Raw genomic sequence first — 144179 nt, 5'->3', positions numbered from 1 at the left:
CCTCTGAAAACGTCATCTTGTCCCGCAAAAAACGAGCCACCACACAGCGTCATCAGCAAAAAAATAATAAAGTTATAGCTCGCAGAATAAAGCGATGCAAAAATAATTATTTTCTATATAAAATAATTTTCATTGCATAAAACCGACAAAACATAAAAAATGACATAAATAAGGTATCGCTGTAACTGTACTGACCCGAAGAATAAAACCCCTTTATCAATTTTACCGCACGCGGAACGGTGTAAACGCCCCCCTAAAAGAAATTCTTGAAATGCTGGTTTTTGTTCATTCTGCGTCCCAAAAATCGGAATAAAAAGCGATCAAAAGATGTCACGTGCCCAAAAATGATACCAATAAAAACGTCAACTCGTCCCGCAAAAAATAAGACCTCACATGACTCGGTGGGTCAAAATATGGAAAAATTATAGCTCTCACAATGTGGTGATGCAAAAACTATTTTTACAATAAAAAGCGTCTTTTAGCGTCTGACAGCTGCCAAACATAAAAACCCGCCATAAATAGTAAATCAAACCCCCCGTTATCACCCCCTTAGTTACGGAAAAATAATAAAATTAAAAAAAATGTATTTATTTCCATTTTCCCATTAGGGCTAGGGCTGAGATTAGGGTTAGGGGTGTGTTGGGGTTAGGGTTGAAGTTAGAATTGGGGAGTTTCCACTTTTTGGGCACATCGGGTGCTCTCCAAATGCAACATGGCATTTGATCTCAATTCCAGCCAATTCTGCGTTGAAAAAGTCAAATTGTGCTCCTTCTCTTCCAAGCTCTGACATGCACCCAAACAGCGTTTTATCCCCACATATAGGGTATCGGCCTACTCAGGACAAATTGCAAAATAACTTTTGGGGTCCAATTTCTCCTGTTACCCTTAGGAAAATAAAAAATTGGGGGCAAAAATATCATTTTTGTGGGAAAAAAAATGATTTTTTTATTTTCACGCCCGGGCATTATAAACTTCTGTGAAGCGCTTGGGGGTTCAAAGTGCTCACCACACATCTAGATAAGTTCCGTGGGGGGTCTAGTTTCCAAAATGGGGTCACTTGTGGGGGGTTTCCACTGTTTTGATACATCAGGGGCTCTCCAAAGGCAACATGACACTCGCAGACCATTCCATCAAAGTCTGCATTCCAAAACATCACTACTTCCTGTTACCACAGCTGGTCAGGAGACAAATCTCCAGGAGTGGACCCTCTGGACCGTGGCACCGAGGGGCCCCGGGCGAGCTGCCAGGTGGAGCCGACCCCTATACAGGGATCGTTAGGAGCAGGCCCAGGGGTTCGGGTACCACGATAGCCGGTACCTAGAGGGGCGGCCCAGGACGGACTGGAGTAGGAGTGCGGGACTGAAGCATAGACAACAGAGCGGGATCTCTGGAGACTGGAGCGGAGTAGGACTGCAGGACTGGAGCATAGACAACAGGCTGGAGCAGGAACACGGGAGGCAGGACTGGAGTAGGACTGTAGGACTGGAGTGTGAATAGCAGGATGGAGCAGGAACACCGGAGGCAGGACTGGAGTAGGACTGAAGGACTGGAGTGTGGATAGCAGGATGAAGCAGGAACACTACTGGAGGCAGGACTGGAGTAGGACTGAAGGACTGGAGTGTGGATAGCAGGATGGAGCAGGAACACCGGAGGCAGGACTGGAGTAGGACTGAAGGACTGGAGTGTGGATAGCAGGATGAAGCAGGAACACTACTGGAGGCAGGACTGGAGTAGGACTGAAGGACTGGAGTGTGGATAGCAGGATGGAGCAGGAATACTGGAGGCACAACTGGAGTAGGACTAAAGGACTGGAGTGTGGATAGCAGGGTGGAGCAGGAACACCGGAGGCAGGACTGGAGTATAGATAGCTGGACCCACGGAGCACCGGACTGCAGAGCTACTGCAGGGACCATGGAAAGCAGGACTCGAGTATAGATTGGCTGGACCCACGGAGCACCGGACTGCGGAGCTACTGCAGGGACCACGGAAGGCAGGACTGCGAGGCTACTGCAGGAATCACTGAGGACAGGACTGCGAGACTGCAGGGCCCAGCAAACACAACGATCAGGCGCCTCCCTCAGGGGGGAACGGCCTGATATGGCCCTGTCAGGTCTGCCATTGGTCCGTAGGTGCTTCCGGGTCAGGGCATTGCCGAAGCACAAGTAACAGGAGGGAGGCGCGAGCCTGTCAGAAGGGACCGCCGTGGCTGTTGGGCGGCGGCGGGCTGCGGCGTGGGAGCGGAGGCCGGGTGAGTATGCAGAGGCGATGTGACACTTCCCTTCCGAGCCCCGACGTGTGCCCATACAGTAGTTTTCTCTCACATATGGGGTATCAGCGTACTCATGACAAATTGGATAACAACTTTTGGGGTCCATTTTCTCCTGTTACCCTTGGGAAAATAAAAAAATTGGGGACTAAAAGATCATGTTTGTGGAAAAAATATGATTTTTTTATTTTCATGCCTGGACGTTATAAACTTCTGTGAAGCCCTGGGAGGTTCAAAGTTCTCACCACACAGCTAAATAAGTTCCTTGGGGGGCCTAGTTTCCAAAATGGTGTCATTTGTGGGGGGTTTCTACTGTTTTGGCACATCAGGGGCTTTCCAAATGCGACATAGTGTCCGATCTCAATTCCAGTCAAATGGCGCTGCTTCCCTTCCGAGCTCTGCCATGCGCCCAAATAGTCGTTTACACCCACATATGGGGTATCAGCGTACTCAGGACAAATTGCACAATAACTTTTAGGGTCCTGTTACCCTTGGGAAAATAAAAATTGGGAGTGAAAAGATCATTTTTGTGGAAAAAATATGATTTTTTTGGTTGTACGTTATAAACTTCTGTGAAGCCCTTGTGGGTTCAAAGTTCTCACCACATATCTAGATAAGTTCCTTTGGGGTCTAGTTTCCAAAATGGGGTCACTTGTGGGGGGTTTCCACTGTTTAGGCACATCAGGGGCTCTCAAAACGTGACATGGCGTCCGTTCTGAATTCCAGCCAATTTTGCATTGAAAAAGTCAAAAGGCGTTCCTTCCCTTCTGAGCTCTGCCATGCGCCGAAACAGTGGTTCCCCCCACATATCAGGTATCAGCGTTCTCAGGACAGATTGGACTGCAAAAGTTATTGAGCAATTTCTCCTGTTACCCTTAGTAAAATAAAAAAATTGGACCTGAAGTAATTTTTTTGTGAAAAAAAGTTAAATGTTCATTTTTTTGAAACATTCAAAAAATTCCTGTGAAGCACCTGAAGGGTTAATAAACTTCTTGAATGTGGTTTTGAGCACCTTGAGGGGTGAAGTTTTTAGAATGGTGTCACTGTTGGGTATTTTCTATCATATAGACCCCTTAAAGTGTCTTCAAATGTGATGTGGTCAGTAAAAATAAAATGGTGTTGCAAAAATGAGAAATCGCTGGTCAACTTTTAACCCTTATAACTTCCTAACAAAAAAAAATTTTGGTTCCAAAATTGTGCTGATGTAAAGTAAACATGTGGGAAATGTTACTTATTAAGTTTTTTGTGTGCCATATCTCTGTGATTTAAGGGCATAAAAATTCAAAGTTGGAAAATTGCAAAATTTTCAAAATTTTTGCCAAATTTCCATTTTTCTCACAAATAAACGCAAGTTATTTGAATGAAATTTTACCACTAACATGAAGTACAATATGTCACGAGAAAACAATCTCAGAATCACCGGGATCCATGGAAGCGTTCCAGAGTTATTACCTCATAAAGGGACAGTGGTCAGAATTGTAAAAATTGGCTAGGTCATGAACGTGCAAACCACCCTTGGGGGTAAAGGGGTTAAAGGGCATCTTCGGTAACATCAACACTCCTAGGCAGTCAATATATTTAGCGCAGCGTAATTTGTTTTGTTGTTGCTATATAATTAAGCTATTATTATTATGTGCAGTAGGTTAAAGAAAGTTGAATAACATGATACCTTGATATCAGTGATCTAGCGTCTTATTCCAGAGAAATCCAAATTTTTGATATATGTAAATGAGCTGTTATTATGCAAATGATATTTTTCTCTGATTTTCCTAAATGGTCAGTGTAAATGATAGTCAGTCTGATAAAAGTCATCACCGGTTAGAGTATACATCGAATTTTATTGAAGAAACCTAACAATGATAACAGTATAATCTCCAAAATGAATAAAAACTCAAATTGCATTGTTCCAAATTATTAGGCACAGTAGAATTTCTAAACATTTGATATGTTTTAAAGAACTGAAAATGCTCATTTGTGGAATTTGCAGCATTAGGAGGTCACATTCACTGAACAAAAAAAGCTATTTAACTCCAAAACATCCTAACAGGCCAAGTTACATGTTAACATAGGAACCCTTCTTTGTTATCACCTTCACAATTCTTGCATCCATTGAACTTGTGAGTTTTTGGAGAGTTTCTGCTCGTATTTCTTTGCATCAAGTCAGAATAGTCTCCCAGAGCTGCTGTTTTGATGTGAACTGCCTCCCACCCTCAGAGATCTTTTGCTTGATGATACTCCAAAGGTTCTCCATAGGGTTGAGGTCAGGTGAAGATGGTGGCCACACCATGAGTTTATCTCCTTTTATGCCCATAGCATCCAATGAATCAGGTATTCTTTGCAGCATGAGATGGTGCATTGTCATGCATAAAGATGATTTTGCTCCTGAAGGCACATTTCTGCTTTTTATACCATGGAGGAAAGTTGTCCGTCAGAAACTTTATATACTTTGCAGAGGTCATTTTCACATCTTCAGGAACCTTAAAGGGCCCTACCAGCTGTTTCCCCATGATTCCGGCTCCAAAACATGACTTCTCCACCTCCTTGCTGATATTGCAACCTTGCTGGGACATGGTGGCATCCACTACTTCATCCATCTGGACCATCCAGGGTTGCTCGACACTCATCAGTAAACAAGACTGTTTGTCTTGTATGTCTGGGCCCACTGCAACCGTTTCTGCTTTGAACACTGTTTAGGGGTGGCCGAAAAGTAGGTTTATGCACCACAGCAAGCCTTTGAAGGATCCTATACCTTGAGGTTCAAGGGACTCAAGAGGCACCAGCAGCTTCAAATATCTGTTTGCTGGTTTGTAATGGCTTTTTAGCAGCTGCTCTCTTAATCCGATGAACATGCCTGGCAGAAACCTTCCTCATTCTGCCTTTATCAGCACAAACATGTCTGTGCTCAGAGTCAGCCACAAATCTCTTAACGTACGATGATCACGCTTAAGTTTTCGGGAAATATCTAATGTTTTCATCTCTTGACCAATGCATTGCACTATTTGATGCTTTTCGGCAGCAGAGAGATCCTTTTTCTTTCCTATATTCCTTGAAACCTGTGCCCTGCTTAATAATGTGGAACACCCTTCTTAAGGAGTTTTCCTTTCATTGGGCTCACCTGGTAAACTAATTATCACAGGCATTTGAGATTGATTTCAGTGATCCAAAGAGCCCTGATACACAATACCATCCATGAGTTTAATTGAAAAACAAAAAATTACATCTATATGACACTTAAATTCAATTTGCATAATAATTTGGAACACAGTGTATATGTATAGCGCTGCGTAATTTGTTTTGTTGTTGCTATATAAACTAGTATTATTATTATATGGGCATGTGCAGTAGGTTAAAGAAAGTTGAATAACATGATACCTTGATATCAGTGATCTAACGTCTTATTCTAGAGAAATCCAAATTTTTGATATATGTAAATGAGCTGTTAAGAGCTTAGGGTCAGACATTGATCTTCATGAGAAACTGCCTCCAAAGCTTATTTTAAACTCTTCGCCATGACAGCACCCACATGAGAGAGGGATCCGCCCATAGGAACAGGAAACCTACAGAAATAAAAGGGGCAGTCCGCCTCTCCTCCTCAGTTGGTTTCCTGTTCCTATGGGAACATAAGGACCAACACCTACAGAGAAAAATATCTGGGCCAGGGCATGCCGCCTGTGCAGTATCCGCTGAGAATGGCAGGGGCTGCGGTCCAGAAGCAGTGTCGGGAGAGCCCTGTCTATCAGCCTCCCTCCTTGTCTGGCAGGTATCCCTGAGGACCGGGTCCAGGGAGGGCCACCCGGTATCACGTGGGCATGCGGCCCTGACACACGCTGGATTGCGGGGAGCATCCAGTGGGAGCAGGGGCTTGGCATCGGCCACCCCGCTCCTCCGTAAAAGCCGGTATCAGCATGGCAGGCCGGGGAGGATTGGAGCCGGGCCGCGCATGCGCAGTAGACCGGGGAGCGCTCCTGCCTCGAGAGTGATGAAAGGACTTCCGGGGGAAACCGGAAGAGGCGATACAGTCGGCGGGCACCGCGCCAGATGCAAACCTAGGAAGGTAACTATAAAATCCAGGGGTGGTAGAACCACTGGTGTGCTAAAGATGTCATCTCCAGGGGGGACATGACGTGCACCCACCAGAGGTGGACTCGCAGGCGCAGAGTGCTGGATCCAGAGAAAGCTCCAGTAGAGGTTCCACGGACAGGAGTCGGAAGGGTGAGGCTGCAAATACACCCAAGACTCGGACTGTACCTCGGCCTCCAGAACCAGTACCGTATAGCTTCTCTAGGTGAGTGTATGGGGCTCTAACTATTAGGCTGACGTCTCTTGCTATATACTCCCTCTTTCAGACCAAGAAGAAACAAAAGTCAAAACATAAAGAATGTGCCCTATGCAGGCAGCCCCTCCCTGACTCCTACCCCAAATGATTATGTCAGGGTTGCATTAGTGAAACAATGCAGGCTGCGGTGTCATCAGCAGACATCTGCATGATGATAATGGAAGAGCTGCAGGCCCTGACCAGTATACCCCAAGAGCACACAAGTAATGCTACTTTCAGACTAGCGTTCTGAGGCGCAGCGCAGGGCCTCCGCTAAGCTCCGCCCCCAGCCGCACCTCCTCCGGTCAGCTCCTCCTATGATCACATGACACTGCATGCGATCAGCGTACCCTATATTAAGCGTTGGGTACGCTGGCTGTGCGCTGGTATGAATTTGCCGGCGCTTGCGCCCTTTTGTTGCTGCACTGACGTGCGCCAAACACACCTTGTTGCATTTTTGTGCGCTCATTGCAGCGCCAAAAGGGTGCAAGCGCCGGCAAAATCATACCAGCGCAAGGCCAGCGTACCCAACGCTAAATATAGAGTACGCTCATCGCATGCAGGGTCATGCGATCATAGGAGGAGCTGATCGGAGGAGGAGCGGCCGGGGGCGGAGCTTAGCGGCGGCCCTGCGTTGCGCCTCACAACGCTAGTCTGAAAGTAGCCTTAGAGGAAGAAACTGTCCCCCATCTCCAGTTTGGAATCTGACAGTGACCGAGGAGGCGCCTCCGACTCCTCGCAGACATCTTCTTCATCCCTTTCATCGGATGGAGAAGGACCCTCGTGTTTCCCTATAGATAGTGTTTGTAAGAGGGTCAAGGCCTAGCCTTGTAGATATTGCCGACAGTGTTTATCTTGTAAATGACTGACATGTTAGAATGTACTGTATGTACTGATTTGTGCATCATATGTAAGCTGTGTATATGTGTTGTAGGGATTCGCTCTGGTAGGTAATGGCAGGGCTGCAGTAACGAGGCAACACACAGGCTTAAAGTCTAATTTCAGTGGTTTAATGTCACTTTGCAAACAGCAGGTTTACAGAAAATCAGGAAAAACATAAATGTACTCCTGCTTGGAGAACCACTGGTCCCAGACTCACCCCTTGCACGGGACGGGCTTAACTAAGCTGCTGCCAGGTCCGCGGCATCCACCAGGTTCCATTCCCAGGGTTGTTGACAGTCTTGCTGCTACAGTCCTGCAGCACAGGGATCCTATATACAAGTTCAGGCTAAGTCCAACCAAGTTCCTGTAACTTCCAGACACACTCACCATGTGCCAAACACCAACCTCCATTACATAGCCCATAACCCTTCCCACCGGTGAGGTAGACATCACATGGGCGGATCACGTGACCATGACATCATTACAGGTCCTGTCTTTAGGAAAAAAGCCGGCCAAACATTAATCTGCTGGAGAAAATACATCTCCCATCCAGTAAAACACCCTTTACTATACCACATACCACCCTCCTATGTTCAACCCTAGAGGGGTGGACACATGACATACAGTGAACTCTGGACAGGGCATCTGCATTCCCCTGTAGTCTGCCGGTCCGATGTTCTACCGAAAATTTAAAATTTTGCAGGGACAGGAACCACCTGGTGACTCGGGCATTCCTCTCCTTAGCTTGACTCATTCACGTAAGAGGGGAATGATCTGTCACCAACCGAAATGTTCTCCCCAGCAAATTGTAGCGCAATGACTCCAGTTCCCACTTGATGGCCAGGCACTCTCTCCACAATACTGTACTTAGTTTCCTAAGCCGGAAGCTTACCCCAGCTGAAACCAACGGGATGCTCTTTCCCGTTAACCTCATGAGACAGCACGGCACCGAGCCCTATCTCAGAGGCATCAGTCTGCACAACGAACTCTCTTTTGAAATTTGGAGTGACCAGGACTGGTGTACCACACAGTACCTCTTTTAACTTAGTAAAGGCCTCCTCTAACTGTTCATTCCAGTGGACCATCACTGATTTCCTTCCTTTTAAGCAGTCTGTTAAAGGTGCGGACAGGGTTGCAAAGTTGAGAATGAACCGCCTGTAATATCCCACCAAACCTAAAAAGGCTTTTACCTGTTTTGTTGTGAGAGGTTGGGGCCAGTTCTGAATTGCCTCCACTTTGTTTACTTGAGGCTTGAGAACTCCTCTCCCAATGACGTAACCCAAGTACCGAGATTCCTCCAACCCTATGGAACACTTCTTTGGGTTGGCAGTTAGCCCTGCTTGTCGCTGAGTCTATCACTGCCTGTACTTTTGCTAAGTGACTTTCCCAGTCGGTGCTGTACATAGTAATATTGTCTAGATAGGCTGAGGCATAGCGGCGATGGGGGCGGAGAACAATATCCATTAATCGCTGGAACGTTGCTGGTGCGCCATGCAACCCATTTGGTAACACCTTATACTGGAACAGCCCCTCGGGCGTTACAAAAGCTGTTTTTTCCTTCGCTGCCTCTGTTAGGGATACCTGCCAATAACCTTTTGTGAGGTCCAGAGTTGTAAAATACCGTGCCTGCCCTAATCGCTCTATCAACTCGTCAACCCGGGGCATGGGGTAGGCGTCAAACTTTGAAATGTCATTAAGCTTTCTAAAATCATTACAGAATCTTAGAGACCCATCAGGCTTGGGTATTAGGACTATTGGGCTGGCCCACTCACTTTGGGACTCTTCTATGCCCCCTAACTGTAGCATAGTTTTCACCTCTTCCGATATGGCTTGTCGCCGGGCCTCAGGCACCCGATAAGGCTTTAGTCGGACTTTGGCCTGTGGCTCCGTGACAATGTCACGTTGGAATAGGGAGGTGCGTCCGGGGAGCTCCAAAAAACATCTGTATTTCGGCTGATGAACTCCCGGACCTCCTGAACCTGTCTAGGAGACAAAGTATCTGCAATTTTGACTGCGGGTTGGGATTCTCCTGTCTCGCCCCGAGGTAATGGAGCCTTCTCCATCTGAAACGCAGGCAGCGGACTATCCCCACCAAGTTTTTCTCTATCCTTCCATGGTTTAAGCAAATTAACATGGTAAACCTGCTCTGGCTTTCTCCGTCCTGGCTGGTGTACCTTGTTGTCTACTGGCCCCACCTTTTCCATGATCTCGTAGGGTCCCTGCCACCTTGCAAGGAATTTGCTATCTACGGTAGGCACAAGTACCAACACCCGATCCCCAGGGCTAAAGGTTCTTACCCGAGCCTCCCGGTTATAGAACCAACTCTGTGACTGTTGTGCTGCCTCCATACGTTCCCGGACTAAGGGTAGGACTGTCTCCATTCTTTCTTGCATTTTTGCAACATGTTCTATCACATTTTTGTGGGGGGTAGGTTGGTTCTCCCATGCCTCTTTGGCTATATCGAGTAAGCCCCGTGGTTGTCTGCCGTACAATAGTTCAAAGGGCGAGAACCCCGTAGATGCCTGAGGCACCTCCCGCACTGCAAACAACAAATATGGCAATAAGAGATCCCAGTCCTTCCCATCTTTGGAAACTGCCTTTAACATGCTTTTCAGCGTCTTATTGAACTTTTCTACCAGACTATCTGTTTGGGGATGATAGACCGATGTGCGCAGCTGCTTAACATTTAGTAAACGGCAGAGTTCCTTCATAATTTTTGACATAAAGGGGGTTTCCCTGGTCGTTAAAATCTCTTGAGGAATTCCCACCTGCGAGAACATACCCATGAGTTCATTTGCTATAAGATTAGCTGATGTGTGGCGCAGAGGAATGGCCTCAGGATATCGGGTAGTATAATCTAGAACTACCAGGATGTGTTGGTGTCCCCTTGCTGACTTATTGAGGGTCCCCACCAAATCCATTGCCACTCTCAAAGGGTACCTCTATAATTGGCAAAGGCACCAAAGGACGACGAAAGTGAGGCTGGGGACTGGTTACCTGGCACACTGGACAGGAACTAGAGTACCGTTTAACTTCTTCATGGACCCCTAGCCAGTAGAACCACTGCAGAATTCGGTCAAGGGTTTTCTTTTGGCCCAAATGCCCACCAAGTACATGCGCATGCGCTAAGTCCATTACCAGCCTACGTTATGTCTGAGGTACGACTAACTGTTCTACCAGTTCCCCACGTATTTTCTCCACTCGGTACAACAAATCTTGGTGTAGCTCAAAGCGTGGCAGCACTGTAGCTGCCCCAGGTTGTTGGGGTTCCCCATTGACAAACAGTACATTTTCTCTGGCCCAGGCCAAAGTAGGGTCTCGGAGTTGCACCGTACCAAAATTGTCACCTGACACATTCAAGTCTGACAACTCGGGTCCCGGCAGCAAGTCTTCCACTTCTCCAGCCAATACTTCTATGGGAGAACTCTTCCCCTCGTCCACCAAAGGGAAGGTTACCCCTACCGCCAGCACTTCTTCCTCCGGGCCACCAGGTTCATGCCCTACTTCTGGAGAATGTAACCTGGTGGCCTCTGGTGCCGGCAGTTGCTCCGTGGGTGAAACAACAGATGGCCACAGCATAGAAAATAAAGGAAAGTCTCTTTCAATTATCACCTCATAATGCAAATTAGTCACAACCCCCACCTCGTGGCACCGCCTCCTCGCTGGTGTGCTGATCACCACAAGTGCGGTGGGATAGTCTTTTAAGTCCCCATGTATACACAGCACCGCAATTTTCTGACCCGTATACTCGCTGGTTTGTATCCAGCTGGCTCGTACCAGGGTTACAAGACTCCCTGAGTCCAATAGGGCCACAGCCGGGATGCCCTCCACTTCAACCTGGCACAAATGTTCCATATTGGGACCTTTCGGGGTGCCCATTGCATACATCGGTTCGGCATAGTGAGACGGGCGGTACCCAAAGTTGGTGTCCATGGGCTCAGCCAGGTGGGGGCAATCAGCTCTCATATGCCCTGGTTCCTGGCACTGCCAGCAGATTATGGGGCTCCTTAATTCCCCAGATAAGTCCTGAGCGGCATTCTTGGGCTCCGCTCGCCAAACCAGGGGTGGAGACTTAGGGAACCTTCCTGTTACCTTCCGGGGAGTCCCTCCCTGTAGCTCTTTGGTAGCCCCATACCTCTCTATGAGGTCTATCATCTGCATGGCATTAGTAGGGGATGACTGTCCAACCCATGTCTAGAGGGAGTGGGGCAAAGCCCTCCAAAACTTATCAGTCACTAAGCGGTCCAGCATGGCCGTGGGGGACAACACCTCCGGCTGCAACCATTTTCGTAACAGGTGCAAAAGGTCGTAATACTGGGACCGAGCCGGCTTGGAGGAGGTAAACTCCCACTGGTGTACCCGCTGGGCCCGAACTAACACATTTACCCCAAGACGTGCCAGTATCTCACCCTTAATGACCGTGTAGTCCGCCCTTTGCTCCATGGGTAGGTCCTGATATGCTTTCAAAGGTCCTGGGGCCAGAAACGGAGCGATGATTTCTGCCCACTGGTCCCGGGGTAGCTTCTCTCTCTCAGCGACTCCTTCAAACATCTCCAGGTACGCCTCCACATCGTCCGACTTCTCCATTTTGTGAACCGCTGTACGAACCGCTTTCCAGACATCATGGAGTCCCCGGTTGGTTCCTTTTGTCTGCGCTGCCGTGATATGCTAAATTAGGTGCCTTGGAACAACGGTGGGTGGCTCGCCTGGCCAAGTTTGACTTTACCATCCGTTATCACTCTGCCACTGAAAATACAGATGCCGACGGCCTGTCACGAGTGACGGTGGAAACACCAGTGGGGGATCTCGATGAACAACTCAAAGAGGAAGAAACCCCAGACTTCCGTAAGTTCAGGACCCCAGTGGTTGCTGTCCAATCAAGTAGGGAGGCCTGCGCGCTACCCCGATCTCTGGGGAGAACCAATGAAGAATGGGGATGTGTTCAAGACGAAGACGAAGGGCTGAGACAGATGAAATGCTGGGTAGTGCAGAAGCAGAAGCCAGGCAAACAAGAGAGGGATAGTCTGGATGCTGAGATGAAGAGTGTCTTACACCAGTGGGATAGGCTGGAGGTGCGAGAATCGGTGCTATATCGCAAGAGACAACAGCCGAAAGACACTGAAGTAAGGTGGCAGGTGGTCATCCCAGGATTAATGGCCCAGGAAGTGGCTAAAGAAGCCCGTATACACAGATAGCTTGTATTTGTCCGTGATACTAGCCGGTACACGGTAGTGTGTGAGGAGCGTACACCGCTATACGTTGTATGTATGGAAAATTGTAAATCTCCGTCTATTTTTATATGGAGTGACACACGCTGTCTCTGTATAGTTTTGACCGTGATCAAACAGCAGATATACGAAACTGTTTGAAAAGCGGACAGCTCTATACGGTGTAGGTCTGGAAAAATGGAAAATCTCCTCGGTTTGTTTTTCCAGAGTCACACACAGATAGCTTGTATTTGTACGTAATACCAGCCGGTACACAGTAGTGTGTGAGGAGCGTACACCGCTATACGGTGTGTGAAAAAATGAACGCTCAGTAACTGACCAGAACAAAATAATAAAAGTTGGAGTGCTTTGATGCAGCTATCAGGTAGCCTTAAAAGGCAGCCTAATCACCACCAGCGCTGCTGCACACAACAAAAATCCTCCCCTTTCACTGTACAGTGAAAAGCGCTATCAGCAGAAGCAATTTTTTTTTCTTCTACCCTGCCTAACGCTCTCCCGATTCAGAATCAGCAGCAACACCTCTCCCTAGTCTAAGATCGGCAGAAGTAAGATGGCGGTCGGCGGTAACGGCCTTTTATAGCCACTGTGACGCCACACAAAGCCAGCCAATCACTTCAATGCCCTTCTCTAAGATGGTGGTGGCCTCTGCCCATGTCATCGTGTTGCCCACAGTGTGTGTCCTCCATCATTGGCTGAAAAAAGGCGCTGGAAGCATTATTTGAAACGCGACTTTGGAGCTCGGGTCAGCGACCTCATGGCCGACCTCACGCAATGGTCGGGTTTCGATCGGCGAAACCCGACTTTAGCTAAAGTCGGCGACTTTTGAATTTGACCGACCCGTTTCGCTCAACTCTAGCAGCAACCACTAGAAAGACACACAGAGTGTGTTTGTTTCTTGACATCATTGACCGTTATACATTTAACGCCTTGGGGGGGCACTCTTTTTGCGTAATATGGATCTCCTGCATACTCTATCCGAGCAGGTTTCAAATCTTACCCAAATGATGCAAAACCTGTCAGTAGAACAGAGGGCACTCACTCCATCTAATCAACAGGTGCAGAGAGATGGCGGATACGGTTAAAACCATTCAGAATGCTTCTCTTTCAGGCCAGATGGATGGCGGTGTGACTGATGTCTCTTTTCCTTCTTGTGAACCCCCCATTAAACTTCCAGATACTTTTTCTGGTGAGAAAATTTTTTTTCAGGTTTTTAGAGAGGGGTGCAAACTATTGTTTTACCTGCGACCTTGATCTTCGGGTGACGAGGGTCAAAGGGTGGGGATCATCATATCTCTGTTGAGGCGTGGGCTTTTTCTCTTTCTCCTACTGCCCCGGAGAGAATGTCTGTGGATCGGTTCTTCGAGGCCATAGGGCAGATCTATGATTAACCTGATCATGTGAGATTGGCTGAGGACACGATTATGAGTCTGTTCCAGGGGAAGTGCTCAGCCGAAAAGTATTGTTCTGAATTTAGGTGTTGGGCTGCAGAGGTATCCTGGGACGACTCTGCTCTCAGGGGATTGTTCCGCAGAGGATTGTCCGAACATCTGAAGGACGCTCTGGCCTTGCATCCGACACCTCACTCTCTGGAGGCCATGTCACAGGCTGTCCGCATGGACCGCAGACTTCGAGAGAGGGGAGTGGTGCAACAGGAAGCCTCTCTGTTTCCTCTTAAAACTGAAATCGAGGAGTCGCAAAGGTCCTAGGTGGGCTGAGGAGTCGCAAAGGGCCTGGGTGTGCAGAGGAGTCGCAAAGGGCCTGGGTTGGGCCCACCCACCCTCCAAGGAGTCGCAGAGGGCCTAGGTTGGGCCGAGGAGTCGCAAAGTACCTGGGCTGGCCCTTTGCGAATCCTCAGAGTGTGGCCCCAAACCAGGCCCTTTGCAACTCCTCGCAGGGTGGGCCCAACCCAGGCCCTTCGGAGGGTGGGTCCAACCCAGGCCCTTTGCGACTCCTCGGAGGGTGGGCCCATCGCGACTCCTCAGAAGGTGGGTCTAACCCAGTCCCTTTGCGACTCCTCGGCCAACCCAGGCCCTTTGTGACTCCTTGGCTCACCCAGGCCCTTCGCGACTCCTCGGCCCAACCAAGGCCCTTTGCGACTCCTTGGAAGGTGGGCCCAACCCAGGCCCTTTGCGACTCCTCGGAGTGGGCTCAAACCAGGCCCTCTGCGACTCCTCGGAAGTTGGGCCCACCATCCAAAGAGTCACAAAGGGCTTGGGTTGGGGCCACCCTTAAAGAATATGCAAAGGGCCTGGGTTGGGCACACTTTCCGTGGAGTCGCAATGGGCCTGGGTTGAGCCCACTTTCAAGGAGTCGCAAAGGGCCTGCGTTGGGTCCACCCTCAAAGGAGTCACAAAGGGCCTGGGTTGGGACCACCCTCCAAAGGGCCTGGGTTGGGCCCACTCTGAGGAGTCGCAAAGGGCCTGGGTTGGGCCCACCTTCCGAGGAGTCACAAGGAGACTGGGTTGGGCCTTCCGGCCTGGGTTTTGCCCACCCTACGACCTGGGTTGGGCCCACCATCTGAGGAGTCGCAAAGGGCCTGGGTTGGGGCCACACTTAGAGGAGTTGCAGAGGGCCTAGGTTGGAACAGGAGTCGCAAAAGGGCCTGGGTGGGACGAGGAGTCGCAAAGGGCCTGGGTGGGACGAGGAGTCGCAAAGGGCCTGGGTGGGACGAGGAGTCGCAAAGGGCCTGGGTGGGACGAGGAGTCGCAAAGGGCCTGGGTGGGACGAGGAGTCGCAAAGGGCCTGGGTGGGACGAGGAGTCGCAAAGGGCCTGGGTGGGACGAGGAGTCGCAAAGGGCCTGGGTGGGACGAGGAGTCGCAAAGGGCCTGGGTGGGACGAGGAGTCGCAAAGGGCCTGGGTGGGACGAGGAGTCGCAAAGGGCCTGGGTTGGGCCCAACCTCCGAGAGGTCGAAAAGGGCCTGGGTTGGGCCCACCTTCCGAGGAATCGCAAAGGGCCTAGGTTGTGCCCATCTTCCGAGGAGTAGTATATGGCCTGGGTGGGCCGAGCAGTCGCAAAGGGCCTGGGTGGGACAAGGAGTTGCAAAGGGCCTGGGTTGGACTTTCCGAGGAGTCGCAAAGGGCCTGGTTTGGGCACAACTTCTGAGGAGTTCCAAAGGGTCTGGTTTGGGCCCACCCTCTGAGGAGTCGCAAAGGAGGGCCCACCCTCTGAGGAGACGCAAAATTTCGCCTCACAACATAGCTTAGGATGCTCTCGGGGTCCAGACTTGCGACTGTGCCAAATTTTGTGGCTGTAGCTGCGATGGTGCGGATGCCTATCCCGGACACACACACACACATACATACATACATACATTGAGCTTTATATATTAGATATATGAAAGCAATTGATGTAACAACATTTTTTAGAGATGACGCAAAATTTAACTTCATGCTCATGGCCATAAGACCAAGAGGCGGCTTAGGGCATTAATGTTTTGAAACATTGGGCCCACCTTCTGAATAGTCGCAAACGGCCTGGGTTGGGCCCACCTTCCGAGGAGTCGCAAAGGGCCTGGGTTGGGCCGACTCCGAAGAGACGCAAAGGGACTGGGCTGGGCCGACTCCGAAGAGACGCAAAGGGACTGGGCTGGGCCGACTCCGAAGAGACGCAAAGGGACTGGGCTGGGCCCAACCTCCGACGAGTCACAATGGGCCTGGTTTGGGCCCACCTTCCGAGGAGTCACAAAGGGCCTGGATTGTCACAAATGGCCTGGGTTGGGCCCAACTTCTGAGGAGTCACAAAGTGCCTGGTTTGGGCTCACCCTCCAAGGAGTCGCAAAGGGCCTGGGTTGGGCCCACCCTTTAAAAAGTCGCAAAGGGCCTGGGTTGGGCCCACCCTCCGAGTTGGGCCCACCCTTTAAGGAGTCGCAAAGGGCCTCCGAGGAGTCGCAAAGGGCCTGGGTAGGTGTCCATGCATCCCCTGACTGCCCCGTGTCTCCTGTGCAGCGACCACTAGAAAGACACACAGTGTGTGTTTGTTTCTTTACATCACTGACATACATACATTTAACTCCTTGGGGGGCACTTTTTTTTGTGTAATATGGATCCCCTGCATACTCTATCCGTGCAGGTTTCAAATCTTACCCAAATGATGCAAAACCTGTCAGTAGAGCAGAGGGCACTCACTCCATCTCATCAACAGGTGCAGAGAGATGGCGGATACGGTTAAAACCATTGGGAGTGCTTCTCTTTCAGGCCGTATGGATGGTGGTGTGACTGATGTCTCTTTCCTTCTTCTGAACCCCCCCATTAAGCCTTCAGATACTTTTTCTGGGGAGAAAAATTTTTTTCAGGTTTTTAGAGAGGGGTGCAAACTATTGTTTTACCTGCGACTTTGATCTTCGGGTGACGAGGGTCAAAGGGTGGGGATCATCATATCTCTGTTGAGGCATGGGCTATTTCTCTTTCTCCTACCACCCCTGAGAGAATGTCTGTGGATCGGTTCTTTGAGGCCATAGGGCAGATCTATGATGAACCTGATCATGTGAGATTGGCTGAGGACACGATTATGAGTCTGTCCCAGGGGAAGCGCTCGGCCGAAAAGTATTGTTCTGAATTTAGGCGTTGGGCTGCAGAGGTATCCTGAGACGACTCTGCTCTTAGGGGATTGTTCCGCAGAGGATTGTCCGAACATCTGAAGGACACTCTGGCCTTGCATCTGCCTCCTGACCCTCTGGAGGAGGCCATGACACAGGCCGTCCGCATGGACCGCAGACTTCGAGAGGGGAGTGGTGCACCGGGAAGCCTCTCGGTTTCCTGCTAAAACTGAAATCGAGGATTCGCAAAGGTCCTAGGTGTGCCAAGGAGTCGCAAAGGGCCCGATTTGGGCCCACCCTCCGAAGAGTCGCAAAGGGCCTGGGTTGGGCCCAGCGTGGGTTGGGCACAGAGTGCGTTGGGCCCAACCTCCGAAAAATCGCAAAGGGCCTGGGTTGGGCCCACCCTCCAAGGAGTCGCAAAGGGCCTGGGTTGGGCACATCCTCCAAGTTGGGCCCACCCTCCGAGGAGTCGCAAAGAGCCTGTGTTGGGACCACCGTCCGAGGAGTGGCAAAAGGCCTGGGTTGGGCCCACCTTCCTTGGAGTCGCGAAGGGATTGGTTTGGGCCCCCCTCAGAGGAGTCGCACAGGGCCGAGCAGTCGCAAAGGGCCTGGTTTTTACCCATCCTGGGTTGGGCCCACCCTCACCCTCACCCTTCGCGTAGTTGCAGAGGGACTAGGTTGGGCCGAGGAGTCGCAAAGGGCCTGGGTGGGCTGAGGAGTCGCAAATGGCCTCGGTGGGCCGAGCAGTCACAAAGGGCCTGGGTGGGCCAAGGAGTCGCAAAGGGCCTGGGTTAGGCTCACCTTCTGAGGAGTCGCAAAAGGCCTTGGTTGGGCCCACCTTCTGAGGAGGGTCTCAGGCCCTTTACGACTCCTCGGAGGGTGGGCCCCCAACCCAGGCCCTTTGCGAGGCTCCAACCCATGCCCTTTGTGAGGCCCAGGCCCTTTGCAACTCCAGGACCTTTGTGACTCCTCGGAGGGTGGGCCCAACCCACATGGGCCCAACCCACATGGGCCCAACCCAGGCCCTTTGCTACTCCTCGGCCCAACCCAGGCCCTTTGTGACTCCTCGGAGGGTGTGCTCAACCCAGGCCCTTTGCGACTCCTCGGAGGGTGGATCCAACCCAGGCCCTTTGCGACTCCTCGGAGGGTGGGGTGTGCCCAACCCAGGCTCTTTGCGATTCCTCGGAAGGTGGGCCCAAACCAGGCCCTTTGCGATTCCTTGGAAGGTGGGTCCAACCCAGGCCCTTTGCGACTTTTCAGAGGGTGGATCTAACCCAGGCCCTTTGCGACTCCTCAGAAGGTCGGCCCAAACCAGGCCCTTTGCGACTACTTGGAAGGTGGGCCCAACCCAGGCCCTTTGCGACTCCTCGAAAGGTAGGCCCAACTCAGGCCATTTGCGACTCCTCAGCCCAACCAAGGCCCTTTGTGACTCCTCGGCCCAACCAAGGCCCTTTGCGACTCCTCGGCCCAACCAAGGCCCTTTGCGACTCCTCGGCCCAACCAAGGCCCTTTGCGACTCCTTGGCCCAACCTTTGAGAATGCTCAGAGGGTGGGCCCCACATGTATTCAGGCTGTCTAGCAGCCGCAAATCATGCAGCTGCGTTGACAAAAACTAAATATCCGAGAATGCCAAAATATTCGGATGACAGCCGAGCATGCTCGGGAAAACCCGAGCAACAAGTATACTCGCTCATCACTAGTGATAATATACACCAGTGATGCCTCTATCTCTTCTTGTTGAACTCATATCTAATTATTTCAAAACATTAATGCCCTAAGCCGCCTCTTGGTCTTATGGCCATGAGCATGATCTTAAATTCTGTGTCGTCTCTAAAAAAAATTTGTTACATCAATTGCTTTCATATATCTCTGAATAATGGGAGAAGGGACAAGAAAGATTCTGTTTAACTACTATTAATTTGTAATTACTTGCTTTTTTTTGTTAATTTGTATTTATTAGACCAGGCCCCTTGCGACTCCTTGGAGGGTGGGCCCAAACCAGGCCCTTTGCGACTCCTCAGAAGGTGAGCCCAACCTAGGCACTTTAAGACTCCTTGGCCCACCCAGGCCCTTTGTGACTGCTCGGCCCACCCAGGCCATTTGCGACTCCTCGGCCCACCTAGGCCCTTTGCGACTGCTGGGCCCACCCAGGCCATTTGCGACTCCTCGGCCCACCCATGCCCTGTGCGACTGCTGGGCCCACCCAGGCCATTTGCAACTCCTTGACCCACCCAGGCCCTTTGTGACTCCTCGGCCCAACCTAGGCCCTCTGCAACTACTCGGAAGGTGACCCAACCCTTGGTGGAGGGGTAGAGTGAGATGGGGGAAAGATCATGAATTCTGTTTTGTTCATGTTCAGTTTGAGAAAGCGAGCAGAGAAGAAGGCTGAGATAGCAGACAGACATTGTGGGATTTCGATCAGTAAGGAGGTGAGGTTGGGTCCAGATAGGTAGATCTGCGTGTCATCAGCGTAGAGGTGATACTGCAAACCGTGGGATTCTATGAGCTGTCCCAAGCCGAAGGTATGGATGGAGAATAGTAGGGGTCCTAGGACAGAGCCTTGAGGAACACCTACAGACAGGGGGCGAGGTGAGGAGGTGGTGTGTGAGAGGGAGACACTGACTGTTCGGTCTGTTAGATATGACGAGTTCCAGGATAGGGCCAAGTCTGTGATGCCAAGAGATGAGAGAATCTGTAGCAGGAGGGAATGGTCCACGGTGTCGAGGACAGGTCCAGGAGAAGGAGGACAGAGTAGTGTCGCTTGCTCTTGGCGATTAGTAAGTCGTTAGTGACTTTAGTTAGGGCAGTTTCAGTTGAGTGATGCGGTCGGAAGCCAGATTGTAACCGGTCAAAAGAGGGAACAGGAGGAGAGGTGGGAGGACAGTTCAAGATATACATGCTGTTCCAGTAGTTTTGAGGCGTAAAGGAGAAGAGATATCGGGCGATAGTTAGACACAGAGGATGGGTCAATGGAGGGCTTTTTGAGATTGGGTGTGATTGAGGCATGTTTGAAGGATAAGGGAAAGACACCATTTGTAAGTGAAAGGTTGAAGAGGTGTGTTAGAGATGGGATGAAGACTGTGGCCAAGTTAGGGATGAGGTGGGACGGGAGTGGGTCGAGGGCACAAGTGGTGAGGTGTGACTTCAGTGTTTTTGCGCATCAGACGTGTTGGACTTTTTGCAGGTTTTTTTGCTTGATTGCAGACAGTGTCTTTCCTTTCCTGTCCAGTCAGTGTGGGCCCCATCATTTGCTCAGTCTATTTTCCTGCCTGCATTTGTGTTTTCATCTTTTCTCACCGACAATATATGTTTGGGGGCTATCTAGTCCTTTGGGGTCTGCTCTGGGGCAGTTTAGATTTCCCCTTTCTTGCTTTAGGTTTAGTTAGCTCTCCGGCTGTGCCGAGGCATCTAGGATCATCGTAGGTACGCTCCACGGCTACTGCTAGTTGTGTGGATAGGATCAGGGCAGTAGCAAAGCTACCGGGTGGCAGGGGGGGCGGTGGCCCTGGGCCCCGCGCTCTGAGGGGTCCCACCGGAGCTACGCTACACTACACCACTATTCTGCGGCAGAGCAGGGAGAATCGATCTCAATAGTCTGCTGCCCGGCCACTATGGACCCTGAGAAGGCGGTGGGGGGCCCCGGTGCCAGCAGTGGGCCCCCCACCTCTCAGCCAGCAATGTCGTCCTGGGCTATTCAGTGCGCACAGGACCTGTGATGAGGTCACAGGAGCGGCGGAGTCAGGGGTCATATGATCAGGGGCGTCAGTGGCTGCAGGACTCTGCTGTGCTGGTTGTCATGGTGCTGGCTGGATGAGGTGAAGTTTCTGTGTGGGGTCAGGAGGGGTTTGCAGGGTGGATGTGTGGCGCCCCTGAGGCTCAGTCACCACAGAGGTACTGCACCTTCTCCTAAGGTGTAGTGCCCAACCATCTTGGTAAGTTGGGAGCTCCTTTCCGCACTCCAACACCTGCATCCCACACACAGGATAGTTCAGCACTGATCACATTGTGGCTCATGCTTAGAGGGTAGCAGAGCACCTTTGGTGATTCCTTGCTTCGTAACACGAGATGTGCTGGGAGGTGGGTGGAGTTGAGATTCATATAAATGAGTAGGAAGGTTTAGAATTGGAGTTCAGTTTAGTTCGAGTTGGAGTAAGCCACTCAGTGAGGAGTGGGGAATCCCTGGAAGAACGGATGGAGGAAGGAGTGCTGCAGCTGCCTCAGTGACCTGAGCCAGCTGGCATGGGAAGGAGAAGAGAAGGAGAATGTAGAACTGCAACCTAAGCTTCCATAAGAGAGAGAAGGAACAGCACGGAACGAAGGAGTAGGAGAACAGAGAGGAGTTGTTGGTTGGAAGAGGAACTCTGCCTATAGGTTCTCAGCGCAAGGCCGGGGCCCGGTCCCCGAGGTTGTATGGACACTTATGGTTCTGCAGCAGACACCGATGGAGTAGTTGGCTGTAAATGCACGACTCCCATCCAAGACTTGGGACACAACAGCAGCACAGATAGAGAGCCGGGATCCAGGAGGTCCCTGATCAGGCTACAGCTGCCTGTCATACAAGTAGAATTGTTAGGAACATCTGACAGGAGGAACTTCAGAGAACCACGGTACTGGAGCTCTTCACACTAAAAGGCGCAATAGAGGAGTCGTTCAGGAAAGGCACATGTTGGCAGAGTGTTAGAGAGGAGAGCCCTGACTTGCCCGGGAGGTTGATTGGGTCTCTACCCCGGAGGACATGGTACGGAGGCAGGCACCAGTGTGTACTACGAACTGTGAGGAAAGCTTTGAAACTGAAAGCTCAAGGCATTACTGGGAACGCTGAGGCCGGGAAGGCAGCACGGGACGTCGGAAGGTAAATATACACCAATTTTTTATTCTTTTTTTTACAGGGGTATGGTACCCAGGGCCTGGAGGACAGTCTCCTCTCCTCCACACCGTGGGTGCCAACCACACGAGACGCTTAACTTCGCGCATGGTGGGCATAGCCACATGCGGGAAGTAAGCGATTCTCATGCATTCCTATGGGTGCGGAATCGCGGCAATTCTTTGCGATTCCACACAAAAGAATGAGCATGCTGCGATTTTTCCGTGATGCGATTCCGCCGCGGAAAAAAAGCGCAGCATTAGCACAGCATGTGCGGAATGCATGGGGTGAGTTCTGTACACGATTTTTAAACGTTTTCACGCCAAAAACGCTTAAAAATCGCATCGTGGGCACACAGCCTAACAGCAGCTACCTGGAGAATGAAGAGAAGACTTTCTAAGGTTTGTTCACATACCACTTTTTAGCTCCATTTTGCATGGGTTAAAAAAATATATTTCCTTCCATAAATATATAGTATTTATATTTTGTAAAGATTAAACCTTGCAGATTTCACTTTAGCTGCTGGGCCTCATAAGAGTGACACATTCTGTTCTATAGAGATATGATATCACTTAGTGGTTACCAGAAAGTATTCACACCCCTTTACATTTTTCACTGTTTCATTGCAGCCATTTGGCAAATTCAAGAAAGTTCATTTTACACAAACGTAGACATTTTTGCAGATTTATTAAAAAAGAAAAACTGAAATATCACATGGTCATAAGTATTCAGACCCTTTGCTCAGTAGTGAGTAGAAGCACACTTTTGAGCTAGTACAGCCTTGTTGAGTCTTCTTGAGAATGATGCAACAAGTTTTCCCACACATCACAGCAGCATTTAACAAGCGCTTCCGGACATCCTGTGGTTAACGCTCATAGCAATGCAGTAAATCTGCTACATAGAGGCGATCTGAGCATCGCCTCTATGTAGCAGAGGCGATCGAGTTGTGGCAGCTTCTAACCTCCCGTGGAGGCTATTGAAGCATGCCAAAAGTAAAAAAAAAAAAAAAAAAAAAAAAAAGAGGTTTAAAAAAACATGAAAATGAATAATAAAAAAAAAAAAAGTTCAAATCACCCCCCTTTCGCCCCATTCAAAATAAAGCAATAGAAGTAAAATCAAACAGACATATTTGGTATCGCCGCGTTCAGAATCACCCGATCAATTAAAATAATAAAAGAAAAAAAAAAAAAAAAGATTAACCCCTTTATCCCCAAGGGTGGTTTGCACATTCATAACCGGGCCAATTTTTACAATTCTGACCACTGTTCCTTTAGGAGGTAATAACTCTGGAACGCTTTCATGGATCCCGGTGATTCTGACAATATTTTCTCGTGACATATTGTACTTCATGTTAGTGGTAAAATTTAATTGAAATAACTTGCGTTTATTTGTGAAAAAAATGAAAATTTGGCAAACGTTTTGAAAATTTCGCAACCTTGCATTTTTATGCCCTTAAATCACAGATATGGCACACAAAAAACTTAACACTTCCCACATGTTTACTTTACATCAGCACAATTTGGAAACTAAAATTTTTTGTTAGGAAGTTTTAAGGGTTAAAGGGAATCTGTCACCCCTTTTTTGAGATATCATTATATGATATCATTCAATTGTGTGTCACATAAGGATTCTCTTAGTACTTTTGCTTCCCCCTGACCCCGCACCTTTCATGCATAAATACCTTTTTTATATCGGTTCAGATGTATGTAAACTGCCACGGTCCGGTCCTCTGGGCGGGGCTTATTCACCTGCTCCCCCCCTCCCTGTCTTGCTCTACGCATTTCTTCTTGTGTAGAGCAAGACAGGGAGGGGGGGAGCAGTTGAATAAGCCCCGCCCAGAGGACCGGACCGTGGCAGTTTACATACATCTGAACCGATATAAAAAAGGTATTTATGCATGAAAGGTGCGGGGTCAGGGGAAAGCAAAAGTACTAAGAGAATCCTTATGTGACACACAATTGAATGATATCATTATATGATATCTCTAAAAAGGGGTGACAGATTCCCTTTAAAAGTTGGCCAGCGATTTCTCATTTTTACAACACCATTTTATTTTTAGGGACCACATCAGATTTGAAGTCACTTTGAAGGGTCTATATGATAGAAAACACTCAAAAGTGACACCATTCTAAAAACTGCACCCCTGACAGTACTCAAAACCACATTCAAGAAGTTCATTAACCCTTCAGGTGCTTAACAGGAATTTGAATGTTTAAAAAAAAAAAAAAAAAAAAATGAACATTTAACTTTTTTTCACAAAAAAATTAGTTTAGGTCCAATTTTTTTTTATTTTACCAAGGGTAACAGGAGAAATTGGACTGCGAAAGTTATTTTGCAATTTGTCCTCAGTACGCTGATACCTGATATCTCAGGGGGGAACCACTGTTTCGGCGCATGGCAGGGCTCAGAAGGGAAGGAGCGCCGTTTGACTTTTTCAACGCAGAATTGGCTGGAATTGAAATCGGATGCCATGTCACTTTTGGAGAGCCCCTGATGTGCCTAAACAGTGGAAAACCTCCATAAGTGCCCCCATTTTGGAAAATAGACCCCCCAAGGAACTTATCTAGATATGTGGTTAGATTTCGGGACGAGATCTGAAGCCGCGCATGCGCTGTCCCCGGACCGGCGGCCATCTTCCCGGCGCCCATGTTCCCGGAGGCCTCCGCAACATGGCGGCGGCCAGCAAGGGATGTTCGGGGGGCCTCCGGGCTTGGAGGAAATGCCGGCGGAGCCGCCGCCCCTGCACCGGAGCACAGCCCGCCTCCACCGCCGCCCCGCCCGCTGCCACCACTGCACCGCAGATCCCCGGAGGTGAGTATAGTGCGACCATAAGACGCACCCCTCAAAAGTGCGTCTTATGGTCCAAAAAATACGATAAGTCCCAGGTCACATGGACGGGATAGTACATCTAATGGCAGAAAGGGGTTAACCTGATCGCTAAATGGCGTAGCAAGAAAAAAAAGGGAATTAGACCTACCGGTAATTCTGTTTCCTGTAGTCCCTCAGGACAGCACCATGGAGGACGTCCTTCCTTGCCCTATAGTGGGACAGGATCAGAGAGGTTAAAAGGCCCCTCCCACCTCCACCCTCCAGTGTTTTTTCAAAGTACCACCGAGGATGGATGGAAATGGTCTAAACACGCCCTTACAAAACGCGTCTGTAAGACCCTTTAGTGGCTCCATCCCCATCTCGAGCCACGATGACCTGATGGATGAACAATCTGCCGATCGATTCCATGCAAGCCTCCGGACAGCACCATGGAGAATACCAAAGCAAAGGTCTCAGGGTGGGTACAGAAGCCCCCAGATCAAAGTTCTAGGTAAGAACCAGGCTAGATCTAGACATTATCTATAAGATGAGAAGAAATATAGATATCGAAAGGGATCTACAAAGGTAATCACCGCAGTGAGTGTCTGATATATGTCTATAATGGCCAATTTCAGTATGAATGTGGCAAACAAGATTTGCAGTGGAACAACCTGTTGCACCCCAATACCACTAATGAACCGCAGTGAATTACAGTTATTGTGATAGATACTTATGAATACCGCAGTCACAGAAATAGGATTAAAACCTTATTGCCCAGCAAAAGGTATGGTGATAACCACAGCCATAATACAAAGAGGACTGTACAGACCGTTAATTCGCTGTATGTGCTTATAACACAGGATAGTTCCTTTGTCGGTCCTCCTGGGCTCGGCTTAAATCTTGGCTAGAGACCACCTTACCATACTACAAGGAAACCTGCAGGCCAGAGACCCTGCTCCGCTGGCAGATAAGAGCAATAACAGTACATGGAAAATAGCGGAGTATTGAGACGTATGTACCCTACTCATCCAGGAGGTCCTGTGTATTCTGAATCCTTTACATGTCTAAACCTCATGAAAGGGTTGGCTATTATTTAAGACTAAGGAAATACTCCATCTGGCAGGTAACTACTCCTGCCACTACCAACATTGGCTTTTCATTAGAAGCATTGAAAGGGAAATGTGGATCCTCACGCCTGTTTTACTGATGTTAGACACGGGAGTCTGGACTTTGGAACTGAGGAGAGTAAGTGTGTGCTTCTATACAAGTCATTAGCCCAGACACCGTAAATGTGTCAACTTATTCATATGTTATATCCTAAAGGGCAATCTTCTTAGAGATATTTATACCCCTGACTGCTATGGTGCGAGGAACCACACTCTTTAACTAGAGGGAAGTAGGTTTCCTCCCATCGCAGAGGGGATTGACTACTGCGAGGCAGATGGGCTATGGGTTCTCGACTGCAAGAGTCATGGATACCGCTTCTTTACCTTAGGAGCCCTGACTCCCGTAAGAGCAGCGAGTATGGGATCCTCTGCCACCTGACGCAGGGCTGCTGAACCGCCACCAGGTACAAAAAGTAGTGATGCCACCCCTGGTAAACATAATACAACTGATTTATAGGACAAGAATCTGCCTAACGGGTCTCTATTAAGGAAACCAGTCCGACTGCTCTATGTGGAGTCGGGAAGAATTGTTTCCTCCCACCTTATGGGATTTTCTGCACCCAGACTATGTCCACTTAAAGGATGAACCCCAAAGACATATGTCTCCCTTTAAAAGTTAACTATGAGAGGGACCTGCCTTTAGCCCTCAAGACAGTAACTCACTTTAGAGTTCTGTTCCAAATAGAAGAAATGCTAAGTTACTAGGCCAATTCAAGCATAACTGTTCGTCTGGCTAAGTCCAGTTGCCAAGAATGAAGCAACAGAAACTGGGTCTAGGCCCGAAACACAAAGACCAGAGTTGGGGCCTGAGACAAAATGTGAAGTGGTAGGCCAACCATACAAGGTGTGGCCCACAAAAATGCCCAAGTCAGAAGGTCTAAGCCAGAGGCCCAAAGCCACAGCACCCGAGGTATTGTGAAGCACAGAGGTATTAGGACCCATAAATGACCCCCTGAGGCGCAGGGGTACCAAAGCCTTATGACGCCATATGATGCACAGAAGCCTTATGCTGTACAGAAGCGCCATGACGCAATATGATGTGCCAAGACACTATGGGGCGCTATGAAGCAATATGATGCATAGAGCCACTGTGAAGGCTTATGATGCAATATGATGCACCAAGGGACTATGAAGCTATATGATGCAGTATGACGCACAGACACTATAGAGCTCTATGTTGCAGCACAAAGGCACTATGAAGCCACATAGTGGAATACGCTGCACAGAGGTCCCATGATGCCGCATGGTGAACAGAGGCACTATGCAGCCCCCTGATGCAGTCTGATGCACAAGGGAACTATGAAGCCACATGATGTACAAAGGCACTATGAAGCAATATGATGACGTATGATGTACCAAAGTACTATGACGCCATATGATGCACAGAGGTACTATGAAGCACCATGATGCAACCTGAAGCACAATGATGCCACGTGAAGCGCAATGATGCAATATGAAGCGCAATGATGCAATATGAGGCACACTGGTGCAATATAGAATCATAGAATCGTAGAGTTGGAAGGGACCTCCTGGGCCATCTGGTCCAACCCCCTGCTCAAAGCAGGATTCGCTAAATCATCCCAGTCAGATGTCTGTCCAGCCTCTGTTTGAAGACTTCCATTGAAGGAGAACTCACCACTTCTCGTGGCAGCCTGTTCCACTCATTGATCACTCTAACTGTCAAAAAGTTTTTTCTAATATCTAATCTGTGTCTCCTCCCATTCAGTTTCATCCCATTGCTTCTAGTCTTTCCTTGTGCAAAATGAGAATAAAGTTGATCCTTCTACAATGTGACAGCCCTTTAGATATTTGTAGACAGCTCTTAAGTCTCCTCTCAGTCTTCTCTTCTCTCAGTCAATGATGCAATATGATGCAATATGATGCACAATGATGCACAATGATGCAATATGATGCACCATGATACAATATGATGCACAGTGATGCAATATGAAGCACAATGATGCCATATGAAGCACAATGATGCAATATGAAGCACAATGATGCGATATGATGCAATATGAAGCATAATGATGCAATATGAAGCACAATGATGAAATATGAAGCACAATGATGCACAGCGGCAGTACGGCGCACGACGGCAACATATCGTGCCCGGCAGCAGTATATCGTGCGCAGCGGCCGTGTGTCGTGCGCAGAGGCCGTGTGTCGTGCGCAGCGGCCGTGTCGTGCGCAGCGGCCATATGTCGTGCGCAGCGGCCAAACGATACGATGTTCAGCGGCGATACGATGCACAGCGGCGATACGATGCACAGAGACAAAACGATGCCCCTATGATGTAATATGATGCACAGATTACGGCCCTGCTTGAAGGTGCCAAACAAGAGGCCAGGTCCCCAGCTACCTCCAAGAGAGCAATCAGAGATCCGGATAAACCTTCGCTCTGAATAGTATATCTCAATTGTCAGACCAGCTCCACCTGAAGGAGCTAATTAATGAGACTCAGGTGGAGAGCAGACTCCCTGGAGACCCTGTGTTGCATTCCACCATGTGTCCAGCCATAAGGCTCTGTGCAGACCTGGTCTGCAACTAACTGAGGTCCCATTATGAGATGTAGCTTGGACAAATGGCCTTACTATAGCCTAGAGGTCCAAGGCCTAACTGCTTATATGTGGAGCATATCTCAGCACATGAGGCTCTAGGCCCAGCTTTGGCACCAAGGCATGAGGCTAGTATTAACCCAGAGGCCAGGCCCTGAACACAACATTCCAGCGTGCACTCACCTGTGCTGGCTCCACAACTGCTAGAAAGTCAGGGGGAGCTGGTAACGCCGAGAGCCTACCATGGAGGGAAGTGGCGTTCGGTCAGGAATGTTGTATTACTGCCAGTGATTTCCTTTCCTGTGCCCCACGAGATCCAAGAAACTAGGCTGTTGCCTGTCTCGTTCTGCACTTCCGCGTTCTGCCGTGGAACGCACGCCGACCTTATGCTGACGTTGCCGAAGGCGCGGCGGCCTTCTTCACCGCATGTTTTCCGGAATTAGCCATGTTTTGCCGACCGGCGTCCGAGCCGAGAGCCTCCCACCGGGAGGAGCGGCTCAACCCAGGAGCACGTCCGCTCGATGGTCTCTGGGGCAGAGGGACTCCCCACCGGGGAGTGTCGGCCCTGGGCCCCTTGACAGGGGGAAGGATTGAACGCGCCACACGATCCCCCTGAGCCCATCATGCAGGCTGGCTGAGGAACTTCTCCAAGAGGTGTCAGCCACGGTCCACTTGACAGCGGGGAAGAGAGGGCTGAGACCCCCAATCCCGTCTGGTACAACGAATGACGGCTGAGGGACCTCTCCCAGAGAGGAATCAGCCGCAGACCACCTGCCAGGGGAATGGAAAGCAATAAATGTCCACAGGCTCTCTTCGCTCTAAGAGCAACCTCTCATACAACCGTCCCCTGCCGGGACAGGAAAAACACTGGAGGGTGGAGGTGGGAGGGGCCTTTTAACCTCTCTCTGATCCTGTCCCACTATAGGGCAAGGAAGGACGTCCTCCATGGTGCTGTCCGGAGGGACATAAGGGAAAAATCAAAAAGGCCAGAACTACGTTTTTTGATCGGCGAGACATTGCATTAAAATGCAATAACGGGCGATCAAAAGATCGTATCTGCACCAAAATGTTATTAAAAATGTCAGCTCGGCACACAAAAAATTAGCCCTCACCCAACTCGAGATCATGAAAAATGGAGACGCTACGAGTCTCGGAAAATGGCGCAATTTTATATTTTTAGTAGAGTTTGGAATTTTTTTCACTACTTAGATTAAAAAAAGAACGCGGACATGCTTGGTGTCTATGAACTCGTAATGACCTGGAGAATCATAATGGCAGGTCAGGTTTAGCATTTAGTGAATCTAGCAAAAATGACAAACAAAAAAAAAAAAAAAAAGGGTGGGATTGCACTTTTTTTTGCAATTTTAAGATACTTGGATTTTTTTCCAGTTTTCTAGTAAACGACATGGTAAAACCAATGGTGTCGTTCAAAAGTACAACTCTTCCCGCAAAAAATAAGCCCTCACGTGACCATATTGACGGAAAAATAAAGTTGTGGCTCTGGGAAGAAGGGGAGCAAAAAAAGAAAACGCAAAACCGAAAAAAGTTCCGGTCATTAAGGGGTTAAGGATTATGGAGGCCACTGTGCTCTTAGGAACCTTGGGTACTGCAGAAATTCTTTTGTAACCTTGGCCAGATCTGTGCCTTGCCACAATTCTGTCTCTGAGCTCCTTGGCCAGTTCCTTTGACCTCATGATTCTCATTTGGTCTGACATACAGTACACTGTGAGCTGTGAGGTCTTATATAGACAGGTGTGTGCCTTTACAAATCCAGTCTTATCAGTTTAATTAAACACAGCTGGACTCCAATGAAGGAGTAGAACCATCTCAAGGAGGATCACAAGGAAATGGACAGCATGTGACTTAAATATGAGTGTCTGAGCAAAGGGTCTGAATACTTATGACCATGTGAGATTTCAGTTTTTCTTTTTTAAGAAATTAGCAAAAATGTCTACATTTCTTTCTTTTTCATTCAAGATGGGATGCAGAGTGTACATTACTGAGAAAAAAAAATGAACTTTTTTGAATTTACCAAATGGCTGCAATGAAACAGTGAAAAATTTAAAGGCGTCTGAATACTTTCCGTACCCACTGTATTTCAGCCAGGTTTACAGTAAAAGGTGTCATCTATATACTGATAGCACCTATCAGTCATTCACAATAGGTGATGGTCACAGCCCATCACCTCCTCCCATACTGCACAATGATCTCTATCCATATCACAAAGACTGCTACAACGCTAAGGTTATGTGCAAACGTTTGATTTTTGGTGCAGAAAAATCTGCTGCAAATACTCGAGTGTTGGCAGATATGCAGCGTGTTACTCGTGTGTCAAAATAATTTTTTTTCTAATTGTAAAATACAAGGGCCAGCTGAGCTGCTTGATCGTTTTTAGCTAGGTTAGGAACGTATATGCGTATATGTCACCTTTAAAGCAGCGATAGAAAGTGGAGTGTGTGTAGTGTTTGAGTGTAGTTTGTAATAGAGAGATTCAAGGTTTGCAGTCAACTTGATGCCTAGGTAATAAAGCGGTAGAGGTCCATTGGAAAGGGAAATTAGGTTTCAACTCTGTTACAAGAGAAAGGGAAATGTTTAGGTCATGGGATTTTGACAAGTTGATCTTGTCTGCAAGCTAAATCAAACTTGGATAAAATTTGAAGCCAAGTGGTAAGTGAAGTTGGCGATGAAGTAAGAGTGGGGTATTGTCCCCAAACATGAATAGTTTGTGTGAAACAGATACTGCCTCAATGTCACGCACACATGGATCAAGACGAAGGCCAATGGCTAGAGGGGTTCAATAGCAAAAAGGAAAAGCAATGGAGTAAGGAAGCAGCCATGCCGGGTGTCTCTTTTAGTAGTAAAAGCGGTTGAAGAGATGCCCTTCTAGCATACATGGGCTGTTTGGTGAGTATACGGCATAAATCCAAAACATGAAAACCCCCATCTACACAGCACCGCAAACAAGTCCAAGACTAAGTTAAATACTTATTTTTTCAAGCGATAAGAACATTGCATCTAGTTTGCGTTGCTTGCACTGGTGCTACAGATGCAAAATCTGATTTATGGTATAACAGGCCTATCTATGCCGTACAAAGCCATCATCGCCCCTATGTATCAAGTAACCCAAACCAGTGTTGAGCTAGAATTTTTAAGGTCAATGTTAAGGGAGATGGGTCTATAGTATAACCATAAGGTTTGCCTTAGGTATCATAGTTATTGAGACCATGAAAGCAGCTACAACAGTTGTATATCCATTTAAGTTAAAATAACTAGTTAAGGCTAAAAGTAATTGCTTATTTCTAAAGCACCAGGGAAGGAGTTAATCATGAGTTCATTGCAAGAGGAAAGATCACCATATAGCTTTACAAGGTGACTTTGGAATTCCTGGACTACATAAAAATTTTATTTCTATAGCGCCAACATATTCCGTAGCACTTTACATTATAGAGGGGACTTCTACAGACAATAGACATTACAGCATAGTAATAAACACATAAATCAAAACAGATACCAAGAGGAATGAGAGCCCTGCTCGCAAGCTTACAATCTAAGGGAAAAGGGGAGACACGAAAGGTGTGTGGTAACAATTGCTTTTATTGTTTGGACCATCCGTACTGTAAGAATCGGGTGTTCCCGTTGCTGCATGAACCAGTTAACAGTCTAAATATGTAATAGTACAGACACAGAGGGCTATTAAATGCAAAAAGCATGTTAGAACATGATGCGAGGAACCTGGATATGGTAAAAAAATTTGAAATGAGCCACACAGGGATATTTAGGGTAGTACGTTGAGGCGATAGTCTAGTCTGAACAAATGCGTTTTTAAGGCACGCTTAAAACTGTGGGGTATTGGGGATTAATCGTATTAGCCTGGGTAGTGCATTTCAAAGAATCGGCACAGCATGTGAAAAGTCTTGGAGACAGGAGTGGGAGGTTCTGATTAATGAGGATGCTAACCTCAGGTCATTAGCAGAACGGAGGGCACGGGTAGGGTGGTAGGCTGAGAAGAGGGAGGAAATGTAGGGTGGTGCTGAGCCATGGAGTGTTTTGTGGGTGAGGGTAATAAGTTTATACTGAATTCTGGAGTGGATGGGTAGTCAGTGTAAGGACTGCCACAAGGTAGAGGTATCGGTATAACGATTGGTGAGGAATATGATCCTAGCTGCAGCATTCAGGACAGACTGGAGAGGGGAGAGTTTAGTAAAAGGGAGACCGATTAGTAGAGAGTTACAATAGACGAGTTTTTGCAGAGTCGAAAGTAAGAAAGGGTAGAATTCTAGAAATGTTTTTGAGGTGCGGATAACAAGAGCGCGCCAGTGATCGGATGTGGGGGGTGAATGAATGCTCGAAATCAAGTATGACCCCAAGACAGCGGGCATGTTGCTGGGGAGTAATGGTGGAACCACACACGAAATAGCAATGTCGGGAATATGTAGGTTATTAGAGGGAGGAAACACAAGGAGTTCAGTTTTTAACAGGTTTAGTTTCAGATAGAGGACATGATGTTAGTGACAGCAGTAAGACAATCACTGGTGTTTTCCAAAAAGGCAGGCGTGATATCAGGAGAAGTGTATAATTGAGTGTCATCAGCATAGAGATGGTACTGGAACCCAAATCTACTGATTGCTTGACCAATAGGGGCAGTATACAAAGAGAAGAGGAGGGGGCCTAGAATCGATCATTGAGGAACCCCAACAGTAAGAGGAAGATGAGAGGAGGAGCCAGCAAAAGATACAGTAAAGGAGCGGTCAGAGATGGGAGGAGAACCAAGAGAGAACGGTGTCCTTGAGGCCAATGGAACGGAGCATAGTGAGGAGAAGCTGATGATCCAGTGTCAAATGCTGCGGAGAGATCCAAGAGAATTATCATGGAGTAGTGACCATTAGATTTAGCTGTTATTACATGTTTCTGGTTGGCTGTAATATCCGTTTGTGTGCGTTAACGTATAAATGCACATGGTGGGGGTAGGCAATTCAAGCGTCGAGCAAGATGGTTTTTTTATTATTAAGGTTATAAAAACATTTTTGTGACCAATGTAGAGCACAGTCTGCATTTGCGTGAGGCATAAATCTAATGCTGTCCACACATATGTAAGATCTTGGTAGTGCAAAGGAGAGGAGGAGTTTTGCAATTGGGAATCAAGCAGCAATTTACCCTCCAATTTTACCATCTTGGCCAACTTTTTTTTTGTGTGGTTATCTCCTAAATGCAAACACCTGTCAGGACTGCTTTTTGAGCCTCCCAAACTCCCAAAGGGAAAATCGGCAAAGTCGTGCTAGGTTGGTTTAGAGAGAAAGAGTATTACTCTAATTGATTTCCCAGTTTCTTAAAGACTTCTGGGTAAGAGAACAAAGTATCATTGAGGGTCCAGCTGAAAGTATGTGGGCGTGCATGCAATGAGCAGTTTTCTAGAATTGGGGAATGGTCTGACCAATGGGTAGTTAGGACAGAGATGGCAGATGTTAGGTAGTAGAGATGGGCAAACATGAAAAAAACATGGCTACACCGACCCATCAAATTAATGTAAAGTGGTTGTATTTCTGATGACAGAAAGGTTACTCCAGTCCTTGAGTGAAACATTTCTGGCGAATTGGCGCATTTTATTCCTATACGCCCCTCACTAAGACTGAGGCACAAAACACTAGTCTTAATGAATCGGGGCCAGAATCCATTGACATTTCACACCCCAAAGCAAATGAATAGGACATTTTATATCCACAAATCATAAGCGCAAACAAACTAATGCTATACAAATTTTAAAATCCCTGGAATAGGTTCAGTAAATCATGATGTGGATAATCAATATGCAGATAGACAACGTCAGAGGGTTTCCTTAAGGGATTTTCGCTTAAAAAATGGCCATTCACAAAAAAGCTTTAGTGGGAAGAAAAAACTAGCTATATCTACGTACTACATTTAATACATCTCTACGAAAAGAGGAATTGAGATGAAATACTTTTAAAGGACAGGTAGCCAGTAAATGCTTAAAAGCAAAACTACAGGTTATTTTTTTTTTTATTTCAGTGCTGGAGTGGTGCCACTAATGTAAGGTCTCTGACCCCAGCATTATATTTATCAGCAGCTGTCTTCAGCTCTTCCTGGCACCGCTCTGGTTCCACACGGTCATCTTGTGACTGCATCTTCTGACTGACCAAAAGTCAGAGGTACCCATCATAATCTCTCAATGTAAATGTATGACACTCTCATTGTGGCTCTCAGACTTACATTTAGTTTTAACTTCTGGATCGCCCAACAAACACTGGAGCAATCGAGCAAGTAACAAGTTGCTGGAAACCGACCAGAGACGAGAACGGTTGAAGATGACGGCTGGTGGTATAATACTAGAGGCAGGGCTCTTAGATTAGCAACACCACTCCAGCATTGCAATATAAAAAAAACTCACCAAAACGCTGGATTGGTACTTTAATGCAGTCTGAAAACTCAACCATATTCAACTGAAAGATGCATGTTTCATCAGTGTAGCACATCTTCTTAAAGACAGCTATACACATGTACTCTACATTCTGTGCAGGAACTGCAGTTTGTGAACTGGTTGCAGGTCTCCTGACCTAAACTTATATAACATACAGTTGTGGCCAAAAGTATTGACACCCCTGCAATTCTGTCAGATAATACTCAGTTTCTTCCTGAAAATGATTGCAAACACAAATTCTTTGGTATTATCTTCATTTAATTTGTCTTAAATGAAAAAACACAAAAAGAATTGTCCTAAAGCCAAATTGGATATAATTCCACACCAAACATAAAGAAGAGGGTGGACGAAAGTATTGGCACTGTTTGAAAAATCATGTGATGCTTCTCTAATTTGTGTAATTAACAGCACCTGTAACTTACCTGTGGCACCTAACAGGTGTTGGCAATAACTAAATCACACTTGCAGCCAGTTGACATGGATTAAAGTTGACTCAACCTCTGTCCTGTGTCCTTGTGTGTACCACATTGAGCATGGAGAAAAGAAAGAAGACCAAAGAACTGTCTGAGGACTTGAGAAACCAAATTGTGAGGAAGCATGGGCAATCTCAAGGCTACAAGTCCATCTCCAAAGACCTGAATGTTCTTGTGTCTACCGTGCGCAGTGTCAAGAAGTTTAAAGCCCATGGCACTGTGGCTAACCTCCCTAGATGTGGACGGAAAAGAAAAATTGACAAGAGATTTCAATGCAAGATTGTGCGGATGTTGGATAAAGAACCTCAACCAACATCCAAACAAGTTCAAGCTGCCCTGCAGTCCGAGGGTACAACAGTGTCAACCCGTACTATCCGTCGGCGTCTGAATGAAAAGGGACTGTATGGTAGGAGACCCAGGAAGGCCTCACTTCTTACCCCGAGACATAAAAAAGCCAGGCTGGAGTTTGCCAAAACTTACCTGATAAAGCCTAAAATGTTTTGGAAGAATGTTCTCTGGTCAGATGAGAAAAGTAGAGCTTTTTGGGCAAAGGCATCAACACAGTTTACAGGAGAAAAAAAAAAAAAAAAAAAAAGGGGCATTCAAAGAAAAGAATACGGTCCCTACAGTCAAACATGGCGGAGGTTCCCTGATGTTTTGGGGTTGCTTTGCTGCCTCTGGCACTGGACTGCTTGACCGTGTGCATGGCATTATGAAGTCTGAAGACTACCAACAAATTTTGCAGCATAATGTAGGGCCCAGTGTGAGAAAGCTGGGTCTCCCTCAGAGGTCATGGGTCTTCCAGCAGGACAATGACCCAAAACACACTTCAAAAAGCACTGGAGACTTCTAAAGTGGCCAGCAATGAGTCCAGACCTGAATCCCATAGAACACCTATGGAGAGATCTAAAAATGGCAGTTTGGAGAAGGCACCCTTCAAATATCAGGGACCTGGAGCAGTTTGCCAAAGAAGAATGGTCTAAAATTCCAGCAGAGCATTGTAAGAAACTCATTGATGGTTAACCGGAAGCGGTTGGTCGCAGTTATTTTGGCTAAAGGTTGTGCAACCAAGTATAAGGCTGAGGGTGCCAATACTTTTGTCTGGCCCATTTTTGGCGTTTTGTGTGAAATGATCAATGTTTTGCTTCATTCTCTTGTGTTTTTTCATTTAAGACAAATTAAATGAAGATAATACCAAAGAATTTGTGTTTGCAATCATTTTCCGGAGGAAACTGAGTAATATCTGACAGAATTGCAGGGGTGTCAATACTTTTGGCCACAACTGTATGTTAAAAAGATTATTTGAAGCCAGCCCTAAAATGAGTTAAGAGCCATTATCTGGATTGGATCATGACAGATTTTTTTTTTTGCATTTAGATGCAAATATAAAAGAGGTTTTCAATTATTGACTAAAACTGGAAATCTGAAGAAAAAAAAAGCATGAGCTTTGCCTACAGAAAAACAAGAGAATCTTTTAAAAGTACAATTGATATACATGTATATGCTTTTGGTCTAAAAGCAGTGTAAAAGCATAACTCCTCTGCTAAATAAAAAGGAGTGTTTTCTCTAGTTTTAGCTCCTCATGTCGGTTGTCAAAAAGTCTGTGTTCATACACAAGAGAGTTTGATGTCCTCCTTAGGTTCTGATGTGGAACCAAGAACACGTTTACAAGACAACTGAACTCTTTACTTCACAACGTCAATAACCTTCATTTCAGATTTATTATCTTTCGTTGAACTGAAGCATGAAATGGGAGTGATGGAAGATCAAGTGTTTTCTACACAAGATTGGCTCTTATGATGGACACCTCAATGTCTGTGAATAAGTTGATGTTTTACAAAGTTTGATCTGTGAGTAAAACTTCTTCCACATTCCAAACACGAGAATGGTTTCTCTCCAGTATGAATTCTCACATGTTCAATAAGATCTGGTTTCTGGGTAAAACTCTTCCCACACACTGAACAGGAATAAGGCTTTTCTCCAGAGTGGATTCGAAGATGTTTAACAAGATCAGATTTCTGGGTAAAGCCTTTCTCACAAACTGAACAAATAAATGGTTTCTCTCCCGTATGAAATCTCAGATGAATAATTAAAGCTGAATTTTTAGTAAATGACTTCCCACATTCTGAGCATGAGAAAAGATTTTCACCTGTGTGAATCCTCTGATGTTCAGCAAGGCCTCCTTTCTGGGTAAAACTTTTTCCACAGTATGTACATGAAAACGGTCTCTCATTTCTATGAATTTTTTGATGTTCCACAAGCCCTGTATTCTGGCTAAAGCGTTTCCCACATTCAACACATGAAAATGGCTTTTCCCCTGTGTGAGTTTTCTGATGTTTCACAAGAGCTGATTTTTTTATGAAACATTTCCCACATTCCACACATGGATAAGGTTTCTCTCCAGTGTGAATTCTCCGATGTTCAACGAGATCTGATTTCTGAAAAAAGGATTTCCCACATTCCTGACACTGATAAGGCCTTTCATCTCTGTGTATTCTCTTATGTCTCTCAAGATTTCCTTTAAGTGTAAAACAGTCCCCACATTCAGAACATATAAACGGCTTTTCCCCTGTGTGAGTTTTGTGATGTTCAACAAGGTGCGACTTCCGAGTAAAAGATTTGCTGCAAAGCTCGCATGAATATCTCCTTTCTGGTTCTGAAGGAAAAAAAAAAAATAAATTCAGAGAACAAGGGACAATTTTAAGTGTATAAAACACTGATTCACCCGAAACACCAATAAAATGGAATCTAGCACCAGGTTTTTTGCCACTGAACCTGAGAGCAGTATGATGTTGAGACAAACCCCGATACCAGAGATGTATCATTTACTGGCCTGCTCGCTTTAGTTACAAAATCACTGTTTTATTCCGCAGGTAATCATCACTAGAGGACTTGTAAACCTACCACCATGTAGCCATACCCACATCTCCATTGATAGGGATCTTTCTGCCCATGCATGGTGTACACAGAAAACTGCCAATCATTAGTATAAGTGGAATGATACAGAGGTCAACCTTCAGAGAACCAGTAGATATGCAGCAGATAAATGCGAAGTTACTTACCAGTAATGTGTTTTTTCGGAACCCATGACAACACCACGAGAGAGGTGACCCACCCTTCGAGGACAGGAAACCTTCAGGATAGAAAGGGGCGACAATTCTCCCCGCATTAGTTGGATTACAGAGCATGAGAGGACCTCCAATAGTTTAAGATTTGTATATAATGTATATAAATTATCTGCACCCATTAAGTAAAGCCCACAAACCAGTGCTGTAATGGCTTCCGAAGACGACACATTCTGGCAAGTAATTTAGTATTTTTCTGTCACCCATGACAGCACCACGAGAGAATAACAGAGAATAATTACTTCTAGGGAGGGACCCACAGCCTGTAGAACCCTTCTCCCAAACGTGAGGTCAGAAGAGGAAGACAGATCCAGGTAAAAGGTAAGACCATGTTGCCGCCTTACAGATCTGTTTGATGGAGAAATCTGATCTCTCTGCCAGGAAGCAACCATCGCTCTTGTGGAGTGGACCTTCAGCCCTCCTGAAGCAGCCTTACCTGTGCCCACATAGAATATCTTAATGGCTTCTCTGATCCACCTCGCTAAAGTATCTTGTGATACTTTTAGGTCCCTGAAAGGAGATGAGGAGAGTCCAATACTTTTTCCAAGGCTTTTTGACTGCCAAATATTGTAATAGACACCTTCTGACAGCTAAAATATGTCACTTTTCCTCTATGATTTTTAGTATCAGAACAAAAAGGATGGTAAAACTAGCTCTTGTTACCTATGCAATTTAGAAACTAACTTGGGGAGAAAAGGTTTTTGAAGCCAGACCTGACTTATCTTCCAGAACCTGGGTAAAGAGATCTGTTGGCAAGGCCTGGATATCGCTCACCCTACAGGCCGGTGTCAAGGCTATCTATACAGGATTGTTTTCAAGGAAATTATTTTCGCTGAAACTGAACTTAAAAGGTTCAAATGGCGATTCTGCTAATGACAGAACCAAAATTCAAATCCCAAGGGGGTACTCTTGCTGTAGGGACAGGTCTGGACCTAGTACATGCTTTTATGAATCTAGAGACTCATTTATTGCCTGCTAGGTCATAACTATACAGCGCCCCAATAGCTGAAATCTGAACTGACTGAAAGGCCCTGTTCCAGTCCCTTCTGAAGAAACTCTAAGATAGAATTAACCATTGTGTAAGGTAGAAACTAAATAAGTGGAAAAACCTTTAACTTTTAGCATTGACCTTTCAAGTTCCAGGCTGTCAAAATGTATACCAGTCACTTGGGGATCATATACTGGCCCTTAAGAGAGAAGGTCCAGATCTTCTGGAAGAACCCAGGGGTCTGTGATTGATTGTTTTTTTGGCTGAGGACAATGTCAATGTCTCTTTGGCCAGAAGGGGGCTATGAGAATAATCCTCCTTGGTGGAAACGCATACGTCAGACTGAAGTTCCAATTTATCCGAAAGGCAACTACCATCTGAGGGCTCTCTTCAGAGAACATAATGCCCCTACTTTCCAGTTTTGGTTGGTTGCAAAAAGATTTTTGTAACAACGCACATGCCTACAATCTGGTCGAACACTGATTTCTTTAGTGACCACTAACCTTGTCGCACCTATTTGAGGTTCAAGAAATCTGTCATGTAATTTTCATTCCTTCTGATATGCGGGGCTAACAATGAAAGGAACTGTTCTGCCATTAAAAATATTCACCTTGCAAATGACATCAGGGACATGGAGCGAGTGCCTCCCTGGCGATTTATGAAGGCTATTGTCTGAGAGCACCCTCACACGGTGACCCTGCTGGAGGTGCAGTAGCATATTTAGAACATACAGTACTCTACTGCTAAAAGTTCCCTCATACAAGTGCTTCTCACAAAATTAGAATATCAAAGAGTTAATTTTTTTCAGTACTTCAATACAAAAAGTGAAACTTATTATATACTGTAATTACAGAGTGATCTATTTCAAGTGTTTATTTCTGTTATTGTTGAGGATTATGGCTTATAGCCAATGAAAACCAAAGTCATTAACTCACTAAATTCGAATAATTAACAAAAAACACCTGCAATGGCTTCCTAAGCATTTTAAAAGGTCCTTTGGTCTGTTTCAGTAGGCTCCACAATCATGGGGAAGGTTGATGACTTGACAGATGTCCAGAAGGCAGTCATTGACCCACTCCACAATGAGGGTAAGCCGCAAAAGGTCATTGCTAAAGAATCTGGCTGTTCACAGAGTGCTGTATCCAAGCATATTAATGGAAAGTTGAGTGGAAGTAAAAAGTGTGGTAGAGAAAAGTGCACAAGCAATCGGGATAACCACAGCCTTGAAAGGATTGTTAGCAAAAGGTCATTCAATAATTTGGGGGAGATTCACAAAGAGTGGACTGCTGCTGGAGTCATTGCTTCAATTGCCACCACACATAGAAGTATCCAGGACATGGGCTACAAGTGTCGCATTCCTAGTTTCAAGTCACTCACGACCAATAGACAACGCCAGCAGCATCTTACCTGGGCCAAGTAGAAAAAGAACCAGACTGTTGCTCAGTGGGCCAAGGTGTTGCTTTCAGATGAAAGTAAATTTTGCTTTTCTTTTGGAAATCAAGGTCCCAGAGTCTGGAGGAAGAGTGGAGGCACACAATGCAAGCTGCTTGAGGTCTAGTGTGAAGTTTCCACAATCCGTGATGGTTTGGGGAGCCATGTCATCAGCTGGTGTAGGTCCACTGTGCTTTATCAATACCAAAGTCAGCGCAGCCGTCTACTAGGACATTTTAGAGCACTTCATGCTTCCCTCTGCCGACAAGCTTTTTGGAGCTTGAAATTTAATTCTCCAGCAGGACTTGACACCTGTCCACACTGCCAAAAGTACCAATACCTGGTTTAAAAACAGAATCACTGTGCTTGATTGGCCAGCAACATCGCCTGACCTTAAACTCAGAGAATCTATAGGGTATTGTCAAGAGGAAGATGAGAGACATCAGACCCAACAATGCAGATGAGCCGAAAGCTGCTAACAAAGCAACCTGGGCTTCCATAACACCTCAGCAGTTCCACAGCCTGATCGCCTCCATGCCACGCCGCATTGATGAAAAAGGAGCCCCGACCAAGTATTGAGTGCATTTACTGAACATAAATTTCAGTAGGCCAACATTTTGGATTTTAAAATCATTTTCAAGCTGGTGTTATAAAGTATTCTAATTTACTGAGATAATGACTTTTGGGTTTTCATTGGCTGTAAGCCATAATCATCAACATTAACAGAAATAAACACATTATTATTATAGCACCTTTATTCCATGGCGCTTTACATGTGAGGAGGGGTATACATAATACATACAAGTACAACACATGAAATAAATCACTCTGTTCATAATGACTATGGAAAGTATTCAGACCCCTTTAAATTTTTCACTGTTTCATTGCAGCTATTTGGAAAATTCAAGAAAGCTCATTTTTTTCCTCATTAATGTACACTCTGCACCCCATCTTGACTGAAAAAAATACAAATGTAGAAATTTTTGAAAATTTGATAAAAAAGAAAAACTGAAATATCACATGGTCATACGTTTTCAGACCCTTTGCTCAGTATTGAATAGAAGCACCCTTTTGAGCTAGTGCAGCCATGAGTCTCCTTGGGAATGATGCAACAAGTTTTTCACACCTGGATTTGAGGATCCTCTGCCATTCTTCCTTGCAGATCCTCTCCAGTTCCGTCAGGTTGGATGGTAAACGTTGGTGGACAACCATTTTCAGGTCTCTCAATTGGGCTCAGGTCAGGGCTCTGGCTGGGCCGGTCAAGAATGGTCACAGATTTGTTCCAAAGCCAATCCTGTTATTTTAGCTGTGTGCTTAGGGTCATTGTCTTGTTGGAAGGTGAACCTTCAGCCAAGTCCGAGGTCCAGAGCACTCTGGAAGAGGTATTCATCCAGGATATCTCTGCATTTGGCCACATTCATGTTTCCTTCAATGGCAACCAGTCATCCAGTCCATTCAGCTGAAAAACACCCCCATAGCATGATGCTGCCACCACCACCACGTTTCACTGTTGGGATTGTATTGGGCAGGTGATGAGCAGTGCCTGGTTTTCTCCACACATACCGCTTAGAATTATCACCAAAAAGTTCTACTTTCATTTCATCAGAACAGAGAATCTTATATCTCAGTCTGGTAGTCCTTCATGTGTTTTTTAGCAAACTATGTGGCTTTCATATGTCTGGCACTGAAGAGAGGCTTCCGTCGGGCCTCTATGCCATAAAGGCCCGACTAGTGAAGGGCTGCAAAGGGCCTGAATACTTATGACCATGTGATATTACAGTTCTTTTTTAATAAATTTGCAAAAATTTCTACATTTCTGTTTTTTTTCAGTCAATTAGGGGTGCAGAGTGTACATTAATGAGAAAAAGAACTTTTTTGAATTTACCAAATGACTGCAATGAAACAGAGTGAAAAATTTAAAGTGGTCTGAATACTTTCCGCACCCACTGTGTATGACTTTCACTTTTTGTATTGAAGAACTGAAATAAATTAACTTTTTGATGATATTCTAATTTAGTGAGAAGTACTTGTATTTGAGAAGGCTAACTTCTCTCCCTTTGACCAAGTCCAGTGGATAAGATGGTTAGTTCAGATGAGCCCCCCCATCCTCTGGGGCTAGAATCCGTGTTGACCACTCTGGAAATGTTGTATACACCGTGTACCCCCTTTGGAATCTATCCTATTCTTAACCACCAAAGGAGAGTGTGGATTACTGCTTGGGAAAGTGTTAACTTGCCTTCTAGCTGTCCTTGCAAAGCTACTTCTTTCTCTAGGACACTCCACTGCAAAGATTGTGTGGAATTGGGCGATATGACCACTGGAATACAGGAGGTAAGGGAACCTAGCAGGAACATTGCTCTCCTAAGGGACATGACAGGATTGCCTAGGGAAGAAGAACTTGAAAGACAAAGAGAAAAGATTAATTAAAAATACACAAGATACCTGAAAAGGAAAAATGCAGATCTGGGATCAGATCCAGGTCTGCCTCCTACAGACACTAAGTTTAAACTGAGATGCTTTGCGCCTGTTGGTGGGTGTATACTGCTGGGGAGGAGCTTTTTTCCTTTTTTTGCCTAGTGTTAGCCTCCTCGCAACAGCAGCATACAACCATGGTTACCGGAATCCCCCAATGAAGCGATAAAGAAAACTTCATCAGCAGGCTGAAGCTTCACGAAGATCACTCACCACTCAGAAGATATCAAGGGTAATGGATCAGGAGGCCGAATCACATCCAATAAATCTCCCCAGCGGATTCCTCCATTCTACTGGAGCTGTGCCGACTTCGTCTGGAATTTCTGGTCTCGCGTACTCCGCCCGAGCGACCCCCGCTGCTGCCCCGTCATTATGTGGTTGCTGTTGTACCTGAGGCTGCTTCTGTCACAGTTTCTGTAGATGCTGCAGCTGATGCTCCATCTCCAAGTAGTGGTGCTGCTGCACTCAATTCTGCTGTTCAGGCTGCTATGTACCTATGCTGGAGCACAAGAGTCCGGCCTGGCCAGCAATCAGCTCTTAAATAAATGGGGATCTACCAGTCAGCGCGTTCCTTGCAGCTTCCGGTACCCACCCCAAGAAGTACTGTCTGGGTGAAATGTCACCAGGTCGTACCTTCTGAATCACGTCATGTGCCAGGCAAACACACTTGTTCGATTGAAGAGACTTCCTTGGGCTCTCCACAATGCTTTCTGGTCACCAGCGCTGGCCACAGCAAAGACGGTGCCCTCCAGAAACCAACCGGCACAGGTCTGGGAATCTTATTTGTTCTACCGTCTTAATTAAAAGGCTCCCAAGTCAAGGACAGGGATGCGGGGAGAGGTTGCGTCCCTTTTTATATCTTGAAGGTTTTCTGTCCTTGAAGGGCAGATCCCCTCTCTCGTGGTGTTGTCATGTGTGACAGAAAAAAAACAGTGATTTTATCAAAATGACATCATGTAGACCAGTAGATGATACATCGCTACAATCAGGGTCTCTGACCCCATATCCTGCTGCTGTCAGATGGGGTAGCAAAAACCTGGTGACAAATTCCCTGTAATGAAGTTTGTTACAAAAGCAACAGAGGATGAAGCTACCACCATCTTCCCCTCAACATTTGAATTATGTGAAGCCCAAAAGGAGCATGGAGGGAAAGCACTTAACCCACCATGACATTTTAGTAGCACATTACAAAAATGAAGACAAGATGGAGTAGTCTGAAATTGACCATGCTGTTCACATAATATGCATAAACATAAAAGTAATGCCATCAGAGTAGAATTTGCTGTTCACACCCAGCAGCTCTATACCATCCATCAACATCTTACCTACTATGGCAGATAAAGGATTTTCCACTTCTGTCTGCTCCTGATAATCATTTACAACATACATCTCATCCTTAACGTCATTAACATTGATAATAAAGATGTCCTCAACCTGAAAAAAAAAAATGATGTTTTTGCAATTTGTAAATTAATTTAGAAGAACTAGACTTATTAACTTAATAACATAATGAGCAGATTAGTGTTATTTGGAGACCTCAGCTTCTTCTTCCTGGTTATCATCTGGTTCAGTTTTTACTGGATAATCTTGGGAATGAGGACTCTGAAAGCTCTCCGGTACATATTTATTACTAGATCCATCTGCAAGAAATAATCAATGTCATCAGTCACTGTACATGTATAATGTTAAGAACTAGGTGACCTGCAAAATAAATTCTCGTACAATGTATAAAAAGTTTCTTGTACCTAGTGATGTGTAGGGCTTCTCCTCCTCCTCCATTTTGATGTCCTTATGTCCTCCTTCCTGCATAAAAATTTAAGGTTACTGTCACCAGATTTCATAGCACAAACTGCAAACATTAAAGGGAGTTCTTCAAGAATGTGATAAAATGACCTCTGTCAATTATTTCTAACTGCAGCCTATCCTAGTTAAATGTCAGTACAGGCTTCGGGCTGAAAAAACACTGCTCCAGAGACGGGTGTCTCAATTGATAGAGGAGTTGTATTAAAAGCACAAATTCCGGTGAGATATCGAAATATAAATACATAAATCTTCTCCTGACTGCGCATGGAGGATTGATGCCAGAGAAAAAAAATCTTTTGTGCTCAGTCAGCAGAGAAGATTATTTCTTCAGAGATCAAAACCTGGCTCATAGAGGCATGTGTGCTTATGATATAGCTCTTCTGTCAGTTTAGAGATAGGACGGGCTGCAATCTGAAGAAATTCTGCTCCCAAGACCTATCACGTGACTAGGACAGGCTGCCATTTGAAATACATGAAATCTGGTGACAGATCCGCTTTAAAGAGGACCTTTCCCCAAAATGTTAATGTTGAATAAGGCTAGTTTCACACTAGCGTTTAAACGACGCGCGCACGGCGCCGCTAAGCCACGCCCCCTGCCGGCTCCCTGCCCGCCCCTTCCTGTTATCGCCTCCTCCGAGCGCAGAGGGCTGCATGCGTTATGCGCACCCTATCTTTAGCATAGGGTGCGCAGGCCGTGCGCAACTATGAATATAGCGTGCGCTGCGCATTTTTGAATGTGCGCCGTGCGCGCCAAAATGCAACATGCTGCGTTCAGCGCGCACGGCGCACCTCCAAAAATGCGCAGTGCACGCTATATTCATAGTTGCGCACGGCCTGCGCACCCTATGCTAAAGATAGGGTGCGCATAACGCATGCAGCCCTCTGCGCTCGGAGGAGGCGATAACAGGAAGGGGCGGGCAGGGTGCCGGCAGGGGGCGTGGCTTAGCGGCGCCGTGCGCGCGTCGTTTAAACGCTAGTGTGAAACTAGCCTTAGACACACCATAATAGCAGCTGCAGAGTGGGGTAAAAATTATTTTTTATTTCACCTAGTCACAGAAACCATTAAAATCCATGAAACCACTCTAGGGAGGGGAGATTCATGACCTCCCAGTCTGTGATCCTTGACAATTGGTGGCATGTGTGTGGTCGCTTCAGTGTCATTACTTGACACGTCTTCGCCTCTCTGTTGAGGTGATATTAGCAATCAAGGTATTTAGCACCTAGCGAGTTAACACTCATTTGAACTTAACGAAAGTGATCACTGGTAGTGTCCACTTCTCCTTGTATGAGTTGCCCAATCATAGCAAAGCAGCAACACAGAAGAAAAAGGACATGAAGCCACCATAGCTCCGGTTCCTCAGTGTTTGAGATGTAATGACAAAGCTCTGATCTTCTAGTCTAATCTCCTGAATGATAAGTGCAGCTGAAAATAGCGGTGTCACATTAGAAACCCTTATAGAAGCTCACCTAATTTCATAGCAATGCCCTCCCACAACTATGTCTGTTGTGCTCAGAGCAACTTGTAATTGTTCTGCAGTGAGATCAGATCAGGCCGTCATTACATCTCACAGAGGAGTAGCTTATTTTGCGTTCACTGTAGAGATATTATAAGATGCTGTAAAACCCAAGATAGAAACAAAATGAACAAATACCCCGCTGTAAGTAAATGCAATATTGCATATAAAAAACAAGGGGTACTTGGAAAACACAATTTTTGATTAAACATAAATAAATAAAAGCCATCCCACCAGCATCAATGTGTACCCAAATCAGGATGACCCTAACCTCTAGTACTAAAGGATTAATGTATGTCATAATGACGTCAATGTGAATAAGGGCAGAGCAGGTCCGGGTCCCCAATATGGATACCCAGCAAATGGGAAACTATATAAATGTAATGTCCAGCTTCAATAAAGGGAGGCCACACCCTTACCCTCACTAAATGCAGAAACTTAACCGAAAAAAAAATGAACTGTAGTATACCGTAGGTTGATATGCAAAATAGGAGCGTGTTCACACTGGCCAGTAAACAGATATACATAACATACTCGAGCTCCACCTGAACTTAAAACACACAAACAAAAAAAAAGACTCATTAAGTGCCAAATACTTTGATTGTCAATATCTCTGCATTGGAGAGGCGAAATAAAAACATGGAACATTTGGTGAAAACTGCTCTTTAAGTGTGGACCTTAAGACTGTGTGCCCACGTAGCGTTTAAGCGTTTCTGCAGCGCTTTTAGACAAGCGATTCTGCTGCAAAAACGCTTAAGAAAAGCATCCAATTGATTTTTAATGAAAAACGCACATGTTGTGCCAATGGTGCATTTTTAACCGCTGCGGAAACGCTTAGTGATTAAAAACGCAGCATGTTCATTAATTTGGCAGAATCGCACGCGATTCCGCATACCATCAATTATATGGGCAAAAACGCTTAGGAAAACGCATGCAAAAATGCTCAACAAACGCGCGTCAAAAAACGCATGCGTTTTCCCGGGAGCAGGGTGTGCGATTCTGCTAAGGTTTATTCTGCTTCAGAATCGCTACGTGGGCACATAGCCTAAAAGACAGTGCTCCCTGCCATACCCAATGGACCAGTCATCTTCCAGACACCTCCCTCTGTGTTACTCATTTCCCTGGATCCACTCACCTCTCCCATCAGCAGCTCAATGATTTTATTGGTGAGTTCCAGGATTTTTTGCTCATGGTCTTTTCCACAAAATATCGAGTGAGACGGTGACACCTTTATGGGAATCCGATTCCTGCTGTATTCTTCTGACTTGATAGTGTGGCTAATGGGAGCCTGACTTTCTTCAGATGTCTTTTTTACTACTGTGTAATCCTATGTTGGAAGAGTGACATTAAATTATCTTACTATATGTTGCCATGCCAAGATCATCCACTTTGTGATTGTGTGTGACAATGTAAGGCTGGTTTCACATTAGATTTTAGCACAGCGCATCATGTGCATCCATGCGCATCTATGTTTAACATGGCGGGCGCATGGTCTAGCGTTTGCACGCGCACGTATGCGTTTTTGTGCGCATGCGTTTTTTTTAGTGTGCGCCTAGGCGCGCCCGACGCAACCTTTTGCGTTTTTAGGTCCGGACATGCGCACGCCTGTGTTTGAAATTGCATGCCTTTTAAGAGTTAACATGGCTACAAACTGGTTAAAACGCATGCGCCTAAAAAACGCAAACGCATGCAAAACGCATGATGCGTTTTTTTGCATGCGTTTCTATTGCGCACGAAGCGCAGCGCTAAAAAACGCTAATGTGAAACTAGCCTAGTCTCTCACTTCTCTAGTCATTTCTCTGCTTTTAAAGTACTATATGTAGACAATGTGACTTACATCTCAGAATCCCTCACCTCTCCGGTCAGAAGGTAGATTATCTCCAGGGTGAGGTACAAAATTTCGCCGTTTTTGTCCTTATCCATTCTCGAGTCACTTGGGGAAAGAACCATTGTCTTGCTACAATTGTGACCGGGAGGATGCAGAATTGGAAACACCTGAATAGAAAGGAGACGAAGAGTGGACATAAGATAAGTTGTAGGGTTTGTTTTAGCATGCAGAAAGGTTTTTTTTTTTTTTTTTTTTTAAAAACCTAAGGAACAAACAGAATTCTCCTTAAAAAAGGAACAGCAATAATCTATTGTCAATCATCATGATTTCACTCAACACAATGAAAATCATTTTTGTATCATTGATTTAGCTCTTAAAGGGGTTTTCTAAAGGGTGCCTTTTGAGAAGCACACAGCTTCCCAGGTACTTGCACTTCTAGATTGCTGGGTGGGATGAGCGATTCTCTGACTAATCTGCACGCTTCCGATGCTTGTGTAGTGCTTTTGCCTGTAGATTCAGCATTGGGGCAGGCGCTGGGATTAGGACAATAAGGCAAGATAAACGTGGTTGCCACAAATTCTCTGGATATAAAAACCAATCATCAATGTTTCGCTTCATGAATGTTCGTTTTTATGCATCAAGCACCACACTGTGTAAACTATACCTACACAGTCTACACACCCGTGTTAAAATGCCACGTTTTTCACATGTAAAATCAAGAATCATTTCAGAACTTTTACCACCTTTAATCCCTTCATGACATGAAGTAAACGTACGTCATATCCCTGCCTTTGGGGTGGGCTCACAAGCCGAGCCCGCATCTTTCCCAGCAGATGATGGCAGAATTATTCAGCCATCATCTGCCTCTATCATCGTCAGGTTGAGTGGAGCTCCACTCTCAGCTGTTAACTTGTTAAATGCCCCTGTCAATCTCTGACAGCAACATTTAACACACGTCAGCAGACAGTGCACCATTCTACGCGTCCTTCGGTGTGCCGGTAATGTGATGAAGACCCCCATGCCTGTCATTACGATACTCCTGTGAAAAGCCAGTGTTGGCTATACATAACAGTGCTGATGCACAAAAAAAACAATTGTGAAATTGCACATTTCTTGCAATTTCAACACACTTGGGATTGTTTTACCAGTACACCATGTGGTAAAATGAATGGTGTCATTCAAAAGTACAGCTCGTCCTGCAAAAAAAGCAAACCCTCATATGGCTATGTGAACAGGAAACAAACAAACAAAAAATTATGTCTCTTGGAAAAAGGGGAGGAGAAAATGAAAAAAAAAAAAAAAAAAAAAAGGAAAATAGCTATGTCATGAAGGGGTTAATGTCACCCATATCTGTAGAGTTCAATTGAGAAAAACAAATTTTAAGTTGGAAAGATAAAACCAAAAGACAAAATAAAGTAGTTGTTTAAGTATACACACCCTTAAACTAAAAATTTGAAGTACCCTTTGAATTTATGACAGCATTCTGTTTCTTTGGGTAGGAGTCTATCTGCATGGTACATCTAGAATGGTCAGCCTTTGCCGGCTCATCCGTGCAGTAGCGCTCCAAGTCTGTCATATTGAGATGGAATCTCCTGTGTACAGTACCTTCTTGAGGTCAACCCACAGGTTTTCGTTTGCATTCTGGTCTGAGCTCTATCTGGCCCATTCCAAAACCTTGATCTTCTGCTGAAGTCATTCTATGGATAATTTAAAGGGAATCTGTCAGTAGGATCAACCCTTCTAAACCGTCTATATGGGTCAGAGGAAGCTGAACAAAATGACACCTTGATATCTGCAATCTGATGTTTTATTCTAGAGAAATCCACATTCTTATATGTAAAGGATGCTTTGGATATTTTTTTTTCCTTTTCATTGTATTTGTTAGTCTCTTTTAGGGGACTAGAACCTAGGATTGTCTGTACCACTGTGCCCCCTGCTCAAGATTCATGTCTTTTACAGACCTCTGCTATCAGAGCAACTTATTGAGATTTTGTAATAAAGTCAAGGGGCTGTGGATGGGTACACAGAATGACAGCCTCCAGCATGGCGCACTGATAATAAGGTTGTCAAAGCTTGAGCTTCAAGTCTGCAGTCACACTTTTGAGCGGTCAGAATTCTCTGATACCAGGCAGCTGGCGAGCAAGGTAAAGCAAGCATTTGCTCTCATACAGTCAAATGCCGACTACATGTGTGCGGCCTCGCTCAACATGCTCGTTGCTGCAGGTCTGAAGCCCAAGCCTGGATAACCCCTTTGATGCCACGTTAACACGCAAAGCTGCACCAGCAACTGTTTAGAGGCAGGTCCTGGCTGTGTGATAAGGGGCAGGGTAACCCCCGAGAGCCAGTTACAGACTTACGCCATCCATGTACGACGGATGTCAAGAAAAGGTTGCAGGGGGTGTTCGGGACTTTTACACTGATGGCCTATCCTTAGGCCATCAATATCTGATGCAGAGTTGTGCCACACAATCGCCAATGGGCTGTTCCCAGTGCCAGACAGAAGTGTTCAGTTGCACAGCAAGACAGCATAACTCCATCAACTGTATAGTAGCCGCAGCCAGGTACTGCACATCACACGCCCTATTCTAATCAATAAATAATATATTTTAAAAACATTCAAAAGACTGAACATACAAATATTAAAGGGGTATTCTTCCATCTCCAAGATGCTATCCCAATATGTAGCAGGTCTAATAGCAGCAAATACCTCCAAATAGAAATGTAGTATAGTTCTTTTGATTCACAATGTCTCTTTCCTCATGTGCAGGCATTGCAGGACCTTAGATATCCATGGTTATGACCACTAGCAACTAGATAACTCACTATATCACTGTCATAACCATGGATATCTAAGGTCCTGCAATGCCGGCACATGAGGAAAGAGGCATAGAGAATCAGAATAACTACACTACAATTCTAATTGTGGGTATTTGCTAATATAATTATTACCCCTACTACATATTGGGATTGGATCTTGGAGATGGGCGTAGCCCTTTTAAGTTATTTTTGCATTTAAGTGAATAAGCCCTCTCTTTTGAACATTTTTTCCCTGCGATTTATATGCAAAAAAAAATCTGTTGGGACAACGCTAGCGAATCTGAGAATGTTGGGAATTCTGCAAGTTTCTTATAGGCTCAAGTGTGGACCGATTCAAACTGCTGCTATGCAACGGCCCCAGTTTTAGAGGAAGAAATCTGACACAAGGAACTCTGTAACAGATGGCACAGAAAACTTTTTTCGAATAGTGCTTGTCCACTACTGGACAACTCTAATTCCAAGATCCCAATTAAAATAGTGAATACTTACATGATCCTCCAGCACCATTCCAGCGATGTTGGTACTGCTGACCCCAGAGGCTCACATGACTTGTGTCATGTGCCAGCTGAAGCCCATAGCTATTCCATCAGGTCATTGGCTCTGACAAGCAGCCACTCAATGGGCTGCCATGTCAGCCTCCGGGAACAGCGGTGTCAAGTCAACATAGATGGCACGGCGCTGCATGAAGCGAGAGTACACCGATCCTACTTTTCTTTGGGGTCCTGAAACAGTCCATAGACTTTCAAAGTCCAGCCAGTCCATACATTACTCTGATGGACATTCTACAACCTCCACGCAGCATAATCCGCTCGCACTAGATGGTGGGGGTGCGAATCCAACCATCAATCACTGCCAGATTTCCCACAGAGAAAATAAATATGGTTTATTACCATATTTACCTTTTCAATCTCTGTATGCACAGCGCTCACCCAGCTCACACTTGCAATGCCGGTGAATCCTGACAGTGTGCACATAGCACACTGTCAGGATTCATAAAGTCTGCGCACACATAGGGGGGACTGCAGACATTTATCAGGTCAGACAACCCCTTTAAGCTGGGGTTAGCGGACAACCCCTTTAATGTAAATCTAGGACAGTTCTGGAAGGTTTAGATACCCCAACAAATAATGCATGGGGCTCATCATACACAAGAACTTATAATTTTGCCTTATAATCTCGGGGCCATAAACAAGACCCATAGAAAGAAGCCCCTCCCCCCAGAGACCCCAGTAATGAAGCCCTCGCAGTCACCACCCTATATGTAACACATAAGCCTCTGCCCCCAGAGCCACACACGATACACAGCGACATGAAGACAAAGTACAAACCACACAAGCGCCAGCCAGAGCCCTCTTCTCACTAACAGCAGCCCGTCCTCTGTGCTGGAAGTAATCCGGGTTCCAACTGCAATTACTTCCGGCTCTTCTGCCTCATACATCACACGTGACTTAGCAGCCTACAATGATTGGCCGAAGGAATGCGGGCAGTGCCAGAATCCAAGATGGCTGATTGTGTGGAGAAGATCAAACAACATACAGAATATGCAACGCAGACACCATCTTTTCGTAGCGCTTTTGAGCAGTGGAGTCCATTTTGTTTTGGTCATTTCAACCTTGCTTTGTTATTAGTTGTTGAGCAGGGTGTGCCTTTTTCTCAAAGAAGGCAGGCAGCATTCATTTTGTGAACTTAAGTCTGACTCCAGCTGTTAATGTGAGAAAGGACACACTAAAAGAAAGTACAAGACATTACTTGTGTGTGGAAAAAGCTGTACAAGCCTCCTTGGAAGTCTATCACCCTAATCGCTGTGCACGGCCCCTATAGACATCAGTATACTTGCTAAATGTCTAAAATTATGCAAGAGACACCATGAAAGGGGCAAATTTCCCGATGGCGGCCCACCTACCATTTATTCCTCAGCGCTTTTCAATGGCGCTGAAGAATAAGTAAATAGCGCCGCCCCGCAGGTGCAATTCCCACAGGTGACAGCCGTATATGACAGCTGACTCCCTGTAGTATCCGCCACGGACTGTTTTGTTACCAAAATTAAATCCCTTAAATACCACTAAGTGGTTAAAAGGGGGTTACAAAACCACCTTTGGCAGGATCAACTCCCTAAGCGGGGCCTGATCGTTGCCATGGTACCCTAAGGTCATCTGATGAGGGTAAGGCAGCCTGTGAGATCCTGCGATCTTGCAGGCTGTGTCAATGACAGAATACCATAAAAAAACATGATGTCACAAAAAGATTTTTATTAATTTTTTTTTTTTTAAACCAATTGAAATGAAAACTAAAAATAAATGTGTGATGCAGGAGGCACGGAATTACTGACGGATCAGCAAGAAGATGTCATATATAAAAAATATACAAATGAAAAAATAACAAAACAAATTGCATAAATAAAATGAAAATAAATGATTCTAATTACTGCTGAATATAAATAAACAATACCAATGAATCAAGAAATTAACACCAAGAAGTGAATTCTATAATATTTTCAATCTATCCAAGACATGATTAATTCATAAATATGTTATATAGTTTGATAAAAAATGAATATCATGAAAAATTATAATTAATGCCCACACAAAGTAAATAAAGTGCACATTAAATAGTCCATACTGCAATGTGGTCAGCCATGATCAAGTAAAGTGCAATAGTGAAGATAAATGAGAAATCTCATACCAATCTGTGGGACTCCAACCACTCCAACGCGCATTTCACTAGCGATATATTTTTTAGCAGGAATTTGAATATCTCTTTTTGGGTTATATATTGTGCTTGATATTCTTAGCTTTTTTATGATCAAAATATTCATGGTATTTCTTTTCGATATAGGTGTTTTGTGTCACTGACAGGTCTCAGACACTGCCGTGCACGAGCACTGCAATGTATGAGACCAGCAATCAAAATAAAATATATATTTGTAAAAAAAAAGTAAAATAAAATATATACAAAAAACACACACAAATCAAGAAAAGTTGTTTCGCTGGTAAAAATGCAGCGTTTGCATTAAAACAAAAATAAACAAAGTACACATAATTGGTATCGCCGCATCCGAAACGAACTGATCTATAAAACTGGAACGTTATTTATTCCGTATGGTGAACACTGTAAAAAAAAAAAAAAAAACATGCCAAAAAATGTGTTTTTTTCATCCTACTGTTACACAAATAAGGAAATAAAAAGTGATTAAAGAGTCGAATATAAAAGAAAATTGGTATAAATTACAAAGACAAACCATCCCGCAAGAAACAAGCCCTAATATGGCTCATTTGGCAAAAAAATAAAAAAGTTACAGCTCTCAGAATATGACGATGCCAAAACAAATTCATTTTTGTGAAATATTGTTTTTAGTGTGTAAAAATAGCAAAGTATAAAAAATGCAATACAAATTTGGTATCGCTGTAATCATACAACCCCGACGAACAAATCAGTCTTATCACTTTTACTGCATGGTGAACCGCTCAAAACTAAAAACAATAACTGAATTGGCTGGTTTTTGTTCATTATGCATCTAAAAATTCTGATTAAAAAGCAATCAAAAAACGTTATGTGCCCCAAAATGGTACCAAAAAGATCTGCAACTCGCTGCAAAAAATGTAAAAAGCTGCAACTCTCAAAATATGGCGACGAAAAAATGTTTTGTTTTTTTAAAAAGCATTTTAACTAAGCAGCAAAATATAAAAAAAGCGTTATAAATCTGGTATCGCTGTAATCATATTGACCAGAAGAGTAAAGTTGTCTAATCATTTATACCGAAAGGTGAACCGTGCAAAAATAAAAATAAGAACTATTCTTGCACCGTTGTCTATTTGTTCATTGTGCCTCCCAAAAATCGGAATGAGGCTCGGCTCACATTTATCCTATGCTCTCTGCTGAGGTTACCGTTGGCTGTTGAAGCTGCGTTCCCAGCTGGGCTGAATGTCACCGCAGTTCAGCCCGGCTAGGAACGCAGACTCAATGACCCGTGCTAACCTCGATGAGTTCACCGCTGGTCACTGATGCTGCACTCACAGCAGCTCATTCCTCAGTTCTCAGCCTGGACTATCGCATCTTGGTACTATTCAGGTTCAAAACGGTTTATCCCCAGACATGGATTATGGCGTGGGACAGAATGTCGGACAGGTAATGGATATTGTTTATTTTTGTTTTATTACAGGAGACAAGGTCTTAAATGGAATGGGCGTTCTTCATTTTTAAATAAAAAAGGAAAAAAGTGTGTTTTGTTTATTTCAAATAAAAGTCTTTATACTTGCTGTGTTTATTTACAGTACAACTATAGGATTAATAATAGATAAGCGTCTTACAGATGCCTCTCCATTACTAAGCCGTGGGCTTGATGTGACCATATAATACAAAGGTGACATCAACCCCAGAAATATGAACCCCACTTGCCACCGCCACAGGGCAAGTGCGAAGAGCCAGGCAAACCATCAGAACTGGCACATCTAATAGATGTGCCTTTTCTGGGCGGGGCCAATATCCATTACCCCTTAGGCCTGTTTCACACTTCCGTTTTTGACTATCAGTCAAAATCCACTGTTTTGCAAAAAAACGGATCCGCCATTTTTTTTTGGCGGATCCATTTTTTTCCCCATTGATTTGCCTTACTGGCAGATCTTGATGGATGGCCATCCGTTGGATCCGTTTTTTGCGGATCCGTCAATTTTTTTGCGTCTGCCGACATGCCTGGACGGACCATGCAACTTTTTTTTGCTGCAGGATCCGCATTTTATAGTGCGCATGCCCTGGGGAATGAAGTCAGCTGGAAATTTAACCCTGAAATCATTTCTGGTGGACAGAAAAAAATTCTCTCTCTCTCTCCTTCTTCCCGGGCTGCGGTTCCTTTAAAATCTTTAGTCATCGGATCCGTCAAAAAAAACGGTCCGGTGGCATCCGTTCACATCAGTTAGCAACGGATCCGCTTTCCGCCATTTTGGCGGATTTTAGCTGACACAAAAAAACTGAAGTGTGTCACAGGCCTTACCAGGCTGAGAATACCAACCCCCTGCTCTCTAGTTTAGCTTGTCTGGTTGTCAATGGGCACAATGTATTGAGCACTACAGTGCTTCTTGTCTCTTGAAAATTCCCATGGAGTCTACATCCTCACTACACCCGTAGATGAATACCCAGAGGGGTGTAATTTCCCAAATGGGGTCACTTGAGGGTGCGGAAGGAAACAGGAATAGAAGTGGCACTCCAACACGGTAAAAAAATAGAAAAAAAATTATATAAGGCATGTTAGCCATGTTTAAAAACAAAATAAACACCTTTTCTGGCACGTACACAGCACCCTTAGTCATAGTTCCTATGACAAAGGGCGCTGTGTACTCGCCAGAAAAGGTGTTTATTCTGTTTTTAAACATGGCTAACATGCTTTAAATAAAGTTTTTTCTATTTTTTTACTGGGTTGGAGGGCCACTTCTGTAGTGCCTCCGTCCCGGTCCACTTCCCGGCTCTCACCTGTTACCTCGGGGCTGCCGTCTCAGCGCGGTGCCCGCAGGGGTCGCCGGTCTCCTGGGGCTCCCGTCCTGTGTCCCGCAGTGCCTACTCCTGCTTCCTGGACGCTGCGCATGTCCTGCAGGTCTCCGGGGGCGCGAGCACTCCCGGTCTCTTAAAGAGACAGCGCGCCATTTTTAAAATTAGGTTTCAGCCATTGGCTGATTGTCTTGTACTATTTCAGGCACCTCTGCCCTTAGGGAGGTGCCTGAGCAAGTGTTTCCTGTTGCTAGTTCTCAGGTTCCTGTACCTGCGTGTCAATGCTCTGCTGCATCTTGCTAATACTAGTTTGTCTCCTCAGAGTGTCCTATGTGTCTTCCCACGCCTTCGAGGACTACGCCATCACCTCCTGCATCTCTTTGTGCATGCAGCTGTCCGCTATTCACTTCTGCCGCTCATCTCCTGTCTGGTTCTCTGCTACTTGCAGTTCATGCCTGCCCGCCAGTCCGGTCGAGTCAGCTTCCACGTAACCTGGGTCAAACTGGAAGTTGCATCTTGCGTCTCTTGCACTTTCAATTCTGACCCTGTCTGAGGGGTCTTACTACGGAAGTCTGGGACTCGCTTAGTCACACCCCCTTCGGAGCCCACCTGTGCAGTGGTCCAATGGTTCCACAAAAATTTAAATAAATGAATGTGCACTTCACCATCTGTGCCTCCGTTTCCATTCGTTACAACTTCTATTCCTGTTTTCCTTCTGCTATCTGCTGTGCTCACCAGCTGAATCTGGCACCCACCTGTGTTCTCCTTGATTGGACCCAGCCTCATTTGGTTGTATGTTTGGATCATGTGTCACGCTCCCATACCTCTTTCCATTGAGGGTGGTTTCTGCTGTTTTGAACTTAGGGGCTCTGCAAATGGAATCTGAAAACTATTCTAGGAAAATGGTGCTCCTTCACTTCAGAGTCCTGCCGTGCGCCCAAACAGTAGATTCTGACCACATGTGGGGAAGCAGCATACTCAGGAAAAAATGGACCCCAAATCTATTGTGAAATTTCTCCCGTTACTCTTGTGAAAATCAGTTTGGGAAAAAAGCAACATTTTCAGGAAAAAATTTAATGTTTAATTTTCACGGCCAAATATTATAAAAGTCTGTGAAGCACCTATAGGTTCAAAATGGTCGTCACAGCCATACTTGAATTCCTTGAGGGGTATAATTTTCAAAATTCGCTTGTGGGGGTTACTGCTGTTTTAGTACCTTGGGGGCTCTGCAAACACTACATGACATCCACAATCTATTCTATCCATATTTATGCTCCAAAAATCAAATTGCATCCTTTCCCTTCCAAGCCTTGCCGTGTTTCCAAACAGTAGTTTCTGACCAAATATGAGGTATTAGTATACTTAGTAGAAATTGCACAACAAATTGTGGGTCCATTTTCCCATTTTACTCTTGAGGAAAATTAAAAATTTAGGGTTAAAGCAACATTTTTGTAAAAATGATTTTTTTTTTCCAAGGTTGCATTACCTCCTGTGAAGGACTTGAAGGGTTGACACATTTTCCAAATGTGATTCTAAATATGTTGAGGGGTGCGGATTTTAAAATGGGATCTTGGTTCTGACAAATTGGCCCTTCAAAATCACTTCAAAAGTTAAATGGTTACTAAACATAAAGGTTTTGTAAATTTAATTTAATTGAAAAAAAATGGAAAATTGCTGCTAAACGTTTAAGCCTTCGAACATCCTAACAAAAAATTATTTCAGTAATGATGCTGATGAAAAGTAGATGTGGTAACTGATTAACTATTTTGTATGGTATGGATATCTGTTTTAAGGGCATAAAAATTAAAAGTTAAAAAAATTTCAAATGTTTGTCAAATTTTAGATATATTGATATATAAACACAAACTATATTGAACAATATACTGCGAAAAACAGTCTAAAAATCACCAAGATATGTGGAAATATTCCAGAGTTATTACAACATAAAGTGACATGTCATATTTGAAAAATTTGTTCTGGTCTGGAAGGTCGAAACATTCTTCAATGGTAATGGGTTAAACACCCACCCAATACCTCCATTCTGACGTTTCTGGGGACTTACCTGCAAGCACCAGCAAGAAGGGGTGCCAAGGAATGAGCTCTAAACTGTCCTGATTCATCAGGTTTCTGAAAAGACGACTCCGAGTGGCAGACATTGCACCACAGGCATTACAACAGCATAATGCTCACCACGATATACAGTAGAGGATCACTAAACAATTCTACCCATGTGCATACGGATTTCATCTATATCCTACAGAACTGCCTTGTTCAACAACACAAGGACAGACACTTTTTAAGCAATTAGGTACAGTTGTGCTCAAAAGTTTACATACCCAAACAGAATTTTTGCTTTCTTGGCCTTTTTGTCAGGGACTATGAATGATAACACCAAAACTTTTTCCCCATTCATGGTTAGTGGTTGGGTGAAGCCGTTTATTGTCAAACCACTTTGTTTTCTCTTTTTAAATCACAATGACAACTCAAAACATCTAAATGACCCTGGTCAAAAGTTTACATATCCAATTTCTTAATACCGTGTATTGCCCTCTCTAACATCAATGACAGTTTGAATATTTTTTTTATGGTATGTGATAAAACACTCCGGGATTGCCTTTGCTGGGGTCAAAGGTCACTTGCGTTCAGCATGAAACTCAGGTGCAGAGCTGGGATTCGTGTATAACTGACCCTGGGTCAGGTTTATTAACGGTGAAAGCAATGCAAAAGGAAATAAAACATAAAACAAATCCTTGCCTGTCCGGCACTAACTAAACAATGGACAGCCTAACTACCAACTGACGGGCTTCTCCCGTCCAGCCAAACCACAGTTGCAGTGGGCACTGCTTCCACTCACGTGTGTCTCTCACACAGACAGGCTCTCTGTGTTCCCAGGCTGAGACACTCACACAACCACCTGGCATCCTTTTATATCCACCTCCCATTATTCATTAGCAAGCAGGTGTGATACTGACCAGACTAGGCCACATAGGAAAGGAATCTGGGCGAGATATACCTGCCCTCATCCACTATTCCCACATGATTCTCACATATCCCCCCCCTCTGCTCAGACCACTCCGGTCGAGCAATGACACCCGCCAAACAGTGTACTCGGGACAGGGCATCTGCATTTCCCATCTGTACCCCTGGGCGGTGCTCCACCGTAAAAGTGTAGGCCTGCAGGGCAAGGAACCACCGGGTCACCCGGCTATTCCGTTCCTTGTTCAAGTGCATCCACTTGAGAGGGGCATGGTCAGTGATCAGCCTGAACTTTCGGCCCACCAGGTAATATTTGAGGGCCTCTAGAGCCCACTTAATGGCAAGGCACTCTTTTTCTACGACTGCATACCTTTGCTCGTGTTTATTCAGCTTCCTGCTGAGATAGAGGACTGGGTGTTCCACTCCGTCCCTCACTTGTGAGAGTACGGCCCCGATACCGGTATCAGAGGCATCTGTTTGTACCACAAACTCGCTGCAGAAGTCCGGAGTCACCAGTACGGGCTGAGAGCAAAGTGCCCGTTTTAGGCTATGGAAGGCTTCTTCAGCCTCTAAACTCCATTTAATCATGACGGAGTCTTTCCCTTTTGTAAGATCCTTCAGGGGGGTAGCGATGGCTGCAAAATTGGGTATGAACCGGCGATAATAGCTGGCGATCCCCAGGAAGGCTTGTACCTGCTTCTTGTTGACAGGTTGCAGCCAATCCTGAATCTTAACCTGGGGTTTAACAACACCCCTCCCAATTACATACCCCAAATACCGGGCTTCTTCTAGCCCGATGTGACATTTCTTGGGGTTCGCGGTTAGACCTGCCTCCCACAGGTCGTCAATCACAGCTTGTACTTTCTGGAGATGAGTCTCCCAGTCCAAGCTGTAAATGACAATGTCGTCCAAATAGGCCGAAGCGTACCGCCTATGTGGCCTCAGGACTCGATCCATCAGTCTCTGTAAGGTCGCCGGTGCTCCGTGCAGTCCAAACGGCATATACACATACTGAAATAGACCTTCTGGGGTAGCAAATGCCGTCTTTTCTCTGGCAGCCTCCGCCAGAGGGATCTGCCAATACCCCTTTGTTAGGTCTAGGGTCGTAATATACCAGGCTTTTCCTAACCGATCTATTAACTCGTCGACCCGGGGCATAGGGTAGGCATCAAATTTTGAGACCGCATTCAGTTTCCTGAAGTCATTGCAGAACCGGATGGTGCCGTCCGGTTTAGGAATTAGCACAATCGGGCTGGACCAAGCACTGTGCGATTCCTCAATGACACCTAACTCTAACATTGCCTTCACTTCTCGGGAAACGGCTTCACGGCGCGCTTCCGAGATTCGTTAGGGCTTTACGTGAACTGTGACACCAGGTTCCGTTACAATGTCATGTTTCATTAGCGTAGTCTGCCCGGGTTTTTCTGAGAAAAACTTTTGGTTGTGAAGTAGAAACTGCCTGACCTCAGTCTTTTGCCGCTCCGAGAGAGTCTCTGCAACCCGTACCTCCGGTACGGTATGTGAGCAGACGGTACGGGCCAGCTCCGCTGACAAGGCAGACCGATCTTTCCAGGGTTTTATCAGATTTACATGATAAATCTGTTCAGGTTTCCGTTTACCTGCCTGGTATACTTTGTAGTTTACTTCACCAACTATTTCCTTAATCTCAAAGGGGCCCTGCCACTTTGCCAGGAACTTACTGTCCACCGTGGGGACCAGGATCAACACCCTATCTCTGGGTACAAACGTACGGATCTTGGCGCCCCTATCATAGATTCTTTTTTGGGCTCCTTGAGCCTGTATCATGTGTTCTTTGACGATAGGCATAACAGCCGCAATACGGTCCTGCATTTGTGTGACGTGATCTATCACTGTTTTAAACGGTGTGACCTGACCCTCCCAGGTTTCTTTTGCAACGTCTAACAGTCCGCGAGGACGTCGGGCGTACAATAACTCGAAAGGCGAGAATCCCGTGGAAGACTGGGGTACTTCCCTGATGGCAAAAAGCAAATACGGAAGTAAATAGTCCCAGTTCTTCCCATCCTTGTCTATCACCTTTCTCAGCATCTGCTTCAGAGTTTTATTGAACCGTTCGACCAACCCGTCTGTTTGAGGGTGATACACGGATGTGCGTAACGGTTCGATTTGTAACAATCGGCAGAGCTCCTTCATTACCCTGGACATAAAGGGGGTCCCCTGGTCGGTGAGTATCTGTTTTAGTATACCGACCCGACTAAACACATGCACCAGTTCCTTGGCAATCGTCTTGGTGGCCGTGTTACGCAAAGGGATGGCCTCCGGGTAACGAGTGGCATAATCCAAGATGACCAGGATATGTTGGTGTCCACGTGCAGACCGTGGAAGGGGCCCAACTAAATCCATCCCAATCCTCTCAAACGGGACTTCAATAATAGGTAGGGGTACCAAAGGGCTACAGAACCGGGGCTTAGGTGCAGAGGCTTGGCAGTCAGGACAAGACTCACAATATACACGAATATCGTGATGCATGCCTGGCCAAACAAAACAGTGTAATATCCTTTTGGTGGTTTTCTGGACTCCCAGGTGACCTCCCATCACATGTCCGTGGGCCAGGTCCAGCACCTGCCGCCGGTAGGGTTTTGGCACGACTAATAGTTGCACCGTATCTTCCCCCTTTTTCTCTGAGTAAATCATTCTCCAGAACCATGTAAGGATATGCCAACCTAGAGCCAGGTTCTACGGGTACCCCATTTATCACTTTTACATTTGTCCTAGCCTGAGAAAGGGTAGGATCCTTTATTTGCTCGCTTTGGAAGTCATCTTTCTGAACTTCTAAATCCGGCAAACGGGGAGGTGGACGGCTGTCGGCCTCCTCCTCTTCCCCGGTCTCCTCCGTATCACCCGCCATGACTGAAAACGGGAACTGCAGTTCATTTCCCGCAGACTCTTCCCCCGAGTCTTCCGGGGAGACATCTTCCAGGGGTTCGAGACCCCCACGCGCCCTGGGAGAAGAATCATGTACACTATTACCCGAGGGCATCAACTGATTCTCCCACAATTGCCAGAAGTGGGGAAAATCCCGGCCCAGGATAACATCATGCAATAACGTCGGGACGAGTCCCACTTTATGTTGCACAGACCCATAGGAAGTAGTAATGCATATGACCGTGGTGAGGTAGGAACAGGTGTCTCCATGCACACATGTTACAGAAAATTTGTCTGATGGTCCAGTCGGGGCTGACACCAGACTGGCCTTCACCAGAGTCACCACACTTCCCGAGTCTAACAATGCCACCACATTTTTGCCATCAACAATTAAATCACACAAGTGTTTTTCCACATTCTTTTGACCTGCATTCACACTCACCACCCGTGCAACCATAGACATGCGGTTTTTAGAGTCTGTGACGTCGCACTGCATGGGTTCAGTAGTGACCGGACAGTTCGCAGCAATATGTCCCATCTCTTGGCAGCGGAAACACCTAACGGGCCCCTTGTTTAGACCATAGTTCGTTACTCTCGGCCTCGCAGTGCGGGCAGTCCCGTTTTCCTCCCCCACTGTCTTAGGGATTTTTCCATCTCCCCTACTCCCTGGAACAGTCTTACCGGTTCCACATGGAGATGATGAAGAACGAGGTGGGGTAGCGTCGTCTCGGAGTCCTTCCGCCACGGAGTAACGTTCAACCAGATCCACCAGTTGATCTGCCGTCGTAGGATTTCCATGGCTTACCCACTTCCTCAGGGCTGGCGGTAGAGCTCTCAAGTACTTGTCCATGACGACTCTCTGGATTATCTCTGGCGCTGTCAATACCTCGGGTTGTAGCCACTTCTTCGTCACGTGGATCAGGTCGAACATCTGTGACCGCGGTGGTTTATCCGGCTGATAAGTCCATTGATGCACTCTCTGTGCACGGACAGCGGTCGTCACTCCCAGCCGGGCCAAGATCTCGGCTTTCAGTTTGTCAAAGTCCTGCGCGGCTTCAGGCTCTAAGTCATAATAAGCCTTTTGGGCCTCACCGGAAAGAAACGGGGCAATCAGGCCGGCCCATCGTGCCTTCGGCCATTTTTCTCGCACCGCCCTCCGTTCAAACGTGGTCAGGTATGCCTCGACGTCATCTTCGGTCGTCATCTTCTGCCAGTACCGACTCACGTGAATCACTCACGACTCGGCTTCCAGGTTAACCTCATGTAGGCTTGCCAGGCGCTGCGCCACCTGCTGGAGAAGCGAACGATCGGTAACTGTCATGTCCACCAACTCCTTCAGCTGGGCCATCATCACCCGATTAGCTTCTTGCTGGACGGCGGTGGACTGTACCAGCGCTTTCACCACGTCCTCCATGCTCATGCTTGCAACGTGATGCCCGCGTTCTCCACCACAATGTGATAAAACACTCCGGGATCGCCTTTGCTGGGGTCAAAGGTCACGTGCGTTCAGCATGAAACTCAGGCGCGGAGCTGGGATTCGTGTATAACTGACCCTGGGTCAGGTTTATTAACGGTGAAAGCAATGCAAAAGGAAATAAAACATAAAACAAATCCTTGCCTGTCCGGAACTAACTAAACAATGGACAACCTAACTACCAACTGGCGGGCTTCTCCCGTCCAGCCAAACCACAGTTGCAGTGGGCACTGCTTCCACTCACGTGTGTCTCTCACACAGACAGGCTCTCTGTGTTCCCAGGCTGAGACACTCACACAACCACCTGGCATCCTTTTATATCCACCTCCCATTATTCATTAGCAAGCAGGTGTGATACTGACCAGACTAGGCCACATAGGAAAGGAATCTGGGCGAGATATACCTGCCCTCATCCACTATTCCCACATGATTCTCACAGGTAGTTATGGATGAGGTTTTTAATTTTTTTCAAATGGTAAAGCTGCCCACTCTTCTTGGTAATAAAGCCTCCAGGTTCCTGTAAATTCCTGGGCTGTCTGGCATGAACTGCAGCCTTGACATCTCCCCTGAGTGGCTCAATGATATTGAGGTCAGGAGACTGAGATGACCTCTCCAGAACCTTAACTTTGTTCTGTTGTAGTCAATGACAGGTCGACTTGGCCTTGTGTTTTCGATCGTTGTCATGTTAGAACATCCAAGTACGTCCCATGCGCAGCAGTATTTTCTGACAACGTGCTGCATTCATCTTTCCTTCAACTTTGACCAAGTTTCCTGTGCCTTTGTAGCTCACACATCCTCAAAACATCAGCGATCCACCTCTGTGCTTTACAGTAGGAATGGTGTTCCTTTCATAATAGGCCTTGTTGACCGATCTCCAAATGTAACGTTTATGGTTGTGGCCAAAAAGTTCAATTTTGGTCTCATCATTCCAAATTACCGTGTTCCAGAAGTTTTGGGGTTTGTCTCTGTGCTGTTTTGCGTATTGTAGGCAAGATACTTTGTGGCATTTGACAAAGTAATGGCTTTCTTCTGGTGACTTGACCATGCAGCCCATTTTTCTTCAAGTGCCTCCTTCTTGTTCATCTTGAAACAAGCACACCACTAGTTTTCAGAGAGTCCAGTATTTCAGCTGATGTTATCTGTGGGTTTTTCTTTGCTTCCCGAAAAATTTTCCTGGCAGTAGTGGACAAAAATTTTATTGGTCTACCTGACCGTTGTTTTGTTATGACAGAGCCCCTGATTTTCCAGTTGTTAATCACAGTTTGAACACTGCTGACTGGCATTATCAATTCATTGGATATTTTTTTGGATCCCTTTCCTGTTTTATACAGTTCAACTACGTTTTCCTGTAGATCCGTTGACAATTCTTTTGCATTCCCCATGACTCACAATCCAGAAATGTCAGTGGCTTGATGAAAGATGCAAGAGTCTGTCTGGATCCCAGAAATTCACTCAGCTTTAATACACACACTCTGATTACAAGCAAACAGGTCACAGGTGATGATGTTACCTTTAGTGGCCAGTCAAACCTATTTGTTTCAACTTCTGTGCAAGTTATCAGGCCAAAATCACCAGGGTATGTAAATTTTTGACCAGGGTCATTTGGATGTTTTGAGTAGTCATTATGTTTTAAAAAGAAAAAAAACACAGTAGCTTGACAATAAATAACTTCACCCAACCACTAAACATGAGTGGAGAAAAAGTTTTGGTTTTATCATTCATATTCTCTGAAAAAAAATTCTGCAAGGGTATGTAAACTTTTGAGCACAACTGTAGTATAACTATTTTTTCAGGATTTTGCTTTTATGATCTTCAACTAAATGTGCTTTCACATTGCGTTCTGTGTCCCCATCAGGGCATACATCTGAAATCCTCCTCAAAACGGGGTCCGGATGCATGCGCCGACGGGGCAATAGACTGTAATGGTGAGCATTCACTTTGCCGTGCACCATTTTCGGGCTTATACGCCTACTGGAGACGAACACCCAGAAGCAGTCTACTATGTCTCAGTGTCCGCCTCCTGTAAGCGTACACTCCTGAAAAAAGTGTTACCATTACAGTCTACAGCCCTGCTGGCACATGCGTCCGGACCTTGTTTTGCGGGGGATTTAGGGGGTATGCCCGACGGAGACATAAAAATGCAATGTAAAAGCACCCTAAGGTGCCTATAGACAACTCAGGAGTACAACTCCAGTTTTTCTGGAACACAACATAGCAGTCTGTAATCCAAGAGTTTATACTGTATTTAAACGGAACTTGTCATTTCCACAAATACTATTAGTACTCAGCTGATTTAAAGGGATTCAGTCAGCACAGAATGACTGTTCAAACCAAGTACAGCCGCTCGGTGCAACTTCCCACCTACTTAATTTCTACCTACCTATGCCATTCTCTGGCTGTATAAAGACAGATCTGTCGCTCAATGAAGAAAGGGGAGGGGTTGAGATAGACGGAAAAACAAGTATGTCAGAAGATGCTCTTAAATGTTTGGTCATGCCAAGCGTTCACCGAGTGCCTCTACCTAGTTTGTTTCGGTTTCCTCTCTGAAGATACAATTTACAGATTTAATTCTCCAGAGGAGCATGTAAAGCGTTTAAGTCTGCTCATACTGGCATGCCAGACCTGCCATGTCACTCCCCACAAGAAGAAACCTTACCCCTTAGATTCCAGTCTTAGCCTATCGCCCAGCCAAATCAGATCTCATACTTTACAGTGATGAGGGGCATTACGCCAAAACACCATGTCTGCAAATTGAGATTTTGATTTGGCTTTTATCCCAAGTCATATTTCAAGGCTTGTTAAAGGGTTGATAATGACTTGGATTGCTGCACTAGAGTTGAAGTCCTCTTCCTCTCTGAAGAGACAATTTGCATATCTACCTAGTTTGGACAGTGATTCTGTGATGACAAACTTCCTTTTAACCCCTTTCTGACATTTGACATACTATTCCATCCATGTGTCCTAGGCCTTAATGCCCATGGACGGGATAGTACGTCATACACGATCAGCAGCGCTCACGGGGGGAGCGGGGCTGATCGTGGCCAAGTGTCAGCTGATTCTCACAGCTGACACCCGACACTAAGTGCCAGGAGCGGTCTCGGACTAGATAAGTTCCTTAGGGGGTCTACTTTCCAAAATGGTGTCACTTGTGGGGGGTTTCCACTGTTTAGGCACATCAGGGGCTCTCCAAACACAACATGGCATTTGATCTCAATTGCAGCCAATTTTGCATTAAAAAGTCAAATGGCATTCCGTCCCTTTCGAGCTCTGCCATGCGCCCAAACAGTGGTTTACAACCACATATGGGGTATCAGCGTACTCAGGAAAAATTGTACAACAACTTTTGGGGTCCAATTTCTCCTGTTACCCTTGGTAAAATAAAACAAATTGGATCTGAAGTAAATTTTTTGTGAAAAAAAGTTCAATGTTCATTATTTTTATCCTGTGAAACACCTGAAGGGTTAATAAACTTATATTAATATGTTTTTATGTTCAATTTTATTGAGCATTTTACAAAGAATATATTATATGCAAACAGATAATATATAGAATCATAGAAAATATCTAGTATTCAAAAATGAGAATACAACCATCTATCAGTAAATCAAACATACCATGGTAGACAATAATAGTAGCCATATGGCGAACGCCAACAAGGTATTCAAGAGAGGAAGTATCCTCTATATTATGCAGAGGACAGACATAGGGTAAAAACAAGCAGGAAAGAAAGACAAGGGAAGAGGGGGAAAAAGGAAAAAAAAAAAAAAAGGGGTTATGGATAAAGCAGTCCTTAAAATCATGTATATATTAATGTGCAAACTCCTATGTAACTGAAACATTCAGCGGAACAAATTATGGAAATCAGGTGAGTCCTGAAACAAAATCTATCCACTCCAAATCCTTCTAAATTTATAATTTGTACCATTGCAGTCTGCAGACAGCTCCTCCATTCTACAAAGATTGACCATTTCCTTATACCAGTCTAATATGTCAGGGGGATTTGTAAGTTTCCAAAACCGCGGGATTACCATTCGTGCTGCTGTTAGACAAAACCGAAGAATATCTCTCTTCTGAGTCCCTATTGAAGAAGGTAAAATTGACAGAAGAGCTATTTGAGGGGACCTTGCTACACGGTTTCCCGTGATTCGTTGATAATTGTCGAAAACCTTCTCCCAGAATGGCTTGATCTTAGAGCATTCCCACCAAATGTGAATCATAGAGCCCACCTCCCTCTCGCATCTCCAACAAACCCCTGAAACTGCTGGATATATTGCATGTAGTTTAGAAGGGTAATGATACCATCTCATAAGTATTTTATAGTTCTTCTCTTGTGCAATCCCAGCGCTAGCAAGTTTATGAGTGAAGAGAAACCCCCTTTCCCATTCCTCAGGAGACAAGCTTATCCCCAAGTCTCTCTCCCACGCCTGCTGAAATGTTAACTTCTCCGCTTCACCCTCTCTGCTTAATCCCCCATAAATCACAGATATAGCACGTGGAGGCTTATTTTCCTCTACGAACAATTTCTCAAGTTTGAAATCGAAATTTTATCAAAATTATGTGTTACTAGGAAGGATTGTAATTGCAAGTATTCAAACCACCTAATTTTCTCATTTGGAAACTGAGCCTGTATAGAGACAAAAGAAGGCAACTCCCCATTTTATAGCACCTGAAACAATCGGGTATCCTCCAGTGCCCTCCGACCGAGAAAAGATCCGCGCAAGTATCCAGGGAGAAAGGATGGATTGAAAAACAATGATGTAAGTGGGCTAATATTAGTATCTGGGAACCCCTTCTTTCTCAGAGTGTGCTATATTTTAAGTGTGTCTCTAGTTAAATTACAATTGACAATAGTCAATGACTCCCCAGAACACCACGGCAGATGTCTTAAAGGGACATCTAAACCCTCCTGTTCCGCTCCCACCCATTGTTTAGCATCAGCCCGAAAGTGCCAGTTTAGAATCCTAAGTAATGTAGTAGCCTGAAAATACCTCTTAAAATTGGGAAAACCAGCTCCACCTATAGATTTAGGTCGAGAAAGGGTCTGTATGCTTATGCGAGGTTTGAGTTTACCTCATATGAATTTGGTTAAAGCTGATCGTAATTTACAGAAGAATCTATGAGGGGGGGAAATCGGTATAGTTTGGAATATGTATAAGAAACGGGGTAAAACGTCCATTTTGATAGGATTCATCCTTCCAAAGCAGGATAGTTTAAATTTCCTATAATTCGCTAGGTCTCTGTATGTTCGGCTTAATAAAGCTTGATAGTTAAGCTCGAACAATTTACTAGGATCAGAAGGGACCACGACCCCTAGATATTTCAATGACACTCCTTGCCATTTAAATGGAAATTTATTCATGATTTGAAGGACCTCATTCTGAGAAAATGATATATTTAAGGCTTCTGATTTGGAATAATTGACTTTAAAATTACTAAGTGATCCGAACCTATCAAATTCTTTTAAAATCATTGGAAACGATATTTGTGGTTGTGAGATATAAAGGAGTAAATCATCTGCATACAGAGCTGTTTTATAAGAGTTAGGTCCTATCGTGTATCCATGAATACTGATATTATTTCTGATAGCGTTGGCTAGGTGTTCCATTACCACTGCGTAAAGTAATGGAGAAAGTGGGCAGCCCTGTCTGGTTCCATTGTTGATCTTGAATGGGCTGGATAATGAACCATTTATTCTAACCCGTGCTGTTGGACCATTATATAAGGCTAAGATTTTCTGTAGAAAGTGAGGACCTAGACCTATCTGTCTCAAGGCTTCCTCCATAAACCCCCAATGGACTCTATCGAAAGCCTTCTCTGCATCTACAGATAAGAGACCTAGTGGTGTGGAGCTAGTTTTTGCCTTGGAGATGATAAGTAATGTCTTAATGGTATTATCCCGGGCTTCTCGTCCTTTGACAAATCCCACCTGATCATTATTGACCAGGGAAGCAAGTAAAGGGGCTAGCCTCTCAGCTAAGATTTTTGAAAATAATTTAATGTCCATGTTTAAGAGAGAAATCGGCCTAAAGTTGGCAATTATTGAAGGGTCTTTACCTGGCTTAGGGAGCACACTAATGTGTGCTTCTAGAGACTGGGGAACAAAGCCAGTACTTTCATCAATAGCATTGAAAGTTTTTGCCATTATTGGAGAGCGTTGTTCCCTAAAGTCTTTATAAAACGCCGGTGTGAATCCGTCTGGACCAGGGCATTTACCCGACGGAGAGGACCGTATTGTCAAATCGATATCCTCTATTGAAATCTCCTCCTCTAAAGCTTTCAGAGCTGAACTACTCAACACAGGTAGGGATGTTTCCTGAATGTATTCTTTTATCTTATAGGAGAGGTCTAATGGGGGCATATCTGCGAATTGGTTCTTAATGTTGTATAAATTCTCATAGTAAGACTGAAAGAGATCCACAATTTATTTTGGGTTGTGTGTATCCCTGCCATTTTGTTTTTTAACAAACGGAATAAATGTAGCTGACGCACGTGGATGGAGCAGTCTGGATAATGGTCTCCCGCACTTGTCCGATAGGTCATAGAAAAAACGTTTAGATTTTTCCATGTATTGAAAATATTTTTTATCTAAAGTTTCTCTTAATTCATTTCTTTTTTTTGTCAAGTCAGCAAGCGTGGAAGCAGATAGAGTTTGTTTGTGTGAAATTTCAAGGGAATGAATTTGCTGTAATAATTCATCCACTTTCTGAGCTCTCTCTCTCTTTAACCTAGAACCATGCTTTATCAGAATCCCTCTCATAAAGCATTTCAAAGTCTCCCATTGCAAGGGAGCTGAAGTTTGGTCAGAGGCATGTATTTGGATAAAGGAGTCAATAGACTCTTTCAGCTCTGAAGCACATAAAGTATCCTTGATAAGGTTATCATTCAATCTCCAAGTCCAAGAACGTTGGACCAGAGATGGCAGAGATAAGGACAGAAAAATCGGAGCATGATCCGACCACAAAATGTCTCCGATTCTGGCCTTGGGTGCCAGGACAAAGCATGGTGGCTCAAGAGAAAGAGGTCGATGCGGCTATAAGAATTATGTATATGAGAATAATATGTGTAATCCTTCCCCTGAGGATTCATTATCCGCCAAACATCGGTCAGTCGGAGGGCATGGAGAACCCCTATAAGAGAACGCAGCTGTCTCACCGAAACAGTTTCCCTCCCAGAAGAAGAGTCTACCTTTGGGTTCATTGTAAAATTGAAATCTCCACCTGCGATCAGTGTACCTTCTGCGAAATTAGAAAGTGAGGTTAGGAACGCATGGCATGCTGGAATCTGGCCCTTATTAGGAAGATACCAGTTAGCAATTGTGTAGATTGAGTCTGCAATTTTTATCTTGAGAAAGATATATCTACCCTGTATGTCTACAAGTGTATCAATAAGAGAAAATGCTAATGACTTATGGACTGCAATGGAGACACCTTTGGACTTTGATTCAGGATTTGTGCTATGGAACCAGGTGTTGAAGTACCTATCTTTTAACTTAGGAACGTGATCAGATTTAAAGTTTGATTCTTGTAACATAAGAATCTGGACTTTTTGTTTATGCATAGAGTAAAGAATCTGAGAACGCTTCTGAGGGATATTAAGACCTCTAACATTCAGTGAACAGAATTTGACTGAGTTCATTTCACGGACCAGAAATAGGGTTTGAGATGGAAAATTCCCTTTAAAAAAAAAAAAAGCTGGGGGGGGGGAAGGGGGAGCAGGAAAAGAAAGAAAATAAAAATATAAACAATCGGATAGGGGACTTTCCCAACCGCAAAGAAAGTCCTCAGAGAAAAGGACTGATAGGGGAAATATAAAATTCCACACCCGTCTAGCGGAATGTAGATCCCCTTAGTGGAAGCGCGCTTTCCATAGAGGGTAGCTTCCCCTGGGTTGAATATGTTTTTGAGCACCTTGAGGGGTGAAGTTTTTAGAATGGTGTCTCTTTTGGGTATTTTCAGCCATATAGACCCCTCAAAGTGACTTCAAATGTGATGTGGTACCTGAAAAAATGATTTTGTAAATTTTCTTGTAAAAATTAGAAATCTCTGGTCAACTTTTAACCCTTATGACTTCCTAACAAAAAAAAAATTTTGGTTCCAAAATTGTGTGGATGTAAAGTAGACATGTAGGAAATGTTACTTATTAAGTATTTTGTGTGACATATCTCTGTGATTTAAGGACATGAAAATTCAAAGTTGGAAAATTGCAAAATTTTCGACAAAATTCCATTTTTTTCACAAATAAATGCAAGTCATATCAAAGAAGTTGTACCACTATCATGAAGTACAATATGTCACGAGAAAAGAATGTCAAAATCACCGGGATCCAAGGAAGCATTCCAGAGTTATTACCTCATAAAGGGACAGTGCTCAGAATTGTAAAAATTGGCCCGGTCATTAACATGCAAACCACTCTTGGGGGTAAAGGGGTTAAGACATCATGTAGCAACAATGTCATACTGGACACCCTGCTGAAGCAACGCAATACATTTATTCATATGTGAAGTGATTGGAGTACAAACAGCATACATTTTAGTGTACATGAATACACGGGATTGTTCGCTTTCAGATATTTTTTAACAAACTGCAGCGAGAGCCAAAAAATAACACTGTGCTGTACTCACATTCCCTGGGGTGTACCGATTAGTCTTCACTGCTGCTGCCAGAGTCTGCCGCGCTGACAACACGTTCACAGTGCGGCAACCAATCAGTGAAGGAGCATTTTGTCTGCACTGACAGAGCCGCTGAGCTCAATGATTAGCTGCCGTGCTGTCAAAGTGATGTCAGTGCCACAGCCAATCCCAGACACCAAGAGCAGCAATGGAGACTCATCATGTATGGTCAAGTATGCAATGAATGAGTTGACAGTGAAATCTGTATGTGAGTAGCTGCGATGGGAGTGGGAGATAGTTTTAATCCTTGTATTTCCTTCTTAAAAAGGTTGTCTAGCTTTGGCAGGAAAATATACAGTAATGTTGTGTTACTACTGCAGACTAGTGAATCCTCACAACGCACGCCCCGGCCACATTCTGGCAAGACGGTCTAGTTGGAATATAGCTGGAAGTATGCATATTGCACACTTGCAGTCTCATGAGCAGCCGACCTAGGAGAATCCTGGCAGTGCGAACTATGAGGATTCGCAAGTCTGCAGTCATATAGAGTGACTGCAGACTTTCGTGTCAAAAATGGACAACACCTTTAAACAGAGATAACTAAAGTGTACAGTTGATCAGAGCAGGAATTACTTTATTACGTTATATTAACACGTGATCAATCAAGCTCGCAAATATCCACGTGCCTCCATCAAGCAACTCTGAAATAGATTTTCAGTGATAGAATTTTTTTGTAACAAATTTTTTGGGCGTGAATAGTGGGGTCCCAGCATTATCGTCGGCGGCATTGTTGTGTTGCTGACCTTAAACTGTGCGCCGATACTGCTATATGAGGCAGCTTTATATATCCAGCTTTCCACAGTCAGGACAGGCTCTGGTCTGGTTCTGTCTATTTTGAGGTCTGCTAGCACATAGTGAGGTGAAATATTAGAGATGGTGAGACCATCCTAGTTGGGTGCACCTTGTTGTGGCCGGATGTCTTTTACGCTTTTTTGGTCAAAAAAATGCAACCGAGTAGCCTATATTTTTTACTTGTATTATTTATTTACTGCAGGGTATCTATGTGTTGGTTTATTCCAGTTTATATTTGAATGTCAGAACAGGAGGCGTAGAGCAGAAAAATTACCAAACATGTGCATCCACCACCGTAGGCAATGAATATTTCACCCACACTAGAAAAGGCATTAGAAACTACAGATAAAAATTATATGTAGTGTATATACAAGCATGAGTCAAAAATTAATTATACTTTGGCTGTAGAATTTGTTTTAATCAACTTTCAGAAAAGAAATATATAATTTTTCGACAGTCTACCTTGTCACATGACTTACAGATTTGAAAGAGATTCTTCTGATGATTAGAAACCTACAACTTTGTAGTGCTATTAGAAACCTACATGGGTCAACAAGCTTTCATATTTTCTCATTCAAAGATATTTTAAGCTGCGCAGCGAACCACAAATGCACCAGTGTCTTCATCAGACATGCATTTTCACCCTCGTGGGGCATCTTTCAGGGGACCAGACGGGTGATAAACCGATCGACCAGAATCAGTTCACGTTCGTGTTCACTTCTAGTGTCAGTTGTGGACAGGCATCTGGCTCCTTCTTCATAGAGCCCTTCCATTATTTCTCTTTCCATTCATACACACTTCTTCACAACAAAATACTTTCTCCAAACTTAGCACAAAGTCTTTGATAAATATTGGCACCAGAGACTCTCAGACCACAAAAAAATTATCACTGCAGGCTGCTTTTTTTTTTTTCGTGCAAAACACAAGTGGGACCGCAAAAAAAACAAACTACTTTTTTTTAAAGTTGAAGAAATGTACAACGCAAAAAATACATTTATTACAAAAATATATTTCACTGTAAACAATAAGATTACAAATGTAGTGATATATAATATTTAAGGCTGGGTTCACACTTTCATATTAACAGTCTAGTGGTTGCTCTTTATGTCCACTCATGTAGGATGGACAAAGTAATGGAGACTCTAAGAATCTGTTGGACCATAGCAAAAGTCCATTAGACTTTTCTAAACATCTGTACTAAAGCACTTCTGCAGGCATCAGTAGAATTGAAAAAGTTAGGTGCCAGCAACAGACTGCTCCTGAGGCTTGGACAAGTGCAGGTACCCCAATTACTTTCATACCACCCTGCCATAATGTACTGGGAATGGGAGGACACTAAAAAAAAAGCATATGCATTCAGTTTTCTAGTTAGGTTTTTTTTTTCTTACCATAGACAGTAAACACCTAGCTGAATGTTTACCATCTTATATAAAGTATTAAAAACTAACTTATCTATGCATTAGTGTTCTTTTAAGAAGACAGGAACCTAGTGGGACACATTAGCAATAAATAAAACTACTTGTAGCTTGAAGTTAAAGGGGATATCCAGCACTTTGACAGGCCCGGACTACTGGTGTCATGCTGATTGACAGCCAGCACCCTGCTGCCCAATTGGGGGAAGACATTCTGGAAATGTGGTTTACCATACTCTCATTCAAGTTTCCTATCAGAATACAGTTTTTCAGGGAATCAAAAAAGCCCTACCATTGTGCTCAGATGAGATCACTGTATTAATGGGAACATAGCCTTACTGGAACACTTCTACTTGTAGTCAGCATTAAGCAATGATAAGTCTATATATTAAAGGAGAACTACCAAAAGATTAATTTCTTCAATAAGTTTTAAAAAATGTGGTAAGTTTAATGCTTCTGCTGACTACATGAACAATTCCTTTGCCTCTAACATTTCCTCTTTTTGTATTTAGGCAGACTAATAAAATTATAGGAGTAAATTGGCCTTTTAGCAACCAATCACAAAGTCTTCCTTTATTTTCTAACACATGTAGTATGGGAAAAATATAAACAAGTTTGTATTGCTAATTGTCTGATTTTAAGTTACTAGATCATGGGGCGCAGAAGTGAGATATCTGCCTGCAATATATTATGTTTGGGAACTATTTATATATGGCTGTACAAAATTGTCATGTAGAGCTATTCCTTGTTTACATAGACCATTTAATTTCTTTGATATACTTGGGCATGTCTTTGTTTATTGTGTTATGTGCAATATATTGATTGTTTATTGGTCTTTATACGTCATTTTATGTGCAAAATATTGATTGTTTATATCTTGTTCTTGCTAGTGCTAGATAGGGCTATTGTCGGCTGGAGGACCAACATATTTATAGCCTTGGGGCTTTGTATTCGTTTTCAAACTTTTGGCATGCTTAACTTTTCAACAAAGGTATCCCTTTATACCATACTTCTTTTTTTATATCAGGGCTCAGAAACATTGTCACAAGGAAGGATTTCCTCACTCAGTAGCTTGTTCACTCCAGAGGACTAATTTCATAAATGCACACATGGATGACAATTAAAAAGTTATTCCCCCCCAAAAGCAAGTCATCTGCTATTTATTTGGACGTTTGACAGCTATGGCACTAGCTGACGGCTTCACTCAGCATTTCCATAGACAATAAATGTACTGGAGTCACCAATCCTCCATTCAAAACAGGTCTGCAGAGTCCCCAATCTCGAGATTGCAGGGGATCCCAGTGGATGGACCTCCAGAAATCAGCAAGTTATCCCTTACCCCATGGATAGAGGGTAACTTGTCTTTTTGGTGAATAACCATTAAATTTCAATGTGTGCTTGTAATAAGTGCATGAAGAATATTTTTTTCTTCAATAAAAACTAAGTGGGAGCAGATTTTCCAGAATTTTAACTCCCAAAATTACCAAGTCTAAGCAAATCTTACTGTCACTCTTATTCATTGTCATCTGGAATACTGCAACACTCATTTGATCGGTCTCATTCTAACCAAACTTTGTCCTCTCTAGTCTGTCCTGAATGCAGCAGCCAGGGTTGTATTTCTGTCCAGTTGCTTCACCGATGCCTCTACCCTGTGCCATTCATTACACTGGTTGCCCATTCCCTACAGAATACACTATACAGAATACACTATAAGCTCATAAATTCATACCTCTCACCCACAAAGCCCTCCACAGTTCTGCACCACCCTATATCTTTGCCCTCGATGTAGTTTGGAAACTTGCGAGCAGGGCCCTCACTACTACTGTAACTGTTTAAACTGTCTTACTTTTTATTGAATTTATTGTCTCTATATGTCACCACTTAATTGTAAAGTGCTGCAGAATCTGTTGATGCTATATAAATAAAATTATTATATTATATTAAATCTACTCGGTAAAATACATTCTTCATCAATCTTTTGGCATTTCTCCTTTAATATTTAGTAGACATAGCTTTAATAAAAATATTAAATATCTGTCTAATATAAATTATATACAAATACATGACAGACATATTGTCAAACAAACATTTAAAGGCAATCTGTCAGCGGGTTTTTGCTACCTCATCTGAGAACAGCACAATGTAAGCAGAGAGACTCTGAATCCAACGTTGTATCACTTGGTTTACTGGGTACAGCCTTTCTGACACAATGAGAGCTTTTAAATTTAGCATGAAGCAGAGCTGAGAAAGCGAATCCCGCCCACATCATATATTCAGTGTCCATAGACAGTGAGCTACCTACCACAGGAGGAGGTTGTCGTACCAGGAGGCATGCTTAAGCTCTTGGTGCTAAAACAATTATTGCAAGTAAAGAAAACCATGGAGATTTGCTGAAATCTGTGCTTTAAACCCTACCTCATGCTGTCTTCAACTTAGATAGCAAAAATCTGCTAACACATTTCCTTTAACAATCATTTTCAATGCACTTTGCTATATATTTTGCATGGGATGAGATTGAATGGAATAAACACAATACAATTTTATATGTGGTGCCCTCAGAAACAAAAGGGGGCAAGAGCAAATTGCATATTCATATGACATTTTTTTTTTTTTTCTTAATGAGAAACATCACATTAAACTCTTGGGTTTCTTTCTATCTCCATATTAACAGTTCCTGTAATGAGCATATACTTATTGCAAATGATGGGAGAAGAATCCATAAGTGGGAAGCTGGAAAACCTGCTCTTCAGTGTGAATTCTCTGATGTTTAACGAGATCCGATTTGTCGATAAAACATTTTCCACAATCCTGACATTGGAACGGCCTCTCCCCTGTGTGAATTCTCTGATGTTCAATAAGATGAGATTTCTGGGAAAAGAACTTTCCACACTCCGAACATGAAAACAATCTTTCATCTCGGTGAGTCCTCTGATGTCTTTCGAGGTTTCCTTTGACTGTGAAACATCTTCCACATTCTGAACATGAAAATGGCTTTTCCCCTGTGTGACTTCTCTTATGTTGAATTAAATTGGATTTCTTGCTAAAACATTTTCCACACTGTAAACATGAAAACGGCTTCTTCCCCGTATGAGTTCTCTGATGCTCAACAAGATGCGATTTCCTTGAAAAACATTTATCGCAATCGACACATGAAAATGGCTTCTCGCCAGTGTGAACTCTCTGATGTTGGACAAGATGCGATTTATGAGTATAGGTTTTACTGCAATCACTACATGAAAATTTGCGCTTTTTCTTTTTAACTTCTTCATGTGTAATAGTTGTTCCCTGTGTACCACAAATGGAACATGAAAACGGAGAGAACCTTCCACATTGGCAACATGGCAGAATTTCAACCCCCTTATGACTTTTACTCTTTCTGATAGGTATATCAGGAGGTTCCTCATAATTAGAGGGATCGGAAGACAGATTTCGACTGGAAAGTCCAGGAAGTATGTTGGGGTTAAATTCTTTCTGTCCTGTAAAATCTTGTATAATATAAGCATCTTCTGCTTCCAAATCTGGAGTTAAAACGTTTCTGCCAGAGCTCTCACAGATTCTTTCCTCTGGAAATTAAAAGGGATTATTTTTAGGTTAAAAATATTACTTTATAAAATTCCTGTTCGGTCTATTGAAGGTAATACTATTTTTTCATTATTCTACAGATTAACCAACTATCAATAACATTAACCCCTTCATGACTGGAGCTTTTTTCGTTTTCGTTTTTCGCTCCCTTTCTTTCCAGAGCCATACATTTTTTTATTTTTCCATAAATATGGCCATGTGAGGGCTTTATTTTTTGCGGGACAAGTTGTACTTTTGAACGACACCATTGGTTTTAGCATGTCATGTACTCGAAAACAGGAAAAAAATTCCAAGAGCGGTGAAATTGAAAAAAAAGTGCAATCCCACACTTGTTTTTTGTTTGGCTTTTTTGCTAGGTTCACGAAATGCTAAAACTGACATGCCAATATGATTCTCCAGGTCATTACGAGTTCATAGACACCAAACATGTCTAGGTTCTGTTTTATCTAAGTGGTGAAAAAAAATTCCAAAATTTGCTAAAAATAAATAAATAAAGCACAATTTTCCGAGACCCGTAGCATCTCCATTTTTTGTGATCTGGCGTCAGGAATGGGCTTATTTTTTGCGGGCCGAGGTGTCGTTTTTAATGATACCACCTTTGTGCAAATACGTTCTTTTGATCGCCCGTTATTGCATTTTAATACAATGTTGCGGCGACCAAAAAAACGTAATTCTGGCAATTCAAATTTTTTTCTCGTGACACCGTTTAGCGATCGGGTTTATCCTTTTTTTATTGATAGATCGGGCGATTCTGAACACGGCGATAGCAAATATGTGTATGCATGATTTTTTTTATTGTTTTATTTTGATTGGGGCGAAAGGGGGGTGATTTGAACTTTGTTTTTTTTAATTTTAAAACACTTTTTTTTTTTTTTACTTTTGGTATGCTTCAATAGCCTCCATCGGCTCTGCTACATATGGGCGATGAGCAGATTGCCCATATGTAGCAGATTTACTGCATTGCTATGAGCGCCGACCACCGCTCTAAACAGCTGACATGTCCCGGGAAAGATGTGGATCCACACAAAGGGAGGGAGTCCAACATCAGCATAAATTACGCCCGATGTCAGAAAGGGGTTAAGCTATTACTATGGACATAAAGGTAATAGAAATGTTAAAATAGTCCTACCTGTATGTCTCATAGCTGCGGTCTTGTTGCTGAGAAATAGACTTTTAATCTTTTATGTAACGCTAATTAGTTCTTCCAGGCTCCGGGGCGTGCGGTGCCTGGAAGAAAACTCTGCCTCCAGTGTTAATTTGCGTATCACCCCCTCGCACACACGTCACAGTTCATATCAAGGCAATATCTATATGAATGCCAGGCCAAAATTTCCTAGGAAAACATTGTGCAGAGTATTAAACTATCACAGCCAGCTTGCACTTTTGCCAAATCGCATTGTGGTACCAGCTCTTCCCCAGGCAAATGACTCGCACACACTCAATCAGCCGCATAGTGTAAAAAAAAAAAATGAAAAATGTATCTGGCGAGGGAGAGGATCCCACATTTCTTTATTTCTCAGATTCTTCATCCTCATCCTCTTCCTGATCTTCTTCCTCCGGTCCTACGGAACCGCCACACAGACATCCGAGGACGGAAGATGAGGCAACGCCCACCATTCCAGAAGATGAAGATGAACCAGCCCACCCCATTACGGACCCCATATGGACCGCACCCCCCGAAAATTACGAGCCACTAATTCCTGATTTTGTGGCAGAATCAGGAATCAAGTTTGACACCACCAGCCTCACAGAAATAGACTTTTTCAAAGTCTTTTTCTTTGAGGATTTTGTTAATCTCATGGTGGGCCAAACTAATTTATATGCTCGTCAATTTTTGGCACAAAACCCCGATTCATCATTTTCTAACTGGTCTCCTGTAGATGCAGTTGAAATGATGCAGTTTTGGGGCCTGGTCCTTCACATGGGGATCCTGAAAAAGCCAGAACTTTGGCAATATTGGAGTGTTGATGTTTCATACAACACTCCAGTGTTCCGAAGGGTCATGGCCCAGACGTGTTTTGAGGCCATCCACAAATTTCTGCATTATTCCGATAATGCACAGTGTCCCCCACGAGATGACCCCAACTTTGACAGTCTGTTCAAAGTTCGGCCGGTCATCGAACACTTCAACAAAAAGTTTGCTGATGTATACGTGCCCCAAAGGGACATCTGCGTGGATGAGTCCTTAATTCATTTTAAGGGAAGGCTCTGATTCTGTCAGTACTTGCCCAGCAAGAGGGCCAGGTACGGAATCAAACTCTACAAACTGTGTGAGAGTACCTCAGGGTACAGCCACAGGTTTAGAGTTTACGAAGGAGAGGACACCAGGATTGAACCCCCTGAATGTCCCCCTGTCCTGGGAGTGAGTGGGAAAATTGTGTGGGATTTGGTGCACCCACTGCTAGAAAAGGTTATCACCTCTACACCGATAACTTTTATACCAGCATCCCACTTTTCAAATCCCTCTCTGCGCAAGGTACCGCAGCCTGCGGTACTGTCCGCAAAAATCAGAGAGGCCTCCCAAAAATGCTACTTGGGCAAATGCTCAGAAGGGGTGACAGAACTCAATGTAGCGACCACCTACTGGTGGTCAAATACAAGGACAAAAGGGATGTCCTTCTCTTGACCACCATACACGGTGATGGCAGCGCCCTCTGCACAGGTCAGCAAACCGGAATGTGTACTGGGGTACAACAAAAACATGGGGGGCATTGATCTCTCCAATCAACTCCTCCAGCCATACAGTGCTTTGAGAAAGGCCAGGGTGTGGTACAAAAAGCTGGCCGAGCACATCGTACAAATGGCAATGCTCAACGCTTTCCTGCTGTCACGATGTGTAGGCCAGACAGCTACATCGTACCTTCAGTTTCAAGAGGTAGTGATTAAGGCCTTAATCTTTGGAAACCAGGAAGGCCCCAGTACTTCCGGAACTGAAGATGCTCGTATCGTATCAGGTCAACATTTTCCAGGGGAGGTCCCGCAAACTGGAAAAAAAGGAAGGTCACAAAAGAGGTGCCGTATTTGTTACAAAAGGGGAATACGAAAGGACTCTCCCATTTATCAATGCGACACTTGCCCCGACAAACCTGGCTGTGCATGAAAGATTGCTTCAAACTGTACCACACTTCCATGCACTACTAATTTACTTACTAGTTTCCAAAATGATGTCACTTGTGTTTTGTTTTGTTTTTTTAACTATTTAGGCACATCAGGGGCTCTGCAAAGGAACATGACACCCGCAGACCATTCAATCAAAGTCTGCATTCCAAAACGTCACTACTTTACTTCTGAGCCCCGACATGTGCCCAAACAGTAGTTTTCTCCCACATGGGGTGTAACGGGGTCTTCCAAGCTGGGGTACCTCTTTCAGTACCACCCCATGTTTTCGGAGGTCCGCTCTGCGTTGGCTGGAGTCTGAATGAAGGACGCTGGCTGGAATTCCTCTGAGTGCATGGGTGCATATAAAAGATCACTGCTTCTCCATGTATTTCCAGTCTGACCACACTTTACTCACAGGACACAGAATATATCACACAGATACAGAGGGCCGGCCAATAGACAAGCGTCAGGCCAGACATGCATTACAAAAGCAGCAGGTGGCCGGAGCCTGCGTATGTTTACTGTGGGAATTACAAAGGTAGGGGGAGGGCGGACACTGCTGATACATTAGGGACATGCATCTCACATGGAACCTATTATATATACATATAACTGCACAACATATTCTGGGTGCTGAGTGGTTCTGTAACACGGCTCCCCCTTTTCAGCGACGCGATCGGCATACACAGTCTGATCCTCAACGGATCGGTTTGGGGATGACCGAAGTTTATGGGGTTGGTACAATTTACGTTTGTCGACTTAGTCCATCGGCGTTACCGTTTTGTTTGCAGGGTCTGTAGTGGATGGTGAAGTCCAGAGGTTGTAGGGCTAAACTCTACCGCAGCAATCTGGCGTTGTCTCCGGAGACCCGATTAAGCCAGACTAGGGGATTATGGTCCGTTAGGAGGGAAAACGGTCGTCCATACAAATATGGTTGCAACTTCTTGAGTGCCCATACTACCGCCAGGCACTCCTTCTCGATGGCCGCATAGCTTACTCCACGGGGCAGTAGTTTCCGACTCAGGTAAGCTACCAGGTGTTCTTGGCCATCCGGCCCGACTTGGATCAGTACTGCCCCCAATCCAAACATAGAAGCATCTGTGTGAACAAGGAAACGTTTAGTTGGATCGGGTGCGGCCAATACAGGGGTATTGGTGAGGGCATACTTTAGTTGGCGGAAGGCTTCCTCACACTCTGAGGTCCAGGTTACCTGGCGGGGTTGGTTCTTATGGGTCAGATCAGTGAGGGGCTTGGCTACGCTGCTGCAATTGGGAACGAATTTCCTGTAATACCCCGCTGTCCCTAGAAACGCCATGACCTGGGTTTTAGTGCGTGGGATGGGCCATTTGGCTATGGCCTCAATCTTGGCTGGTTCTGGTCGCTGTTTCCCACTTCCCACCCAATGCCCTAAATACTGAACCTCTGCTTTGCCCACGTGACACTTGTTTGGGTTCAGAGTGATTCCGGCCTGGTGGGTCCTGTCCAATACTGTTTCTAGGTGATTTAGATGCTCTTCCCATGTCGCACTGTAGATGGCGATGTCGTCCAGGTAGGCACAAGCATAGTCCTGGAGACCATCCAGAAGCCGGTCAGCCAGCCTTTGGAAGGTCGCCGGGGCATTCTTCATCCCGAATGGCATAACTCGAAACTGGAATAAGTCGAACGGGGTGACAAATGCCGACTTGGGAATAGCGTCAGGACTAACGGGAATCTGCCAGTAGCCTTTGCATAGATCGATGGTGGTCAAATACTTTGCCCCCGCCAGCCGGTCTAACAACTCATCCACACGCGGCATGGGATATGCATCCGTCACTGTTTTCTCATTGAGCTTACGATAGTCTACACAAAACCGTGTAGTCCCATCCTTCTTGGGCACTAACACTACGGGGGGATGCCCAGGGACTGACTCTTCAATGACCCCTAAACGCAGCATCTCTTGAATCTCTTGTCGCATCCCCTCTCGTACAGACTCAGGGACACGGAAGGGGTTTTCTCGCAGGGGGGTCTGATCCTGGGTCTCAACCTTGTGTTGTGCCAGGCGAGTGTACCCCGGTCTCTCTGAAAACATCCTCTGTCGCAGCCTCAACAACGCCTCCACCTGCTGTCTCTCCCGGGGGCCTAGGTCTTCGCCCAAGTGTACCTGTTCCCATGTTTTAGACTGAGTCCTTTCCCCTAAGACATCCGGCAAGGGAAGTCCGGCTAAATCCTCTGCTTCAGGTGCACAGATGGCCACTACCTCTTCAGGGCGCTCCCGGTAGGGCTTCAGCATATTCACGTGGAACATGCGGATAACCCTGGGGTCGTTACAATCGGCGACATTATAGGTTGTGTCGGCTATTTTCCCCACTGCCTGGTAGGGCCCCTGCCATGCAGCTTGAAACTTATTCTGCTTAGTAGGCTCTAACACCAGGACCTTCTGTCCTATTTCCAAAGTGCGCTCTCTGGCCCTCCGATCGTACCATAAGCGCTGGCGCCGATGTGTCGCCTGCAGGTTCTCACGTACAACCTGGGTCAGCTCCTGTAGGCGGTCCCGGAATTCCAGCACATAGGGTACAATAGGTACCCCTTCTATGAGGCCCTCCCCTTCCCAGTGTTCCAGCACTAAGTCTAGGGGTCCCCTTACCCGTCTCCCGTATACCATCTCGAACGATGAGAACCCCGTGGATTCTTGGGGCACCTCCCGATAGGCAAACAGGAGGTGTGGCAAGAATTTCTCCCTGTCCCTGTAGGTCCTGGTAAAAGTCCCAATGAGCTGTTTTAATGTCCCGTTAAAGCGTTCACACAACCCATTGGTTTGCGGGTGGTATGGGGCGCTTCTAATGGACTTTACGCCGCACAGCTTCCACAGTTGGTTGGTCACCTCTGCTGTAAACTGGGTACCCTGGTCCGAGATAATCTCCTGGGGAAATCCAACCCGTGAGAAAACCTGGAGCAGGGCGGCCGCCACCGTCTCTGCCAGTATGTTAGGTAACGCAACCGCCTCTGGATACCGTGTGGGATAATCTACCACTGTCAATATATACTTTTTCCCGGACGGACTGGGTTTGGCTAACGGCCCTATCAGATCGACCGCTACTCGGCTAAATGGTTCCTCCACAATGGGGAGGGGGCGTAATCTGGCCTTGCATCGATCCCCCCTCTTGCCAATGTGCTGACAACTGTCACAGGTCTGGCAGTACTGACGAACAACATAGGTTACCCCCGGCCAAAAGAAGTTTTGTGTCAGACGATGCCTGGTGTGACTGACGCCGAAGTGCCCGGCCAAGGGTATATCATGAGAGATTCACAGTAACTCCTGCCTATACTTCTTGGGAACTACCAGCTGTTATTTTATAGTGGGGCTCGTCCCTGTGTGGTGCTGCTCTGTGATCCGGTAGAGGAGTCCCTGCTTCCATACAAACTGTTCCCCTTCCAGTACCCCTCTCCCCTCCTCTGCCTTCCCACGATATCCCTCTAATGAAGGATCCTCAAGTAACTCCCTCTTAAATTCATCTGGGGTGGCCCAAGAAATGTGTCTGGCTATGGGAATACGTGTAGGGCTGGAATGTCTTACCTGGGCCTCTGAGTGTGATTCCGCCTCCGCAGCTCGAGCTTGTCTCCGGGTGGTCACAGGATAGGTCTCAGCCAGAGGGGCCACCGAGAATGCAGACAACATGGGCCCCAAGTCATTTCCCAGCAAGACGTCTGCAGGCAAATCCTCCATCAAGCCGACCTCAACAAGGCCATCCCCGACTCCCCAGTTCAGGTGAATCCTGGCAGTGGGTAGTCGATGTATGGCTCCCCCTGCTACACGGACTGCCACTGTCCGGTCCGTCTTCTCTTGGTCCCGGACGAGATGAGGCTTCACAAGGGTCAAAGTTGCCCCGGAATCTCTTAGTCCCTGCATACGTTTCCCATTAACCCACACGACTTGTCGATGCTGTTGTCGATTATCTGCCCGGGCTGCTTGCACGGGGTCTACTTCATGCAGCACTTCCTCCATCTCTTCCACCCCTTGGTTAATCGTAGCCCCCAATGCCAGGTCAGCTTCACCTTGGTAGCAGTGTACAGCAGCCCGGCTGAAGGTAGCTATTCCCGCCTTTGGCCACTGGGTATGCTGAGTCCGGTTGGGGCATTGTCTTTGTAGGTGGCCCAGCTGACGACAGGTGTGGCATCGCGCCCCAGGGGGACTGTTTTAGGCCGGGTTTCTAGCTGGTCCCCCTACAATCTTCGGTGGTTTGGGGCCTTCCAGGTTCATGGGCGGGCCCCTAGTGACCACCTTTGATCCGGACAACTGCGGCCTCCTGGCATCATGGTGTTCATCGGCCAGACGAGCGGCTTCCTCAAGAGTCGTTGGCCGCCTGTCCCGAAGCCATTCCTGTGTCTCGGGGTTTAGTCCATTAAAGAATCGTTCTAACAGGAAGAGCTGGAGGACGTCCTCCTTAGTGGTTGCTTGGCTCCCTTGTACCCACTGTAGCAGTGACCGCTGTAATTTACAGGCACATTCAGCGTGGGTATCGGTTACATGTTTTATAAGTCCGCAGAACTTTTGGCGGTAGGCCTCTGCTGTCAGCGCATACCGGGCCAAGATCACTTCTTTGATCCGCTCATAGTCCATACAGTCCTCATCAGGTACCGTGCGACAGGCGTCCGCTGCCCGGCCTGTCAGCTTGCTGGCCAGAATCTGAACCCGTTCCTCCGGCTTTACTTGATGAAGGGCACACTGCCGCTCAAAGTCCTGCAGAAAGCCATCAATGTCTTCCTCTGCCTCCCCCAACTGTCGGAAGGCATTGTACTGGATCTTTTTGTGTCTTACTGTTGAAGGTACCTGGTCGAAGGCCAGAGCTCCCCCTGCTCGCTGACTCTCCTCTCTCCGCTCTGCCATCTCCATCTTGGCCAGCTCCACTTTGGTCCGCTCTGCCATCTCCATCTTGGCTAGCTCTATCCTGGTCCGCTCGGCCATCTTTTCCTTCAGATCACTACGCACATCAGCCATCACCTCTCGTATGATCTCTACTGCAGGGTTTGGGCCATAGAACGCCAGTCTGTTCTTTGCCTCCCTCTGGAATTCGGTCTCCTCCACATTCACATTGGGGGGCGCTGCACTGTCGTGTTCCATGATGGCTGCTATCAAATCCGCTTTTGTTTTGTTGCTGGCGATAAACCCTCGGGCTTCCATCAGGTCTTTTAATGTAGTCCTGTTTAACTTCTGGTAATTATTTTCCATTCATTCCTTTCCTCCTGTAGAAGGGGTATCAAATCCCGCTGGCTGCCACCAGTGTAACGGGTCTTCCAAGCTGGGGTACCTCTTTCAGTACCACCCCGTGTTTTCGGAGGTCTGCTCTGCGTTGGCTGGAGTCTGAATGAAGGACGCTGGCTGGAATTCCTCTGAGTGCATGGGCGCATATAAAAGATCACTGCTTCTCCATGTATTTCCAGTCTGACCATACTTTACTCACAGGACACAGAATATATCACATAAATACAGAGGGCCGGCCAATAGACAAGCGTCAGGCCAGACATGCATTACAAAAGCAGCAGGTGGCCGGAGCCTGCGTATGTTTACTGTGGGAATTACAAAGGTTGGGGGAGGGCGGACACTGCTGATACATTAGGGACATGCATCTCACATGGAACCTATTATATATACATATAACTGCACAACATATTCTGGGTGCTGAGTGGTTCTGTAACACGGGGTATCAGCGTACTCAGGACAAATTGGACAACAACTTTTGGGGTCCAATTTCTCCTGTTACCCTTGGGGAAAGTAAAAATTGGGGACTAAAAGATCAGGTTTGTGGAAAAAAATATGATTTTTTATTTTCACGGCTCTACGTTATAAACTTCTGTGAAGCACTTGGGGGTTCAAAGTACTCACCACACATCTAGATAAGTTCCTTGGGGAGTCTAGTTTCCAAAATGTGGTCTATTGTTGGGGGTTTCTACTGTTTAGGCACATCAGGGGCTCTCCAAACGCGACATGGCGTCCTATTCAAGTCCAGCCAATTTTGGTTTGAAAAAGTCAAACGGCGCTCCTTCCCTTCCGAGCTCTGCCGTGCGCCCAAACAGAGGTTCTCACCCCACATATGGGGTATCAGCGTACTTAGGAAAAATTGGACAACAACTTTTGGGGTGCAATTTCTCCTGTTACCCTTGGGAAAGTAAAAACTTGAGGACTAAAAGATCAGGTTTGTGGAAAAAATATGATTTATTTTCACGGCTCTACGTTATAAACTTCTGTGAAGCACTTGGGGGTTCAAAGTGCTCACCATACATCTAGATTAGTTCCTTGGGGGGGTCTAGTTTCCAAAATGGGGTCACTTGTGGTAGGTTTCCACTGTTTAGACACATCAGGGGATCTCCAATTTTAGTTTGAAAAAGTCAAACGGCACTTTTTCCCTTCCGAGCCCTGCCGTGCGCCCAGACAGTGGTTTTCCCCACATATGGGGTATCGGCGTATTCAGGACAAATTGCACACCAACTTTCTCTGTCCATTATCTTCTTTTACACTTGTAAAAATAAAAAAAAGTTGCTAAAAGATCATTTTTGTGACTAAGAAGTTAAATGTTAATTTTTTCCTTCCACGTTGCTTCTGCTCCTGTGAAGTACCTGAAGGGTTAAAAAACTTCTTGAATGTAGTTTTGATCAGCTTGAGGGGTGCAATTTTTAGAATGGCGTCACTTTTGGGTATTTTCTGCCATATAGACCCTCAAAGTGACTTCAAATGTGAGGTGGTTCCTAAAAAAAAAATGGTTTTGCAAATTTTGTTGTAAAAATGAGAAATTGCTGGTCAACTTTTAAACCTTATTACTCCCTAACAAAAAAAAAAAAAAATTGTTTCCAAAATTATGCTGATGTAAAGTAGACATGTGGGAAATTTCTCTGTTTTAAGGGCTTAAAAATTCAAAGTTTTAAAATTTCAACATTTTTGCCAAATTTCCATTTTTTACACAAATAAACGCCAGTCATATCGAAGAAATTTTACCACTAACGTGAAGTACAATATGTCTCGAAAAAGCAATCTCAGAATCGCCAAGATTCGTTGAGTCGTTCCAGAGTTATTACCTCATAAAGGGACAGTGGTCAGAATTGTAAAAATTGGCTTGGTCATTAACGTGCAAATCACCCTCAGGGGAAAAGGGGTTAAAATACCATACAGCATGCCACATTTTTCTGATTTTAAAAAAGCTAATATAGCTGTAAGGATATAAACTTAAGATGAAATAAACAAAAGTTATATTTATTTTTTACATACTAAAGCAGTAAACTCTGCTTACACCGCATTCCAAATTATTATGCACATGCTATTTTTCTCAGATTTTCCTATATGGTCGATGCAAATCAGTATGTGTAAAACATCAATTGTTAAAGCGTAAATCACATTTTATGGGACAAACCTCCCAATGATAACAGTATTTTTTTCAAAACTAAAAAAAAAGTCAAAATGCATTGCTCCAAATTATTATGCACAAGAAAGTTTCCAAACATTTTATAGGTTGTGAAAAAAATGAAAACTGTTATTTGTTGAATTTACAGCATTAAGAAGTCATATTTACTGAAATCAAAAGCTGTTTCAATTAAAAACAGGTCAAGTTACATAGGACCCATCTTAGATATCTCATTTGCAATTCTTACATCTATTGAACTTATGAGTTTTTGGGATAGTTTCTGCTTCAATTTCTTTGCAGGATGTCAGAGTAGCCTCCCAGAGCTGCTATTTTGACAAGAATAGACTCCCAACCTCATAGATCTTTTGCTTAAGGATACTCCAAAGGTTCTTAATAGGGTTGAGGTCAGGGGAGGGTATTCTTTGCAATAGTAGGTTTATGCACAACTGCAACCCTCTGGAGGATCCTACACCTTGAGGATCACGGCACTCCAGAGGCACCAGCAGCTTCAAATACCTTTTCACTACTTTGTAATGGAATTTTAGCAGCTGCTCTCGTAATCAAATGAATTTTTCTGGCAGAAGCCTTCCTCATTATGCCATTATCTGCACAAAACAATCTGTGCTCTGTATCAGCCACAAATCTCTTGACAGTATGATGATCACACCTAAGTTTTCCTGAGATATCTACTGTTTTCATACTTTGTCCAAGGCATAGCACTAGTTGACACTTTTCTGCAGCAGGGAAATCCTTTTACTTTGTATTGTTAACATTGTTACTTATGACTTCTGTTTTGAAACTGTTAAACTGTAAAGCGCCGCGGAATATGTTGGCGCTATATAAAGATTATTATTTACTTTACCATAATGTTTAAAACCTTTGGCTTGCTTAAGAATGTAGAATTAATCATCACAGGTGTTTGAGATTCATTTCAGTGATCCAAAGAGACACAATACCATCCATGAGCTTATTTTAAAAACAAAAAAATAAATCTTTATGCCACTTAAATCCAATTTCCATAATAATTTAGAATGCGGTGTAAAAGGAATCTGACAAGAAAAGGAGGAAAAGGATCCACATTGATGTATGAATAAAAATATAGATTTATTCCACATGGTTAAAAAAGGGGTGTCCAGACAATTAAAAAAAAGTGCCTATTCTGACGTGCGTTTCTGACAAAAGCCCTTAGTCATAGGATGTAAAAGGAATATGTATTTTCATTTTGATGATGCAGTTATCTGCAAGGCAGGTTTGAAGGACCAAGTTTGGGCGTAGATGGGCTTGCATAGTAGTGATTCATTAGTAAATGGAGGATTATGAGGCATATTACATTTACCTAGTGGGCTACTTAGAGGTGCCGCATATACTAGGTTCACAAGCTTAAAGGGAACCTGTCACCCCCCCCAGGACATTTTTCAGTTAAAGAGCCACCTTCAGCAGCACTAAGGCTGCATTCTGTGAAGCTGGCTCTTCTTTTTCTGACCCCCAGTAACGCTGAAATATCGACTTTTATAAATAGCTCCTCATACCTGTAATGTTTCCTGTTGTGAACTCATTTTCTAGTTCTAGTCGGCTGTCTTAAATCCAGTCAGAGACTCCTGATGTCCACTCATAGTCCTCCTCCTCAGGTGGCAGGTCTCTGCCATTTAGATCAGCTCCATTACCTATTGTTAGCACCAGAGGGAGCCTGGATGGGGAACTCACGACTCCTCTGTCAACACATCCAGCTCCACCACCCTCACCAGAAGCCGGAGGTAAACTAGAAAATGAGTTCACAACAGGAAACATTACAGGTATGAGGAGATATTTATAAAAGTCGATATTTCAGCGTTACTGGGGGGCAGAAAAAGAAGAGCCAGCTTCACAGAATGCAGCCTTAGTGCTGCTGAAGGTGGCTCTTTAACTGAAACACGCCCTGGGGGGGTGACAGGTTCCCTTTAAAGGGAACAAAAGTGGGCGACAATACTAAAAATTACATGCACAGAAAAAGCTCAGCTTACTCGATTTCAGCACACATCACTGAAAACGGCCTGACAGATTCCTTTTACGCAACTAGTGCCAGGCAGCTGCTGCTGTCAAAGCAATTTCAATCAGTGAGTGCATCAGTGAAAATCAAAAGGCCACAAATGGAATACTGTGTACATTACGTTATGAGCACATAATTAGAAGCACATAGCAAAACTGGAGCAGGGGAGCAATCACAATCATTAAAGAGTAACTAAACTTTTATATCGTTTTGCTTTTTGAGTTCAAGCAGATGCGTTGGGGTCTGCGTCCTGAAAAGCCCAACCAATTGCTCAAAAAAAATTCACTAAGGTGCGCAGCCCAGACAACAAGATCATATAGCTCTCACCTGAGTGTGCACACTGTACAAGGTTCAGACACTTTTCTCACCTAGGCTATCTGTAGTCGTTCTCTCCTCCTTGCACAAATGTTCGCCATTCATATACATCTCATCTTCCTCTAGAGCTTCTACTTTAATAACGAAGAGCTCATTTTCCTAAGAAATAATACAAAAATATAATTGAATAATGATCTAGTGAACAGCAATGAGAGAAAACAAGTTCCATTCAGGTCATCTACAATCACAAAAATGGAGATCTACTTTGTGTTTTCGAGGGACTTCAACTTCATCGCTTTGTGAGCTATTGTTACTCATTTTTTCACAATCTTCAATATAGAAAGGGCTGGAATAACTCTCTGGTGTAGAACTTCTAGATGACCTTTCTACAAAAGACATAGATACTGCAAGTTAAGACTGATACTTGTAACAAAGTGATTCTCAAAACTGATGACTTTCCAACCAATGAAAATCTCTTACCTGAGGAACTGAGGGACAGGTGAGTCTTCCTCATGACACTCTTGTCTACATCCATTTGTACTTCTGACCAGTCTTTTTTCTGCACAAAAAAGTGGCGATGCCTTAAAACCTTATAAAAATATTGTAGTAATCTGAACACACACTGACACAGTACAGTCCCAGCAGCACTCACCTCTCCAGTCAACAACTCAATGATTTTATTGGTGAGTTTTAGGATCTTTTCATTGTTCCTTTCAAGTACCAAGTTAGGCAGAAGCTCAGTAATGGGACAGATGCTTGATGTCACACACTCATCAGATGTCTTCTTCATGACTGTGTAATCCTGTATATCAAGAAAAGGGACAGTAATAAATATAACTACAGCCAGACTTCATCACCTAACCAGCCATAACACTATGTTCTATCACATAACCTTCTTATTCAATCACCTGAGTTTCTCACCTCTCCAGTCAGCAGGTTGATGATCTCCAAGGTAAGGTACAATATCCTCTTGGTCTTCTCATTTACGTCCTTATCCATTCTAGTGGAAGATCTATGCAAGAAGAATGTTATTATACAACAATATGAATAAAGAGTACAATTTCTCCCTAGCTAGAATATTGTAGACTGTTTTGCGTAAATTGGAGAATGAAGAGATCTGCTGTAGTTCCGAATACACAATAATAAAAAAAAATACTCTCCTGGCACTCGCTTGACAATATGCCACGTGTGTTGCATCCAATTAGTGGCTGCTAATTGTCTGCAGGGCTCACACCTCCTCTGATGACTGTTTCATCCCAAGGAAGAGTAACCAAAGCAGCCCATTAGCGGTCATTGATTGGCTGCAGCGCTCACGTAACAAACTATCACTTGAACACTGGGAGACCTGGAACTACAACAGTGCATGAGAGAGAATAAGCATTTTTTAAAATTATTATTATTTTACTTTGGGGCAACTCATTTAATTGTTGGTTATATTAATACTACAATTTTGTCACTTTAACAGTATTTTGTGCATCAGTCTATCACTAAATTACAAGAACATTTTTTTTCTATGTTTAGTATTGCATTAAGTCCAGTGTTATAGCATTCTTCTGTTGAAGAGACACAGTATAATGGATAGTGAAGAGAGTTATAAAAAATGTAATCCTTCACCTGTTTTTCTGCAACTGACTTAATGGACGAATGGAGCTTCACTCTTATCTCTCTAAAGTGAGAGACATTGTGGCCTTCGCTGCTCACAAGCGCTGAAGGATAAAATCATGAACCTCCAAAAAAACAAAACAATATGTCCCATCACTAGAGATGGCACAAACTTGGGTCCATCGGCCAGGTCAGTAATCTGTGACCACTGGAGGAAGCCTGCAAATCTCTTTAACCCCTTCACTACCAAGGGTGGTTTGCACGTTAACTACCGGGCCAATTTTTACAATTCTGACCACTGTCCCTTTATGAGGTCATAACTCTGGAACGCTTCCATGGATCCCGATGATTCTGACATTGTTTTCTCGTGACATATTGTACTTCATGTTAGTGGTAAAATTGCATTCAAATAACTTGCGTTTATTTGTGAAAAAAACGGAAATTTGGCGAAAATTTTGAAAATTTCGCAATTTTCCAACTTTGAATTTTTATGCCCTTAAATCACAGCGATACGGCACACAAAAAACTTAATACATAACATTTCCCACATGTTTACTTTACATGAGCACAATTTTGGAACCAAAATTTTTTTTTGTTAGGAAGTTAAAAGGGTTAAAAATTGACCAGCGATTTCTCATTTTTGCAACACCATTTTATTTTTAGGGACCACTTCACATTTGAAGCCACTTTGAGGGGTCTATATGATAGAAAATACCCAAAAGTGACACCATTCTAAAAAATGCACCCCTTAAGGTGCTTAAAACCACATTCAAGAAGTTTATTAACCCTTTAGGTGCGTCACAGGAATTTTTTGAATATTAAAAAAAAAAAATGAACATTTAACTTTTTTTCACAAAAAAAATACTTCAGGTTCAATTTTCTTTATTTTACCAAGGGTAACAGGAAAAATTGGACTGCAAAAGTTATTGTGCAATTTGTCCTGAGTACGCTGATACCTGATATGTGGGGGGGAACCACTGTTTCGGCGCATGGCAGACCTCAGTAGGGAAGGAGCGCCGTTTGACTTTTTCAATGCAAAATTGGCTGGAATTCAGATCGGACGCCATGCCGCGTTTGGAGAGCCCCTGATGTACCTAAACAGTGGAAACCCCCCAAGTGACCCCATTTTGGAAACTAGACCCCCCAAGGAACTTATCTAGATATGTGGTGAGAACTTTGAACCCACAAGGGCTTCACAGAAGTTTATAACGTACAGCGGTACAATTAAAAAATCATATTTTTTCCACAAAAATGATCTTTTCACCCCCAATTTTTATTTTTCCAAGGGTAACAGGACCCTAAAAGTTATTGTGCAATTTGTCCTGAGTACGCTGATACCCCATATGTGGGTGTAAACGACTATTTGGGCGCATGGCAGAGCTCGGAAGGGAAGCAGCGCCATTTGACGTTTTTGGCTAGAATTGAGATCGGACACCATGTCGCGATTGGAAAACCCCTGATGTACCAAAACACTAGAAACCCCCCACAAATGACACCATTTTGGAAACTAGACCCTCCAAGGAACTTATCTAGATGTGTGGTGAGCACTTTGAACCCCCCAGTGCTTCACTGAAGTTTATAACGTACAGCAGTACAATTAAAAAATCATATTTTTTCCACAAAAATGATCTTTTCACCCTCAATTCTTATTTTTCCAAAAGTAACAGGACCCTAAAAGATATTGTGCAATTTATCCTGAGTACGCTGATACCCCACATGTGGGTGTAAACCACTATTTGGGCGCATGGCAGAGCTCGGAAGGGAAGCAGCGCCATTTGACGTTTTTGGCTGGAATTGAGATCGGACACCATGTCGCGTTAGGAAAGCCCCTGATGTACCAAAACAGTAGAAACCCCCCACAAATGACACCATTTTGGAAACTAGACCCCCCAAGGAACTTATCTAGATGTGTGGTGAGCACTTTTAACCCCCCAGTGCTTCACTGAAGTTTATAACGTCCGGGCGTGAAAATAAAAAAATCGTATTTTTTCCACAAACATCATCTTTTAGTCCCCATTTTTTTATTTTCCCAAGGGTAACAGGAGAAATTGGACCCCAAAAGTTGTTGTCCAATTTGTCCTGAGTACGCTGACACCCCATATGTGGGAGAAAACTACTGTATGGGCACACGTCGGGGCTCGGAAGGGAAGAAGTGACGTTTTGGAATGCAGACTTTGATGGCATGGTCTGCGGGTGTCATGTTGCTTTTGGAGAGCCCCTGATGTACCTAAACAGTGGAAACTCCCCACAAGTGACCCCATTTTGGAAACTAGACCCCCCAAGGAACTTATCTAGATGTGTGGTGAGCACTTTGAACCCCCCAGTGCTTCACAGAAGTTTATAACGACCGGGCGTGAAAATAAAAATATCGTATTTTTTCAACAAACATCATCTTTTAGTCCCCAATTTTTTTATTTTCCCAAGGGTAACAGGAGAAATTGGACCCCAAAAGTTGTTGTCCAATTTGTCCTGAGTACACTGATACCTCATATGTGGGAGAAAACTACTGTATGGGCACACGTCGGGGCTCGGAAGGGAAGTAGTGACGTTTTGGAATGCAGACTTTGATGGATTGGTCTGCGGGTGTCATGTGCGTTTGGAGAGCCCCTGATGTACCTAAACTATTGAAACTCCCCACAAGTGACCCCATTTTGGAAACTAGACCCCCCACGGAGCTTATCTAGATGTTTGGAGAGCACTTTGAACCCCCAAGTGCTTCACAGAAGTTTATAACGCCTGGGCGTGAAAATAAAAAAAACATTTTTTTCCGCAAAATTATATTTTTGCCCCCAATTTTTTATTTTCCTAAGGGTAACAGGAGAAATTGGACCCCAAAAGTTGTTTTGTAATTTGTCCTGAGTAGGCTGATACCCTACATGTGGGGGTAAAACACTGTTTGGGCGCATGGCAGAGCTTGGAAGGGAAGGAGCACCATTTGACTTTTTCAACGCAGAATTGGCTGGAATTGAGATCAGACGCCATGTTGCCTTTGGAGAGCACCTGATGTGCCCAAACAGTGGAAACCCCCCAATTATAACTCCAACCCTAACCTCAACACACCCCTAACCCTAATCTGAGCCCTAGCCCTAACCCTAGCCCTAGCCCTAACCCTAGCCCTAACCCTACCCTAACCCTAGCGGGAAAATGGAAATAAATACATTTTCTTTTAGTTTTATTATTTTTCCCTAACTAAGGGGGTGATAACGGGGGGTTTGATTTACTATTTATGGCGGTTTTTATGTTTGGCGGCTGTCACACGCTAAAAGACGCTTTTTATTGTAAAAGTAGTTTTTGCATCACCACATATTGAGAGCTATAATTTTTCCGTATTTTGACCCACCGAGTCATGTGAGGTCTTATTTTTTGCGGGACGAGTTGACGTTTTTATTGGTACCATTTTCGGGCACGTGACATTTTTTGATCGCTTTTTATTCCGATTTTTGGGACGCAGAATGAACAAAAACCAGCATTTCATGAATTTCTTTTGGGGGGGTGCGTTTACACCGTTCCGCGTGCGGTAAAATTGATAAAGCGGTTTTATTCTTCGGGTCAGTACGGTTACAGCGTTACCTCATTTAGGTCTTTTTTTATGTTTTGTCGGTTTTTTGCAATGAAAACAATTTTATATAAAAAATAATTATTTTTGTATCGCTTTATTCTGCGAGCTATAACTTTTTTATTTTTTTGCGGATGACGCTGTTTGGCAGCTCGTTTTTTGCGGGACAAGATGACGTTTTCAGCGGTACCATGGATATTTATATGTGTCTTTTTGATCGCGCGTTATTGCACTTTTTGTTCGGTGGTATGATAATAAATCATTATTTTTTGCTTCGTTTTTTATTTTTATTTTTTAAGGGGTTCGCTAAAGGGGTTAACTAATGGGACAGTTTTATAGGGCAGGTCATTACGGACGCGGCGATATCAAATATGTGTACTTTTATTGTTTTTGGGTTTTTTTTATTTTGAACAGGAGAAATTGGACCCCAAAAGTTGTTGTCCAATTTGTCCTGAGTACGCTGACACCCCATATGTGGGAGAAAACTACTGTATGGGCACACGTCAGGGCTCGGAAGGGAAGTAGTGACGTTTTGGAATGCAGACTTTGATGGAATGGTCTGTGGGTGTCATGTTGCCTTTGGAGAGCCCCTAATGTACCTAAACAGTGAAAACCCCCCACAAATGATCCCATTTTGGAAACTAGACCCCCTGAGGAACTTATCTAGATGTGTGGTGAGCACTTTGAACCCCCAAGGGCTTCACAGAAGTTTATAATGCCCAGGCATGAAAATAAAAAAATCGTATTTTTTCCACAAACATGATCAATTAGTCCCCAATTTTTTTATTTTCCCAAGGGTAACAAGAGAAATTGGACCCCAAAAGTTGTTGTCCAATTTGTCCTGAGTACGCTGATACCTCATATGTGGGAGAAAACTACTGTATGGGCACACGTCGGGGCTCGGAAGGGAAGAAGTGACGTTTTGGAATGCAGACTTTGATGGCATGGTCTGTGGGTGTCATGTTGCCTTTGGAGAGCCCCTAATGTACCTAAACAGTGAAAACCCCCCACAAATGATCCCATTTTGGAAACTAGACCCCCTGAGGAACTTATCTAGATGTGTGGTGAGCACTTTGAACCCCCAAGGGCTTCACAGAAGTTTATAATGCCCAGGCATGAAAATAAAAAAATCGTATTTTTTCCACAAACATGATCAATTAGTCCCCAATTTTTTTATTTTCCCAAGGGTAACAGGAGAAATTGGACCCCAAAAGTTGTTGTCCAATTTGTCCTGAGTACGCTGATACCTCATATGTGGGAGAAAACTACTGTATGGGCACACGTCGGGGCTCGGAAGGGAAGTAGTGACGTTTTGGAATGCAGACTTTGATGGATTGGTCTGCGGGTGTCATGTGCGTTTGGAGAGCCCCTGATGTACCTAAACTATTGAAACTCCCCACAAGTGACCCCATTTTGGAAACTAGACCCCCCACGGAGCTTATCTAGATGTTTGGAGAGCACTTTGAACCCCCAAGTGCTTCACAGAAGTTTATAACGCCTGGGCGTGAAAATAAAAAAAACATTTTTTTCCGCAAAATTATATTTTTGCCCCCAATTTTTTATTTTCCTAAGGGTAACAGGAGAAATTGGACCCCAAAAGTTGTTTTGTAATTTGTCCTGAGTAGGCTGATACCCTACATGTGGGGGTAAAACACTGTTTGGGCGCATGGCAGAGCTTGGAAGGGAAGGAGCACCATTTGACTTTTTCAACGCAGAATTGGCTGGAATTGAGATCAGACGCCATGTTGCCTTTGGAGAGCACCTGATGTGCCCAAACAGTGGAAACCCCCCAATTATAACTCCAACCCTAACCTCAACACACCCCTAACCCTAATCTGAGCCCTAGCCCTAACCCTAGCCCTAGCCCTAACCCTAGCCCTAACCCTACCCTAACCCTAGCGGGAAAATGGAAATAAATACATTTTCTTTTAGTTTTATTATTTTTCCCTAACTAAGGGGGTGATAACGGGGGGTTTGATTTACTATTTATGGCGGTTTTTATGTTTGGCGGCTGTCACACGCTAAAAGACGCTTTTTATTGTAAAAGTAGTTTTTGCATCACCACATATTGAGAGCTATAATTTTTCCGTATTTTGACCCACCGAGTCATGTGAGGTCTTATTTTTTGCGGGACGAGTTGACGTTTTTATTGGTACCATTTTCGGGCACGTGACATTTTTTGATCGCTTTTTATTCCGATTTTTGGGACGCAGAATGAACAAAAACCAGCATTTCATGAATTTCTTTTGGGGGGGTGCGTTTACACCGTTCCGCGTGCGGTAAAATTGATAAAGCGGTTTTATTCTTCGGGTCAGTACGGTTACAGCGTTACCTCATTTAGGTCTTTTTTTATGTTTTGTCGGTTTTTTGCAATGAAAACAATTTTATATAAAAAATAATTATTTTTGTATCGCTTTATTCTGCGAGCTATAACTTTTTTATTTTTTTGCGGATGACGCTGTTTGGCAGCTCGTTTTTTGCGGGACAAGATGACGTTTTCAGCGGTACCATGGATATTTATATGTGTCTTTTTGATCGCGCGTTATTGCACTTTTTGTTCGGTGGTATGATAATAAATCATTATTTTTTGCTTCGTTTTTTATTTTTATTTTTTAAGGGGTTCGCTAAAAGGGTTAACTAATGGGACAGTTTTATAGGGCAGGTCATTACGGACGCGGCGATATCAAATATGTGTACTTTTATTGTTTTTGGGTTTTTTTTATTTTGAACAGGAGAAATTGGACCCCAAAAGTTGTTGTCCAATTTGTCCTGAGTACGCTGACACCCCATATGTGGGAGAAAACTACTGTATGGGCACACGTCAGGGCTCGGAAGGGAAGTAGTGACGTTTTGGAATGCAGACTTTGATGGAATGGTCTGTGGGTGTCATGTTGCCTTTGGAGAGCCCCTAATGTACCTAAACAGTGAAAACCCCCCACAAATGATCCCATTTTGGAAACTAGACCCCCTGAGGAACTTATCTAGATGTGTGGTGAGCACTTTGAACCCCCAAGGGCTTCACAGAAGTTTATAATGCCCAGGCATGAAAATAAAAAAATCGTATTTTTTCCACAAACATGATCAATTAGTCCCCAATTTTTTTATTTTCCCAAGGGTAACAGGAGAAATTGGACCCCAAAAGTTGTTGTCCAATTTGTCCTGAGTACGCTGATACCTCATATGTGGGAGAAAACTACTGTATGGGCACACGTCGGGGCTCGGAAGGGAAGAAGTGACGTTTTGGAATGCAGACTTTGATGGCATGGTCTGTGGGTGTCATGTTGCCTTTGGAGAGCCCCTAATGTACCTAAACAGTGAAAACCCCCCACAAATGATCCCATTTTGGAAACTAGACCCCCTGAGGAACTTATCTAGATGTGTGGTGAGCACTTTGAACCCCCAAGGGCTTCACAGAAGTTTATAATGCCCAGGCATGAAAATAAAAAAATCGTATTTTTTCCACAAACATGATCAATTAGTCCCCAATTTTTTTATTTTCCCAAGGGTAACAGGAGAAATTGGACCCCAAAAGTTGTTGTCCAATTTGTCCTGAGTACGCTGATACCTCATATGTGGGAGAAAACTACTGTATGGGCACACGTCGGGGCTCGGAAGGGAAGTAGTGACGTTTTGGAATGCAGACTTTGATGGATTGGTCTGCGGGTGTCATGTGCGTTTGGAGAGCCCCTGATGTACCTAAACTATTGAAACTCCCCACAAGTGACCCCATTTTGGAAACTAGACCCCCCACGGAGCTTATCTAGATGTTTGGAGAGCACTTTGAACCCCCAAGTGCTTCACAGAAGTTTATAACGCCTGGGCGTGAAAATAAAAAAAACATTTTTTTCCGCAAAATTATATTTTTGCCCCCAATTTTTTATTTTCCTAAGGGTAACAGGAGAAATTGGACCCCAAAAGTTGTTTTGTAATTTGTCCTGAGTAGGCTGATACCCTACATGTGGGGGTAAAACACTGTTTGGGCGCATGGCAGAGCTTGGAAGGGAAGGAGCACCATTTGACTTTTTCAACGCAGAATTGGCTGGAATTGAGATCAGACGCCATGTTGCCTTTGGAGAGCACCTGATGTGCCCAAACAGTGGAAACCCCCCAATTATAACTCCAACCCCAACCTCAACACACCCCTAACCCTAATCTGAGCCCTAGCCCTAACCCTAGCCCTAGCCCTAACCCTACCCTAACCCTAGCGGGAAAATGGAAATAAATACATTTTCTTTTAGTTTTATTATTTTTCCCTAACTAAGGGGGTGATAACGGGGGGTTTGATTTACTATTTATGGCGGTTTTTATGTTTGGCGGCTGTCACACGCTAAAAGACGCTTTTTATTGTAAAAGTAGTTTTTGCATCACCACATATTGAGAGCTATAATTTTTCCGTATTTTGACCCACCGAGTCATGTGAGGTCTTATTTTTTGCGGGACGAGTTGACGTTTTTATTGGTACCATTTTCGGGCACGTGACATTTTTTGATCGCTTTTTATTCCGATTTTTGGGACGCAGAATGAACAAAAACCAGCATTTCATGAATTTCTTTTGGGGGGGTGCGTTTACACCGTTCCGCGTGCGGTAAAATTGATAAAGCGGTTTTATTCTTCGGGTCAGTACGGTTACAGCGTTACCTCATTTAGGTCTTTTTTTATGTTTTGTCGGTTTTTTGCAATGAAAACAATTTTATATAAAAAATAATTATTTTTGTATCGCTTTATTCTGCGAGCTATAACTTTTTTATTTTTTTGCGGATGACGCTGTTTGGCAGCTCGTTTTTTGCGGGACAAGATGACGTTTTCAGCAGTACCATGGATATTTATATGTGTCTTTTTGATCGCGCGTTATTGCACTTTTTGTTCGGTGGTATGATAATAAATCATTATTTTTTGCTTCGTTTTTTATTTTTATTTTTTAAGGGGTTCGCTAAAGGGGTTAACTAATGGGACAGTTTTATAGGGCAGGTCATTACGGACGCGGCGATATCAAATATGTGTACTTTTATTGTTTTTGGGTTTTTTTTATTTTGAAAAAATGGATTTATTGGGGAATATTTTTTTTTTTACTAATTTATTTAGCGATTTTTTTTAAATTATTTTTAACACTTTTTTTTTTTTTTTTTTTTTACTTTATTACCTTGTCCCAGGTGGGACATCACTGTCCTGTGACAGATCGCTGATCTGTCACATCACAGATCACTGTGACAGATCAGCGATCTGTCACAGGCACTGCTGCAGACTTCCTCTTGCCTGCGCTTTGCAGGCACTGAGGAAGCCAGCTTCCTCAGGCCCCCGTCGCCATCATGGATTCGGGGGCCTGGAGGAAAGGAGTCCCCCGCAGCAGCGCTGCACATTGCGCTGCTGTGGGGGGCTCAGGGAAGCACGGAGGGAGCCCCCCCTGCCGATGCTTCCCTTTAACCCCCGGTACACCGCGATCGCGTTTGATCGCGGTGTGCAAGGGGTTAACGTGTCGGGGGCGGCCCCTGACACATTGTGCCGGGTGTCAGCTATGATAATTAGCTGACACCCGGCCGCGATCAGCGGCGCTCACCACGTGGGCGCCGCTGATCATGGTGACATAATATTCCGTCCATGGTAATTAGGTCCATAGTCACATGGACGGAATATTACGTCAATTGTAGGTAAGGGGTTAACTCCCAGCATCCCTAGCTCTACATTTGATTAACCAGGCTGGAACGACATTGTATGTGGGTCGTGCTATCCCAGCTATTCAAAGGTTGACGTTATTCGGTGTCACATACAGCTCTGGCAAAAATTAAAAGACCACTGCACAGTTTTATAAAAATCAGCTTCTCTACATGTCTGACAGCCATTCCATTCCAGTGTCAGTTGAATTAAAGTCAGAGTACACCTCATTCTACTTAATGTGCTTCTGATTAGGTGATCACCTGAACCAAATCTTATTTAGCGAAGGAAAGTATAAAAAATAGGTATTAGACATACCGGTAATGATGTTTCCAGGAGTCCATCCTGACAGCACCATGGAGGACGTCCTCCTCCTCCTTACAGGGACAGGAAAGCACACGAGAGGTTAAAAGGCCCCGTCCCACCCCTTTCCCTCAGTGACTTAACAAGAACCACAGCGTGGATAATGCTATAACTCTTAATGGTATCATCATATTACATCATATGACATAACTTAACAAAACATAACATAACAGGGAGGGAACTACCCGTGCTGTCAGGATGGACTCCTGGAAACATCATTACCGGTAGGTCTAATACCTATTTTCCAGGACGTCCCCCTGACAGCACCATGGAGAGTACCAAAGCACCTCCTCAGGGTGGGATCACTGCCTGGAGAACTTTTCTCCCAAATGCGGTATGTTGGCCTGATAGGACATCAAGTTTGTAGTGCTTGCAAAATGTATTCAGGCTGGCCCAGGTTGCCGCTCTACAAATCTGCTCGACTGAGGCGCCTGCGCGCTCGGCCCAGGAGGCTAAAACTGCCCTAGTAGAGTGGGCCCTTAAGGTATCTGGCGGGTTGGCGCCTTCCGACTGGTAGGCGTCTGAAATTACTGATGTGATCCATCTTGCGATGGACGCGATGGACGCCTTAGAGGCTTTTCTCCCCCTATTTTTACCCCTGAAGAGGATGAACATGTTTGAGTCAATACGCCAGTCATTGGTGGCCTCTAGATAGCTTATAACTGCCCGTCTTACGTCTAGGGAGTGGAGACGCTGTTCTTTCTCATTGCGGGGATTGCTGCAGAAGGATGGTAGCACTATCTCCTGATTTATATTCTGGTAAGAGGCTACCTTGGGGATAAAAGCCGGATCTAATCTTAAGGTTATATGATCGTCTCTGATCTGGAGATATGGATCTTTGGTGGACAGGGCCTGGATCTCCCCTATTCTTTTGGCCGTGGTGATGGCTACGAGGAAAGCCGTCTTTCGAGAGAGAGTCGAAATGGACAATCACTAGGCATGTAGGGGTCCCTACATAGGGATCTGAGTACCAGGCCGAGGTCCCAGGGCGGGGTGAGCTGCCTAATTGTGGGGCGAAGACGCTGCGTGGCCTTTATGAATCTTACCACCCAAGGATGGGAGGCTAAAGGGTAGTCGAAGAAGGCGCTCAAAGCTGAGATCTGGACCTTTAACGTGCTGGGTTTAAGCCCCTTATTATATCCCGACTGCAGAAAGTCTAGGACACTAGGGAGGTCAGGGGTACCTGCCGAGAGGTCGGACCTGCCACCTTCCAGGCAGAATCTCTTCCATATTTTTCTGTAGATTGCGGATGTTACCGGTTTCCTGCTGGCCAGTAGAGTGGATATGACCTGCTCAGATAAGCCCTTTGCTCTCAGGATGTCCCTTTCAGGATCCATGCCGAGAGGCGTAGCCTTGCTGGGTCTGGATGGCGAATCGGCCCCTGGTGGATAACATCTCCCTTCAGGGGTAGCTCGACTGGGTTTCCTACTGCCATGGCTCCTAGCAGCGGAAACCAGCTTCTCTTTGGCCAGTATGGCACTATTAATATCACCGATGCGCGGTCCTCGCAGATCTTCCTGAGTACCGCCGGTATCAGCGCCAGTGGCGGGAATGCATACAAGAGGGGTTCCGTCCAGGCCTGGCTCAGGGCATCTACTCCGTCCGGGTGATATGCTGGGTTCAAGGAGTAGAGGGCCCATCTGACGCATGGAATGCAAGCCGTCATCAGACCCAGAACTTCCATTGCACCTCTTATGGAGGAGCGGTGTCTCAGTAGTCCCTTGACTCTGTCTTGAATTGTCTGCTGCTTTTTTCTCGGTAGCCGGGATATTCTGTCTCTTGAATCCAGAAGGACTCCCAGGAAGATCTTCCTGCTTTCTGGTTTTAGGTCTGACTTCTGGTCGTTGATCAGCCAGCTGAGATACTCCAGTGTTCTGATCGTTCGGCTTCTGTCCTGGATGAGCCTTTCTTCTGATCCTGCGACTAGGAGAAAGTCGTCTAGATACGGTATTATAATGACTCCCTGCTTTCTCAGGTAGGCTACCACCTCCGCTACCAGCTTTGTGAATATTCGGGGGGCTGAAGCCAGTCCGAACGGAAGGCACTGGAACTGGAAGTGGCAGGTCCGGGATGGTAGACTGATTGCGAATCTTAATAGGCTTTGAGATGCGGGATGGATGGGGACCTGATAGTATGCACTCTTCAGGTCCAGAGTACACATGACAGCATCCCTGTCTATAAGTTGAATCGCTGAGCGTATTGATTCCATTCGAAACCTTTTGTATACAACCCAAGCATTTAGGGGTTTTAAGTTTATAATTGTTCTGGCCTCGCCAGATGGTTTTGTAATGGAGAATAGGGAAGAGTAATGACCTTTTCCCCTCTCCTGCTGCGGAACTGGCACTATGACCTCTGACCGGAGCAGGTCCTGTAGGTCTGCCCACATGGTAGAGTCTCCCGGGACTACGGTGGGGGCGATGTATCTGTCGGGGGGAGGGGAATAACATTCTATGCTGTACCTTTCTGTGATGGTTCTGAGGACCCACCGGTTCTGGGTTACCTGACGCCACCTTGCTGCGAATCGTCGCAGTCTTCCCCCGACACCTATGGCGTCATTGCCTTCTAGACCTGGAGGATGACGTAAAAAGAGGGGCCTTGCTTCTCCCCCCTTGGCTCTGAGTGTTTCTAAAGGAGCCCCTGTTGGATCTACCCTGGCTCCTAAAATCGGTCTGTCTCCTGAAAAAGGACCCTCTACGAAAGGACTGGGGACTCTTGGGTTTTTCTTCTGGAAACCCCTTGTTTTTGTCAGACACCTGCTCTAGGATGCTATCTAGAGCTGGCCCGAACACCCTTGAGCCTGAAAAGGGGATTGAGCAAAGCTTTGCCTTTGAAGCGTTATCCCCAGACCAAGACTTCAGCCAAACCGCTCGCCTAGCTGCGTTGGAAAGGGAGCTGTTTCTGGCTGCGAATCTTACTGATTCGGCCGATGTATCTGAAAGGAATGCAGTGGCTGATTTCATCAGAGGGAGGGAAGCTAGGATCTCAGATCTAGGGGTCTTGTTGGATAAATGCTCTTCCAACTGCCCCACCCATAGGAACATGGACCTGGCCACTGAGGTGGCTGCTATGTTAACCTTAGTAAGGGCAGCTGCCGATTCCCATGTTCTCTTTAACAGAATATCCGCCTTCCGGTCCATCGGGTCTCTGAGACTTGATGAGTCCTCGAAGGGGATGGCAGTTGTTTTGGTCACCCTAGCTACAGGAACATCGATTTTAGGAATTTCCTCCCACAATCGTGTTTCCTCTGGGTCAAAGGGCAGTCGGCTCTTAAAGTCCCGAGACAGTACAAGTCGCCGTTCTGCCTCTTTCCATTCTTCTAGGACCATTGTCTTAATGTGTTCGCTTACGTGGAAAACAGTTTGTTTCCGAGCGACCAGTCCCCCAAACATCAGGTCCTGTCAGGACTGCGGTTTTGGAACATCCTCTATCTGCATGGTGTTCCTTACCGCCTGCACCAAGTCCTCGGTGTCCTCTAACTTAAACAGGTATTTCCTGCCTTGGTCCCTCCTGTCAGTCGGGATCTCCCCCTCCTCGGGATCCGAGTCCCGGGGGTCTGACCCTTCAGGCGAACTTGTCTCCGAGGCTAGCTCCATCTCCCACCTCGGCCGCTTCCGGCTTGGCCCCGGACTAGGGGACTGCTGCCATGAGAGACTGGATCTGGAGGCCTGTACTTCCTCCCGAATCAAGGATCGCATCTCGGCCAGGAGGGACGGCTGCTCGTCTTATGACCCTTGACGTGCAGGGTCCGCAGAGAGTCTTGGTATAGTTGTCTGGCAGCTTTACCCTGCAAACCGGGCATCTGACAGACTTAGATGTGGCCTTTACCGAGTCCTTAACCTCTGTCGGGGGGGCTGGGGTACCCTTCTCCTGTACGATACAGAACAGGGATAGTCGGGTCAGTTGTCCTGGGCTGCGGGGAAGGCCGTGTGGGGGTTGGATTGCGCCAGGCGCACTTACCCCTCTGTCGGCTGGCGCCTCTGGGTCCATACCAGTGAAGCAGCTGTTGCCTACGGTGAGCTGCTAGCGTGCGGTGAACTCCTGGTCTGCGGTGAGATGCTGGCGTGCGGCGAGAGCTGCTGATGTGGCGGGCTGCTGGCGTGCCCAGGCTGCTGGCGCGCGGTTTTCAAATCGGCGCGTGACGTCATCGCCGCGCGCCGGCCACTTCCGCTTCCTGTTCTGAAGCCCCGCCCACCGAGCGTCTTGCAATGGCGGCGCCCACTGCGGGGACCCGGCTCCAGCTGCCCCGGGATCTCTCTCGCCGGCGCCCACACCGCCGACTGCGTGCGAGGCAAGCGCTTCCAGCCGCAACCGCCGCGCGGTCTGTATGTCGCGCCGGCATCGCTCGCTGCCTGCGGGGACCCGGGCGACTGCCGCGCGGCCTGGAGCCGAGAGCCTCCCACCGGGAGGAGCGGCTTCCTCCAGGAGCGACGTCCTGCTCCTGGCTTTGGGGCAGAGGGACTCCCCACCGGGAAGTGTCGGCCCTGGGCATCCTGACAGGGGGAAGGATTGGACCGGCCGCCCGATCCCCCTGCGCCCTCAGGTAATCTTCCTGCTCCTCTCGTATGTCCCTCCGTGCAGGGACAGGAAAGACACTGAGGGAAAGGGGTGGGATGGGGCCTTTTAACCTCTCATGTGCTTTCCTGTCCCTGTAAGGAGGAGGAGGACGTCCTCCATGGTGCTGTCAGGGGGACGTCCTGGAAAAAACCCTGCTGTGGTGTTCACAATCTTCTTGCAATAGGACAAGCTGGATGGCAAAACAAGTGCTAGTAATATCCCAAAAGTAATAGGAATGAAAAAATAACTTTTAATCATGCCAAAGGAGTTGAAAAGAAAAGTGTTGAGTGAGGAAAAGAAGGGCTCAATTCTGGCTTTACTAGCAGAGGGATACAGTGAGCGTCATGTTGCCTCAATCCTAAAATTTCTAAGATGGCAGTCCATTACAACAAGGTCAAGCAGCAGATATTGGGGGACAACAAAGCTACAGACCGGCAGAGGACGAAAACGACTCTCCGCTGACCAGGATGGCCGTCATCTTATTCGAATGTTACTCAGCAACTGCAGGATGACATCAAGTGACCTACAAAAGAAATGGCAAAAGGCAGCTGGGGTGAAGTACATGGCAAGAACAGTTCATAACTGGCTCCTAGAGGCAGGGCTCAAGTCATGTAAAGCAAGAAAACAGCCTTTCATCAATGAGAAGCAAAGGAGAGCCAGGCTGAAGTATGCCAAAGACTATAAGGATTGGACCATAGAGAATTGGAGTAAGGTAATCTTCTCTGATAAGTCTAATCTGCAGCTTTGTCCAACACCTGGTCGTCTAATGGTTAGACAGAGACCTGGAGAGGCGTACAAGCTACAGTGTCTTGCACCCACTGTGAAATTTGGTGGAGGATCGGTGATGATCTGGGGATGCTTCAACAAGGCTAGAATGGGGCAGGTTAATCTTCAATCAATCAATCAAATTTATTATCGCCAAGTACATATTACATATATACAAGGAATTCTTTGTGGCAAAGAGGCAACATAATATATAACAACAGATACAACAAGTAACATCTAACAAGACAGATACAGTATATAGTCTACACATGACGATTTAATTGTTGAACAGAGAGTGGATAGAAGCTGTTCATATGGCGGTTGGTGCTGCATTTGGGGACTCTGAAGCGACGTCCTGAAGGGAGTAGTTGGAATGAGGAGTGTCCCGGGTGAGAGGGATCGGATGAAATTTTCAATGCGTGGGATCGAATACTCTTATCATAAAGATCCTGGATTTTAGGCAGGGGGGAGCCTATAATTCTCTCTGCTGTTCTGAAAGTCCTTTGTAAGCGGAGTTTGTCATGCGCAGTGGCTCCCCCATACCAGACTATCAGAGAGGAACAAATCACAGATCTGATGACAGCATTAAAGAATAAGATCAGCAGATTCTTAGACAAACCATATCTTTTCAGCTGACGCAGGAAGAACATCCTCTGTTGTGCTTTTCTTATAACAGCATCCACGTTTTTCCCCCATTTAAGATCATGAGAGATGATAACACCAAGGAATTTGGTCTCTGTGACCCTAAGAACCACTTCGTCATGGATGTAGATTGGAAGTATCTCATGTTGATCTTTCCTAAAATCCACAACCATCTCAGCAGTTTTTTTAGTGTTGAGTACAAGATTATTGGCTTTACACCAGTCACATATTCTTTCCACCTCACTCCGATACAAGTCTTCAGCATTTCCCCTGATGAGACCAATCAGTGTCATATCATCGGCAAATTTCAAGATTTTTACTGAGTCTGCTGAAGAGATGCAATCATTCGTATAGAGAGAAAACAGTAACGGGGACAAAACACACCCCTGAGGTACCCCGATGTTTGTGACCAAGGTGTCCGAAGTGAATGGTCCAACTTTTACACTCTGTATCCTGGCTGTCAGGAAGTTATAAATCCACAAGCATAAGTTGAGAGGGACTCCAAGAGCTACCATTTTCTTATGAAGTAAATTCGGATCAATGGTATTGAACGCTGAGCTAAAGTCCATGAAAAGAATCCGGACATATGAGTGCCGTTCATCTGTATGATCCAAAATGTACTTCAGTGCCAGATTGACAGTGTCGTTTGCCGAACGATTCTCCTTATAGGCAAACTGAAGCGGGTCCCATAGCTTCTGCGTGAATTTTATCAGGTGGGACATCATAATTCTTTCGAAGACTTTCATAGCTACAGATGTGAGTGCTACTGGTCTATAGTCGTTCAACTCAGAGGATCCCACTTTCTTGGGGACAGGGATAATTGTGGAATTTTTCCAACACTGAGGTACAACGCACTCTTTCAGTGACACATTGTATATATTTGTCAGTATAGGGGCAAGCTGGGTAGCACATACTTTCAGACACATTGGAGATACACCATCAGGGCCAGGTGCCTTTTTGACCTTAAGTCCCTTCAGGATGCGTATCACCTCTGCCTCGGAGATCACTACTTGGGTGTTGCACAATGAATGATCTTTATATGAAAAGACTGAGGAGCTTAGAGATGAATAGCCACTGTGTGTAGAGCTTGCCTCAAATCTGCAGTAGAATTCATTTAACTCTGCTGCCAGACTTCTGCTGGGGTTCACTATAGTGGGGTGGCTTTTATAATTGGTGACCTCTCTTAATCCTCTCCATGCAGATCTAGTATCTTTTGATGAGAACCTTTCCTCCAGAATCTTTGCATACTCGTGTTTGGCTAACTTGATCTCTTTAGATAGCGAGTTCCTAAGTTTCTTGAATTCAGTAATATCGCCTGCTTTATAAGCCTCCTCTTTTCTCTTACGGATCAACCTGACTTTATTTGTAAACCACGGCTTGTTGTTTCCCCGAAAGTGGACAGATTTGGATGGAATAAACGTGTCTTCACAAAAACGGATATATGAGGTCACTGCATCAACCCATTCATCCAGACCCGAGCATGTTTCCTGGAATACCTCCCAGTCCGTGCATTCAAAGCATGCTTGCAGTTGCAATTTTGCCTCCTCAGACCATGTCTTCTTTGTATAAACTGTAGGTTTGGATGTTTTCAACCTTTGCCTGTAGGCTGGAATTAAATGAATTAGACAATGATCTGAAAAGCCCACTGCTGCTCTCCTCACTGCCCTGTAGGCCCCTTTTAAGACAGTATAGCAGTGATCAAGCGTATTGTTCTCTCTCGTGAAGCAGTTTATATGTTGAGTAAATTTGGGGAGATCCAGGTTGAGTTTTCCTTTGTTAAAGTCCCCCATTACGATCACAAATGCTTCAGGAGATCCTTTCTCCCATTCTGATATTTTGCAAGCTAATTCACCAATAGCAGCTTTAACAGATGCTTGAGGGGGAATATATACTGCAACCAGAACCATAGATGAAAACTCTCTTGGAGCGTAAAATGGTCTACAATTGAGTGCAAGGTACTCTAGATCTGGAGAGCAACCTTTTCCCAGTATGTTAACATCACAGCACCAGCTAGTGTTGATGTAGAGACATACCCCACCCCCCCTTTGTTTACCTGAAGCTACACAATCACGGTCAGCTCTGTAGATAACAAAACCAGGTAGATCCAGACTACAATCAGGGATGGTGTCATTCAACCAGGTCTCAGTAAAACAAAGAGCAGCTGAATTGGCCATATCAGATCTCATGTTACAAAGTAAGTTCAGTTCCTCCATTTTGTTAGATAAGGAACGGACATTAGCCAAGTGGAGTGAAGGAAGAGCTGTTCTGAACCCTCTCCTCCGAAGGCGTGCCAGGACTCCTCCTCTCCTACCTCTCTTGCAGTACACCTCCACAGGTTTCACAGAAGTAATGGATTTTATGTACTCAATTGTTGAATTAGCAATCATGCTCCAAGAAGGGGAGTCCATGAGAAATTGCGGATGATTCCAGAATAATAAATCGTCCCTTGAAATCATAAGAGTAGGTTTACAGAGTGCAGTGGCCATGACTACACTCAGCTTGTAGCTATAAAGACTGAACAGTCACAACTTAGCAGAGTTAAATGTACAACTTTCCATAAAGGGTGCTCCCAGCACTGCTGGGGGGGAGGGCATGGGTGCAACAAGACAGGGACATCAGGGGACACGCCAACAGTCAGTCCAAACCTGCCCAGCTCACCCCTTCAGCTCCACCTGGATCACAAGATCTCCAGAACATCTCCAGCACCGCACACTCCACCAGCTTTCCTATCCCGGGATCATCTGCATGCTGGAAATGGGTACAAGGCAGGTAGCCAGCAGCTTCACACTCTCCCAGCTGAAACCAGGCACGGAGCTCCACGAGGACAGAAAGACACCGGTCCCAGCTGGTCGCAGTCTCCACACTACTCCCAGCTCTGCCGAATCCTGTAGCCCTACAGCTCCATGTGGACCACAAGATCTCCAGAACAACTCCAGCACCGCACACTCCACCAGGTTTCCTATCCTGGGATCATCTGCATGCTGGAAATGGGTACAAGGCAGGCAGCCAGCAGCTTCACTCTCTCCCAGCTGAATCCAGGCACGGAGCTCCACGAGGACAGAAAGACACCGGTCCCAGCTGATCGCAGTCTCCACACTACTCCCAGCTCTGCCGAATCCTGTAGCTACGCAATGGTGAGTGAACCAAAGGGAGAATTAACAATTAAACGGGGTAAAAAACTAAAAAACTCAGGAGCCTCATGCCAGAGCAGCCATCTCTCGGCGCTCCTTTGCGAAGAACGTATGATACAAGCTGCATACAAGGTTATCCTGGAAAAACATTTGATTCCTTCTGCTCAGGCAATGTTCCCCAACTCTGAGGACTGTTTTTTCCAGCAGGACAATGCGCCATGCCACACAGCTAGGTCAATCAATGTGTGGATGAAGGACCACCACATCAAATCCCTGTCATGGCCCCCATTGAGAAACTCTGGATTGTAATCAAGAGGAAGATGGATAGTCACAAGCCATCACACAAAGAAGATCTGCTTAAATTTTTGTACCAGGAGTGGCATAAGGTCACCCAAAAGCAGTGTGAAAGACTGGTGGAAAGCATGCCAAGACACATGAAAGCTGTGATTAAAAATCATGATTATTCCACAAAATATTGATTTCTGAACTCTTCCTGAGTTAAAACATTAGTATGGTTGTTTCTAAATGATTATGATCTTGCTTTCTAAGGCCTCTTTCACACATCCGGTTTTTGTCATCTGGCACGATGCGGCGAAATTTTTAATAACCGGATCCAGCACCGGATCCGGTTTTGTCCCATAAGCTTTCATGGGCGCCGCATCGTGCCGGATGGTTATACGTCGTGTCCGGTTGTTGCCGGACACGGCATAAATTAGCCGTCCGGCATCTGCAAAAAACGTTCCCTGCAACGTTTTTTGTCAGCGCCGGACCGGCTTTTTCCACAGCGCATGCCCGGACTCTGTGAATGTTAACCCCACAAGTGCCCGGCGAGAGAGAGAGAGATCTCTCTCTGTCACCCGGACACTTGCGAGAGATCTCTCTCGCCGGGCACTTGTGGGGTTAACACTCACAGTGTCTGGGTGAGAGAGAGAGATCTCTCTGTGGGGTTAACCCCACAAGTGCCCAGCAAGAGAGAGAGATTCTCTTGCCTGGACACTAATGTTAACCCCCCATGTCTCTCTCTCTCCACCCCCCTCCCCTCTCCTCTCCCCTCTCTTTCAGCAGCTGTCTCATTGGCTGCCTCTGTCCTGCGGCTCCTTTAATAATGTCCGAGCCGTATCATCTCGCCGCACACACATCCGGTGTCACGGCTGCTGGCCGGATCCGGCGGCCTGGCTTTTCGCCGCACGCCGCCAGACCCCACACACCGGATGTGTGAAAGTAGCCTTAGCATTATTTGAGGTCTTCAAACACTGCATTTTTTGGTTCTTTTGACCATTTCTCATTTTCTGAAAATAAATACAAAATTTAGTGCTTGGAAATTCGAAGACATGTTGTCAGTAGTTTATAGAATAAAAGAACAATTTACATTTTACTCAAAAATATACCTAGAAAGAGAAAAATCAGACAAACTGAATCTTTTGCAGTGATCTCTTAATTCTTGCCAGAGCTGTATATTAAATGTCATGGTTTGCTAGTTCTGGATTTTGACCGAGTAGGTTCATGACTCTCCTAAGCCATAGGACAGAAGAGCAGTCAAAACGATGACAACCAATCTTCTGCCAGCTTTCAGGTGGCCAAACGGATCCCATTATAGCATCGCAATACAACAGCATTTTTTGGTCCGCCCTGTCTCGTCAAAAAAACGCATGCGCACGCTCGCGCACGGAATGCGCAAAAACACATTGAAGTTTATGGGAACGAATGCATGAGCATGGTCTTGCGCACGCTTGCGTTTTTTGGCACATGCGTTTTTGAGGTAAACAAGTCTGGAATGTGGTCTAGACATTGAAAAGAATGTCACACCTAAAAACGCATGCGCATAAAAAAAGCAAACGCATGCAAAAACGCATGTAAAACGCAAGCAACGCTGCGCTTTTTTGACGCATCAGCGTACGCATGACGCTAAAAAACGCGCGTTTGTTTTGCGCTTTTCTTTGCATTTTTTATGCACTCGATGCGCTGCGCAAAAAAAACGCTAATGTGAAACTAGCCTTACACAGCATAAAAAACTAGTGGCATGCAAGTACTGAAAACCCCATCCACTTTGCTGGGACTGGAAGACGCTGCGTTATTTGTGCACAAAAATACACAGCAGAAAAAAACGCACCAAATACTGATAGTGAAAACGTAGTCATAGTGTGCAGCACTGAGGGGGTGTCCAGCAACTTCACTATGTGTTATGCACAGTGCCCCAGCTGCTGCAGAACATCACAGCACACACCTCAGACCTTCGGGACAGTGAACGACGGTACAATAGTGAGCATATACAAACCCGGCCAGGACCGACCTGATAGGCAGCTGCTCAGTCCTAGGAGCTGAAGGACCTGTGGTGATGTCACCGCCATGTGACTGGCCACATGACGGGGTGGCGCCCAGCAGTGACTAGAGGACCTGTGGTGACGTCACATGAGGGGGCGGAACTCAGTAGTGAGCACTGCACGTGCACGTGTGTGCAGGAGTGCATCAGTGTGTGTGCAGGAGTGCATCAGTGTGTGTGCAGGAGTGCATCAGTGTGTGTGCAGGAGTGCACGTGTGTGCAGGAGTGCATCAGTGTGTGTGTGGAGAAGGACGTATAAAGTGATGGATGCGTGGTTTTCTAGCCAGGGAAATGCTGGGAGGTGCAGTCCCCCTCTCACTGTAACTTAATAACGGTCTGGACTTGCTGGGACTTGTGGTTTTCTCCTTTTGTATTCCAACAATTTGCAGACAGAACGTTCACCTTTTCCTAAATCGGGCCAAAGTTCCACCCACTACAGCAATACCAGTGCAATGTTATTACTTGTCACAAGCGTAGGAATGCATTGTTCTGCTTACTTCCCGCATGTGGCTGTGCACACCATGCGGAAAGTAAGCAGAACATTTGCGGATGGTACCCACTGTCCGGAGGAGAGGAGACTGTCCTCCAGGCTCTGGGTACTATATCCCTGTAAAAAATAGAATAAAAAATGGTGTTATATTCACCTTCCGGCGTCCCACGCAGCCTTCCCGGGCCTCAGCGATGCTCCCGTTACCAGTAATGCCTTGCGAGACCTTTGATGACGTCGCGGTCTCGTGATATTATAGCGGTCCCTATTCCTCGCGAGACCGCTACATTATCGCGAGACTGCGACATCTCGCAAGGCATTACTGGGAACGGGAGCATCACTGAGGCCCGGGAAGGCTGCGCAGGACGCCGGAAGGTGAATATAACACCATTTTTTAAAATTATTTTTAACATTATATCTTTTACTCCTAATGCCGCATAGGCGGCCTCAATAGTAAAAAGTTGGTCACACTCGTCAAACACTATGACGAGTGTGACCAACCTGTCAATCAGTTCTCCAAGCGATGCTCCAGATCGCTTGGAAAACGCTAACATTCTGCAAGTTAATTACGCTTGCAAATCGCTAGTTTTTCCGCGGGAATTTAAAATGCGATTTTCCCGCGGAATGGAATTCTCGCGGTAACTTCCACGGGAGTTCCGCTACGTGTGCACATAGCATAACAGTTCCAGCACAGCGGCTGGGATTTCCAGACGTCTCATACATACTGTGCTTCTTTGTCTCACAGCGTGTACAGACCTGCACTGTGGGTTTCAGATTCCCAGTATGTCAGTTTTTCTTGCGGGTACGCTGAGTTTTGTGTGCGGATTTTCCCCATAGACTTGCATTAGATGCGGTAAATCCACAGGTTAAAAACTCATGTGTTTTTAGTGTATTTCCACAGCGGAAAAGCATCAGTGGCGCATGTAAGGCTAGTTTCACATTAGCATTTTTTAATAGAAACGCATGCAAAAAACGCATCATGCATTTTGCATGCGTTTGCGTTTTTTAGGCACATGCGTTTTAACCAGTTTCTAGCCATGTTAACTCTTAAAACGCAGGCGATTTCAAACGCAAGCGTGCGCATGTCCATGCACACGCCTGCGTTCCCATATACTGTAAAGTGTTATTTTTGCGCATTCCGTGCGCAAGCGTGCACATGCGTTTTTTTTACGCCATTGGATGGACCCAAAAATGCAACAGGTTCGGGCGCACCTAGGCGCACACTACAAAAAACGCATGCGCACGAAAATGCATACAAACGCGTGCAGACCATGCGCCCGCCATGTTAAACATAGGGGCGCATGCACATGGATGCGCACGATGCACTGCGCTAAAAAACGCTAATGTTAAACCAGCCTGTCACGATCCATGCTGGATTGTGACAGATAAAAGCACATGTAACCTTTTTTTTTTCTTTAAGCTGGTTGCTTAAAGTTAGTTTTGCCCCCGGTGGCCATTAGGGTCATTACACAGTGGTCATTACACAGTGGTGTCTTTAGTTCTAGTTTTTGCCCCCGGTGGTTGCTAGTATTATTACACGGGAATCACTAGCCGGTGTGATTGTTCTGGCTCTTGCCTGTAAAGGAGAGTCAGGTGGTCTCACTCACTGTTGGTGATATTGGTCATTTCCAACCATCCTTGGTGGAGGAAGGAGCTAGAGAAGAGTTCCTTGCAGCTCAGTCAGAGTCCAGGTGTGGAAGGAGCAACAGTGAGGAGTTCCTTGCTGGTCTGACAAAGCTTTGGTGAAATAGCAGCTATTCAGGAGGAAAGCTGCACTCAGGTGCTGGGCTCTGTTGCTGGGAGCAATAGCAACAGAGCAAAGCTAAGTGGTTTTTCCCTGTTTGTAACTTTCCTTATGTGTGTTTTAGTGCAGTGGTGGGATTAGTTTCTGCACTGTCCAATTCATTAGAAAGGGATAGGTGCAGGGTGAGCTAGGGTTTTTAGGTATCCTGCTCGTCGCCAGATGCGGAACCTGCCTAGGGACCGTCAGGAGTAGAGTTGAGCGACTTTGGTCGGATCGGGTTTCATGAAACAAAATTTGTTTCAGATGAAACTCGTCTGACTAGGGCAAAAAAAAGTCGGAGTTTCGTTCGCTCAATGCCGACTTTTATTCCCCATTGACTTGCATTGGGGTCGGGTTTCGGACGAAACTCCGACTTTTTTTGCCCTAGTCGGACGAGTTTCATCTGAAACAAATTTTGTTTCATGAAACCTGATCCGACCAAAGTCGCTCAACTCTAGTCAGTCGTGTAGAGACACTGACTCAGGGGAGTGCAGGAGGTCTCCACATCCCCGTTCCCTATTGCAGGGCCCTCCATTGTATCGGTTTCCCTGGTGTGTTTCCCTTATCTCTGTAAATTCGCCCTGCTGGAGGCGGTGTATCGAGATACACATGTAACTACTGAAATTCGCCTGCTGGAGGCGGTGTATCCAGCTGCACGTTACGTTTAAATTCGCCCTGCTGGAGGCGGTGTATCCAGGGTCACGGGTGTCATAGAAATTCGCCCTGCTGGAGGCGGTATATCCAGTGACCCGTGACATCACACAGCCTAATCTGCACCTATGTATAGCAAAGTTTTGTCCAAGACACATACCAGGAAGTAATCGTTTAGGCTATGTGCGCACAGTGCGTTTTTTGTGCGTTTTCACCTCTCCATTAGTATTCCATTGACTTGATGTCACCTGACAATACAAAGGTGACAGCAACCCCACAAATATTACTCCACTTGCCACCGCTACAGGCCAAGTGGGAAGAGTCGGGCAAAGGGCCAGAATTGGCACATCTAGTAGATGCACCTTTTCTGGGCTGCTGTTTTTCGGCTGGGGGGAGGGATGCAATATGCATGTCCCCTTACCAGCCTGAGAATACCAGCCCAAAGCTGTCTGCTTTAGCTTGGCTGGTTGTCAAAAAAGGGGGAACCATTATTTAAATAATTAAAAAATACGGAGTGGGGACCAGTCTATTTTTGATAACCAGCCTTGCTGAAGCTGACAGCTAAGGGTTGCAGCCCCCAGCTGTTAGTTTTGCCTGGCTGGTTATCAAAAATATAGGGGAACCCACGCCATTTTTTTTAAATTATTTATTTACAAAGCAGGCGCCAGCTGAATACTCCCATCATCCGCTCCTGCTCTCACTCTTATTAGTGTCAGTAATCATCAGCTGATGGGAGTAGTAGTCCCATCATCTGACACCAGTGACCAGAGGTAAACTTTATACCTCAGTTGACAGCTGAGTGCTCATGTGGTCTTTTGACAGTGCAGGAACTGAGGCTCTCTGACCGGCAGTGATAATTTTACCACCCATCAGAAGCAGTGTTTGCCGCGCTGTCATGCACTGGATGTTTGGGCCCCCCATTCAATTGAATTGGGTCCTGTTCTGGTACCCGAACTTTATGTAACTGTTCGGCCGAACAAGCCAGACCCAGACACCCAGGTGTCCGTCCATTTCTAGTTACATCCTAAGATACTGTATATACAGTATATATGATGACAATGTTATGCACAAGATAAATCGCTGAAGATTACCTCCATAGACAAGGCTCAAACATTAAAGCAGCCAAACTGGCAAAATGGAGGTGATTATATATCCTGTGCAGTATACATAAAACATATTAAAAGTTTAAATCACTCCCCATTCAAAATAAAACAATGTAAAAAAGAAATACACAGATTTGGTATCGCCGCATTCAGAAACGCCCGATCTATCAATATATAAAAATAATCTGATTGGTAAACGTTGTAATGAGAAAAAAATCTAAACTCCAGAATTACATTTTTTATCACCATAACATTACGTTAAAATGCAATAACGGGCGATCAAAACATTTGCACCAAAATGGAATCAATGAAAACGTCAGCCCTCACCCAGCCCGAGATCAGAAAAAACGGAGATGCTACGGGTTTCGGAAAATGACACCATTTTTATTTTTGTTAAGAAAGTTTGGATTTTTTTCACCAGCTATATAAAAAAGAAACTACACGTGTTTGGTATCTACAAACATGTAATGATCTGGAGAATCATAATCGCAGGTCAGTTTTAGTAGTTGGTGAACATAACAAAAAAAAAATTGTGGAATTGCACTTTTTTTTGCAATTTCACTAAACTTGGATTTTTTTCCTGTTTTCCAGTACATTGTATAGTAAAATCAATGGTTTTCCTTCAAAACATTAAGAAGCTTCCTGGAAACCAACACTTTAAGAAGATGTCTTGTGTGTGAAGCTGGGATGTCCAATCATCAGATGGAGCGGTGTCATCAATTCTCAGACTGTGAAACAGACGGAAGGATCAGGCCTAAGCATGCTACGGGTGTATATCTCTCAAAAAGATGGCTGCCAAAGTTGGAAAGTATGATTACATATTATCCACTACTTAGTAGTGTCTGTTGTCCAGTAGTAGCCACATGGTAGTGCTAGCCCCAAACTAGCACCTAACCATTTAATGAAAGCAAAAATAAACTTGGCACTCAAATTGATGAAAGATGAGGACATTTCATTTATTTTGCATCAAGACAAAAACAGAAGAAATAACTGAACGTTTTCAGTCCCACATTGGACCTTCATCAGGGTAACTTGCTACAATATACAAACAGAAAAGAAAAATAATGAATAAAATAAAATAAGAACAGTCATATGATGCATTTTCTCAAAAATGACATAATTAGAACTATATTGAGTTATATTCTGTCAAAGCCGCACAAAATGTCACCGCAGCGGAAAACATATCTCACGATGAGACCTTATTTGGTCCAGATAAAATACCTAGGAGTCAAGAGTATATGGTATTATTAAGGAGAGGTGTGTATAGACAGGAGTGCCCATGGTATCAATATATTTCTTATAACTGTAAAGGGTATGAGTGCTCCTTAGTGCTTATAGGGTAGGAAGAAATCCGAGTAGCACCTGTTTCAGAGGGATAAGACAGTGTGCTTCAAATAAGGTGGAAGGATGACAAGAGGAAAATGCCTAAGGAAGAAGTCACAAGTACTAACCAATGCAATGTGTTATCCATAGGAAAATGCGGCCATTGCCAATGGTAGCAATTTTTACGTGTTAAAATTGCTGACACAGCTAGATAAGTGAGGGTAAAGCAGATAAATTATACCTTTTTGATACTTGTACAAGATGGATAAAGCAGAAGTCTAAGTTTCAATTTGGTACATGCTTCTTTCTATAGGAAATGTCAGCACAAGGGCGTATGTAGAGTGGGGCAGGCAGGGCACTTACCCTGGGTGCAGACATCATTGAGGAACTGTCAGGCTGCCCAATGCAGCATTCCGAGGTGTTTCCTTGGCTGCGGTATTTTGACATCCCACCGGGAGTGGGATTAAGTCATAGTCCGAGCCAATTGTCAAACTGACAGCCAGCTCAGAGAGAAGTGAACAGCCATATGCCTGTATTTAATTGTACCCGTGTCTTTAGGCATGCGTACATTTAAAGCTCTGACTGTCGGCACTTCCACGTGAGAGTGATTTCAGCAGCATGATCAGGTCAGATGATCACAAGTGCAGCATCATAACTGCACCACATAGGAGGTGGATGGCAGCAAGGTAAGCACTCCAATGAAACACATTTGTTTTATCGAAGGGGGGGATTGTGAGGAAACAACAGTATGGGGAGATGGTGTAAATGTGAGGAGATGACAGTATGGTGGAAGTAAATGTAAGAGGCGACGACCGCATAGGTGGAATGGCTAAATGTATGGGGATCTAGATTGTAAGAAATGGAAATGGAGGCACAGAAGGTAAAGTGCACATTAGTTTATTGAAATTTTTGTAGAACCTCGGGACCACTGCCCGGGGGACTCCGAAGGGGGCTTGACTAAGTGAGTCCCAGACTTCCATAGTAAAACCCCTCAGACAGGGCCAGAATGGAAAGTGTAGGAGACGCAAGGTGCTACCTCCAGTTAGACCCTGGGTACGTGGAAGCTGACTCTACCGGACTGGCGGGCAGGCAGGTACTGCAAGTAGCGGAGAACCAGGCTGGAGATGAGTGACAGAAGTGGGTAGCCATTGGCAGAAACCTACTTTTGAAAATGGTGCTGTCTCTTTAAGAGACCGGGTGTGCGCGCGCTCTCAGTGGCGTGCCTGGAGACCTGTGGGATGCGCACAGTGTCCAGGTGTTAGGCATCAGGTTTCTGCGTCTGCTCTGCAGGAATCCAGAGCCTCACATTCCGCGGTCTCCTGCTGTCTATCTACTGCAGAGAAGATTACTTTGCAGCAGACCTCTCCAGAGACTAAGTTCCTCTGTGCTCCTACTGGGCATGCTCACGAGACGATCTCCCATTGGAGATCGGGAGTCATGTTCCCAGGACCTGCTCCAGATCTCATTGGTCCATCTCGGAGATCTGGAAGGTCCTGCACGGCTATAAAAAGCGCGCATGACCGTTCGGCCATGCGCTAGTATAGACTATACTGCTATGTGTGAATGGTGATGGATGTATGATTCTGGTGACTGACTTATTATGAAACCCCTTCCCTCTGATATTACGCATGTGGTTAGGGAATTAGTTCAGTAGTCTGCGCCAGTCTGTGGCAAGCCTTAGGCCACTGTGCACACCGCACCTCTGCGCTAGCGTCCGACATAGTGCCTGCTTTGTAGCTGTGTCGTCCAGCGGCAGTGTCCTGCGCCGCGCTGCAGTTGCAGCCCTTTTTGGCGTTCGCAGTAGCGACGCCGCACACACGGTAGGTCTAGATGGACGCAGCCCCTCTGTCTTAGTTCCTGCTCCTGTGACCTTATACCATGTGTGCATTTACCTAAGGCCTGTGACTCTAACAGGCTCAGCCTTTTTGTATGTTTTTGTTGCTGCGCCTCTGTGTGTGAACAGAGCCCGCTCTGCGCACTTCGGGTGAAGTTGTACCCGTGCGCATTATATCGCCATATTGCTCGTCTGCAATTACTCAGCAGCGCTTGTAACACCTACTGCACGGTGGACCCCAAGCGGTGAACGCACTTTATTATTATTTTTATTTAGTGCATTCCGCCATTCCTAACACCAGGAAGCAGGAGCAGGCACCGCAGGACATGGGATGGGAGCCCCAGGAGACCAGCAACCCCGCCGGGCACCGTGCTGAAGTGGCGGCCCCGAGGCAACAGGTGCGGTCCGGGGACAGGACTGGGACCGGGATGGATAGAATCATAGAATGGTAGCGTTAGAAAGGACCTCCTGGGTCATCTGGTCCAACCCCCTGCTCAAAGCAGGATTCACTAAATCATCCCAGACAGATGTCTGTCCAGCCTCTGTTTGAAGACTTCTATTAAAGGAGAACTCACCACCTCTCATGGCAGCTTGTTCCACTCATTGATCACCCTCTTACAAAGTTTTTTCTAATATCTAATCTGTGTCTCCTCCCATTCAGTTTAATCCCATTGCTTCTATTCTTTCCTTGTGCAAATGAGAATAAAGATGATCCTTCTACAATGTGACAGCCCTTCAGATATTTGTAGACAGCTATTAAGCCTCCTCTCAGTCTTCTCTTCTGCAAGCTAAACATTCCCAAATCCTGCAACCGTTCCTCATAGGACATGGTTTGCAGACCGGTCACCATTCTGGTCGCTCTTCTCTAAACTTGCTCCAATTTGATGTCTTTTTTAAAATGTGGTGCCCAAAACTGGACACAATATTCCAGATGAGGTCTGACCAAAGAGGATTAGAGGGCAATAATGACTTCAAGTGATCTGGACTGTATGATTCTGTTAATACATCCTAGAATTGTATTTGCCTTTTTTGCTGCTGCATAGCACTGTTGACTCATGTTTAGTGATGAGTGAGTATTCTCGTTGCTCGGGTTTCCCCGAGCATGCTCGGGTGTCCTCCGAGTATTTGGGCGTGCTCGGAGATTTAGTTTCTGTCGATGCAGCTGCATGATTTGTGGCTGCTGGACAGGTTGAATACATGTGAGGAATGCCTGTTTGTTAGGGAATCCCCACATATATTCAGGCTGTCCAACAGCCGTAAATCATGCAGCTGAGGCGATGAAAACTAAATCTCTGAGCACGCCAAAATACTCGGAGGACACTCGAGCATGCTCGGGAAAACCTGAGCAACGAGTATACTTGCTCATCACTACTCATGTTCAGTCTGTGATCTATTAGTATACCCAATTCTTTTTCACATGTGCTGTTGCTTAGCCCTATTCCTCCCATTCTGTGTATACTTTTTTCAATGAATCTATGGAGCCGCTACATAGATTCACCAATTGCCCCATCTGTCTGCTTATGAGTGAAGGTTCTAGAGCTCTCCTGTATAGATACTACAGCTGTCACTCAACAGCAAATGGTACTCAAGGGATGAGCGAATAGCTTTGGATAATTCCTCATCCGAATAGCTATAGCACTTACTAAAGAGCTGCATCGGGAACCCGGATACCTAGAGCGCTCTCGATGATCAGCTGATAGGCGCCGCAGCTGCATGTGTCATGGCTGTGTGACAGTCACAACACATGCATGGACAGCCTGTTTGTTGGGCTATCCATGCATGTGTTGTGACTGTCACACAGCTGCGGCACATTCAGCTACGGTGTCGAACAGCTGATTATGGAGAGAGCTCCAGGTATCCGGGTTCCCGTTGCAGCTATTTGGTAAGTGCTATAGCTATTCGAATAAGGAGTTATCTGAAGCTATTTGCTCATCCCTAGTACTCTCCTATAAGGCCAGCTGCATGATAATACTCTGCTGACCACTGATGTAGATGTGGTCAGCGTATGGCGTTGTTATTGGATTTATTGCTGCATTTCATTAACTGTCCAGTTCAGTGTTTCATAGCTTCACCTTTATTTTCCCTTTTGTACTAATGATGTGGATTATATGCAGTATATGCAGGTGTTGTGAAGGGCATGAGTATATAAAGCAAGCTTTCATGAAGCATGCACGTGGCACAGCTATTGTTGTGGTATATGTGAGGGCGTTTGCCAGGGCTGCTTCTAAGTCCCAGTCCAACCCTGACACCAACACATCATGACAGATACAATCATGGTTGCTGCTTGCTTCAGAATACACTTCACTTTATCTTTGGTGATTATACCACGCTCATGTATTTTTATTTTATCAATCAGTACTTGTAAGGGACAGTGACATATTGCATGGTTGGAACTGTGTGAGAATCATACTATGTCATGGGTTGTGACTGTCATCATACTATGTGGTGGGCTGTGGGAGCCATCTTGCTTTGTGGGGGACTGTGGGGCCATCACATTTAGTGGGGGGCTATGGAGGCATCATATTGTGTGGAGAGGATTGTGGGGGCCATCATAATATGAAGGGGACTTTGGGAGCATCATAATGTATGGGGGGCTTTGCAGGCCATGTTTTGTGGGGACATTATGCTATGTGGTGGGGTAGGGAGACATCATACTGTGACGGCAGCTATGGTGGCCATTGTTTGCAGGGGCATCGTGTGGTATTGTATTATAGAGAGAACATCATATTGTGTGGGGGCTGTGGAGGCAATCAAACTTTGTAGGAGGCTGTGGTGGCATCTTAATGTGTGGGGATTGTACTGTGTGTGGGGGCATCATATTGTTTTAGGGAGTCTATTGTTTATTTGTCACTGTGTGTAAACATATTACATTTCTTTTTTTTAATATGTTCCTGATCAGTAATCCCCTGATGAAGCAGGGTTCCGACTATATGTGTGGGGTCTTTTTCCCACCTTGTCTGCTACTATGGAGTTTATATTTGTAACGGACTTGGTGCTGGAACCACTTTGCCATTGTAAAGCGGCCAGGGTGGTAGTCGTGGCAACGAGCTGTAGTGTTCCCACACCCTGGCACCTCACAGATGAACTATAGTGTCCCTGCTGCAATGTGTATAATGTGCACAACAAGACACTCACAGTTGTCAGAGTCCCCTCGGCTTCTGTCACTCCGGGTCCGTATCCACGAACTCCACAAACCATTCCAAAGACAATGTCCTTTCTCAACAGTTCAACTTTATTTAGCAGTAGGGTATCCATCATATATGCAGCACAGTGTACACAGAGTGGCATCGCTCCAGCTTTCCCTGTCTTCCTAGCAATCTCTGCTTTTCCTGTACAATCTCTGTCCTGTCTTAGCAATCTCTGCTCTTCCATGCCTTCCGGGCACCTTCTGTTCCTTCTCGGAATTCCTGCCATGCTTATGGCAATCCCTGCCTCATTTCTGGCAATCCCTGCCTCGCTTCCAGCAATCACTGCCTTTATCTGGACAATCTCTGTCCCTTTCAAGCAATCACTGCTCTTTTGGACAATCCTTGTCCCTTTCCAGCAATCACTGCTCTTTCAGAAAATCTCTGTCCCTTCCGTGATTCAGGCCTACCAGCTTTCTGCCATTCCCCTGGTCCAGCTTCAAGTTATAGGGTAACGGGCTCGCTGCCTCAGCTGCTCCCTAGTCCCTGCCATGAGTTTCGGATCCTCCTCGCAATGGTCCTGTTTAAAGGGAATCTATCACCCTATTTTAGCCCTATCAGTGCCGGCACCACCATCAGGGGCTTATCTACAGCATTCTGTAATACTGTACATAAGCCCCCGATGTAACCTGAAAGATAAGAAAAATGTGGCGCCCCTGAGGGTTCAGTCGCTACAGAGGTACTGCACCTCCTCCTGAGGTGTGATGCCCCACTATCCAGGTAAGGTTGAGACACCTGACCACACTCCAACACCTGCACCCAGTACAGACACTTTAGAATAGCGGAGCACTCTGTAAGTCAGCTGCTTTGGTTCACGAAGGGTGCTGGGGAAACGGGTGGAGCTTAGATTGCACAAGAGAGGGAAGACGGTTAGGAAGGGGTCAGTTAGAGAGAGAAGATCCCAGGAGAGGGATGGAGTGAAAGCAAGTGCTGCAGCAGACTCCTGTGATCTGGAGCTGCTGGCACGGGAAAGAGCAAGAGAAAGCCTAAAGGTGCTGTCACACTTAGCGATGCACCAGCGATCCCGACCAGCGATATGACGCGGTCAGGATCGCTGGTGCATCGCTAAGTGGTCGCTAGTGAGCTGCCACACAGGCAGATCTCACCAGCGACACAGCAGGGGTCGCTACTTACCTGTCAGACGAGGCGATCCTGACGTCCTCCCGCCAGCGTCCACACGTCGCTTGTCGGCGCCACAGGAAGCCCAGCAGGAAGCTAACGACGAGAAAAGGTGCAGGACGTTCTCGCGCGATCAGCGATGAGCAGCGGGGGAGCCGGTCGGAGGTAAGTATCAGACATACCAATATTGCTATAACGTCACAAAATCGGTGACGTTATAGCGATATCGCTTGCGATATTGCTAGCGATATCGCTTAGTGTGACAGGCCCTTAATTCTTCAGAAGGAAGATAGATTAGTACGGAACGAGGGGAGAAGAGAACTGAGGACAAGGGTGAGAGCAGAGCCCTTCCCTAAGCTAAAGCGCATGGTTCGGAGTCCGGTATCCGAAGTTGTATGGATGCTGATGGTCCTGCAGCAGAAACGGAAGGAATAGAAGTTGTCAGTCACCACTTTATTCCCACTTAAGACTTGGGGGCACAACAGCAACGTGTGTGAGCTGGGACCTGATTGTAGGAAGTCCCGGAAGCGGGCTACAGCTATCTGCCGTACGAGTGGAGTTCCAAGTAACATCTAGAAGGAGGAACTTGAGTTTAATTCACAACTACTTCAGTTTAAGCGCTAGTGAGGAGACGTTCAGGAAAGGCATATGTTGGAGGAGTGCTGGAAAGGTGTACTTTATCTTGCCTGGGAGTTGGCTGAGCCCCTGACCTGGAGGACACGACACCAAAGTGGGCATCTGTATGTGCAACAGACTCTGAGTAAAGCCTTGGAACTACAAGCCCTTTTGTCCTCCACTTATTCCTGCGCCACTCATCTAGCACTGCTACATCTCTGTGCCTAACACTGCACCATCTACCTCAACACCTATTACTACTGCCCTGGGACTACAGCTCCACCTGTGGGGAGCTTCAACATCATTGCTGCACTACACCATCTGTCCCAGAGAAGCAACCCTGCAGCGCTGGTCAAACTGACCAGAAACCACAGGTGGCGTCACGAATCATCTCAATAACTTTATCCCCATCACTCTACCCCTTTTACATTGACTGCCTGAGGCCACGGACCGGGTCACTGCCACTGTGACATCTCCCATTGAAATCAACGGGCCCGGCACCGAGTACCCCACGGCCTCTGGGGGCGAGTCAATTTTTGGCGTCACGAACAGGATGACGAAGCCCAGTACCACCGGGTCCTGTGTGCTGAAGATTTATTACATTGGATATTGCTGAAAATGTGCAAAAGAACCAAAATGATAGACTAAAATAGACTCTCAAAATGGCCACCGGAGCGGTGAAAAAGGGCGTGACAACATGGGTGGCTCTAAGAAAAGAGCGCAAACTGTCCTGGGCCTCCCCTGCCTGAACTTCTATGCAACAGCAACATGGCCCACCCCCAGAGGGGTTCGTATACTGGATTGGTATGGAGGAAGAGGAAGGATGCGCTGCCCCAGGAAGGAGGAGCAGAGCTGTGAGGCGGGAAGGGAGCCCAGAGAGAAACGAGAACGCCAGGACGCCATGATGGAAGGAGGACGGAGACCTGAAGAGCGCGAGGAAGAGGAGCTTGCCTTCCCGGCGCACTAGTTGAAGGCTCCGGCATCGCTTCCGTGATGGACCATCAGCAATTAGAAGAGGAGATCCCTATGCAGAACCGCAGCCTGCAGCTGAAGCAGGAGGCTCTGCGGACCTTGGATCGGCAACGCACCCAGGAGGGGCCTGCAGAAACCGTACCTCCACCACCGGTACCCGCCACGGCTGCACCGGCTCTCCCCCAGGCAGCACCTGTGAAACCTGCAGCCGCTGCGATGCCATCGGCAGCGCCCGCCATCACCTCCACACCACTACCGCCGCTGGGTGCTGCCTGCCAGGAGGAGTTACCTGAGGGCCCAGAAGCTGACTATGAAGCAGAGACTGTGTTCCTGCCCGGACCTGGCGCAGCCGCGCAGGTCCCACCGAAGGCCTCAGCAGACCCTGAGCTAGCACCAGCTCTACCCCAGTTGCCGCCCGCTGACCAGGCAGCTCCAACAACCACCAGCTGCCGTCCAGTGCCTGCACCGGAGCCAAAACACCACCGGGAAGCGTCAGGTATGACCGCCACCCCTGCAGCCGGGGAGACCCCTGAGTTCCCGTCCGCCCCAACGTCCGGGCAGGTTGTGCTGGATCTGGCCTGGGACCAGGATACTAGTCCGTGGGGGGAAACACTAGAACCCCTGGCAGTGGTGCCTCTGTCTGCTGTTGGCAGAGGCTGGTCTCTAGAGGAGGAGGAGGAAGAAACCTAATGTCAGCAGCAGATCCGCAAGCTGGTAGCGGAACAGCGGGAGCAATGGAGGCTGGCAGTGCTGGGCCCTGACCATGATAAGCAACAAAAGGCCCGCGCTGGGCACTATGGTCCTCGGGACTTGGCAGGGTGGGGTCGGGTCCTAAATTTTAACCTGGAAAAGGGATTTGGTTTCATCTCGGACCCCAAGAGAATCTCGGACCTCTGAGTCGCAGAGATGTAGAGTCCCACCTCCGGAGGGGACACCTCGCCCGTGATCTACACCGGGGGGATTATGTGACATTTACCCGCGATGAGGGGCTACACGGCTGGAATGCCCTGAATGTGTGCCGCATCCCGGAGGAGTTCATAGCGGCCTATGAAAAAGGACATGCTTACATTCCTCTGGCAGAGGCAGTTCCCACCGTGGTATATGTACCAACCAAGGCCAAGCAGGCCACATCCACGGAAGTGAAACACCCTCTTGTTCAAGTGGTTGCCCCTGCTGTGAAACAGGCAGTGGTTCCACCAGCTGTCAGGCCAAAGACCAGGGCAGCCATTCCCCAATCCCAACAGGAGGACTATGGACAATATGTTATGCCGCCAGGGAGTGGACACCCTGACAAACTCCCCTGGAAGCAAAAGAAATCTGCTTCCACCACCCTAGGGGGGGAAACAAATAAGTACATTCCCAAGTGACTGAACTGTTACCCAGGAGGGTATGGGCACAATTGTACCCTCATTGTTTGTTTTTTCTTGCTGTTTTTCTTGCCTCAGTTTGGCATTAATCTGCTCTGATACAGAGACTGAGCGATCATGAACTTGGAGTGATCCAAAAACTTTGCTGTACATAGTCTGCGCCTCTTAAGGTGCTCTCTCTTGGTTTTACTCAAACCTCAACACAGGACTACGTCAGACCTGAAGCATTTGCAAGAATTATTGCTGTTTTACCGTGAAGTCTTTTATATTGTGCCTTATAAAAATGTTGGTAGAAATGTTTAGCTATCTGATTAGGAGTGAATATGTTGCAGAATCTAGCTTAGGAGCAATGCTTAATAAAAATGTGAAGTTTTGAATAAAAATTTGAATCCAGGTGACGAACCAAGGTCAGCGGTTGTCACCAAGGCAGCACTTCCGGTTGTAGTAGCAAAACTAAAGTTATCTTAGGTAACGTTGGAAGTAAAATGCCTCTCTTAGGAGAAGAAGTTTGTTTAATGATATAAGTAATGTTTCCTGCTGGCAGTATTGTTAAAATAAAATTTTGTATGCTCCTTATGTAACACCCTTTGTTTCACTTGCAGCCCACGGACATGCTGTGTTTAACGGGGGGGTGGTGCCCCTGAGGGTTCAGTCGCCACAGAGGTACTGCACCTCCTCCTGAGCTGTGGTACCCCACTATCCAGGTAAGGTGGAGACACCTGACCACACTCCAACACCTGCACCCAGCACAGACACTTTAGAATAGCGGAGCACTCTGTAAAGGTACTGTCACACTTAGCGATGCACCAGCGATCCCGACCAGCGATATGACGCGGTCAGGATTGCTGGTGCATCGCTAAGTGGTCGCTAGTGAGCTGCCACACAAGCAGATCTCACCAGCAACATCGCAGGGGTCAGGGGTCGCTACTTACCTGTCAGACGAGGCGATCCTGACGTCCTCCCGCCCGCATCCACGCGTCGCTCGTCTCCACAGCAGGAAGCCCAGCAGGAAGCTGACGACGAGAAACGGTCCAGGACGTTCTCGCGCGATCAGCAATAACCAGCGGGTGAGCCGTCGGTGGTAAGTATCAGACATAGCGATATCGCTAGCAATATCGCGATAATGTCACAAAAAACAGTGACGTTATAGCGATATTGCTAGCGATATCGCTTAGTGTGACAGGCCCTTAAGTCAGCTGCTTTGGTTCACGAAGGGTGCTGGGGAAGCAGGTGGAGCTTAGATTGCATAAGAGAGGGAAGAAGGTTAGGAAGGGGTCAGTTAGAGAGAGAAGATCCCAGGAGAGGGATGGAGTGAAAGCAAGTGCTGCAGCAGACTCCTGTGATCTGGAGCTGCTGGCACGGGAAAGAGCAAGAGAAAGCCTAATTCTTCAGAAGGAAGATAGATTAGTACGGAACGAGGGGAGAAGAGAACTGAGGACAAGGGTGAGAGCAGAGCCCTTCCCAAAGTTAAAGCGCATGGTTCGGAGTCCGGTATCCGAAGTTGTATGGATGCTGATGGTTCTGCAGCAGAAACCGGAGGAATAGAAGTTGTCACCACTTTATTCCCAGTTAAGACTTGAGGGCACAATAGCAACGTGTGTGAGCCGGGACCTGATTGCAGGAAGTCCCCGAAGCGGGCTACAGCTATCTGCCGTATGAGTGGAGTTCAAAGTAACATCTAGAAGGAGGAACTTAAGTTTAATTCACAACTACAAGTACTTCAGTTTAAGCGCTAGTGAGGAGACGATCAGGAAAGGCATATGTTGGAGGAGTGATGGAAAGGTGTACTCTATCTTGCCTGGGAGTTGGCTGAGCCCCTGACCTGGAGGACACGGCAACGAAGTGGGCATCTGTATGCGCAATAGACTCTGAGTAAAGCCTTGGAACTACAAGCCCTTGTGTCCTCCACTTATTCCTGCGCCACTCATCTAGCACTGCTACTTCTCTGTGTCTAACACTGCATCATCTACCTCAACACCTATTACTACTGCCCTGGGACTAAGCTCCACCTGTGGGGAGCTTCAACATCATTTCTGCACTACACCATCTGTCCCAGAGAAGCAACCCTGCAGCGCTGGTCAAACTGACCAGAAACCATAGGTGGCGTCACGAATCATCTCAATAACTTTATCCCCATCACTCTACCCCTTTTACTGTACATTGACTGCCTGAGGCCACGGACCGGGTCACTGCCACTGTGACATCTCCCATTGAAATCAACGGGCCCGGCACCGAGTACCCCACAGCCTCTGGAGGCGAGTCAAAAACAAGTTAGATTATACTCACCCTGGCGTCCGGTCCGCTCCGATGGGTGTCACGGTTCCGTCCGGCACCTCCCATCTTCATATGATGCCATCCTCCTTCTTACTTCTGCCGCGGCTACTACGCAGGCGTACTTTCTCTGCCCTGTTGAGGGCAGAGTAAAGTACTGCAGTGCGCAGGCACCGGACCTCTCTGACCTTTCCCGGCACCTGCGCACTGCAGTACTTTACTCTGCCCTCAACAGGGCAGATAAAGTACACCTGCGCCGGAGCAGAAGTAAGAAGGAGGACTGCATCGTATGAAGATGGGAGGCGCCAGCCCGGTCCGCGACACCCACCACCCCCGCCCCCCGATGAGTATAATATAACTTGTTTTTCTTATCTTTCAGGTTACATCGGGGGCTTATCTACAGCATTACAGAATGCTGTAGATAAGCCCTTGATGGCGGTGCCGGCAGCTAAAATGGGGTGATAGATTTCCTTTAAGCTGGTGACCGCCTGCACGACACTCAGCCTGGGGTCCCTTCCTGCCTTAGTAGCTTCACCCCCATGGCTGTCAGACTGTCTCTTCTCACTACTTCATCTACTCTGCACTGACCTCTTGCCCTGGGACAGGCTGCACAGGCTCTGCTCACTAACCAGGAAGTGTCTGCACTATATCCTGTTGCTCTACACTACACTGTAAACTCCTCCATATGGAGGGAAAAGCCCTATGCTGACTAAACCTACTCTAAACTCGGATTCCTTATCACTAATGTGACCCACTAATCTAATCCCAATATTGTCCTATGCTATCTTCTATTCTATCCCTACTTTTACACACAACACATATCAAATACATTCACATTGCAGTACATAAACATTACAGCAACATTACATTAGTAAATGACAAGGTACCGCACGTAATTCATGTGTACAGTGTCCAAAGCGGGGAAGACACATGACTGACTCCATCACCTCCTTACATTATGATCTGAGGAGAGCCTGGAGGGGAGTGACTAGGTCCCTCACAACATCCAACTTTGTTGTGGTTACGGACAACCTACTTTAAGACTGACCACTTACTTTAACCCATTTCTAACATTTGTCATAATAATATGTCCCTGTGCCTGTTTGACCAGGGATGGATTATTACGTTATTGCAATTGCCCTCGCACACGGGCTGTGCGCGGGCGATCACCACTGTGAGTCAGCTGATTCTGACAGCTGACACCCGGCAATAAGTGCCAGGAGCAGTCACGCACTGCTCCCGACACTTTAACCCCCTAAATGCTGCCATCAAATGTGATCGCAGCATTCTGTGAGCCAGCACAGGGACAACAGCCTCTCTGCCCTTGGATCTGAGACCCCGCAGTGTGAGGAGGGGTCTGGATCGGGTCTGGATCGTTGCCATGGTGACCCGATGACATCATGATCACTAGAGGTCACTAGAGCTAGGAAAGTTGCAGTGCATGGTCAGCAACTTTCTCTGTCAGATCTAAGCTGACAGTTTGTACAGCACAGAGATGCTGCTGCATCCCTATGCTATACAAGCGATCAGCCTGCAAAAAATTATAGTCCCACAGTGGGACAAAGTAAAAAAAAGTAACAATATTTTTTTAAGTAATTGTAAATATATATATATATATATATATATATATCAAAAATAATAAAAAATCTAAAGATATTGTATCTATAAATATTTGTTTGAAAAAAACAACAAAAGTACACTGATTTGGTATTGCCGCGTCTGCAATGACCCGACTTATAAAACTGTCCCACTAGTTTACCTCTTTAGTGAACACCATAAAAAAAATAAAACAAGGCAATAAAACAATGCTTTATCATCATCAAAAAAGTGGAATAAAGCACGATAAAAAAAGACTTATATTAATAAACATGGTACCGCTGAAAACATAATCTTGTCCCGCAAAATACAAGCCGCCATACAGCGCTATCAGCGGAAAAATAGAAAAGTTGTAGCTCTTGGAAAAAAGCGATCTAAAAATAATTATTTTCCCCTTCTCCCATCTCAGCACCATCTGAAAGAGGGTATCCGCCCATCAAGGACAGGAAACCTACTGAATAAAAGGGTGGTACCTTTCCTCAAGATCAGTTTTGGTTTCCTGTCCTTGTGGGAACCTGAGAAGTGAGCAGTATTTGACTTACCCATGATCTGGAGGGTGTCCAGGATAGGATACCTTCTGGAGGGTGAGGTGTGATAGGTTATGTAGATATCATTTTGTGTATATTTCTATTTCACTGATTTTCATAATGTTTTCTTGTTGCCTTGTATCATTTTGTGTATTCCCCTATTATCTGGAGTCTCAATTACCTTCCAAAAGGCTGATAAATTAATTAGCTCACTTACTGTCTGCAGCCTGACTGTACATAGTGTGTGTTTATCTTTGTCTATTGATGTGTACTGATATGCTAATTGTGCATTGTATTATGAGACTAGTTTGTTGACTTCTAAAGAGGGAACAGAATGTGAGGGTGTACTGAAGGACACTGGGTAATTCTAAAAATAGCTTACCTTTCTGGGGTATAAAAGACCCTGAGATGGAGAGACCACATCTCATCTCATCACACAGCTCGTCAGAAAGAAAGGGAAGCGTATGGACCCATTCTATCCTCTGGCTGCTGGTTATTGGACTCTCATCTCCCTGGACATTTTATCCTGTTACTGAACTGCATTCATGTTCTGGACTATTGTATCCTCAGTGTGGTGGATTGTTTATGGACCTTCTATTTTTGCCTATAATAAAGGCCCTGGGATTGTTCACACTTCCCTCGCTCTGTTGATTGTGTGATACTGGGGAAGGACCCCGTGACATGAGGTAAGACTTGCCAGGAGGTCAGTGCGATGCCATGCAGGCAGAGACCTCTTGGATCAAAGTCTCTGGCCAACACAGAGTCCCAGGACTGTGCGCTCTGGGGTTTCTGGAGCGCCCTCCGGGTCTCTGCACATGCGGGGTGCACTGGTGGAATTCCAGTGCGCCCTGATGAGTGCGCTGGAAGGCGCGGCCTCCCGAGTCTGCACATGCGGGACGCGGGGCAGATATCCAGCTTGTCCCGATGATGTAGCACGCTGAAAGCTACAGCGGCCATCCGGGTCTGCGCATGTGCAGGGCTGGCTGAGGATCCCTGCCCACAGCGCGCTGGATTCAACGACTGGAAGTCTGGGGCTGGATGGAGGTGACCTGGGCCATCCCGATATAAAAGGGGATGTGCCCAGGATTATGATGGCAATTCTGCGGCAGTCGTGAACATGGATGTACAGTAAGAGCCACCGCTACAGCATCAGCGGCCACGGCAGCAGCTACCACAGCAGCAGCCAACACAGAATCGCTATCACCAGGGACGCAGTAGCAGCAGTCAAGCAAACAGCAGGACCAGCCTGAAGAGCAAGGCAGGTGATGAGCCCACCTCTAGGAAAAAACGTTCTTCTGAACCCATCCAACCTCCATCTCCGGTACCCTAGATTGATGAGTTGAATGGTGAGGGATCTACGTGAAAGTTCACCATATTAAATGTGTCCCCCCTTTCTCTATGTAATTTTACTAGGGAAGGACCCTGAAACGTAGCTCCAAGCAGAACAATAAAGAGTGTGCTATGCGTAAGGGAGGGTTACCCAGCATATATTGTAAAAGACTCTGTCGTGATTGCATACAACAGACCGTCTTCAGAGGAAACCCCTGGGTTTGTTATGGACCTAAAGGCCATAAATAGATCAGACATCCAGGAGTCATTAAAATACCTAATGGGACAAAAAGAGGAGGAAAAATCAGGACTACAATCATCTGCGTTTGAGAGTGCAGTAACATTACAGGATAGGGAGGATTCTGATTTCTCCGGCTCCTCCTCCTCTGATTATGAGACAGGAGAAGGCCTGTTTTACAGCAGAGGACACAGACAGGCTGGTAAGAGAAATCAGGTCAACTATGGGCATAGCTGATCCCAAGACCCCTAGAACAATCCAGGACATTGTGCTTGGGGGGCTTGGAACAGAGGAAAAGGTGCTCCTTTCTGGTGAATGAAAAGGTAACGATGCTCATTAGAAAAGAAACTGAAGAGACCCAAAAGGAAGGTTCCACTATCATCTTTGTCAAAGAGGAGATGTCCGTTTGACGAAGAAGAAGTAGGCGTATGGGAGAAAACTCCTAAAACTGATGTGACGGTAGCAAAATCAGTAAACAAGTGTACATTGCCCTTTGAAGACCTAGGGGCTCTTAAAGACCCCCTGGATAAGAAGGCAGAGGTTTTCTTGAAGCAGAAATGGGAGTCGATAAAACCAGCAACCTGCACGGCTAGGTCCATGAAGGTGTGGCTACAGCAGCTAGAGGACCAACTAAGAAAAACACCCCTAGGGAGAAGATCTTGGCAAACCGCTGATGCAGGGAGTGGTTGCCTTCCTAGTTGACACCTCGGCAGATTCGGTCAGGTTGGCAGCTACGTGAGCAAATCTATCAAATGCGGCCCACAGAGACTTGTGGCTCAAGAGCTGGCTAGGGGATGCCCAGTCCAAGGCCAGACTATGTTCAGTCCCATGTGAAGGAAAATATATTTTCGGCCAGGCTCTGGATGATATCCTGGATAAAGAAGCGGATAAGAAAAAAAGCTTTCTCAATGTATCTCTTCCACAATACAAGAGTTCCTTTCGTAGGAGGAAGTATAACAGGAACAAACCCCTTAGAGAACAAGGGAGGTGGAAGGAGAACAAATCAAGTAGCAGAGGCTACATGTTTGGGGGCCCCTTGGCAGGAAGCCAAAAGTCCTCTAAGTGACGGGCTTCCCCAGGTACCTGGAAGGTTGTCCCACTTCCAACCTGCCTGGGAGGAAAATCTCTTCCAATACCTGGTTCCTAAATATAATAAAATCAGGACTAATACTAGAGTTCAAGTTCACTCCCAGGCACAGCTTCAAGATCTCGTCACCCAGGACTGAAAGAACAACAGGCCCTAGAGGCGGTGTTAGGCTTACTGCATAAACAAGTTCTGGTGGTAGAGGTACTGGTTCAGCAGTGGGGGAAGGGTTTTCATTTCCCTTGTTCCTGATAAGGAAACCCGACCAGTACTTCAGGACTATTGTCAACCTGTGGAGTCTGAACAAGTTTTTGGTCTACAGACCATTCGAGATTAAGTCAATAAAATCAGCTATAAAGATCCATGTCCCAGTCCATCAGAGAGACCAGCAGTACCTGAAAGTAGCAGTGTATATGGACAGGCACTTCCAATACAGGGCACTACCCTTCGGTCTATACATGGTCCCAAGGATTTTCACCAAGATAATTCTGGAGGTGACTGCACATTTTCGAGAACAAAATATGTTGATAGTGCCATATCTGGACGATTTTGTGGTAATCAGCAGGTCAAAGCAGGACTGCAGTCGCCAGCTGGGAAAGATTCAAACCACTCTGATTCGGCCAGGATAGATGATAAATATGGAGAAGTCGAGACTGCAGCCCCTAAAGGTTCCGTCTTTCTTAAAACTTTTTTGGATCGGAGGAACAAGCCTGTCATGTATTAGAGAAAAAGAAAAACTGGATCATAGCCACTGTAGTAGCAGCAGTTACCAACCCGGTCATGACTATGAGGAAGGATATGTCTCAACTAGGAACAATGACTTCCTGTATTCTGGCGGTCCAGTGGGCCCAGATTTACTAAAGGAGTTTACAACAAGATGTCCTAGAAGGGGAAAGAGCACTAAAAGGTTGTTTAGAAGGGAAGGTTATCCTTTCCTAAAGAGCAATCAATTCCATGGCTTGGTGGCAGGACTCAAGGAATCTGTCCCAGGGAATCCCATGGTCCTATCGGGTAACAGACATGATCGTGATGGATGCGGACTCGGAAGGGTGGGGAGCACATCTCAAAGATAGCATAGTCCAGGGTATATGGTTAGAGACAGCAGTCGACCACTCCTCAAACATGAAAGAGCTACTGGTGGTAAAAAGAGTAGTAGTAGAATTCCTTCCCCATCTAGAGGGGCGCCACATTCGAGTAATGTCAGACAACCGGTCAACGGTCGCTTATATCAACCATCAGGGGGCTCAAGATCTTGGGCCCTAATGCTGCTATCACAGTCAATTCTCCAGTTCATGGAAATACTTCAATTGAGGCTAACCACACTGCATACAAGAGGGAAGAACGAAGAAGCAGATTTCCTCAGCTGGAATACCCTGAGGCAAGGAGAATAGAAACTGGATCCACAAGTTTTTCAGCAGATTGTAGATTGATGGGGCAGCCAGAGAGAGACCTGTTTGCCAACAGAAAAAAAAACAAGAAAACAAAGATCTTCTGTTCTTTGAACCCAAGAGAAAGACCATATGCAGTGGATGCACTACAGATTCCTTGGGATTTCAGGCTTGCTTACACATTTCCCCTGTTGGTGTTGATTCTGGCAGTCCTGAGCAAGATTCGGGAGGAGAAAGTGATGGTCATCCTCATTGCTTTTTTTTTGGCCCAAAAGGCCATGGTTCTCATGGATGAGGAGAATGTCCTTATCAGATCCCTGTATTCTCTCGGATACTCTGGGTCTCCTCAGTTAGGGCCCAGTGTCTCATCCTCAGAGGTCAGGTCTGCATTTGACGGCCTGGATTTTGAGAGGGAACTATTGATCCACACGCTAGTTTCAATATTTCAATCTTTGGGTATCTTATTCTTGCTCTATACATTGACTTATTGGCATGGCAGGGTTTCTCACGACAGGTATCGATACCAATCTGGGTGTCTGAGGCTATAGATGCTTTTTCTGGTAGAAATTATACGCAAAAGAAATACGTCCACTCCTTCAATGCGGCCTTAAAGAATTAACAAAAATGTATAAAGCTCAAATAGATTCCTGGTGGGAAGTACAGAGTCTTGACAATTATATAAAATCAGGTATTGTCCCCAGACATCTCAGAATTACACTCTCACCAGGCTATCGCTATAAAAATCCCAGCCTCATAGCTAGATTGGGAAAAAGAAGCCACAGAGTGTTCAATAAGACTAATGAGACTTTTGCTAGATGAAGTAAAACAGAACTTATCTGTCTTAAATGAAGCTTTGAGAGAACAGATAAAAGTAACAAAGAAATTATCTTCTGAACCAGACTTCACTAAAAAAAGAAACCCAATTACGGAATACTGTGGAAAGATTCCAGTATCATCTGAAAGAAAACAAACATAAGTTTTTTATAAGAGACATTCAAGAATTTAAAGAAAATGAGGCATATTTTTTTTCAACAGTCAGATTTTCTAGGAAAACAGAAACTGACATTTCTTCCTCTGAAGCAGAGGTCTCGGACAGTGACAATAGGCTAAACAATTCGAGAGGGAGGGGAACTACCGTATTTTCCCACGTATAAGACGACCAGACGTATAAGACGACCCCCCAACTTTTCCAGCTAAAATAGAAAATGTTCTTAAAAGTCGGGGGTCTTCTTATATGCCATGTGTCATCTTATATGCCGGGTGCGGGGGAGTGGTCCCGATGACAAAGGGAGGGTGTACGTGGAGTTATCCCCCTCTTACCTCATTGGTGGCAGCGGTGCTGTCTGCGGGTCTCTGTGCTGGGGATCGGCGGCTACTCCATCTGCACTGTGGTGGCTCTGTGCTGGGGATCGGCGGCGGCTCCTCTTTGTTCAGCGTGGGGGCGCTGTGCTGGGGGGCGGCTGTGGAGGCTCTCTGTCCAGCGTCAGGGCTCCTCCGGCATTTCCCCAAAGCCTGGAGGCCCAGGCAGCTCCATTGCTGCGATGCGGTGGCCTCCCTGAAAATGGCCGCCGGAGCCCGTGTATGCTAAGATTCAGATCTCGTCTCCCGAGAGAGGGAGATAATTACTTCACGTGATCTAGACTGTATGCTTCTGTTAATACATCCTAGAATTGCATTTGCCTTTTTTGCTGCTGCATCACACTGTTGACTCATATTCAGTCTGTGATCTATTAGTATACCCAAGTCTTTTTCACATGTGCTGTCACTTAGCCCTATTCCTCCTATTCTATATATGCTTTTTTCATTTTTATTGCCCAGATGTAGTATTGTGGGAATATTGGATGATCTTCTCCATGATGTTCACCTATTTTATTATATCATTTAGGTGATCCAGACCCTAATTCAGAAGGTCTAGGCCACTTTACTGACCTTAAGAACAAAAGTTCTAAAATGCCTCCATCAATGGGGGATATGGGTTCTATAGACATATTCCTCAATTTGGTCACTGAGGATATGATGAAATTGTCAACAATACAACACAGGAGTCAACATTATCTATGGCTTCCTTGGAAAGGTTTTCACGTCTCCAAGGTGATTTTGCGTTTCAAACGCCAGATATGCACTCCAAAGACAGGACATGCGGTCCATAAACCGGAAGCGTGTCACACGCCGTGGGCGTGTATTGGTTGACGCGACTCCCGGCTCCTTTATTTAAACTACATTGGTGGGGATATCAGTAATGGGGGGCTGAATGTGAGAGAATGGGGGTATTGTGGGAGAAGGAGGACAGGGCAATGGGGGGTGGGAATGTGAGAGGATGGGGTATTGTGGGGGCTGAAGTGGAGGAGGAGGACGGGGCACTGGAGGCTGAATGTGAGAGGATGGGGGTGCAGAGACAGTGACACGACAGCGCAGTCCTGGGGACCACAGTGGCAAGCCGGGGCCCCTGAGTGTGGTAAAGAGACTTCCCAGTGTGCGCAACATCGTTGCTGCGGAGAGACAGACGGTGTATCTTACAGAGACTCAGAGCAGGAAAGACTCAGATTCACAGTGTCTCCCTGCTCTTTGCTTTAACGCCTGAGGTACCAGCTTCATCCAGAGGAGAGACTACAGAGACTGCAAGCGCCGCTGTTGTCGGTGCCAATGTGGGAGAAAGAGACCCTTCAATCAAGCTTTCCCCGGACTGATAAGTTATAAGAATTCCAGTTTAACCGTTTCAACAATGCATTACTGTTTAATAGTTTTCTTTAATCTATTTTGCTGTTTATATTGTTTACTCTGTCACATTTAATCCCCCACTGCTTCTCCCTGCGTGGAGAGTATATTCCCTGTAAATAAACCCTTTAACTCTAGGTCTGTCTCTGATCCATGGCGACATCCTCAGCACCTGCAGCATATTACAACTACTCAGGTCTCTTCATCAGGCATAGAATAATGCAAAATCTATGAATAGAAATTAGGCTCTTCATCAGGCATAGAAATTATTCTATGCCTGATGAAGAGACCTGAGTAGTAGCTTGCAATTTGTTACCATCTTTTCAGTTAGCCATTAAAAGGTATAAACCACTGAGGACTCTCAATTCTAAATATTTTTATATCTACTGGCTAACACGGTACAAAGATATACATCTTTCCTGTATCGGAATCCGTTGAAGCGTTCCCGAGTTATTACCTCATAAAGTGACAGTGGTCAGAAGTGTAAAAATTGGCCTGGTAATTAACGTGTAAACCATCTTCAGGCTTCAGGGGTAAAGGGGTTAAAGATAACCTGTCAGCAGGATTTTGCTGTGTAAATTACAGATAGGGCCATATTATTGCTGTAATACTGATTAAAATGATACCTGCTGTGAAGTAATTGTTTTGTAATTCTTGTGTAATGAGTTTTTAAAGTTTTGCTATAATCATATCTTCGTTCATCGCGGTCCAGAACTTTGGGCACTCTCTTTTCTTGTTGCTCTGGCCTCTCCATCCTCCACCTGTTTGAGTGATATGTCACTAATCCTTCAGTGACCTGTGTTGTGAATTCGCTTTCTGGCCTCCCTCTGGTTATTACTGAAGGTAGTGGAGCTGGTCTGGTTGACAAAGGGGTTCCGAGTTCTCTTTCTGGGCTCCCTCTGGTGGTTACTGGAGATAATGGAGCTGATCTGATTGACAGAGGCTTGCCACCTGATAATGAGGATGACAATTGGAGATCTGGGGTCTCAAATTGGGATTTAAGACAGCCGGCTCCCTCTATCCCTGCTGGTGATTTTCTTCCTGTGCCTCCTGAGGTCTTATGTCTCCAGCTCTGTCCCTGCATGTTCAGCTAAGTGGTACATTTGCTATTCTGTTTGCATTTGATCTGGTTTTGTCTCTCTCTGTTTTGTGTGGGTCAGCCAGCTCCGGCTGGGGCTGCGATGAATCACCGCCCATATGTTACTGCTTGTGCCAGTTTGTTTTGTCCTCTGTTAGATTGGTCTCTTTTTGTTCCGCTTTCAGAATATACCAGAGTGCTGACATAGTAGGGGGCAAAGTCGTGTGACTTTATTATAATTATTATTATTATTGTGCATTTGTATAGCGCCATTTATTCCATGACGCTTTACATGTGAAAAGGGGAAATACAGACAAGTATAATAAACATGTGTAAGACAAGGGACACACAAGTACATAAGGAGAGGGGACCCTGCCCGCAAGGGTTCACAGTCTACAGGGATGGGTGAGGATACAGTAGGAGAGGGTAGAGCAGGTCATGCGGTGGTTCAGTAGACCGAGGATCATTGCAGGCTGTAGGCTTGTCGGAACAGGTGGGTCTTCAGGTTCTTCTTGAAGGTTTCCGTTGATGGTGAGAGTCTGATGTGTTGTGGCAGAGTTCCAGAGTATGGGGGAAGCACGGGAGAAGTCTTGTATGCGGTTGTGGGAAGAAGAGATAAGGGGAGAGTAGAGAAGGAGATCTTGAGATGATCAAAGGTTGCGTGTGGGTAGGTACCTGGAGACCATGTCACGGATGTATGGAGGAGACAGATTGTGGATGGCTTTGTTTGTCATGGTTAGGGTTTTGAATTGGAGCCTCTGGGCAATAGGAAGCCAGTGAAGGGCCTGGCATAGGGGGGAGGCTGGGGCGTAGCGGGGAGACAGGTGGATTAGTCGGGCAGCAGAGTGTAGGATGGACTGGAGTGGTGCCAGAGTGCTTGAGGGGAGGCCAGAGAGGAGGAGGTTGCAGTAGTCGAGGCGGGAGATAAGAGCATGCACTAGTGTTTTTGTGGTTTCGTGGTTGAGGAATGAGCGGATCCGGGAGATATTTTTGCGTTTGAGGCGGCAGGAGGAGGCGAGGGCTTGGATATGTAGCTTGAAAGAGAGCACAGAGTCGAGGATCACCCCAAGGCACCGAGCCTGCGGGACTGGGGAAAGAGAGCATCCATTGACATTGATGGATAGGTCTGGTGGAGGGGTAGAGTGAGATGGGGGAAAGATGATGAATTCTGTTTTGTTCATGTTCAGTTTGAGAAAGTGAGCAGAGAAGAAGGCTTAGATAGCAGACAGACATTGTGGGATTTCGATCAGTAAGGAGGTGAGGTTGGGTCCAGATAGGTAGATCTGCGTGTCATAAGCATAGAGGTGATACTGTAAACCGTGGGATTCTATGAGCTGTCCCAAGCCTTATGTATGGATGGAGAATAGTAAGGGTCCTAGGACAGAGCCTTGAGGAACACCTACAGACAGGGGGCGAGGTGAGGAGGTGGTGTGTGAGAGGGAGACACCGAATGTTCGGTCTGTTAGATATGACGAGATCCAGGATAGGGCCAAGTCTGTGATGCCAAGAGATGAGAGAATCTGTAGCAGGAGGGAATGGTCCACGGTGTCAAGGACAGGTCCAGGAGAAGAAGGACGGAGTAGTGTCGCTTGCTCTTGGCGGTTAGTAAGTCGTTAGTGACTTTAGTTAGGGCAGTTTCAGTTGAGTGATGCGGTCGGAAGCCAGATTGTAACCGGTCAAAGAGGGAACAGGAGGAGAGGTGGGAGGACAGTTCAAGATATACATGCTGTTCCAGTAGTTTTGAGGCGTAAGGGAGAAGAGATATCGGGCGATAGTTAGACACAGAGGATGGGTCAAGGGAGGGCTTTTTGAGATTGGGTGTGATTGAGGCATGTTTGAAGGATGAGGGAAAGACACCATTTGTAAGTGAAAGGTTGAAGAGGTGTGTTAGAGATGGGATGAAGACTGTGGCCAAGTTAGGGATGAGGTGGGACGGGAGTGGGTCGAGGGCACAAGTGGTGAGGTGTGACTTCAGTGTTTTTGTGCATCAGATGTGTTGGACTTTTTGCAGGCTTTTTTGCCTGATTGCAGACAGTGTCTTTCCTTTCCTGTCCTGTCTAGTCAGTGTGGGCCCCATCATTTGCTCAGTCTATTTTCCTGCCTGCATTTGTGTTTTCATCTTTTCTCACCGACAATATATGTTTGGGGGCTATCTATTCCTTTGGGGTCTGCTCTGGGGCAGTTTAGATTTCCCCTTTCTTGCTTTAGGTTTAGTTAGCTCTACGGCTGTGCCGAGGCATCTAGGATCATCGTATGTACGCTCCACGGCTACTGCTAGTTGTGTGGATAGGATCAGGGAAGTAGCATAGCTACCGGGGGGGCGGTGGCCCTGGGCCCCACGCTGTGAGGGGGCCCACCGGAGCTACGCTACACTACACCACTATTCTGCGGCAGAGCAGGGAGAATCGATCTCCCTACTCTGCTGCCCGGCCCCTATGGACCCCTGAGAAGGCGGTGGGGGGCCTCGCTGCCAGCAGTGGGCCCCCCACCTCTCAGCCAGCAATGTCATCCTGTGCTTTTCTGTGCGCACAGGACCTGTGATGAGGTCACAGCAGGGGCGGAGTCAGGGGTCACATGAAGATCAGGGGCTTCAGTGGCTGCAGGACTCTGCTGTGCTGGTTGTCATGGTGCTGGCTGGATGAGGAGAAGTTTCTGTGTGGGGTCAGGAGGGGTTTGCAGGGTGGATGTAGCAGAGCTGTGTGTGTATGAGGTGTACAGAGCGGAGCCGTGTGTGTAGAAGGTGTACGGAGCAGAGATATGCATGTATGAAGTGTACGGAGGAGTGGTGCCGTGTGTGTATGGGGTGAGCGGAGGCGTTTGTGAACAAGGTGTACGCAGCGGAGTCGTGTGTGTATGGGGTGCATGGAGCGGAGCCATGTGTGTACGAGGTGTAGGGAGCAGAGCCGCGTGTGTACGAGGTGTAGAGAGCAGAGCCGCGTGTGTACGAGGTGTAGGGAGCAGAGCCGCGTGTGTACGAGGTGTAGGGAGCAGAGCCGCGTGTGTACGAGGTGTAGGGAGCAGAGCCGCATGTGTACGAGGTGTAGGGAGCAGAGCCGCATGTGTACGAGGTGTAGGGAGCAGAGCCGCGTGTGTACGAGGTGTAGGGAGCAGAGCCGCGTGTGTACGAGGTGTAGGGAGCAGAGCCACGTGTGTACAGCGTGTAGGGAGCAGAGCCGCGTGTGTACAGCGTGTAGGGAGCAGAGCCACGTGTGTACAGCGTGTAGGGAGCAGAGCCGCGTGTGTACAGCGTGTACGAAGCAGAGCCGCGTGTGTACAGCATGTACGGAGCAGAGCCGCATGTGTACAGCGGATACGGAGCAGAGCCGCGT

General features: G+C 45.7%; 1 protein-coding gene and 1 long non-coding RNA gene across 2 annotated transcripts; one reads left to right on the top strand and one right to left on the bottom strand.

Moving 5' to 3' along the window:
• Positions 1–36981: 36981 nt before the first annotated feature.
• Positions 36982–114271, bottom strand: LOC141100159 (uncharacterized). The gene is made up of 14 exons (XM_073588437.1): positions 114156–114271; positions 92525–92615; positions 92256–92405; positions 92084–92162; positions 91868–91989; positions 91657–91762; positions 77906–78774; positions 50296–50343; positions 48717–48857; positions 47998–48189; positions 45291–45348; positions 45082–45185; positions 44871–44979; positions 36982–38185 (listed from the first exon to the last, which is right to left on the bottom strand). Exons 2-14 carry the CDS (start codon positions 92600–92602, stop codon positions 37338–37340), a joined length of 2904 nt encoding a protein of 967 aa, XP_073444538.1. The 5' UTR covers positions 92603–92615; positions 114156–114271; the 3' UTR covers positions 36982–37337.
• Positions 114272–120047: 5776 nt separating this feature from the next.
• On the top strand, positions 120048–122089 carry LOC141100214 (uncharacterized). The gene is made up of 2 exons (XR_012234642.1): positions 120048–120218; positions 121643–122089. It is a non-coding gene; the product is annotated as an uncharacterized lncRNA (long non-coding RNA).
• Positions 122090–144179: the final 22090 nt, after the last annotated feature.

This window comes from Dendrobates tinctorius, unplaced genomic scaffold (assembly GCF_039654945.1).
Source record: "Dendrobates tinctorius isolate UK_male_01 unplaced genomic scaffold, ASM3965494v1 ptg000103l, whole genome shotgun sequence".
In the NCBI taxonomy this organism is placed as follows: domain Eukaryota; kingdom Metazoa; phylum Chordata; class Amphibia; order Anura; family Dendrobatidae; genus Dendrobates; species Dendrobates tinctorius.
This window is presented reverse-complemented; position numbering and strand designations above follow the sequence as displayed.

Bases quoted from the DNA above. Each gene is read 5' to 3' on its own strand.
- LOC141100159 (XM_073588437.1), bottom strand. From the start codon at position 92,602: ATGGATAAGGACGTAAATGAGAAGACCAAGAGGATATTGTACCTTACC. The intron at 78,775-91,656 runs GTGAGAAAAGTG...TTTAATTTCCAG, and splicing joins AACGACTACAGATAGCCTAG to AGGAAAGAATCTGTGAGAGC. The intron at 44,980-45,081 runs GTCTCCAAATAA...TTTTTTTTTCAG, and splicing joins ACCAGGAAGAAGAAGCTGAG to GTTGAGGACATCTTTATTAT.